Below are 144,179 nucleotides of genomic sequence, written 5' to 3'. Positions count from 1 at the left end.
AAAAAATAAATAAAGTGTTTGTTTGGCTGCATCAGGTCTTCATTTTGGTACTTGGGATCTTTGTTGCATCACGTGGGATCCTTTGTTGTGGCACACAGACTCTCTACTTGTGGCTCCAGAGCGCACAGGCTCAGTAGTTGTTTCAAGCAGGCTTTAATTGCCCCATGGCGTGTGGGATCGAACCTGCGTCCCTCGCATTGCAAGGCAGATTCTTAACCACTGGACCACCAGGGAAGTTTCTATAACATATCCTTAACAAATATTTGTTGGATCAATAATCAGCAATAGTACAAATGAGAGCTGATAAAGGACTTAAGTAGGACAGGGATGTGGGGAAGAAGAGGCAGGCTTTAGAGATACTGATGAAAGCTCTTTGTTAATCGAAAATGCTGGGCGAGAAAGATGGAATGATCTGGAATGAATGTGAGGCTTGGGTGGACAACTGGTACAGAGGATATGGGGGAGAGAGGAAGGTAATAATGAGCCCCATTCAGGACATATAGAGATGGAGTTGGCTGCAGAATACTGAAATGAAAACCCAGCAGGCAGTTAGAACTCAAGCAAAAAAAAAAAAAAAACTCAGAGAGATCAGAACGGAGATGTGGAATTTGGAGGTACTGGTATTTGCATATTGATTTGTAAATAAGCTAGTGATCCCCTGACTCACTTGTAGGACTAGGTATCAGTAGCCAGAAGACCTGTTCATTCTATGACACACACCAGAGGTGAGAGAGGGTCCGTGCACACTTCAGAACTCTTGCAAAGGAAATGGTTAAATTATTATTATGACTATGTCATTATTAGTATTTCAAATTTCCTTCTCCAAGGGCAGTTTTTCCTGTGAAGCATGATCTTTAATGTTCCAGGATAAAGCAAAGTTAAAGGTAAAAGAATTCTTGGGGCAATGATGTTGTTTAACTGAAAAGTACTGAACACACACACACAAAATAAACTTAATTGAATTGTTTATCTCAGATAATTATCTAAACATTGCTGCAGGGTATCATTTTTCCCTCTAGACAAAAAACTCAACTTTCCTCTGGGAATCTCATTTTTTTTTTTAACGCATTGTATTAAGGCCAAGTAATATTATCTCCATTTACAGAGAAGATCAGGTCACAAAAAGGTTAAGGTAATTCCCAAGGATTGCACAGAAAGTCAGAGGGCAACTCCTGGAACAAATCTTCAGAATCTCGGATCCCAGGCCAGAGCCCCCCAAATTGGGGTCATCTTTCTGGTCACAAAAGCTTAGGCAGATTGATGAGGTAACCAGCGGAAAAGTTACAGCAAGAATATTAGACTTCTTGGTTTGAACGCTAATACTCTACTCTTTTCTCTAGTATTTAAAGACTAGAAAATAGCATCTTTTATTTTTGCCTGTTTTTTAAAGCCTCTTTCTTCCATGTACATCTTCTAGTCCTGGGTCTTTCTGACCCACGAAGATTGGGGCAGGAAAGAGAGGGCTTCCCGCTCTCTCTGCAGTGGGAAAAGGCCCCTTGATTTTTTTTTTTTTAATTCCTAACAAAATGAAGCAGTAGGATCAGCATCCAGAAACCTGGAATTCTAGGCAAGGGTCTGGAACTAAGGTGCTGAATATTGGCCATGGAGACCCCATTTTCTCACACTGCAAAGCAAGGGAGCTGAACATCATCCTTGGAGGCTATTTCTTACTCCAAAAGTCTATAAGTCTCTGTTAAGTGAGAAAGTCTATATAAATGGTATGTAGAAATATAGCCAGTTCCATTCAAATCAACCAAAATGAGTAAGGATACTTATACATCTGTGCTATTTGATCCCCCAGAATGCTGATTTTACTGCGCAGCCTGACCACATGGCATTGCTCCCCACCTGAAGGAAGGGTGGGAGTTGAGGGCAGGTGTCAGCGGTTAAGGCAAGGTCAGCACAAGCTGGAGTTGGGGTTCATTGGGCAAACGGGCTTCAGGAAGTGCTGGCAGAGCAGGGAGACTGTGTGGTCCATGATGGGATTCTCAGCGACACTTCAACTCTTCAGTTTAAACCTCACAACACGAAGAGGGGGATTATAGTGCTCATGAGAAACAGAGAAAAGGATCTATGTTTAGTTTTACATCCAGATTTGATCCCAGGTGGCTCCAGGAAGAATCTGTGGGCCCAGAAATGGAAACAGAGGAAGGCAAAAGCAAGAGGTAGCAGCTGTGGGGAGGACCATGGACTCCTCCACCCAAGAACAAAAGTGAGAATCCAGCTAGGCCTAAATCCGCGAGCAACAAGGTGGTCCAGAGGGTGTGGAATGCTATCTGGGTTACATTAAGAAATATTTCAGGCCAAAAGTCAGAACTCTGTCCAAAATATTAATATAAATATTGCACCCAAGGCACCTGCAGTTCTAATTTCAGCCTAAAATAAGGGAAAAAATGAATATTAATGACGGCAACGTTGTTCACATCCCGTACTGAAACCATGACATGTACATAATATAAAACATCCCTAAAATCAAATCCATGAAGTCATTACAAATGTTTATGTGTGTCTCTATTTATTGACAGGGAAGAGCTATACTAGCTAGTGTTGAGAAACGAAAACCAAACCAAAACAAAACCCAGATGGCAGAGCAATTAGTGTGAATCTATTTTTAAAATACATGTGTGTATATATATTTGCTTGGGGAAAATATATATATAAAACATCCTTCTCAATATTTTCCCCAAGCAAATATAAACATGGAATCTATCTCTACATGATGGGATTGCAAATTTTATCTTTAAAATGTTTATCAATACATTCTAGCCTTTTTACTGTTTGTGTTTAGTTTCAAAAAGTTCGTTACAATCTGAAATCAGAGATGAGAAACGCAGCTGAAGGTGATTCCTCATCATTAGCTTCTTCTCAAGGAGGCATGAAAAATCTTGTCTTAAAAACAATTTGCCCCAGCACCACTGTCCTCATTAGAGCCCAGACTTGGTTCTTGAGGCCAAAAGAACCTGCAGGGCTGTCTCTGGCCTGGCTCCTCCTCCTGCTCTCTCCCCTAAGACTGCCATGTCCTCTGAGGACTCAGGAAAATCTGCTGCCCCTCAGAGTCTCCATTGAGCATCTTGGTTTAAGCACACTCCTACCTCAGACTCTGTTCTTCACAATGGAAGGAAAGGAAGCCAAGCAAAATGGGAAAACTGAAAGACAATTGTGGATAAAGGAAGGATGCATCTTTGGAGGTCTGTGGAAACATGAAAATTGGCATCAGGCTTAGAATCCCCTCACATTTAAATGAAGTGTTTAATGTGCAGTCCAGGAGCCAAGATTCGGGCTTCAAAGATATTGGAAGCCCACGGTTCATCAGAGGAAAAAAAAGAGCAACTGTGATTTAGGGTTGTTTCCGGGCTGACAGGAGGGCCAGTAGTCATCTTGGATGGAAGTTCCATATGGCTTTCACTTCAAGCAGAGTGATCCATTTGGAATAGTCAAGGGCGTTTATCGGCAATCAATCAGTGAGTATTTATTGAACATCTTGGACAGGAACCAGCTTTCTTGTTTGGAACAGTCACAAAACACTCCATAGCTTCATCAGAGAAGAATTCCAAAAGGAAATCTCCACATAAACAGAGGGAGACATACCCGACTCTCTCTTCCCCTCTGCCTACAGAAGCTAATTTTTTCCCTTAAAAATTTTAATTCCTCCTACTATCATAAAACCCAGCTCTTCTTCCATTAACCCTCCAGTTCAAACTTAAACAAAAATGCCTTTTCCTGGTTCTCTTCATAAAAGCCTAGACAGCCTGACGTTGGACAAGAACAGCTACCAAATATCAACACACAGCAAAAACAATATTTTATGGAAAGTGCACCAGAGAAAAAGTGATCATGACTCCAAAGTGGGTTAGTGAGGCCATGATAACTTCTCCAGCCACAGACCAGCTCTGGAGTCACCTTGCAAGAGCCTTCTCCCACCCCCTACACCCCCAGCCCCACCCTACCCCACCGCCGCTCCTGTTGGCAGCTTCCTGTTGCTAAAGTCCCCAGTTCTCTTAGTTTCTGAATTCTAGTCCCGGCGGAAGTACATGACAAGTGTCTAATAGTCTGAAGAGTATTAAAGAACATCCGTCTTGCCTCCTGGCCTTTCTCCTCACTTTTCATGTGTTATAAAAGCTGAAGATAGAGCCCAATTATCTGAAAGAGGTCAGTTGATACTTTTCAAAATCTCATTCCAGGCTAAATTATAGTAACCAATCCTAACCTCAAATAGTATGAGTACAGTTTTTAAATCACTGGAATTGAATTTAAGTTGACAAATACTTATTTAATAACTTTTTGGCACTAGTAAAGAATCCGCCTGCCAATGCAGAAGACATAGGAGACGTGGGTTCTATCCCTGGGTTGGGAAGACCCCCTGGAGGAGGAAATGGCAACCCAGTCCAGTATTCTTGCCTGGAGAATCCCATGGACAGAGGAGCCTGGCGGGCTTCAGTCCACGGGGTCACAAAGAGTCAGGCACGACTGTGTGAATAACATTAACACACTGGAGGAAGAGAAGGTACTTAACTGGAAATGGAGGGAGGACTTCTTAAGAGTTAGCTTTGGAATGGGCATTGAAAGATGAAGTAAACAGAATGAACGGTTCCCAAAAAGCGTGGGTGGGGGCGTAGGGGTGGGGATAGTATTAACTGAGGCCCAGAGTTCAACAAGCATGGCAGTTAGTCAGGCCATGGAACATGTATGGGAGATTAACCAAAGCAGAAGCTGAAAAGCAGATTCAGAGAAAAGTTTGTGCTTAATTCCATGAGTGACAGTAAACTGCTGAAGATTTTTGAGCATAAGGATGCAGTGATTTGAGCTGTACATTAGGTAAAATAATTGGACGTAAATATACAGGACAGATGAGATGAGCGAAGGGAAATCAACTAAGGTCGACTATACATTCTAGGAGAGAAGAAATAAAGGTCTAAACGAGGGAGGTGTAACTGGGCATGAAAGAGGATGCTGTGAGAACCCAGAAGTGGCAGCAGCATCGTATGTGGAAGGCAAGGAAGAGCGAGGAGCAAAATGACTCCCAGGCGACCAGTCCAGGAGGCTGGGAGGGTGGTGTAAACGTCACCCTTGGCTTTGGAGAATCAAAACTCTAAAACAGCAACCAAGTGAAGCAAGTTGAGGAAGACTTCATAAAAGGAACAGTGTTCTGAGACAGTTGACTGGTTGCTTTTCTCTTTTTCATTCTATTCAGTCTTCACACACCCCGAAAAGTCTCTTCTTTGTAGAGTGGGAAGCTGGAATGAGTACTTGCTTTGGTAGTTCCCAAGCATCGTTTCCATCTGTGAACCAGGTTTGAGGCTGTTGGGAGATATGATTCTCTCTGTTTGGCCCCAAGGATCCTCCAATTGATGGAAAAGGTGAAATGTGACCTAGAGATTAGATAAGTGAAGTACATTAAAGAAGTCATTGACTCAGAATCTCTTACAAAAACAAATCTTCTGGGCAGAAATCTAACTTTGCAAATAGAATCCTTAAAATAAGCGTCCCAGCAGAGAAGGGGCGGTACGCAGGATGCTTCAGATTATAGACAAGCTCTCTTCAAAATCTCTGATCTGGAAAACCAGCCCCAGTGCCAATATTACAGAGAAAAACTGTCCTCCCAACACTCATTCCTGCTTCCAATGACAAGCAGGATAGCAGATGGTCAGGCATTTGGGGGCCTCTTATTTTTGCAATTATAGCAGAGAAAATAGAAAATTGCACTGACTGGGCAGACCCAAGTCAGTGCAGGTTTAAGTCATGAAAATTTTCTGCTTCAGAATTGCCCTCTGATTACAACCCCTCTTCCTTGGACCTTGGGGATCTGGGAAGAGGCTAAAAGAAAAAGTAGTGATAATACTAAATGCTGGTGAGGATGAGAAGAAATTGGATTGCTCATATAATGTTAATGGGACTGTAAAATGGTGCACTTCGGAAATCAGTTTGGCTGTTTCCTTAAAAACTGAATATGCCACTTATTTAACCACCAATCACACCCTGGGCATTTATTCAGGAGACATGAATATGTATATCCACGTACATGTGTGTTGGTAGCAGCTTTATCTTCATGGCTAAAAGCTGGAAACAACCAAATGTCCTTTAAAAGGTTAAACTGTGGTACAACTATACTATGAAATATTACCAAGGATGAACTATTGATGCACGTTAACAACTCAAATGGATTTCAAGGACATTGTGCTGAGTAAAAAAAATATCCAGTTTCAAAAGGTCACATACTGTATGATTTGATTTATATAGCATTGTCAACATGAAAACTGTATGAAGATGGAGAACAAATTAGTGGTTGTCAGGTGTTAGGGATGGAGTGGGGGAGGCGAAGGATGTGCCCGAAGGGGATCTTTGTGGTGATGCAATAATTCTGTATCTTGATTGTCAAAATGATTATAGGAATGTACACTTGGGGTAAAAAGTGGTATAGAACTCATTCAGCACACTGTAGCAATGTCAGTTTCCTATTTTGTTATGACGCTGTGATAGAAACTTGTCGCAAAGTATCTCATTGAACCTTGACCACATCCCTTTGAAACTGGTTCTATGACCCCAGGACAGACTCAGACAGGTTACCTTGCCCAAGGCAGATGGGCTGTGATTCAAATCTAGGCAATCTGACCCTCAAACGTTTGTTTTTAATCTTTATGCTCAGCAACCCATGACCTGGCTTGGAAAGCAGATAGGCAGAAAAAAAAAAAAGTAAGCTTTTCATAGGATCACAATTACAGGGATGCAGGTAGAGGAACTGTCTAAAACTCACTACTTTAACCATTCAGCTCACAGCTACCATTTTGAGTGCTTACAGTCTAAGAATTTTCCTGAAATGCTTTATGTGTGTTTTTACTCCTAAAACTGGCTTTTCCTATTGTCTAGTCCTACCTTACTAACTCTGAAACATTGCCTCTGACCTTGGAGTGGGTGCTGGGTCCAGTGATGCCCAGTTACTTAGGATTTAGCACATTTACAAAGTTTGCCTGCTTGGATCACTCCTCATCGGTCCACTTCAGTTCAGTCGCTCAGTCGTGTCCAACTCTCTGCAACCCCATGGACCACAGCACGCCAGGCCTCCCTGTCCATCACCAACTCCTGGAGTCCACCCAAACCCATGTCCATTGAGTTGGAGATGTCATCCAACCATCTCATTCTCTGTCGTCCCCTTCTTCTCCTGCCTTCAATCTTTCCCAACATCAGGGTCTTTTCCAATGAGTCAGCTCTTCGCATCAGGTGGCCAAAGTATTGGAGTTTCAGCTTCAGTATCAGTCCTTCCAATGAATAGTCAGGACTGATTTCCTTTAGGATGGACTGGTTGGATCTCCCTGCCTTCCAAGAGACTCTCAAGAGTCTTCTCCAACACCACAGTTTAAAAGCATCAATTCTTCGGCGCTCAGCTTTCTTTATAGTCCAACTCTCACATCCATACATGACTACTGGAAAAACCATAGCCTTGACCCTTTGTTGGCAAAGTAATGCCTCTGCTTTCTAATATGCTGTCTGGGTTGGTCATAACTTTGCTTCCAAGGAGTAAGTGTCTTTTAATTTCATGGCTGCAGTCACCATCTGCAGTGATTTTGGAGCCCAGAAAAATAAACTCAGCCACTGTTTCCACTGTTTCCCCATCTATTTCCCATGAAATAATGGGACTGGATGCCATGATCTCAGTTTTCTGAATGTTGAGCTTCGAGCCAACTTTTTCACTCTCCTCTTTTACTTTCATTAAGAGGCTCTTAAGTTCTTTTTCACTTTCTGCCATGAGGGTGGTGTCATCTGCATATCTGAGGTTATTGATGTTTCTCCCGGCAATCTTGGATCACTCCTGGGTTTCTACACACACATTCCCTTCACTGAAGACAATCCACTCCAGTCTTTGGTCCCAGGAATTCTGACTACTTTACTGGTCAACCCTCATTGGTGGTGGGTGAGGAATATGATTAGACAGCCTGCACTGGCATATGCAGGAGTGCACAATACTGTATTTTTAACCCTGCATTAAGCATTCTGAACTATGTACGATGAATTTGTGCTTCCTCTCAAGTCACCTATAGAGTGAAATCCAGTGAAAACCTGCCCTAGGTCACTACCAGGTATGGCAGCAGCCAAACATCAAAGCCAGCCTGAGAACAGAAACACAAAAATGATATTGTGTGCCAGGGTCAGGACCACTAGTCAGGTGCCAAGTGGAATGGTAGCGCCTAAAGAGAGAACCAGAATTCGGGTCTTGAGTTCAAGCCATGGCAGATTAAATTTTATCTTGGCTGACAGTGTCATTATGTGAAAGCTCAGAGCCAGAAGTTTAGTGAAGTAGGAGTCCAGGGAACAGTTCTGACCAGGGAATATAATAACCTTAGGTTTTTTTTTTTTATTGAAGTATAGTTGACATGTAATATTATATTAGTTTCAGATATTGAACTATTGTGCAACATAGTAGTTCAATATTTTTAGATTATGCTCCATACAAAGTTGTTATAAAATATTGACTATATTCCTTGTGTTGTACATTACATCTTTGTAGCCTATTTATTTGATACCTACTAGTTTGTGCCTCTTAAAACCCTTCACTTATTTTCCCCTCCGCTACCCCTTTCCCCACAGTAACCATTGGTTTGCTCTATCTGTGAGTCTGTTTCTGTTTAATTAAAAGAAAGAACATGAAATCACTCTGTGCCCTTGAGATGGAAAACTCCTGGACTGGGAATTTAGCACCATTTTGTCCCTGATGTGAATGTTAGGATCATGCCACAATGTGTGATTATGGATTCTTGAAGGTCTCCAATAATGATCAGCAAACACTTCGTAAGCTAAAGCCATGGGTGGAATACTACCTCAGAAGCAGCCAGTATTACGATTTCTGCAGGGTATTTTGGGGTCCTTCAGGCTCTGGTCGGAGAAGGCAATGGCAGGCCACTCCAGTGCTCTTGCTTGGAGAATCCCATGGATGGGGGAGCCTGGTGGGCTGCAGTCCATGGGGTCGCTGGGGGTCGGACGCGACTGAGTGACTTCACTTTCCCTTTTCACTTTCACGCATTGGAGAAGGAAATGGCAACCCACTCCAGTGTTCTTGCTTGGAGAATCCCAGGGACGGGGGAGCCTGGTGGGCTGCCGTCTATGGGGTCACACAGAGTCGGACACGACTGAAGTGACTTAGCAGCAGCAGCAGCAGGCTCTGGTTCTTGAAACAGCATGCCTGAGTCTCATTTCCACAGGAAATTCTCTCCACACTCTTCATGCACTCCTTGGAAACTGAGAGCACAGAGACGGTGTGACAGGCCAGTCCAGTCACTTGGGCATCTTCAGATCCAGAGTTCATGGAAATGTCTGACTTCCTGGGGCTAGGAGGGGCCATGCAGGAACAGCAGATCTGCCCCAGTCCTCTGGACAGAATCCGGTTATTTCCCACAGCCTCCTGGCCCAGACACAAGGCCTTTAAAACAGAGCCAGGAATGTTTCCTGGAGTTGAATGCAGCCCGGAGGTCATGTGTGTGACCTTGCACAATGATTAATGACAGGGAATGCTTGGTCAGGATTATATTTAATTTATACTTAGGCGTTGGCAATTTCTTGTAGACAATCATTTCTCCAGGACATCTCGTTGGCCCTGAACCATGTGACTGTTACTGTTAGATGTGTCTTTGGGATTCCAGACCTTCATGAATACTTGATGGAAGGCACATAGCACTGCCTGTGTCCCCATCTGGCACCTGTCCCCTATTGTTCCCATGTTCATTTCTATTGCATTTCCTAAAACGGTGCCACTTTCCTCTATTTATAGAACAGTTCAGCTTATTGAATAGTGTCAAAAAAGAGAACAAGGCAGGAAATAAGTATTCTGTTCTGCCTTAATACCAAGTTCATGAATGAGATGTGTTCAGTGATTCTGTTACTTTATCTTTCATAGCCATATTGATTCTTATTCCTTGACAACTTTAGACTCAGCTCAGAATGTAGATAATAATGTCAATTCCTAAGGTTTAAAAATAAATTTTTATATGAAATCTGAATCTCTGGACTTGCTTTCTAGAAGGAATAAGGTTTCTAGTAATTTCCTAAGGAAACTGAAAATTTTCTAAAGTTATTTACTAAGGTTGATTTATTTACTTAAGTAAATAAGCAGCAAACAAACAAAAAATGATCATGGGGAGAAACCACTCTAACGTGATCATATTGCTTTCAAGGCAGAAATCCTGGGATCTCTATGAAAATATCTGGTTAATATGTGAAATTGTTTCATCAGCCTTCATCACCACAATGCTGTTATTCTCCTATGGGAAGTCAAGTTTAACACTTACTCACGTGCGTGGTCCTGGTTTATCGTGTTCCCAAGAGGATCAGACTCCTTTCTGTATCCGTGTGGGTTGATTAGATACGTGATCTAGTCCTTCCTCTCAACGCTGTGTCTGGACAATGTCCTCAAGAATATAGTCCCAATACATCCTCCCTTTTATCTACAAAGCTGATGCCATCACTTTATTCTCTTAACATAATGAGGATAATTTAGTGTTAAACTCTCATTGACTTAACTGTTTTCTTGTCAACTGAACTTTGAGTTGAGGGAAGAAATCAATCTCAAGAAATATAAGTTGATTGTAATTTCTCAAAAGTTAGGCTTTATCCAAAGCCCTCTGACATGTATACCATATCCTGCAGAAAGTAAGACCAACTGTGTAGAAATTAGTGTATACTTTGGCCACCTCATGCGACGAGTTGACTCACTGGAAAAGACTCTGATGCTGGGAAAGGTTGGGGGCGGGAGGAGAAGGGGACGACGGAGAATGAGATGGCTGGATGGCATCACCGACTCTGTGGACATGAGTTTGAGTGTACTCCGGGAGTTGGTGATGGACAGGGAGGCCTGGCGTGCTGTGATTCATGGGGTCGCGGAGAGTCGAACACGACTGAGCGACTGAACTGAACTGAAAATTAAGTACAGGATGGCATGTTACTTCTAAGCTTCTTTACAATTTTTATAATTTCTTTTCAAGTACCAATTTCTTTTATAACAATTCATGGATTATTAGTGTATCTGTGGTAATACAGAGTTGATTCTTTTGGAAATGCTTGATTGATTATACTTTGGGTCCATCTCTGCTCTTGTTCTAAGTTATCCATGGATGTCTCACATGGATGAGCCACATCAGTGCTTCTCTGAATCAAAGGAGTTATATTGGAGGAAACTTCTGGAATGAAGCCTGGCAATCCCTGGAATGGTCCTCAGTCAACTCAGGTGATGACCTGCTGTGACCCCGCTGTGTACTCATGCCAACATCTGCCAGGAAACAGCCCACACCTATTCATTTCTCTGGACTCTGCTTTTGCTCCCCCAATAATGCTCAAGAGAAGTGGGGATGATTTTCTATAAACAGCCGCATGAAAGGAAAGAACAAGATTCCTCTGACTTAAAATATTTACCATTCCCTTTTTTGGCATTAGGAATTTTTGGGTTTAGATGATGATAATAAGTATAAATAAGAAATGTGTTATCAATATAAAGTGTTGGTCACTCAGTCGTGTCCTACGCTTTGCGACCCCATGGATTGTAGCCTGCCAGGCTCCTCTGTCCCTGGAATTCTCCAGACAAGCATACTGAAGTGGGTAGTCATTCCCTTCTCCATGGAATCTTCCTGACCCATGGATCGAACCTGGGTCTCCTGTATTACAGGCAAATTCTTTAACTCTGAGCTACCAGGGAAATCCATTATCAATATAAACATATTAATAAATATTGGATACATAGATTCTGTAAAATATATCTCTATATATCTAACAATAGTAGACTTCTACTGCTAATATTATAGTAATCACATATATTTAATTTTGTAATACCACCATCAGCAGATTCTACACCAGAATCCAGATTGTACATTGACAAATGCCATGTTAAAATTATAGAATGTTGAACTGACTCCTGTTGATCTATATACATCTTCTATCATTTATCAATTAAGTGAGAGTCTGGCTTAGATTTTTATTAATTTGAATTCATTTAATTTTGAAAGTGAAAGAAGACTCAGAAAATTGCACATTTTATCCCTTTTCCATGTTAGCTGTTTCCTCTGGAGATGTAATTCACGAACACCTCCCATCACTTTTGGAATTCATGTCTATTTCCTATGTGTCTTCATTCTTCAGAAAAATGCGTTGCTTACAATGAGTCTACCCTATTTATTCTAAAATTGCCTAGTTCCAGTGTCAAGGGGTAGAGATTAGTTCTATAAACATATACAATGAACAGTTAGAAATAAGGTATGATAAGGGCAAGCACAACTGGATTGAACACCACCAGCAGCAAACCTGTTTACAACCCTCTTTCTAAAGAAAAGTAAGAAGGGAGGCAGGAAAAACATCATTCATGAAAGGAATCCTGGAGAAGGTTTTAGGAGAGTACTGGGAATCAAGAGTCATTGTGAAGATCTGCCAGCTAAACAAGACCCTCACATGGCCTTCCTTATGAAGCCAATAGGAGGTGTTTCCCCAGGCATCAATATCCTGTTCCACCCCATGGCTCTCTAGGTCAGGCTTCTCAGACTTTAAGGTGAGATGAATCACTTGGAGGATCTCGATAAAGTGCAGAATCTACTTCAGTAGGTCTGCGATGGGGTTGAGATTTTGCATTTCCAGCAGACTTCCAGGTGATGCAGCTGATCCAGACCAAACTCTATGCAGTAGGATCTAGATGACCAACGTGGGGCGGGTTGGTTCAGAGACTCCAACTGATTCTCATTTCATAGTTGCTTTCCTATAGTTAAGTCCGTGACAACTCTCACCCCTTTGTTTCTTCATTAGAAATTTTTCTGTGTTATCTCTCATATAGGAACTCTCTGTCTTGGCTCTACATTATAATTTCTTGGAAAGCTTTCAAAAATTTTGATTCCCACATTATATATGTCATTAAAACCAAATCAGAATCTCTGGGAGGTGTAATCAGAATGTTTAAAGATACCCAAGTGATTCAGATGCAGCTGAGAATCACTAAGAGGATGTGAAAGTCAGGAAGAACCTCATAAATTTGGTTCCAAGCTATGCTGCCAACATGTTTAAAAGTCTGGGCATTTTCTTTGCTATAAATATTAACCTGAAAGTTGGCTGGAAGTAAGTCTCTCAGAAGCCTGTTTGCAAATGGAAGCTATCTTCTTGGGAAACTGAGAGGTTGAACACCAGTGGAGGAAAAGCTGTAGGGGAGCTAGAGAGTTACATTTACCCCTTATTTCTCTGAGTTGGAATTATATCATAAATTCATTCAGGACTTTACCTTTCACTTCTGTATCTTACAGACCTATTCTTTGAGCCATTTTGGAAGAAATAAATAGGTTTTTTTCTTCAAGAAGATGCAAGCACCTTAAGAGAAAAATCCAACTAATTATCCAGGTAATTAAATAATCACAGCCCTCAACAGGTACCCAGGGAGTTGATAGCACTGCGAGACAGGGATTTCAAATAGAAGAACCATTAAAAAGAGAAAACCCTTTGTTCTCTGAGGTTTAAGCAGACTAAAACAACTGACACCATATAATTTTAAAACCAAAATTGAGATGAGAAAGAGTTTAAAGAAATATAAAACGTGATATTCATCACAGTTTTACAGTTTTCTATCTTTTCAAGTATCTAATGATTCCCCAATTATTATGACTGCTTGCAAGAAAAAAGTAAGAAGAAAGAAAACTCCTTTTCTACAAGTCAGTCCTTATGTAATACATGTTTTAAATGCCTTTAGTTTGTCTAAAACTTTTTATTCCTAGGATATCCCGATTTTTCCTTTCACAATGTCCTCCTGGTACAGGTGACTAGTACATCTGGAAGGAAACTTAACAGGAAGGAAAACAAGACATTGGTTGGGAAACAACCACACCCAGGCTGCTGAAAACAGCCTCATCTCTCAGGAAACTAGAGGAGAGTTCACAGTTCTGAGTCAATGTATTGTTCAGCCCATTGGGCATCTTAAGCAATGATATTCACTAGATACCTGAAAATCATGTTTTCAGAAATGCCCCGGAGCAAACTCATTCATTCATCCATCCATTCAGTAAGTAAGTATTTATTGAGGCCCCTTATGTTCTAGGCACTAGTCTTAGGTGCAAAATACAGAAGAAGTCATTACACTCAACCTCAGGAGTCTAGAAGCCCCTGGGGGAAGCCAACTTATGGGCAAAAAAGAGACATACAAAGATGACAAGGACATATAGAAATGAAGAACTTAGGCACAGAAGTCAGACAGGTGGATATTTGTGTGTGTGGGGTGGGGTGGGGGTGGGTTCCAGTTTTATTGAGAAATAATTGACATTCATCCCTGACATTCATACTTTTAAGGCATTCAGCATGATTTACACATATTGTGAAATGATGACCACAATGGTTCAACTAACATCCACCTTTTCAAGTATATACAATGAAAAGGAAAAAGAAAAAAAAGATGCAAACATTTCTCCTGATAAGAATTCTTTGGATTTACTCTCTTAACTTTCCTGTTTGTTCTTGTTCACTTGCTAAGTCCTGTCCAACTCTTTTGCGACCCCGTGGACTGTAGCCCGCCAGGCTCCTCTGTCCATGTGATTTCCCAGCAAGAATACTGGAGAGGGTTGCCATTTTCTTCACCAGGGGATCTTTCTGACCCAGAGATTGAATTCAAATCTCCTGCATTGCAGGTGAATTCTTTACCACTGAGCTGCCAGGGAAGCCCAAATTTCCTGTTTGAAATTGAAAGTGAAAGTCTCTCAGTCGTGTCCAACTCTTTGCTGTGACCCCATGGACTATACAGTCCATGGAATTCTCCAGGCCAGAATACTAGAGTGGGTAGCCTTTCCCTTCTCCAGGGGATCTTCCCAACCCAGGCATCAAACCCAGGTTTCCCGCATTGCAGGCGGATTCTTTACCAACTGATCCACAAGGGAAGTCCACTTTATTGTTTAGAGGTGGATATTTGAATTCCAGCCCATTATTTTCATCCTCAGTTTCCACATCTGTAAAATCTAGATGACAGTTGTATTTATGTTACAGAGTTATACAGTTACGGAAGTTATGAAATCTTCCATGTAAACCTTTTAGCCAGCCCACTCCATTGTTCTTGCCTGGAGAATCCCAGGGACGGGGGAGCCTGGTGGGCTGCCATCTATGGGGTCGCACAGAGTCAGACACAATTGAAGTGACTTAGCAGCAGCAGGCATATACTAAGCAAGTCAGCCTGTACACAGTTCAGCAGTAACACATAGAAAGGGCAGAGACTGATGTGACTGAGGGGACAGAGGTTTTTTCTTTAATGAATACAAATAAACTGGCTTGAAGCCAGCTAGCCAAGGACTAGGGGGATGTGGGGGTAGCAGTGGGGAGAATGTCTGGAGTATCTCTGCAGCCATAGAACATGCAACTTAGGAAAGACGGAGGTACCTAATTCACTGTGGGGCTAAAATCATCAGAGAAGATCTTGATTAGGCATAGGCTGTGCAAAAAGGTTGGGTTTTTCCTCTCTCCTTTTAAGTATTTAAATTCTGAGAGCACATACTTCTTACACATGCATATCCTGCTAGAAAATAGATATCACAATAAGGGTCTTATCACAGTGTTGTTACTGTTACGTAAGAGAATGTATGTGACATTCTAAACATACAGCTAAGATAGTGTCAGGACTGGAATTCAAAGCATTCCATGAAATAAATGATTGCATTAATTATGCAAGAGAAGAAGACACACTCTTTCCAAGAAATACACCAGGCAATCCCCATGATTTCCATGAGAACTTTTGCAGAGCCACCCAGCTGACCTCTGCTCTTCCCTGCCCCTAATTCCCCATCCCACCCCAATATGAGTTTAAAAAGTCAGTCTTCCCACCTTGGGAACCTGGGCAAGGCTGATAAGGGAAAGCCCTGAGAATAATAAGAAAGTTGAGTAAAAATGAATGAATCAAGAAAATTCCACAATGGTCAGAAGTTAGAAAGGGCTTATGATTCCAGAACCCATTCCCCTGGAGGGAAAGACAAAGCATGAAAAGAATGAGTGGCATCTCTACTTGCCCCAGGAGTCTTAAGTCAAAGATCAGAAGATTAAAAAAAAATACACTTGCCTGATGGGCAAACACTAGCCAGAACGACAATGAGGTAGGACGGAGGGGAACCCAAATCAAAGAGCATGCAACATTAAACACGAAGCTTCAAAGCTAGTGCTGTCCTGGGGCTTAAGCAGAGCTTGAAATCATAGCATTGACAGTTCACTACATGTGGGCACCGTCATTTCTGCCTGACTGCCAGAACATCTGTGGGGAATTTACCGATGAATGAGTCTTGGGAGGACCAGAGAGCCTAGGATACTTAGGTTGGAGCGAATAAAACAAAGCAACAGGAATTTGCTTCCTGCCCCAGCATTGGGGCATCCAGTGACCAGTGGCAATAATGACATATCTTAACCAGTCTATTTCTGTAGTTTGGCTTATGGCTACAGCTGTCCTCTTATCTGACCTGGGGATCTAACCTGCGCATAGACACATAGAGTCTGAGAGTTGCCTGCTTCCTTCTTACAAACTTTTTACCTCCCAACCCCCAGCTGTGTCTCTATGGGGCCTTTTCAGACTTGTGTTTCCTGACCATGTCCCTGCCTCAACCCCCACTCCCACCCCTTGGGCCATAAAGTTTTACTACTGTAGACAGTATTCACTATATCTGTTTAAATACAATGGCCCTTTGGAGAGCTGTAGACTATTGTATCTAAGTTCTTATTCGTTCTGCCCAAAACGATATTCACCTATTTTCCGGGTGAGATCACTCCCACATGTATGAATGCACATAATCAGTTCCCTCTTCTGCATCTGTGGGCCAGAGTTGGTTTCTCTGGTTTACAACCATGAACCTGGAGAAGTAAACCCATTCTGTGTCTTAGCCCATTAAGGCAGAGGAACGGGGAAGTTTTATAAAGGAAAAAAGGGACGGCATTTGGCGGCTGCTGACATGACGAAGCTATAAGGCAGACTGACTAGTAGGGCATCCAGGATGATTGACTAACCATGGATGTTTGGCTTTCTCTGGCTGGTCCCAGGTTAGAAGACAGATGGGGAAGCTGTCAGTTATCACTCAAGTTCTGGCCATTTGGGGTTGATTATTATGGAAGTTACTGTTTGGTTTCCTGATTGTTGCTAGGGATAGCAGTCTGACCTTCTGTGCCTCCCACTTCCTGGGCCCGTTGTGGCAGATAAGGAGGTGGTTTCCTGGGCAGTTGCTGCAGGTGATGGGTCAGAGCCTTGTTTAACACACACCCTAGTCATTTTCCCTTTGTTTAGCCTCTCAGTCTCAACCCAGTAGGTCACACAGGACCAGAAAAACCTCAGTGAACATGCGTTTGGATGAGAACCAATCTAGCCTTCCCACACCAGAGATCAGTGAGGGTGCAGTGGATCTGCATGGATCTGAGGACACACCTCCTCAGCCAATACGCTGACTGTACCTGGAAAGATGACCTTGCAGAAAGGGAAGAGCCAGAGGTTGGCAGAGTCATTACAAAGACGCTGCAGTCTTTCCTGGTCCTCCTTTTAGGCACCTGGAGTCTGCTGCTCGGTGGCCTCTTTAGCTCAAAGCAAAGACTCTGATGTTGCTCATTTGTACTTTATTTCAAATTGGGATGTGCCTTGTTCTCATTGATCTATATACTGTTTACTGTTTGTTATTTTATAATTATTAAGTTATTTACTCATGAAACAAGAAGTTTTATCTAATTTTAAGATTATAGGTTCTTTGTACAAATCTTGAAATAATAGCACACAAGCAGTCACCAGGCTTTTAACTGACTTGTTAGGCTGACACTTATGAAATTGTCAATATTCAGTAGTTTTTGCTCCACAAATTGGTGATTTCATAGAGTCCAACCAAAAATTTTATTCTAGGAACCAACTGGACAACCTAAAAATACGTGTAAAAAATTGTAAGACCAATTTTAAGTTCTTGCTTTTATTTAAGAATCCACCCCCCCAACAAACACACACACCCACACACACCCACACACACACACACATAACTAAACCCCGCTATTAATTTTTTTAGAGTATACTGGAAGAAATTTTAAAAGCATGTGCATGCCTGCTTAGTTGCTTCAGTCATGTCTGATTCTTTGTGACCCTTTGGACTATAGCCATTCAAGCTCCTCTGTCCATGGGATTCTCCAGGCAAGGATACTGGAGTGGGTTGCTGTGCCCTCATCTTTAAAAGCACATTCCTCTCTAATTAGCAGAGGGACTTAACTATAACTGGGGAGTAAATTTGTGAACCATATTTTACATCTTCTTTCATTTATCTACTCTTGAGTTGAGACTTTTTCTTAGACCTCAAAGTGATGTATTTTGAATTCCCCATCAAGATAGAGTGATAATTAAGAAAATTAAATTTAATCTCCTCTGCAGAGACTTGGCCTAGGAAAGGTAGAGGGAGTTGGAAACGATGTTGTTAGACTCTGTAAAGAGATATAGAAGCCAATATTAGGTAAACCACAAGTAGTTACACGTTTCTCCCTGGCTGTCAAATTTAGGGGCAGCCATCACAATTGCCTGTTGAAGAGTGTTTGCCATTGATTTTCTAATGTGCAAGTGGAAATCTTGTCAGCCACTGTCAATTTAAACCCCCCTGTAATTACACTTTTAACAAGAGAGATTCTAATCGTATTTTCTATGCCAAAGCCTTGTCCCCAAATACTGTTCCCTGGTAAATCAGAAGTGAGGCTGCAGCAATTGCTCTCACAAGGAGTATGTGAGGCTCCCTGAAGAATTCTCCTTTAATTAATGAATTAAATGCCACATCCCTCTGATGGAGGTCATCTCCATCACTTTCCTTTCCTACTGGAGTGAAAGCCTTTCAAGTGCAAGACAAGTTCAAGGTCTGAGAATGTTAACAGTGGAGTTAGTAAATTCCAAACTCTGTGCTGTCTACCATTTGACATCACGGTCTTGAGGTTATAGAGGTAAGGATACTCTACAGACATAAGCATGAAAGATTTTGGTGTTTGTCTTTTAATATTTACTTATTTGCTTGTCTGTGCTGGGCCTTAGTTGTGGCACATGGCATCTAGTTCCCCTACCAGGGATGGAACCCAGGCCCCCTGCACTGGGAGCCCAAAGCCTTAGCCCACTGGACCACCAAGGAAGTCCCATCCATGAAGTTCTGATTCCCCTTGATTCAGATTTTCTTAGACATCTCACTTAGCATCTATGACTACTTCTTCCACTCTCTTGGCGCTTAGTCAAAAGCAGCCTCGTGATACCTGTTATATCTGTTAATATTTCTTATTTCTTTCACATGGTTAATCCAGTGAGAGAAAAAACCATGTGTTCTATCCTAGAGGAGCTATTTCAGTGCTGGCTGTAAATACATGTCTGTTGGGTAGTAAATGAACCTTTATCTACACACCTAGGACTACATACTGTCACCTGGAAGAAAAAAAGAACAACCTAAAAGGTGAGAATTATGGGGTCCTTTGGAGGACAAAACTGAGGACTTAAGCCTGTGACACAGCATCTCAGATAGCTCTGAGGGACTGTTCTAAAGAGGTAGGGAGGAATCACGATATATAGTGGTTTTTGTGACAAAGCCCAGGTAGTTGGAACATCAAAAGATCACTATTCATTAAAGAAAACCAGACATCTCAAGTTAACAGAATTTAGCCAGTTTCTATGTGTGGGAAGATGCAAGAGTCTGGGCTCACTGAAATCATTCCTTTCATAGGCGCCTCCGCTCTCTGGGGCCAGTTTCCTGTGTTTTCTCATCCTGAGTCTCCTCAAGGTGTACCTTTGGGGGGTTGGTTGACGGCTTGATGCTGGGCATCCTGCTTCCATCCTGAGTTTCCTCGGGGCTCACCATCAGGGTGGTTGTATTGTGATGGCTGCAGCATCATGTGTTTACTGATATGGCAGGCAATATTTTTCATTCACAATATGACGCCAAGAACACAGCATTGGTCTCAAGTTGACATTATTGCTAAAAGGTATGGACTTGAATCCTGGATTCAAAATCCAGGTGTTAAGTTTGATATTTTTCTCACAACAATGAGGGATTTTTGAGAAGCAAGTGGCAAGAAAGCTGTTTTATGCACGAACATTTAGAAAAGCACATGGGCCCTTAACCAAGGGTAGATGATTGTCAGATGCAGGAGTGAAGGGAAAGCAGAGGGAGAACACAGGCGGTGTCCTGTGTCCTCCCTTGGAAGGAAGCCCTGGGGTCCTGGCTTTTGGCATCCCTCCTACTCACAATGCCTGCTGTGTGCCAGAAAGCAGATTTTGCTCTGGCCCCTTGGCACGATCTCTTCCTGTGAATTCTCTTATAATGTCTCTATAATGTTTCTGTACAACAAAGAAATATAAAACCCGAGATATCCTAGGACAAGTCAGAAAGAAACCTCACCCTCTGCTTCACCCCTGAGGGCCAAACATTCAATTTCAGAGTTTGGCACTGAAAAAAGGAAAAGGTCATGTAAAGAAAAACAAACCAAATAAACAGCCCACTGGTCCTTTGTCCCTTTTTGTTCCTTCTTTGTTCAAAATGAAAATTTCGCTTAGGAAATCAAAAACAAATAAAATCTCCAGAAAACACATAAACCCCTCCTCAGTTTGCTTCCAGCCCTGAGCCTCCCTCCGCTGCCCATTATAAGAGTAAAAACCTCCAAACTCTGACAAATAAATCATTCTGAAAGCTGGGGCTTCCCAAGGGTAACATCAGAGATTATCAGTCAGGCAGAAATGTTAACATCCATTTTCCCAACATTGTGAGGCCTTTTGTTAGTGCTTTTTTTCTTTCTTTCTTTGCAGAAAAGGCACAGTGCCCTGCATTATTGGGACATTTTATGCAAATAGCAGTTAACCGTGTGAAACTGCTCCATCAGTCTCTGCGACCCAGGCAAAGGCCCCTTGGAGGGATTTTCAGCCCACTGCTGAGCCAGAAGCATGGATGCACAATGTGTCCACTCCCAGGTGAAAATGGGCAGGCTTTGAACACGCTGAGCTCTCAGTGGTGGCCCAGGTAAGGGAAGACTCTACCAACAGCAACCTCCCTTCTCCATTCCTGAGGCTGAAAATCATGTCAGATCCCAGGTCAGTCTACCTCTGGGATCCTGGGATTTCAGAGCTCGAAGCACCTCTCCTTTTAGCTACTTATATCAGTAGGGAAACTGAAGCCTGGAAAGGGATGGGACTTGCCCAAAGTCAGAGGGTCCATTCATAGTGAATTAGGAACAGAATCTATGTTTGCTGGGCCATATATGGCCTATATTCATTCATTTCTTTAATAAGTAAACATATCAAGGTTGGAGCACTGTGTAGGGTTCTGGAGAAAGAACCATGAATGAGATGCAGTCTACACCCCTGAAAGGTGCTTGCAGTTCACAAGGGGAAGCCAGAGTAAAAAGTAGATGTAACGACAACACACAGAACCTCACTGCCTATCACTGGGGGCCTGGTTAAATAATTTGTGGTGCATCTAAATTGCAGAATAGCGAGCAGTGGTTCAAACATTCCTGGGCAGACCTATAGGATTGATGTGTAAAGATTTTCAAGCTATATCCAGGGGTTAAAAAAAGCAAAGTATTTCTCAAATGTAAAATAAGGGATTAAATGTGATCAGTGGCTTTCCAGCCTTTTAAACACAAAGTACTGTTGCTGTGGTTGTTCAGTCACTCAGCCGTGTCTGACTTTTTGTGACCACATCGACTGTAACCCACCAGGCCCCTCTGTCCATGGGATTTCCCAGCAAGAATGGGTTGCCATTTCCTTCTCCAGGGATCTTCCTGATCCAGGAATTGAACCTGATTCTCCTGCATCTCTTGCATAGGCAAGTGGATTCTTTACCACTGAGCAACCAGGCAAGTGTAAAACAAATTGCAATATAATATATATAACATAAAATTTACCATTTTAACCATTTCAAGTGTATAGCTCAATGGTACCAAGTATATTCACATTGTTGAGCAGCCATCACCACTATCTGTCTCCAGAACTTTTTCATCTCTCCAAACTGAAACTCTGTATCCATTAAACATTAACCTTCCATTCTTCCTCCACCCCTTGCAGCCCCTGGCAACCACCATTCTGCTTTCCATATCTATGAGTTCAACTACTCTAGGTACTTCATGTAAGTAGGATCATGCAGTATTTGTCCATTTGTGACTGGCTATTTCACTCAGCATAATGTCTTCAGGTTTATCCATGTAGCATTTGCAGAATTTCGTTCCTTTCTCAGGTTGCATAATATTCTCTTGCATAACTAGTCCATATTTTGTTTCTCTTAGTCATCTCTCAGGAGAAGAAAATGGCAACCCACTCCAGTGTTATTGCCTGGAGAATCCCAGGGACGGCAGAGCCTGGTGGGCTGCCGTCTGTGGGGTCACACAGAGGTGGACACAACTGAAGCGACTTAGCAGCAGTAGCAGCAGTCATCTCTCAAGAGATAATTTGGGTTGCTTCCAACTTTTGGGTGTTGTGAATGATGCTATTGTAAGCCTGGGTATGTAAATATTTCTTCTTCTTCCTTTCAATTGTTTTAGTTATATTCCAGAAGTGGAATTGCTGGATCATATAGTAATTCTATTTTTAACTTTTTGAGAATCCTCCATACTGTTTTTCATAGTGGCTATACCATTTTACATTCTCACCAACAATACACAAGTGTTCTAATTTCTACGTATCCTTGTCAATGCTTATTATTTTCTGCTTTTCTTTTTTAAACAGCCATCCTAATGACTGTGAAATGATATCTCATCGTGGTTTTGATCTGCATTTCCTTAATGATTAGTGATGTTGTACATATTTTCATGTGCATATTGGCCATTTGTATATCTTCTTTGGAGAAATGTCTACTCAAATTCTTTGCCCATATTTTAATTAGGTTATCAGGTTTTTTGTTGTTGAAAAAGGTTTGGAAACTGCTACCTTAAATGAAATTGTATGTCACAGCTCAATATACAAAATAAGAAGATTCATGTGGAGGGCCTAGGGCTCTGACCCAGACCCATTCAAGGGCTTCACAACTCTGTCCCCTCTGTTTGTCCTGTGCATCCCCCAATAGGAGGGCACCTATGCAACACCTCCATGAAAACCTCAGGGCCCACAGAACTAAGCAGGTTTGAAAACCATTAGACAAGGTAACCTCTAGACTACTTTCCTGGTAATACACTGTACTGATGTGAAAAACCACAGAAGTTTAATCTGCAAAAAGGAGAATCTACTTAGAGAAAAGGAACTTTCATCAATACTTATTTTCAAAAGACTCATTGTGATCTTCACTTCCTTCCAAAAAGACTCTTTGGTTTTACGTGTGAGTCAGATTCATGCAATATTCTGAAACACTGTGAAGATTTTGTCTTGACCATGTTACCAGATTCTTGTAGTTACCACATTCTTTCTTATCTCAGTATATTCTTTGACATAGGTGCTTGGTTAAGTCTGTTTGCAAAGTTTTTAAAAATAATAGTCTATGAGAAATATCCCTGAATACCTGTATTGCACACTTTTTCTTAATTCTCCTTCCTTCCATGTATCTGCCTCAGCTCCTTTGGTACTGTGACTTAGTGGCTTCTCCCATCAAGAAGTGGAGGCTCTTGTTCCATCCTTAAGTCTGGCCTTTGATCATTGGCTTTGATCAATAGGATAAGGTAAAGATGGTGTTGGGCCAGTTCTGAGTCTTATTTCTGCTCTCATTCTTGAAATCCTATCCAGCCACAGTGAAAACAAGCCTGACCTAGCTTGCTGATCATGGGAATCAAGTGGTTCCATCACCTTATTGCCCTGGCTCAAAGGCAACCAACAGCCAAATGGGTCACTGAAGCCATCCTAGCTCATCCAGCCCCTGCCTCCCTATCCACAGATTATGGAGGAGCCCAGTGAAGATCCACAGAACTGCCCAACTGGCCTATAAATTCAAGAGCAAGGATGAATACTTCTTGTCAATGAGATTTTGTGTGGTTTGTTCTAGTGATAAATAACTGGTGTCAGAAACCATGGAAGGGCTTAGAAAGGATGTCTCATTTAATAATACTCAGAAATGGATAGAAACAAGTATTGGGAGTCCACCATGGAAACATATCTTAGTGGAGTTTGGTCCCCTAATCCCATGTGCTTGCGTTTGATAACCCACATTTCTATATGGCATCTTCAAGTTTCACCAGCAATATTTCACATAAAATATCATCTGAAGTCATTTCAGAAAGCTTATGCCTTTTTTCTATTTGACTATAAATTGTAGTTAAAAACAAAAGCAAGCAGAAGCAACATTATATATGATGCCCTTTCCAAATCAGAGAGCAGAGGTCTATAGTTGATTAAGCTTTCAGCATCCCCAAATATGTGCTGTTCCTGCAAAGATATCAATATATGTTCTTTCTGTGGGACAAGCAAGGGTCTGGCCTTCTCAGCGTCAATAGTTCAGTTCATCCCCCCACCGCAGTCATTACCATGGTTAGTTATAGGCCAGCACTCCCCAGTGTCAGATGGTCACCGCGGTTCAACCTTCTGGCTCCCATCTTCCCAAAGGCTGGGAGGTCTTCCTTTAGAGAGAGTTAAGCAGGAAGAAGAAAAGTGAGACTAATTTATGCAAATGTGTGCGACATCACTCAGATGGTGTCTGCCAGATAGCACAAATAGCTGGGCTGATTTAGTGCTTTCCCACTCCTGAACGAGTAACAGACACCAGCTCTTTAGTTTGGTGGCCGTGTACCGGAGTCATCAAGTAGATTTCATCACAGTAATTTGTTTCTTCACCTTTAAAAATGAACATGCACGATTCACTCTAATAAATTGAATAAGTAAACCCACAATGGGAGCTTCAGTGCTTCGAATAAATTAACCAACCATGGAGAAAGTTAGAATCAGGAAAATTTTAACTTAGACAAAGCAGAATTAAAAAGAGTTTTATAATGAAAAAAGGAAAGTAAGAGCTCGGTTAACATTGATACATAGCACAGAAAGATGGGAGGATGGGGTGGGCGGGGTTTACTTGAAAGGAAGCAATCAATTTTTGTGAACTTTATAAGCTCAATGGCAGTAGAATAACGGTGATTGAAACCAAATAAGAGTGGCTTTAAGAAATGAACGGGAATTGATTAAAGACAGTAAGAATGTTTATAGGACACTTAGGTAGGAAAGATAAGAAATACAGATGTAGCTGAAAGGGCGTGACAGGTCAAGAAAAGGATTTTTTAGTTGTTGAGCAGAGTAAGGGATCACCGAAGCATGACTAACTCAGAGCAGTGTGTTGTGACTGAAGGTTTCAGAGAGAAAGGAAGCAAAGGATAGTTCGCAGGCAGGCAGTGGGGAAAGGGGATTCAGAGCATGTGTATGCAACAGGTTAAAGCTTATGCCCCAGGTGTTTAAATATGTAACTTTAACTCCTTTTCTGTAATAGAACCTAAATTAGCTCATAAGCCCCATTTCAACTCAGAACCTGTGTCACTTTGGGGTTAGAGTCAATTCAAGATTTAAACTCAGGCAGGTGAATATTAAAGACTGTCCTCTTCACTCTCCTCCCCTCTTCCCCTGGAGGGACCAGAGTTCCCCACAGGTCTGTCTGCTGTCCAGGCACCTTGTCTCCGCTGCCCCTGACCGGGGGCATCATCTTGCCACACCAGATGCTACTGACGTCTGTGGTCCCACCACAGTTTCTGCTCTCACGTTCCATCTGCTCTGACGTTCCATCTGCTCTGCATTCTCCCCAACCAGACCTTACTGCTCAAGCACATTCTGGAAATCAGAGGACCCTCACTTGCCCTACATCACACCCTCAGGCCTCTCTACTCACCAACACTGGCAATGCCTGCCCATTGGGCACAAATGCATGTGTAACTTCTCTATGAGGCTTCTAGAGGTGAAGTCGCTCAGTCGTGTCCGACTCTTTGCGACCCCACAGACTGTAGCCTACCAGGCTCTTCCATCCATGGGATTTTCCAGGCAAGAGTACTGGAGTGGGTTGCCATTTCCTTCTCCAGAGGATCTTCCCGACCCAGGGATCAAACCCTGGTCTCCCGCATTGTAGGCAGACACTTTACTGTCTGAGAGTCCCCAGCTAAATCCTGTAAACCAAGCAATAGTCCCTTTTGTCCTGAATCCCTTGAACTTTTCTGGGGGTTTAGAATGCTTCCCCATGAGCCAGCTGGGAGACCCTCCTCTCAGGGAGCTTCTAGCTATTAAACTCCAGCTGCTTGCCTCCATCCTCCCCACTGGACCAGCTGCAGGAATATCCATAGTCATTCCCAGTGAGTAGATGCTGCTCATTGCATTTGGAGGAAGAAGTACTCTAGTCTAAATTCTTTAATTATTCAAAAATTATTGAAAGTGGCTAAGTCTGAAATCCACTCAAGAATCTCAAATAGAACCATCTAAATAGGCTAAAAGTTGGAAATAGGCATAGGTTTTTTTTTTTTTTTTTTTTTTGGCAGTCAATATGATCACTACGATTCCCATGGACTTTCCTCAAATTCCATTCATTAGCCCTGGAGGGCCTCCTCCTTTCTCTAATAGAAAGCCATGCATGTCTCAGTTGGCATCCTACCCATGTCAACAAAACTGTGAAGAATCAAGAGAGGTCTGAGATTTCACTCTACCTGCAAACTAACAAGTTCACCTATGATCATGGTTGTTGACATAAGACACGAGACCCCTGGGCCAGAGACAAAGAACTTTATTACAGCAACAGCAGTAGCTAGAGCACTAGCATTGTCCTGAACTGATTCTCTAAGCCTCAGATCCCGCTGAGTGGCAAGAGGAGGGTCGGCTGTCTCCTTCAGATGCACTGGATTGGGTTACAGGACAGGAACAAGTGTTTATTACTATAGATGTAAGGAGGGGTTGAAAGAGGCTGCTCTTGAACAGAAATGTGGCGTGGATGAGTTTAAGTAAACTCCGGGAGTTGGTGATGGACAGGGAGGCCTGGTGTGCTGCAGTCCCTGGGGTCACAAGGAGTCAGACATGACTGAGCGACTGAACTGAGCTGTCTCAATCATGCTATGGCACTTAATGCATCAGATGTCCATATCTGACCAAAGTCCCATAGGAGGAAAAAAGTCTCCCTAAGGCAGTAGACAAAGCACTTGTTTCCAGAGACAGAGACCAGGGAAAGTTGAATCTCTGATCTGGCTAAACTAGTTCTTAGAAGCTTCACCGTCTATTTCTAAGATGGCAAATCTTGGTTTGATTTAAAGAGAAAAAGTGGTCCCTCTTTTCATCATCGTTTTAAATCGCTTTTAATGGTTTTTCCTCCAAAGTCCCTGGAATACTAGCTTCTGTACATTCCCACACCCAGCCCTCTTTGCTTTTCACTTTGTCTGATTTTAGTTGGCCTTATCTATTCCGAGGAAGTCAGTTACCTTGCATAGATTGCTACTATATCAATGCAGTTGCTCCCCATTTATTGACATAGGCAAGTCACAGTCACTTCTAGTTCAAGTTGGTTTTATGATTTGCTAAAGTCTGTGTCATATGACATATCCTGTCTAGATAAGGAGAATTAACCTTCCAGCTATGAACTTTGGCACATGATGAGCCCTTCATAAATATTTATTGAATGAATGAGTGAATAAGCTAGATAAGAAACTAAGGGACCTATGCTGATAGTGGTTAATGATAATATGTCTTTATTTGTAAATAGGGCTTCTATATACTAGCGTTTGAGGTGAACTGAACTATCCTTGATACCATAAATGTGCTAATACTCGACTGTCAGTGCTGTTTCCTCCCATGCTGGTGATGAATTTGTAGTGAGTGATCTACCATTACTCTTTTAGCTGGGCTTCCTTGTGAAATGAGTGGCACACGTTAGTGGGTAAACAGATGCTTCTGCCTCCAGGCTTCTTCCTTCCCAGGGTCTACCTACTCCCTCTCTCCTTAAACACCACACCTCAATCCAGTGGAATTCGGGGTAATCTGGTTATGAAACAGTATACAATTCAGTGTCATGGGGACTGAAATTATGACCTCATTTGCATAATACTTGTGACCAGTGAAGTGATGACAAATTTTTGCATTGACAGGAGTTGAAAAAACATTCAGCCTTTACATGAATGCCTCAGGAAAGTGCTTCAAGAGTAAAGTAAATACTCTTCCCTCTTACTCACAACTAAATTTCTGAGCTTTATACTCACTAGTAGTAAGGGAAATCTTGAAATATCATTGAAGTCACCTACATTTCCTACTTGTATGTATATCATACATCAGACGGAAAAGACAGGGTGGGAGAAAGAAAGGAAAGAAAGTATAACTGAATTGAAAATGCCTGCAATGTCTACATCTTCTGCCTCAAAAGTCTGTGTCTTTTTTGGCTAAAATTACTTTCAGAAAGTATTAGTTGCCTATACTAAAAGGCTTCTTGGAATGTCATGGCTAAAAATAAATCAAACTCCTGGCTAATATCCTTCAAGACAAGACAATACAAGATGATATTACACTGCTTGCTTAGGCCCAGAGCTTCCCCCATCTAAAAATGAAGAAGTATATTTAACATGAAAGAAATGCTAAGCCTTTAAAGAAATCTTGGTTTTACTTGTTACATGAAACTCTTGGGTGCATAGAGTCAGCTATATTTGTCCCAGATTTGTCATAGTTTTAGGCACGTGTAGACATACCAACGAGACATCTTGTTTAAATTACCAAGGCTCTGTGCTTTTCGGAGACACTGGACTAGGAACAAAGCGCCTCAACCCGGCACAACCTCCCGACAAGCTGGCAACTCCAAATGAATGTCAAGAATTTGCAAAGCAAGTTTGGTTGAATGCCATTGCCTCACTGTTTCATCACTTAAACTTCAAAATTGAGGTATACTTTTAAAACTATATTTTTATACTCTATGTGAAGAAAATGTGTTTTCTATGTTTTTATTTTTTCTATATTTCTATATATCAGTGGACTTCCATTCAGTTCATTTGTACATCATTTTGTAAAGCAAGTTGGTAAATGTATCAAAAGTCTCAAAGTGTTCATAGCTTTCCTCTGAGTAAATCCAGACCTTGGATTCTTTCCTAAACATCCAAAATGTTATTGCAGCATTATAATGCTAAAAAGACCTAAGTGTCTGACAAGAAGGTGTAGTTAAACACAGCATAATTGTATTTACAAAGGGTTTTTAGTAATATAGGCAAATGTTTGTTTTCTCTATTAACTTAAAAATTGGATGCAAAATTATTTATATAATCACAGTATACATAGTGTGAGCACAATTCTGGCAGATAGTAAGCGTTTTATAAATATTTGTTAAAAGAATCAAGGAATGAATTACAACGATGTTAAAAAGAAGACTCTTGCATAGAAAAAAGATGCTGAAGTTTCTTATATATGGATATGGTAGTCTCTGGATAATAAAACTAGGCATAACTTTTTTCTATATTTTATGAATTATAATTAACACCTAACATTTTCATAGCAAGAAAAATAAAATTTATTTTGTAAACGAATTTTTTTCAGGAGTGTATTCTAGAGATTAACATATAAGAGAAATTCAATTGAATATTTAAGCCTTCATTGTTTGATAACTTTTTAAAAATATGGCCTATAAGACTAAACTACATTTTTTGAGAAATGTCATGCATGGCAATAAAATATTATCATCATAATCACACCAACTCTTTATTGAGTAGCCAATTTATGTTGGGTTGCTGCTGCTGCTGAGTCGCTTCAGTCGTGTCTGACTCTGTGCGACCCCATAGACGGCAGCCCACCAGGCTCCCCGGTCCCTGGGATTCTCCAGGCAAGAACACTGGAGTGGGTTGCCATTTCCTTCTCCAATGCATGAAAGTGAAAAGTGAAAGTGAAGTTGTTCCGTTGTGTCCAACTCTTAGCAACCCCATGGACTGCAGCCCACCAGGCTCCCCCATCCATGGCGAGAGTATTGGAATTGGGTGCCATTGCCTTCTCCGTATGTTGGGTTACAAAATAACATCTTATTTCATTGCTGTGTGAATCTCAGCCTGTTAATAGTGGGGTTATTAGTTAGGAATCCCTAAGACACTTGCCTGAGACCTTACTTATGGTAGCCCCCACAGATGTTTCCCCAACCTGTACCAATGTTGTGGTTTTTATCTCGGTTTGTGGGTTTTATTGTGATTGCAGCACACATCTCAGCAACGTCTTCAGGGAACTTTGAAGAACAAGACTTATTACTCACAGGTCCTAGAGGGTACATGGCATGCCCAAGGGCCATGTCCCCATATGACAGTGAGGTCACAGTGGAAGGGAATGCAGACCAGGAGCTCTGTCTTTATTAGGGTCCAAAGGTTGGGTATCTAGCATTTTGAGAGTTCACTCTTTATTGGTGAATTTAAAGTTCAGAGCTGGAATGAAGGTGTGGGTAGGGAGAAGTGGAGTCACTCAAGTGATGCGTTTTCTAGGTTACTCAGGGCTTTCTGAAAGGAGACTTTCATGACCGGGGGCAGCCTAGTTTCTTATCTAGATGTTTCGATGGTATCTGTGTCATGCATCTGGCAATATGTTTATTCGAGATGAATGTCTTCAAAATGATTGCCTTGGCAACCAAAAGTGTAAGGTCAGGCACTTACACTACAGTCACTTCATTTAAATTTCATTTTATTCATTCATTTAATATACATTTTGAGCACTAAAAAAATGCAAGGCAATGTTTTAAACATAGAAGTATAAAGATAGATAACAGAGTCTTTACCATGAAGGAAATTGTAAGGAGATTGGACGTTGTAAAAATTAATCAACAGATATCTCAATTCAAATAGAATGAGGAAACCAGAAGGGGGAGTACTCCTGAGCTCACAAAGGGAAAAAGAAAGACTTCCTGGCAAGAGCTCAGCCACTGAGAGACTGCAGGTGTCAGCCAATGAGAAACCACTATACTTAGAACTTTGAATTCCTCCAGTGTTTACTGTAGCCCTCCCAACTTTCTTCCTGCACCCCCTCCCTTGTTTTTTGGATGTTCAGCTGCTAAGTCGTGTCCAACTCTTTTCCCCCCCATGGACTGCAGCACACCAGGCTTCCCTGTCCTTCACTATCTCCCAGAATTTGCTCAAACTCACATCCATTGAATCAGTGATGCTGTCCAACCATCTCATCCTCTGCTGTCCTCTTCTCCTCCTGACCTCAATCTTTCCCAGCATCAGGGTCTTTTCCAATGAGCCGACTTTTCACAACAGGTGGCCAAAGTATTGGAACAGGTGGCCAAAGTATTGGAGCTTCAGTTTCAGCATCAGTCCTTCCAATGAATATTCAGGATTGATTTCCTTTAGGATTGACTGGTTTGATTTCCTTGCTATCCAAGAGACTCTCAAGAGTCTTTTCCAGGTTCTTTCCTTATATGGGGTCTTGCAGATGGCTCACCATGGTTACAAACCCTGAATTGCATTTGTTTGTTGATACCAATTAAGCCCACTTTTGCTGGAGAAATAGCTGGCAGTCTATTTGTTTAGGTCAACAGCCTTAATTGGGCTTCCCTGATAGCTCAGCTGGTAAAGAATCCGCCTGCAATGAGGGAGACCTGGGTTCAATCCCTGGGTTGGGAAGATCCCCTGGAAAAGGGAATGGCTACTCACTCCAGTATTCTAGCCTGGAGAATTCCATGAATTTTATAGTCCATGGGGTTACAAAGAGTTGGACGTGACTGAGCGACTTTCACTTTCAGTAGTTTTATGGGTGTTGACAGACATTTGTGGGTGCATGAAAGAGGGATGAGAAATATGTAGTCACAGGAAAGGCTAAGGATTGAGCTAAAACTATAGAATTCAAGTCTCCTGTTGCCTGACCCCCTGGATTGGAGTGTGGGAGGGAAGGCCAGCTGGAGACCCAGGTCAAGGTTACAAGACAAATGGCCTGGCTCCTTCTTCAGAAACCTCAGGTCAGGAAATGGGCTTCCTCCAGCTTCCTGAGGCCTCCCAAGGCAGACATTTGAGACGTTTCTCATTTATATATACTTTTGTATATTCACATACCATTTTACCAACAGCATGCTTTTTTACAATCCTTTCTCTTCTATCAATCCTCTAAATTTCAATGCATGTTTTTAAATGCTTATAAAACACGTGGCTTTTTTGTTTGTTTAGGTTTGGTTTTTTTGTTTTGTTTGAGGAAAATGGCCAGAGAAACCTGTTCCCATAATGGTAGAAAACCTTGACTTTAGATCTTGCTGCCAGACTCCTGTCATATATTTAAACCAAATGGTTTCCTTAAATTAAGGGCTAAAAGAGAAAAAAATGGAAGGTATTATTTCTTCAGATTTAAGACATTAGAGAATAGTGGACAGTGGTAATTTTTTGAGATCTAAGTTCATATTGACTACTAAATATATCTAGACTAAACGTGGATTCAAAACAAAAGTGAAAGGGAATGTCGATCAGCTGTGTCCTACTGTTTGCAACCCCATGGACTGTAGTCTGCTGGGTTCCTCTGTCCATGGAATTGCAAAAATACTGGAGTGAGTTGCCATTCCCTTCTCCAGGGGATCTTCATGACCCAGGGATCAGACCCAGGTCTCCTGTATTGCAGACAGATTCTTTACCTTCTGAACCACCAGAGAAGCTCATTTATTGATGATGACAATAATGCTACCTACTATTTTTTTGAGAACCAGCTATACACAAGGCACTCTTGAAAATTCTTTACACAGATTTGCCTCCATTAACCATTATGCCAATGCTGTGAAGCAGAAAAATCTTCTAATCTTCATTTTACCAATGGCTAATTGTGAAAACTTCGTGTTAACTATTTTTGGAAGCCATTTGATATCTCCAGAAAACAAAATCAGACATACTCTTAAGGGTGAAGCAATTTCTAAAGAAGTTATCTAGTTGCAAGTTGGCCCAAATATTCTGTTTAAACATTATGGATTTTTCTCAAATTATCAGAATCCAGTAGCTTTTAGTTAAGCACTTATACACTGTGCCCTGGGCTAAGGGCAAATTAATTGTACCTTTATATATCTGTAAAACAATCTGCCCTCAAACGTGCTATAATAAAAATATCCTTGCAGCGATCCATCTTAAATGGACATGGCCCTAAGGAAGTGACTTGAATGTAGATAATTAAGTGAAGGAGGAGGGGTAAGCATTCCAGAGGCTTCCTCACCTCCTGTTTGCACGGATTTTACCAGGGGGCATCCACTTACTCACCCTGGGCTGTTTTCAGGAACTGCCAAGTACACTAAGTTCAGGGACCTCCTTCTTCCTATTAACTTTATTATAATGGTTTCCAGGGTTTAATAAACAAACATAGAGCTTAGCAAAGGAATCAGCTATCATATTATAATAGTCACAAATTTTACCATCTAAATTAATGGTATTCAAGTCAAATATTTCAATGAGATGGATTCTAATAGTCTTCGCAGAATTTAAAAAAAATAGAATCCTTTTGCCCAAATCCTGAATACCTCCTCCAGTTTTTTTCTGCTGGTAAATTAAAAAATAGTATAACTCTTTAGGGTGCTTAAGCCTCCTCCACTGAAGTGCAAGGTCTTCAATAGACAGTTGGGAAATTGAGGCCAGGAATTGTAGGGGTCAGGCTCCTATGGAATGGATAGCTGACCAGCTTTGCTTCCTCCTTGATTCTCTTCACAAAATGATAAAGGACAGAGGGAGAATTAGACTGTGTTCCTTCCACAGCAGTGTCCTTCTGTGATACAGCAGTAACTTGTGAGAGGCAGATGATGGATGGAGTGTGGAGGCTTCAGATGTGGGTGTGGGAAGAGCTTGGGCACAGTTATCCAAGATACGGTCTGGAATAGTGGCTCACGGGCTTAGTTGCTCTGCAGCATAAAGGATCTTCCTGGACCAGGTGTTGAACCTGTGTTTTCTGCATTGGCAGGTATATTCTTAGCTGCTGGACCACCAGGGAGGTCCCTAACTACTTATTTTAAATAATATTTAATAAAAGCACGTCCTAATATAATTAGAAAAGTCAAATACTCATATACTCCTTGGGGCTTCCGAGGTGACACTAGTGGTAAAGAACCCGCCTGCCAATGCAGGAGACTTAAGAGACACAGGTTCAATCCCTGGGTCAGGAAGATCCCCTGGAGGAGGGCATGGCAACCCACTCTAGTACTCTTGACTGGAGAATCCCATGGACAGAGAGGCCTGGTAGGAAACAGTCCACTGGCTTGCACAGAGCCAGACACAACTGAATTGACTTAGCACACACACACACACACACACATATATATATATACTCTTGGGACGTTCCTAATAATGGAATTTGAATTATGGTAACACTACTAATATTGATAATATGTTAAAGGACCAAGTGTGATTTACTTGCTCCCTGGACAAGCAAGGTAATCTGACAAAGTAAAACCCTTCAAACTACAAGTCAAGATGTTTGACAGGCTTTCCCTGGTTCCTCTAAAATGCAATTTTGGCAGCAAATTTTGACAGGACCTCATTTCAAATATGCAAATAGAAGGACATGGATTATCACAAAAAGGACAATGCTGAGCTCAAGTATTTCCTATGTATGTCTAAAATAACTTCTAAAAAGTTGTTGTTACTCTGAAAATGTGTGCACTTAGGCTGTTAATTTCTTTTTGGAGCTCCCTCCAAAAGATAACAAAAAGCAAGAGATCTAACCTAGAGCAGGAATTGGGAAACTTCTCCAGGAAGCAACATTCAAATTTCTCAACTTTAAGGATTAAAAGTGGGAGAGGAAGGAGGAGGGAGGAGTATTTCTAGAAGGAAGAACAGTGAACACAAAGGGTTGAGAGCAGAAAAATGTCTGTGAGGCTAGAAGTTTAGTGTAACTGGAGGTCAGTGCTTGAGAAAGAATTCAGAGGGTAGAATCAGAGACTGCTGTGGAAGAACTTATCCCTTGAGAGAGAGGAAGCTATTGAGAGATTTTAGAAAATGTTAAGCATATCTACTATTTTCCAGGTTTGGTTTAAGGATTTATGAAATGATGTTTATTAAGTACATTTGCAGCCTTTAAAAATGAGGATGAAGGAAATATGAAGGAGTTTCTATCTTTCCCCCTAGATGGCAAATGCAAAACATCATCCATAAAGTCTTCAGGAAAGGAACTCATGGATCTCCTTTTAATTGTGAAGAGATTCCCAGATGTTTCTTCATGGCTCACCTGTATAGTCCAAGTCACAGATCAAGAACCTACAGGATTTAAATGGCAAATGTCAGCATATTATAAACAGCTTTGGTAGAACCATGTTTTCAAACATACTTTTGCTCATAATTCTCTGTTAAGTGACAAGACCATCACCTCCCCTTAAATTAGTTCTTCCAGAACATCTCAGTTTAGCCAGGTACCAACCACTGAGTGTTCACAAACACCCTTGGTGGCTGACTTCTGAAGTATACACCAAACAGCGAAGAGCGTCCATGATCCATGGAGCCCCTGGAGCCAGGCAGATCTGCGGCAGCTACTAAGCACCCAAGAGAAACATGGGAAAATCCACCCCTGGGAAAGACAGAAGAAGAAAACCCAGTTCCAGGATTCGCTGGTTCACGCTGCGACACGCCGAGGTAATCACCAGTTCTCCAAAAAGTACAGACAATGGGCACAAGTGAATCCTCACCCCTCTTTATCCTTTTCTAGCCTGAGGACAATGGATGGTTATGACCACTTCTGTCTGGAACTTATAATCACTATGACTTTTCATCCATTCAACAAATTTTATTGAGCTTCTGCTCTGTTCTGGGTACTATATGGGGCACCAGAAAAGAGCATTTAAATAAGACCTAGACTTTGATTTTCTCACAGTGAGGTGAAAGAAGTAGGCAGGTTATATTTAAAGTCAGGGCTAACAGAGCACTGGGCCTTCTTTGAAACTATGGGATATATGTTGACCCCAGAACCAGGGTCAGAATGAAAAGTAAACAGGAATTCCCAGCTGCAAGTTCTTACCAAACAATCCCCTTTACTTAGGACAACAGTTAATCTTTAATAGGAAAAACAGGAAGCATCCTATTCAAATTCCTGGATGAAGGATGCAGGCTGAATATTCATTAGGGTGGAGGGGGAGGGGAGCCCAAGGGAGAAAATAGCAGGAAACCAGAAACACCCATGGCATGAGAATTTCTCCAGTGGTTGAGATGCGTTTCCTAGACAGCTTCCATGGAGGAGGGATGTCAGGGTTTTCCTATTGTGAGATAAATACGGCAGTAAAATATTCTTTAGTTCCTAATAATTGTCAGCTCACAGATTCTGTATACATTTTAACATTAGGCAAATTAAAGTAAAAGCATCATTTGCTTTAGGACTGTCACCTAAAGTCAGATTAAAGGAATATAGAGACAATACGAAATTATAATTATAATGTAGTGCCGCCATGGGAGCCAGCAAAAAAGAATACATTTTCTTCTTGCTCTTTTTGTGGCTGTTATTAAGCTGCTGCTTTCCCACTCCTGATAAATACCATCCTTGGGCTTGGCTGAGTGGTTGGTGGACAGGTAAGCCCAGAGGCAGACTGCCAGAGATGGGATCATATGTATACAGCAATTCTATAAACACAGCACAATAAAATAGCTCTATAGAATGAATGAATGCCTTTTTTCTCTCTACTCTTTGAAAAAAGAAGGAACAAGTGCATATTGGCCGCATAATTAACAGTCAGATGTCTGGCCTGATTGAGACATCATCATTGAATGCAGCTTCTCAAAGGGACAGCTAGGAAATTTTAAAGGTGACCTAAAAACGGAATTTGAATATAAGAGCAGAAACATTCTTGCTAGCAATATTTAAGTAGAAGTTAAATGTACTTGGCTGTGCTGCACAAAGGAAATCAATGTTCTGTATTAGCTAAATTTGAGGTCATTTGCGTTTGCTTTCCCAGCCCCTGAGAAACCACAATTCTTTTGGAGTGAGTCACAGCCCTCTCACCTTCCTTCCCTCCTCCTTCCCCTGCTCACTCCACCTCCAGCCTACATCCTCCTGACAAACGCCCAAAGCTTGGCAGGAGCCACTCTTTGTTCTCACATACCTTCCTGGGGGAACGGGACAGGGCAGTGGCAGCTACTCCTTCACAGCGCCCTCTGACACCACAGCCTCTTACGGGTATCACAGGACACCCAGCTCTAGTATAAGAGGAAGGGGACATAGACACAAATGGCACTCCATTAAACACCGGACACTATTGTCACCTCCCCTTCCTCCCCGAAAGACACAGGCTAAGCCTTGAGGGGTAAAAAAGAGTCGCAGAAACGTGGCCTGCTGGAGAGAAGGGTAAGTATGGGAGGGTGTCAGGTAAGGTGGAGAAGGCTAGGAGACGGGATTATTGATCGTTTGATTTGATGGATACAGGTCTCCAGACTTGTTTCTGTACTTATTTCAAGGTGCCCCAGCTCCTTTCCTCCCTACTGTTCTGTCTGAGTGCCCCATCCTACCTCGCACACCTTTTCCAAAGAAACCTTTGGGAGGAAAGATGAAGGTGGTCACATACTCTTATAACCATGAGTTCTCTCCCCCAAAAGTGAACATGCACACATTTGCAAAAAAATTCCGTTTTCAACTCCCCAAATCCTTTCCATAGTTCACTTCTCCAAGTCAGAGATCAGTGTGCACTCGGTGGTCAGTGCCAGGATACTCCCAGGTTAGTGCTGCCTTGGAATTCTGAACTGTCCTTCTTGCACACCTAAGACCCAACCGCTTGTGCTGCTTAGCAACTGTGCCCTTTATAAACCACGTCCACCTCCATCACTCCTTTCAGATCCTCTGGAACTTGGTGGTGTTGGTTGTCCTGTTTATAGATGAGACTCAGATTTGTTAAGGCATCACACCTAATGTCGGTCCTCTAGTGAGAACGGAGCTCAAACTCCAGCTGCATGCCTTGACCCCAGAGCCTCCTTGGCGATCCTTTCCTTGCAGCTTTCTTTTAGAATCTTTTATGTTTAATCCCTCATGACTGGGCACTTAAAACATAGTTCTGATTCAGATGCTTGCTGAAGAATTTGAGAACTTTGGAAGTTCCACCTTCAGGATGAAAAATACTTTAAAAAAAAATTCAAGGCATTCTTTGACATTTTATGGCATGAACATATATACTTCAGGTGTATACACCGTTCTGTATTGGCAGGTTTTAGTGACCCCAGTGGGTCCTTCTATGTTCTAGCAAGACTTGGCTAGGTGTTACTCTTCGACACCCCTGACCTGCTCCCCAAGGCCAGCCTTAAGGTGGGTCAGGAGCCTTGCATGTGAGGTAAGCAGCTGACAGACAATTAGCACGTTGGCAGAGTTAACTTTTCTTGGTTTTGTTCTTTTAAAGAATTGTAAAGAAAGCAATTTCAAATGAATCATTTCATCTCTCTGAGACACAGTCTCCCTGTCTCTACATCAGGCCTGACTCTGGTTGATCTTTCTGTATAAAGCAGAGCTGTGAAGAGGTTGGGAGTCCTTCCAAGGTTAGCAGGCTTCTGAGCTCCTGGGGGAAGGTGAGTGTGTTAGCGTCCTGTGTGCTTGCTAAGTCACTTCAGTTGTGTCTGCCTCTTTGAAACCCCATGGACTATAGCCCACCAGGTTCCTCTGTCCATGGAATTCTCTAGGCAAGAATACTGGAGTGGGTTGCCATGCCCTCCTCCAGGGGATCTTCCCAACCCAGGGATCGAACCTGTGTCTTTTGTGTTTCCTGCATTGGCAGGTGGGTTCTTTACCACTATCGCAGTCCTGGGGTTGCCCTAACAGAGGCTCACAGACAGAGTGACTTAAACAGCAGAAATGTATCCTCTCACAGTTCTAGAAGCTAGAAATCCAAGATCAGGGTGTCAGCAGGGCCTGCTTCCTCTCACGGTGCTAGGGAAAGGGCTGTGCCAGGCCCCTGCCCTGGCTTCTGGTAGTTTCTTGGCTTGTGGCAACACACCAGTTCATAGGGAGTTCTGTGTGTGTTTGTGTGTATGTATGTGTGTGTGTTAATCTCTTCACATGGTATTTGTAAAAACACAGTCATATTGAATTAGGAGTCCACCTGAAACAGCTCAGGTGCACCCTCTCCCCTCCTAGAACTCTCACACACGCATGTGTGCACTCATTAACATGTGCATGTGTGCATATACACATTCACACAGACACACACACACACACACATACACACTTGCACTCAAGTGAGCCAGAGAAGACCTCCGGTGTATGAGCTGCCATCTGTTGCAAATCTGAGATGCTGGAGCCCCCTATGTGTAATGGTGAGACTATTCTTCACAGAATTTCCGCAGCGAGGGAATTTAATTTTATGATTCTACTCTCATGAACACACTTCTAGAAAATAATTCTGTTTTATTCTATTTGTATATTCATGTATTCTGTAATATTCTACTATATGTGTGTGTGTTTACTGGAGCTTTTCTGTCATAACAGGAAAAATAAAAACCTAAGTGCTAACATTATGAAATGCTTTTTAAAAAAATTATATTTTATCCATATAAAGAATTATGAATCAACTAATTTAAAATCAATTTTTGGAGATTTTGCAATGTCTTTGGGAAATGCCCATAAAATGATTTAAAAGAAAACTGTAGGCCATTAAATATTTAATGATTATTAAAAGAGAAAAGTATACTAAAATGATAAAATTCTCCAAATGGTTAATGGTGTTTACCCTTGAGTTTTAGTATTGTGAATCTTTTAATTTCCCTTTTTAGACTCCTTTGTGTGTTTTCTAAGTTTTCTATACTGAATGTGTGTTATACATACAACCAGAAAAAACAGCAATAATGGAAGTGTAAAAAAGAATTCCTGTCTGTTCTTTACTGTAGACCTTCCCAGCCCTCCCCTTGTCCATCCCTGGGGAATTTCAGGCTTCTTTCTTCTGTGTTCATTTAAGAAGTAAACAACATGGGATCCCAGGTCAGACTTGCTTTGATACAATGAGAAGACCCTCTGGCTAAATTCCTCTTCTTTTTCCTCCCACCGCCCTTCACGCTCCTAACTGCAAAACAGGGCATCTTGACAAATGCTGCAAACAGCAACCTGCTCTTTGCACCGTGGCCCTCTAAGGTTCAGATTGCTTCAGTTCAGTTCAGTTCAGTTCAGTTCAGTTCAGTCGCTCAGTCGTGTCCGACTCTCCACAACCCCATGAATCACAGCACGCCAGGCATTGCTTAGCCACAGTTAAACCCCACCAGAGAGAAGGGTGGGGCAGAGGGGAGTGGAGGGGAGAGGAACAGGTGGATCTGAGATTGAGGCTGATTCAGGCTTCCTGGATGGAATCTGTCAGATTCTGGCAGAGATGAATGAGAGACTCAGGCCCCTTCCCACACGTTTGGAACCCTGGCCCTGGGCCCTGAGCTATACATTTTCTTCATCTTCTCTGTGGGCTGAAAAGATGATTGCTTTCGCTGAAAGAAGTGGCACGGATTTACTTATGTATTAGATTAACAGGATGCATCCATCAGACTGACCTCTGGACCACCCGACTCAGGAGACAAGTCCACCGTGGTGCTCACAGATAGTGCCAGGCACTCAGGTGTCCATGTGTCAGTCCGTCTGGCTGGTGGACTCCTGGGCTAGGGGCTGAGCCGGCTCCCCTTCCCGAGGGAGGTACAGTTGATTGTTCAATGATGTGCAGGAGATCACACAACTGGAGACAGGAAAGGCTGATTATTAGACTCAAATTTCCACCTCCCCACCGCTGTGAGACTGTGACGTGAGGCTCTGCCAAGAGCTTTAGCACCTTCACATCTCCAGCCAAGTGTACCGTGCAAGATTCACTCAAATAAACCTTTCTGATGGCGGTAGTTCATCTCTTTCCCTTACCCTCCTCCCCAACCCCGCCTCCCTCCCTTCCCTGCCTCCCACAGACCATCGACCACGGAACAGAAAACATGCTTTGTTTCATCTCTCACCTGTTCTAATATATCTTAGGCTGAAACGCCACGGGGCCCATCTCTGATGAGTATTAAGATTAAACTTCCCCCCTCCCAGCTTCAGTCTCTCCCCAGTGCTCAGGAGTCACCACCCCTCCCCCGCCACAAGGCTCTCCCCAGTTCCTCTTTCCCACACCCCCACAAAAGTTTCGTTCCTCTTTGGCCTACATCCTTTCCCAGACAGAGGCAATGTGTTAACGTGTCCCCACCTGAGACAGAGAAAGGGGCCTTTGTTATACCTGCAGGATCCTAAATATTATCATCATTTAATTACTGCCATTCTCCCAGGCTGACTTCTTGGCAGCAGGCTCTCCTTTAGTTAAATAGGCTTTTAAGTTTTCCCAGGGAGGCATCATCAGAGATACTTTGTGAATGGAGACTAATTTGGGGGTGTTGCTGCCGGTAAAAAGAGGTGACTCCAAGGTAATTGAGCCTTAAAAGACAAACTGGGAGAAAGGTTATGCATTTCCTCCAGGCACAGATCGTCTTTTGGAAATGACTGCAACTCTCAGATTCAGCATCTTGGGCAAAAACCAGTGGACTGCAGTATTAACTGGCCCAGATTCAATTCTTTTTTTCTTTTTCTTTTCCTCCAAGGAGAAAAGGAGAACTAGGTCACACTCGCTGTGCCTTGGTTGCCTGGAATTGCTCTCCTGGTTGTGCTCAGGGAAAAGGACAACTGGACTTCAGTCTGCTGGAATGCACATCAGCTGGGAGTGTCTGCTTGACTCTAAAAGGTTATGTCAGAAACTTTCAAGTTGTGGAATGTTGCTTGCTCTGTAGAAACACCAGAAGATCTCACACCTGAAAGGACAACATTCCAGACAAAATGTTCCGGATCCTGGCCTTTAGAAACGGGAACACTGATTTGCCGCATGTGTTAAGGTGACTGTAGGAACACAGATGGTTCTCTTGCTGCCGGACACTTTTAATTTTTTTGGTCAAAGTTATAACCTTTGTGTTTTCTTATGATATTCTCTTGGGAAAGCTCTGGTGTTGGGTTTCTTTAGTGCTCCAGCTGGAGTGATCCTTCAATTGCACTCATTTGTGGCCACCTAGACTGCAAAAAAAAAAAAAAAAGCAAAACTCAGATCTCATTGACTATTCCTATTATTGGAGAACTGGGGAGAGTTATAATCAGCATGCCCAGATTGTCTCAGTCTTCCCTGGTAGCTCAGATGGTAAAGAATCCACTTGCAACGCAAGAGACCTTGGTTTGATTCCTGGGTTGAGAAGATCCCTCGGAGAAAGGATAGGCTATCAACTCCAGTATTCTTGGGCTTCCCTGGTGGCTCACTGATCAAGAATCTGCCTGAAATGGGGGAGACCTGGATTTGATCCCTGGGTTGGGAAGATCCCCGGAGAAAGAAAAGGCTGCCCACTCCAGCATTCTGTCCTGGAGAATTCAGGTCTGAAGGACTGAATATAGGCCTGGAGGACTATACAACCCACGGGGTCACAAAGAGTTGCACACGACTGAGCAACTTTCACTTTCAGATTGTCTCTGACTATCCTTATCCTTTTTTCTTAGTGTTATTGCAGAGATATAATTGATATAACATTATGCAGCCATAAAGTGTACAACACGTGGACTTGATACATTTACAAATATTGTAGAGCGTTTACCACCACACTATTAGCTAAATCTCTGCCATGTCACATGATTAACATTATTTTTTTGTGGTGGGAACAATTAAGATCCAGTCTCTTAGCAACTTTGAAGGTTACAATACAGTACTGTCGATCAATCTTAATCTCTGTGCTGTGCGTTACATCTCGAACACTTATTTATTGACTGGCTGCAAGTTTGTTGCCTTAGATGACATCGCTCTAAATCACTTACCTCCCAGCACCTGGTAACCTCCACTCTATTCACTGTTTTTAAAAGTTCAGCTGTTTCTAGATGCCACTTATAAGTGATATCGTACAGTACTTGTCTGTCTCTCTGACTTCTCTCTTTCAGCATAATGCCCTCAAATTCCATCCATGTTGTCATAAATGACTAATATAGTGAGTGGATTTGGAGGAGCATCAAAAACATGATTTTCCTACATTTCCTCCCACAGTAATAGATTCCTAAGGAATCTAGAAAATAATTCAGCAAATGGTACCGTACCTTGAAAATATTTTAAAAACCCAGTATGTTAATCCATCCTACAAGCACAGGAAACAATTTATCAGGCCAATCTAGAAGAAAGGGTGAATAAGCACATAAATATTAACAAAAGTACATAGTGATAAATGTTGGCATAAGTATCACTTCTTCTTTGGGTCTTGGAGCCTTTTTTCAAAATCAAAATGCCGGATAGTTGAGTTCAAAAAATTATCAAACCAGAATTTTGGGTGAAAATCAAGCACTGAGCACACCTTCTTAGTTCCACCTCTTCCTAAAGCCCCACAAAGTACGAAGATTTTCAAAGACATAAATGCAAAGGATGATGAGAGAGGAGACAAGAACAAAACCTTTGGAAGCCAGAGAGCAAGTGAAAATTCACAGCCATGGAAATCCTTACTTTGTAGAACCCTCCCAAAACTCAGACGCTGGTAACACCAGACACTTCTGAAAGTAGAGGTGAAGACAGAGCTAAAGCAGAAAATCAGTTGTTAGTTTGGCCCCCGGGTGGACTCCTCAAATCCAAGCAGCAAGCAAAATCTCTTACCCTCACCAGGAGAACACTTAGGGTGTGTTCTCCAAACAGGGATAAACAGAAAAACAGTCTTGGATAGGAGAAGAGGGTGGGAGGGTGGGAGGCATACTGAAAATGGGGTCACACACCAATGAAGAGGTTCCCCCAACTTCTCCCTTGAGCTGGCTCTCAAAGTGCTGGGAGTCAGGATTAGATTTTGACTGAAAATGATGAGTAATAAAAAGGAACATGAGCAGCTCAAGAGAAGGAGAGAAAAACTAAAGGTACTACGTTAGGGATCTCCCCCAAGAAAATAGTGTAGCAATATCACCCTACAGTGAAGACCACCCATGGGCATAAATTCCTAAAGCCATCAGTCTTTTAGTATCTCATGCATAAATGAGCCAGATGCTAAGGATTATCAGACTATGTGAGGAAATCATATAAAATAAATACAAAGACTACATGGGGGTAAGAAAAATGTATTTCATTAACATTAATATGGAGATAAGGCAATATATTGCATCCATAAAGCAAAAATAGATGATATGCAAAATGAACACTTGGGATGCATAAGTGGTATTTTATTGGTACAGCAAAACTTCATACATTAGTGAGACTGAATAATTATTGCTGTGTATTGTGATGGATCTCACAAATATGATGTTGAAGAAAAGAAGCCAGATACAAAAAAACACAGATCCTGTGATTCTATCTAAAATATGTTCACACTAAAAGCTACTATGTTAGAACTCAGCCTGTTGGTTACTTTTTAAAGGGAAGGTGTGGAGAAAATCTTGCAAATTTCCAATATGAAAATAAAAATAAAATGGGTTTTACACAAAGGATCATGAATCAGAAAGGCATCAAATTTCTCGATAGCACCTGGAAACTACAAGATGATGAAGCAATGCCTTCAGATTTCTGAGGAAGAATGATTTGTATATCCAGCAAAATTATCAATTCATTATGAAGGTACACTCAAGGTATTTTCAGACATACAAGGCCTTTAGAGGTGTACTTTTCTACCTTTCCTCAGCAAGCTACTGGAAGCTGTAGGAAGCTAGATACACCAGAAATAGATACAGAAAAAGGAAACAAGAGATCCAGGGAACAGAGGAACCAGTAAGGAGAGAAGCAATAGCAAGTCCCAAGATGATGGCCAAGGGAAAGCCTAAGATGAATTCACAGAATATACTGATTAGAAAGGAAAGTCACACAATTAGGGAACGGTTAGGACTACATACATATGTTCTGTACTATATATATCCTATTACATGTGTATATATGTGTACTGTTATAATTAGTATATTATGCACATTATATAAAAAGTGACTCACTCAGTTGTGTCCAACTCTGTGACCCAATGGACTGTAGCCCACCAAACTCCACTGTTTATGGAATTCTCCAGACAAGAATACTAGAGTTGGTAGCGATTCCTTTCTCCAATGGATCTTCCAGACCCAGAGATCAAACCTGGGTCTCCTGCATTGCGGGGAGATTCTTTACCATCTGGAAAAAAATATAAATAACAGAAAGATGAAGTAATAATAAATATATATAAGAATTATATTGTCTTTTCCCTCATCCAGTGAATATCGGATGCACCTCCTGCTTGCACTCTGCGGGACACTTCTAATACAAGGGATAACTTCCTGGTGTTAGTTGATCCGATTAACCAGAGGAAATCATGCCTTAAGGAAACAGGCCAGAGAAAAGGTAAACGTCAACCCTGGAAGGGAAACGAACACTGGCTGAAGCCAGCCTCCTCTGTGATGGGTTTTGCAGGGGACCATGTGGTAGGTTCTAGGAACCCAGGCCAGCATCAGGTCCTAAGCCTTAGAAGGCTGAGCTTGGGGACCAGAGAGTCATAAACTCTCAGGAAAAGCAAGTGCCTTCAAGACCTTGTCAGTTACAGCTCTCATTTTACCAAGAAGAATAAGTTACACTTCAGAATCTTGCCTAAAGCTAGTTCTAAATCCACTGAACATATCTGCATTTTATGGTGTCCAAATAAGCGTATGAAAAGTAAATATAAAGAGATCTCATGTATGTTTGATTTCTTGCTCTAATTGTCTTCCACCAGCTACCTGTGCCACCAACTGTCCAGGATATAAGATTTCTCTCTCTCAAGGCCTCCACAGTTCCTTTACTGCTCTGAGCTGGAGCTGGGCATGTTTCTTCAGAAAACATTCTTTGAAATATTTTTGAAGAGCTTCACAGAGTCCTTGTTATCTAATAGATAGGCCAAAAATCTGACTCCAGGCATGTTTTCCTTTTCTGTTCTATCAAAGGAAAATAAAGATGAAAAGCCTTTTGGTATCTTATTAGGATATTTTTAAAGTAAATAATTTTAGTCAAAAATGTTAGAGGCAGTTTCCTAAAACAGAGGAGTATTTAAGTGGCTAGATTTAATAAATTCCAGCTCACAAACTGAGCTCATTGACCATAATTGCTTGCAACAGTAGGAACTAGACACAGAGATTAGCATAATTGTGATTTGACTCCTATTAGCATTTATAAATATAACGAGAGCCAAGTAGTGGGCTATATTAGAAAGATTTCACTAAAATTTCTCTTGTAAGGACAGAAGGTGACATCGTGATTAGGGCATGGACTGGCTCTGTGACCTTTAACCTCGACGTGTCTCACTTTCCTCATCAGTAAAACATTGTGTGATTACTCAGTGAAAGTGAAAGTCACTCAGTCGTGCCCGACTCTTTGCGACCACATGGACTATACAGTCCATGGAATTCTCTAGGCCAGAATACTGGAGTGGGTAGCCTTTCCTTTCTCCAGGGGATCTTCCCAACCCAGGGATCGAACCCAGGTCTTATTCATGTTAAAGAGGCACCGGTTGAGGGATTTTGCTTCTGCTTAAAGTGGAGAAAAGATGTCAGATTTGTCTACTGCCTGAAACACACACGCGAACAAAATCAGCAAAAAGTATGACACAACAGTTTTTGAGACACTGGTCATCAGACCATGGAAGACAGTGATCTCTGAAGAATAAGCACAGATTAGGTAAGCCATACTCTTGCTCCAGCTTGCTGCCTTGAAAGAGTTTCTGCTCTGTAGTATAGGAAGGGTTACCTGGTGGACTCTCCAGAGTAGGGAGATGGGGATGAGAGTCATCAATTACCACCGACAGGAAGATGGTGACAAGTTAGAGCTGTATACTATACACTGCACACAGTAGATGCTATGTGTTAGTCACCTCTGTTTTGGGAATAATTTGTTACATTGCAGAAAATCTAATATACTTAATCCTTCCTGGAGCAGTGTTGAAAGCAAAGTCTATGTCTGAGCAAATGAGATCTTCAAAGTGTTGATTTTTTTTCTCAGTATGTTTTCTAACAAAGCTTTGTTGGTTTTTTTCTTCTTTCGGCATCCCCAATACAGCATTAGAGAAATATCTCAAAGTTACCAATCTGCTTAACATCAACTCTCCAGCAGTGCTAAATGCATCTATGCAACTCTGTACAATTATAAGCTGCTTCATTATTTTTATTTCCCTTGCTCTCTTGGTCAATAAAGCTTACTGAGTTTTAGGGAAGAAAAGTTAATCTTATTGTATTACTGCTTTAATTATTGCTACATGAATCATTCAAGAGGGGAAAAAAAGCAAGCCTGGTATAATAAGAAACTACAAGAAGTGACCATGTGTATAGCCTTCCATCTGATAGCCAAGATAAAGTCACCATGAATTGACAGCTTGTTTTCCCCAAAATGTAACAGTTGTCTTAAAAAGTGTGATTTCAAGGTAAGCTATGTGTGGTGTCTTATCCATCTAATGCACATGGGGGAATGTAAGGAACATGGAAACAGGCAGCACATCTCTTGGGATATTCCTTGAGGAAAAAAAAATCATAATCAAACTGTTTGCAAAACACCAAGTACAAATGGGCCCCTTTTAGAGTTTTACCACCTTTAATGAAGACCCAGGTTTCCAAATATATAGAAATAATGACAGTTATCCTGACCTAGTGCAACATTTGTCAATATGAAGTCATCCTCTTTTTCCCTCAAATACCTATTTGGTTCTAGTTTGCCAAATATTAAGGTAAAAAAAGATGATCCAGGTTTGTGCGGTAAAGAAACCTATTTAATTAACTTGGTTTATCCCCGAATTTCCCGAATGTTTTTGATTTGTACTCTGTCCAAGTTTTATAGTTGAGGTCAGTGGGAGGTAAGTGGAGGTGTGTGTTTATTTCACATGGTCAGGGAAGTCATTTTTTGGCACACCTATTCATCCCTGGAAACGCAAATGTTTTTGCACGGAAAATATTTGAGGGAAATGTGGATCTGGAGATTAAACTCATCACATGTTTACTTACCCTGTCCCTTCTTTCTGATGCTATTCCATTCTAGGTCAGGGGTGGATAACATGTGAATTTGTGAGAAAAATTCCTAGCATAACTGCTCACAAATGGAAATCGCCCCCCCCCACCTCACCTCAAGGTGGCTAACGCAGTCCATAATCTCCTGTGATAAAATGAATCCTCTGTAACTCGAGAAGTTCAGGCATCACAGATCAGGCAGGGCTTATCACTCTAAAGCGTTCCACAGACATTTTCCAAGCATCTATCTTGTGTGAAGCTCAGTGCATTACTAGCCTGTCAGCAGCACACTGGTCTTTGAAGCTCAGAGAAGGTAGGGCCATGCCAAGAAGGTATCCAGGAGGGATGAAGACTCATGGACCCCCAGAGGCTTCCAAGGAAGAGAATGAGTGACCAGGCTGAAAGGTGACAGAGACCCTCAAACAAAGTCACGGGGTGGCACTGCCCTGACCACTTGTGTAGATTGGGTCTGGATGGGGTAGAGAACTCACCCCCCGAAAGCAAAACCAATTGACCACAGAGATTCTGTGAAATCAATCACTGATGGAAATGTCAAGCTAAGAGAAAAGAAGGAGTAGGAAAGAAAGAAACAAAAAGAATAGTTTCCATTTGGCACTGATTCTAAGATGCACATTTTTTTCACATTTTGACTTCTCTGAACTCTCTGAAATTGGCATATACCCTATATGATCTTATAATTGCTGGCCTGCAGGCATCGTGACCTAGTTGTCACTGCCTGCATGTGCAAACTTGTTCACAGCCATTGCAGTTGTCATCACTTCAGCGGGATTATGTGCGTTGTTGGTACTACATGTGCCAGGTTTAATTGCCGTGTAAAATGTCTTCAGAAAGATTATACCATGATTCAGTATTGAAAAGAAAACTTACAGTGTCTTCAGAAAGGCAGGCAGACAAAGCAGCAGGGCATAAATTTGATATTTGTGAACTGAATATTCATTAGAAGAGAAATGACTGTAATCCATTTTCTCTTGTGAAAAAAACAAAGCCCAAGTGGCTTACACCTGCTGCTCAAAGTGTGGTCCAAGGACCAACAGCATCACCTGGGAGATTGTTGGAAATGCATAATTTCTCAGGCTCTACCACAAACCCCCAAGTCAGGAAGAAGCAAGGAATGAATTCTCCCTGAATTTCCAAATGGAAAATATTTCAGACCTCCAGTTTCCAAACTGTGTAAGTAAATTTACTTGCTCATTTGTTACGGCAGCTACAAGAAACTATTAAACCCCTCCCTTTGACTCAGACTCCAACAGAACTGGATACCATCACAAGAACTCACTGGCCCCAGGCAGGATGCAAATTTGAATCAAGTTTCTCACCAAAAATGTTTTACTAATGCCCTGCTTCTACAGGGTGCCACGTGTATGTCGGTGTGTGTTAAGTGGCTTCAGTCGTGTCCAGTTTTTTATGACCCCATGGACTGTAGCCCACCAGGCTCTTCTGTCCATGGGATTTTCTAAACAAGAATACTGGAGTGGGTAGCCATTCCTTCCTCCAGGGTATCTTCCTGACCAAGGGATCAAACCTGCATCTCTTATGTCTCCTGCATTGGCAGGCAGGTTCTTTACCACTAGTGCCACCTGGGAAGCCTAGAGGGTACCATGCTGCTGCTAAGTCACTTCAGTCGTGTCTGACTCTGTGTGACCCCACAGACGGAAGCCCACCAGGCTCCCCGATCCCTGGGATTCTCCAGGCAAGAACACTGGAGTGGGTTGCCATTTCCTTCTCCAATGTGTGAAAGTGAAAAGTGAAAGTGAAGTCGCTCAGTCGTGTCCGACCCTTAGCTACCCCACGGACTGCAGCCTACCATAGTTAACTTTATTTGTGTGTTTGTTTTGGCTGCTCTGTGAGGCTTGTGAACTCTTAGTTTCCCAACCCAGGATTGAACCCAGGCCCCTGCAGTGGAAGCTCAGAGTCCTAACCACTGGACAGCCAGAGAATTCCCTACAGTTGACTTTTAAAAGAAGCTCACACACCCTGTGGTACTTCATCCTGAAAGGCAGGTTAAGGCTTTGTTCTCATTTTCACAGCTGAGTAAGCCGTGGCCTGGGAAGTGTACGCAACTTAAGAACTAAAAGTGACAGAACCCCCGAAAGACATACCTGGTATTTTGAACCCAAAGGGATTTCTGAAGAATGACACTCCGCCTGTTTCAAGGGTGCCTTAACAAACTCTGATATAGGCACTCTGATTTATAGTTTATAAATCACTATCTGTTGTCTTTATCCCTCTCCCCCATCCCCAGTTTAGTTACAAAAGGCCACATATGACAGTGCATTTTACTCCCTGAGATTTGCTGACACCTGCTGACAAGTGGAAGGATAACAGCAAATAAAGAAGTTTTGTAAAAACGGCCGTCGTGCTGCTGTGCGAAGTGAACCCAAAGTAAGCATCACGCAGGAGAAGACGATCATGGATGTAAGAGAGGCAACAGCCTCCAGGTCTCCGACCAGGTGGGTGGAGCCAGAGGACCCCCTAGTCATACCACATAAACACCTAATGACCCATCGGGTAGTCTGACAGGAGCCATTGCAAGTCCTGTGTTCTGGATGATGTGTAATAGGAAATAATTTCTAACAATGCAAGTAGTAAAACTCACTGGTGTAACCTGAGGAGATTATTGCAAGTCAATTCCTCACTTTCCTATACCACTCAGGTGGGACACATTCTAGAGTTAACCTAACTAAACTGTTATTAATACAGGTGTGTTCTTATTAATAACAAATATAAACACACGCAAAAACGCCACCCCTTTTACCAATAACTGCTACTGCTAAGTCACTCCAGTCGTGTCCGACTCTGTGCGACCCCACAGACAGAAGCCCATCAGGCTCCCCCGTCCCTGGGATTCTCCAGGCAAGAACACCGGAGTGGGTTGCCATTTCCTTCTCCAATGTGTGAAAGTGAAAAGTGAAAGTGAAGTCGCTCAGTCGTGTCCGACCCTTAGCGACCCCACGGACTGCAGCCTACCAGGCTCCTCCATCCATGGGATTTTCTAGGCAAGACTACTGGAGTGGCTTGCCATTGCCTTCTCCGTTACCAATAACAGTTGGATCTAAAGACAACAGTGATAGCTGAACTTTTAAGAGAGTGAAGTACCACTTTATTCCAGTAGGTGGAACCAGAGATCAGCTGATATATATTGCAGGTCTGTCATCCTGGGCCTTGACATGTGTTTTCCAGGGTTTTTTTCCCAGCTCTTGCCAAGCTTTACACTTACTGGGATCAGTGCACAAGGTAGTTGGGAACTCATATCTCTGCCTGAGAAGACCACCTGGGATGAAGCGGGCATATGGCAGCGGTCCTGACCTGCAGGGAGTCAGGTGGGTAGGGGTCAGAGGGGCCAAGCATGGAATGAGAATTGGCTGTGTCCAGTGGGGTTTTCAAGATCCCCACAGAAAGGCTCCTGGGGATAAGCAGCCAGTGTTTGGCCATCTGCCACACTTAAGGGGGCAGATTAGGACTGTCCGAGTCAGATCCAACATGTATGGCCCCTCAACTCTTCTCGTTCTTCCCTTGAATCCTGAATGAGCACGGTGAGTAGGGGGCACGGAACAGAGGGGCCGGGGAGGGAACAGAGCAGTGCTCACCCTCCTGGACACACTGCCGGCTACCCAGCCTGAGCCGGGACAGACCTGGGGAGGGGAAATGCTGTGAGTTAAGTGTGTGGCTAACGCTGTGACTCAGAAATCCACCCAGGGGCAGGAAGAACAGTGCTATAGAAAAGTGTCTCAACCCAGTGTTGAGAAAGAATGGAGCTGGCCTCTGCTCTTTCCGTGTAGAGTCCAGCTTGGATGTGGGGCTTGGGAGGTGGGGCTTGGGAGGTGGGCACAGTGCTATCACTAAAGGAATACTCTCTCCTAGAAAGTCTTAGTGGATTTTTTCCCTTGTGTAGCTTGGAGGTGGTTGATGGGTTATGGTGGCAGACTTGTTCTGCAGAGATAGTCTGGCTTTTGTTGTTCTCTAGCTTTGAAGCATCTGCCAAGCACATGGAGAACACAGGAAAAGTCACGTTTCACATCCTGTCACAAAAGGATAAAATGAGTTGATGTGAGCTAAGTGTTTTGCACCTTGCCTGGTACACTGTAGGCACCCAAGAAATGGCAGTCGCCATTGTCTCTTTATTGTTTGGTGGTGGTCGTCTGTCACCAAGTCCTGTCTGACTCTTTGTGACCCCATGGAGTGCAGCATGCCAAGCTCTTCTGTCCTCCACTGTCTCCCAGAGTTGGCTCAAATTCATGTCCATTGAGTCAATGATGCTACCTAATCATCTCATCCTCTGCTGCCCTCTTCTCCTTTTGCCTTCAATCTTTCCCATCATCAGGATCTTTTCCAATGATCTGGCTCTTCGCATTAGGTGGCCAAAGTATTGGAGCTTCAGCTTCAGCACCAGTCCTTCAAATGAAATTCAGGGTTGATTTCCTTTAGGACTGACTGGTTTGATCTTCTTGCAGTCCAAGGACTCTCAAGAGTCTTCTCCAGCACCACAATTCTTTATGGAAGATACCATAAAGATACATAATCTCAATTCTATAGTAGGCAGAACTGTTCTTAAAATTCACTAACATCTTTAACTTTACCTATGATTTGAAATTCCTCTCTCTGAATAATAACATTTTTTAGAAAGTGGTTTTTCACTATGGGAATAAAAGTGCCGAATAATTGCCTCTAAATCTAAAATGTGTCACCTGAAGCATTACAATAAATAGCCTCTTATCTCACCCCACTTCTCCCAGTTCTCTATTCTACTCCAGAGTGATGGCTCAAAAACAGACCAGAATATGACACAGCCTTGCTTTAAAAACCGCTGATACCTCTGCTTCCTGAAGAATGAAGATCGCACACCTCAGCAGGCGTGCGACCTCATTCAGAACTGCCCTAACAGTGCCATAGCGCTGGTGATGACGTGATCACAAACACACATGCTTACCCACGGAAATAATTACTCCTCTGTGCTTTTCCTCCTACGGCTTCCCTCGCCTGCATGCTTTATCTGCCTGAGAAAGTCTCATCTTTCAAGCACCAGCTCATCTGTATCCCTTCAGCTGCTTTCTGCAAGTCGTCCCCTGATCCCTGTGTTCCAGGAAGAGGGTTCGTCACCGTCACAACTACCCTGTGAAAGTTATATTTTCTTCTTCCTAAGAACCCAGCAAATACCTGACAGAATAACTGTGTGTGTCTAGAATGGCAGGCGCTGAGAGTGGATTGCACTCCTTAAGAAAATGTACAAAAAAATAAACAAGAGGACATATTTTTTTAAACGAAAAACATGAAATCAAACTAAATGAATTTTAAAAGTCGTTGAAATGAGAAGAATGAAGCATGTTTGACAGTGTGTACATATTTTAAACTCACAAAATAAGGAGACAAGATGATATGTCCTTCTTTATTGACAAGTTGGAGAAGACTCTTGAGAGTCCCTTATACTGCAAGGAGATCCAACCAGTCCATTCTAAAGGAGATCAATCCTGGATGTTCATTGGAAGGACTGATGCTAAAGCTGAAACTGCAATACTTTGGCCACCTCATGCGACGAGTTGACTCACTGGAAAAGACTCTGATGCTGGGAAAGGTTGGGGGCGGGAGGAGAAGGGGACGACGGAGAATGAGATGGCTGGATGGCATCACCGACTCTGTGGACATGAGTTTGAGTGAACTCCGGGAGTTGGTGATGGACAGGGAGGCCTGGCGTGCTGTGATTCATGGGGTCGCGGAGAGTCGGACACGACTGAGCGACTGAACTAACTAACTAACTAACTATTGACAAGTAGTTCGATGTGATATTCTATCCAATTTTACTTTAAGCACTGGAATAGTATGATCCAGCCTTAAAATAAGAGCTATTTATTTCCATATTCACCAGGAACAAGTAATTTGTCAAGTGTTTAGGAAAGTGATTTCCTTATTATTGTCAATAGCACAACCTCTGAATGAGGATGTGGGCTAGTGAAAATAAAAGCAATGCTTGATACATTTTTTTTCTATTTATCTACAGGGATAAAAAGATTAACTAGACTATAGACTGGAATTTTAAAACTCCCAGAAAACACATTTCCCTAGTTACAAAGAAGACAGTGTAGACAATGAGGAACACTGGGTCAAGTTACTGTAAATGGCATTCTGATTCACATCATGGAAGTTACAGGGCATGGTTTGATGACAAAAATCGGACATGGTGAAGCAGAGTAGTTGTGAATTAGTGGGGTTCTCCTCTTCCATCTTCTGCCCAGGAGGAAATAAATCTGTTCCTTTTACGAGTGCGGATTATCCTCAAAAGTCACACTGGGAATTATGTTCACCTATCTATTAGAATAAAATTAATCAGCAGTGAAACGTATGTCACATGAAAAGCTGAACAGCAGAGAGGAGGCAAAGTATAAATTCTGAACCCTCTAGCAAAATATTGTAAGACATGACCTTTTAAGTTTACAGACGCTTTTTAAAGTTTTACAGGAACTTTTTGCAAAAGGGTTGGTGAAGAGTCAGCTGCGATTAGGATTCTCTGGGGGAAGGCAATCACAAATGGATTGGAAGAACTAGGTCCACAATGGGCAAAGGGCAAACCAGATCAAGGCCTCCTGTAACTAGGCTGCAGAGTGCTCACGATTTCCCAGACCAGGCTTCACTTAGACGTTTCTTGGCTCTCAGTTCCTCTGTCTCTGCCTGGACTGTCCTTTCCCAACCCTCTCTGACTCACAACATCTTACTAATCCTTTACGACCCAGTGCGAACGCCACTTCTGTGACCTTCCCACCCTGACCCTGGGTTCCCCGGAAATAGCACTTCACACATTCCTTTCTTTCAGTATCTGTCTCTGAATCGTGACTGTTCATTTATAATTCTGTCGTGCCCTCTAAACAGATCCGGTTTGATCTTTCTGTTACTAGCACCAGGCTCAGTATGAGCACTCAATGAATGCCTGGTGAGAAAATGGATAAATTAATACACTGATGGAAACCAGATTTCTGGACCAAGCCTGCCAATGTCATTCCTTGTTGAAACTCTCTAATCCTAGTTTCCAGTATCCTTTTGTTATAAGGAAATGCAATTCAATGGTTTCTAAAATAATTACAACTGTAGGATACAAAGGCAGTGTTCTTTATCAGTTAAATATTCTGCCTAACAAACTACTGTAAGACTCGATGGTTCATTATTTATTATTTCTCTAGAGTTTGGTGAGTGTCTTTTCCTCTGGTCTTATCTGGGCTCACTCCTCCAACTGCATTCAGCTAGCTGAGAAGAAAGGTCCGAGATGAACTCACTTGTCAGGGGGCCTCGGTTCTAGCTGCGCACTGGATACCTTGGTTTGCCTCCAAGCTTCCTCCATCCACCCGCCCGACTAGCTTACTTACTTGGACAACTTCCATTACATAAGCCTCTGTTTACTTATGCATGGTGGTCTCATTGACCATGGCAAGCCCAGCCAATGTGGGAGGGAAATTACTTAGACTTTACCTATTCATGGACAAAGTGGCAAAGAATTTGCAGTCATTTTTAATCCTCCACATCATAGAAATCCTACTAAATTAATTGTGTTGTTGCTGTTACGAATGAACCTTTCCACCTCCCCCCCACCCCATTTTGCTTCTTCCTTCCAATGTTTCTACTCTTCAGCTTAGGTTCTTATCCAGTTTCATTGGTTAGCCTTCCAGGTTATTGTTGTAAACTAGTTCTGAACTTACCAGGAACGTGCCTGCCATTTCACCACTTACAATGTCGGCCAGTGATTTAGGTATTCTTTACCACTGAAAGAATTCTCTCTCTCTTATTTCTCTAGGGTTCTTGTTGTTGTTGATGTTGATTTAATCAGTAATTCGTATTGAGTTTTATCAAAAAGAATCTTTTAGTGTGGTTATTTGTTTTCTTCTAAGTTATTAACATGATGGATTACATTATGGGCTTTCATTCTTACACAGAGCCTTGCTCCCCCACCTCCCACCCGTCACCTCCAGGTTGTGAGCATGGCTGGGAGGGAGACGATTGCCCTGCATACAGACAGCCCATCAGTCCCCGTCTTACAATCCCCCTTCTCCCGCTTCCCGCTTCATCTGTCAACATCTCCATCTGTGCTCAGCAGTGCAACAGTAACCAGCCACAGGAAGCCGTGAAGCACTTGGTATGGATATATTTATATATATGTGCTTAGTCACTCAGTCGTGTCTGACTCTTGGCAACCCCAGCGACTATTGCCCGCCAGGCTCCTCTGTCCATGGAGTGTCTCCAAGCAAGAATACTGGCGTGGGTTGTCATCCCCTCCTCCAGGGGATCTTCCCAACCCAGGGATCAAACCCAGGTCTCCCTCATTGCAGATGGATTCTTTACTGTCTGAGCCACCAAGGAAGCCCAAGAACACTGGAATGGGTAGCCTATCCCTTCTCCAGCAGATCTTCCAGACCCAGGAATCGAACTGGGGTCTCCTGCATTGCAGGTGGATTCTTTACCAACTGAGCTATCAGGGAAGCCCCATTTATATAAATACCTAATGGCATGTATCTGTTTCAGACAGCACTGATCTAGCTGAATTCTACTCTCTGGTTGTCAACATTTCCTATTCAGAGATGGTTGAACATACCTGTGGTAGATGGTGGCATTAATGGCCTGGATTTGCTCTCATCACTTTTTATGCAGACCCCGGAAGACCCCTTCCCTACTTACTCTGAGCTCGTTCATGTGACTTAGCAAATGTGAGCAGAGGTGTGCCGAGGGCCTGTGAGTTAGGCTTGCCCTCTGTTGCTGCTAGAACCCTGAAGTCACACGTGAAACAGCCCCAGGCAGTCTTCTGGAGGATGACTCTGAGAACAGAGAAAGTGCTGTACAAGGGGACCTAGCTGTTCCAGCAGATCCCAGGCCCCAGCCATGTGACTAAGCCCAGACAAGACCTACAGAAGCATCTCCCAGCCAAGCCATAGAATCAAAAGAAATAATGAAAAAGCATTGTTTCAAACCATGAAATTTTGATATCATTTTTAATGCAACGAAAGCCAACTGATTCAGTACCCTCAGTCTTTGAGAGATCATGCTGTGTAGTGAGGATTGGTCATAATTCACTTTAATCAAAATAATCTCATCTCTTGCAAATAGATTTTAAACTAGCTAAACCTGTCACCAGTATGTCATTTCTTACCAATGCCCTCTCTCTTCATTTGCTGTATCATGCAGTTCAAAATAGTATCTACCTTATAGGTTTCTCTCGAGAAACTTCCTCTTTGCCCAGCCTTTTATGGACAAGCACTCTCGCCTCTAAGAGTTAGGTTTTATTGCCCTTACAATAAGTAACTTTTCACAAGTGATGTGACTAACAATTCAGCGCTTCTGAATTAGGTTATTACTTCTCCTGGGAGTCTTCCGGCTGACTAATCCTCCAAAGCCAGCCTCCTCCCCATGGGACCAGCAGGTGTCCCCCAGGCAAAAGATGGAAGCGTGCATCTTTCAATTAATTGAATCTGTTATTTAGAGGTGAGCAACCAAATAACTTGGCTAGCAGCCCAGTAACATCATGACCAGAACTGTTCATGAACTGTACTCTAATGAAATCAATTATCCACGAAATTTAAAACATATTCAAAGCAAAACCGTAAGTACCATGTGGCTGGGATCTGATAATAGAAGAGAGTATCTATTGACTGACCATCGTTCTACATTTCTTAGAGAGTCCAACTCCAGTGTGTTCACTTTCTTTCAATTCTGTCATCTTCATTATACTGGTTGTTTTTTGTATCCCCTTAACAAAGTATTATTCCAATCTGGAATTTATATTTGAATTGTGTTGTTCCAATTTGGAATTTTGCATTCACGTTGTCCAATTATATATGAACATTCTACTTTCAGAAATGCCCCATTACATTTTCAATGACTGAAAAAAATAGTTTCAATTAGCTTTAGACTTTTGTAATGGCCAGAACTGGAAATTTCTTGGCCATCCAACAGCTAGGACTTGGTCCTTTCACTGTGGTGTCCCAGGGTTCAATCTGGTTGGGGAACTAAGATCCCACAAGCCACATGGGAGAGTCAAAAAGAAATTGGCCAGAATCAACTTCTAAGATTTTCGTAAAACTCCTTTTGCAAACCAACTCAATTTTAAAAGTGTATAGGTTTTCAGCACTTGAATTTGACTTACAGAATGAATTGTTGTTGTTTAGTCGCTAAATAGTGTCCAGCTTTTTTCGACTCCAAGGACTGTAGCCCACCAGGCTCCTCTGTCCATGGGATTCTCCAGGCAAGAATACTGGAGTGTGTTGCCATTTCCTTCTTCAGGGGATCTTCCCTACCCAGGGACTGAACTCAAGTCTCCTGCATTGGCAGGCAGATTGTTCACCGCTGAGCCACCAGAGAAGACCTACAGAATGAATACCTTGGTCTAAAGGCAAAAGGAATACTAACTTAGGGTTCAGGTTACTGTAAATGGTCCACGCTCTTACTGGTTTGCAGCCTGGATACACTTGTTCTAACGCCACCACCTCAAAGGTTGCCTCTTTATCTTATATCCTATAGCCACAGAAAACTAAATGGACCAAAATATTGCCTTTTATTTCAAGTCACTACCACATCACCCATATGAATACACTACTCTCCACTATGCTCTTGAGACGTCTAGATTCCCATTTTTGTTATAAATTTTAGAAATACTAGGTAAAGAGTATAATGAGGTTTAAGCTGATATCATTCAAATACATATTAATTGTGTTGTCAATGGTAATAAAAATGCCATTTTAAGTGCCTGTTTTAAAAAGATTATTTCATTCATCCTTATACAAATCCTGTTGAGTAGAAACTAACTGCTCCATTTTGACCTGAAGAGAAAAGGTCAGCTTCTGAGAGCTCAACTTGGCCCAGCAGTAAGCAACACATGGCAGAACCAGTTGACACGGAAGGGCTGCTCTGTCAAACCTTGTGCCAGTGGCCTTCACTCCATCATTCTGAAGTCACCTCTCCTCTCTGCACCTCTGAATTCACATCAGGGAAATAAGGGGTTTAAAGTCTATGGTCTCTCCTTCCAGCCCCAAGGTTAGCTGATTTGCACATACCATAATGGGTTTGCCCATTTCTCCATTGCTAGGCTTTGTCCAGGTCTTTCTTACCCATAACTGGATCAGGAAATGAAGTATGCCTGTCTGGTTGTAAACATTATGGTTGTTGTTGATTCAGGTGAACTGAAAAACTGATAAAATGCCTGACTGATGGCATCAAGCTTCACACTGACAAGTTTTGCAAGTTTAACAGGTTCTGTTCTGAAGTGCTTCTACAAGATTGAGGTGGAAAGGAATGCTGAACCAAGAAGAAAATGGTCCTTCTCAAAAGCTTATGCTTAGAAAGGTCTCTATTTTTTAACTTTTGCTTTCTAGCTACTAAACAAATCTCATGCCAACCGTAAAGTGAGTTAAATACACTTCTGCATGTTGCAATAGTCATCTAGATGTTAGAGATGGATATTACTCCTTTATCTCCCATATTTTAGTTATTTCAGTGAAATTCACCCCATTTCTGTCTGCTGATGTGAAACATAGCTGTGCACAGCAACGAAACAGGACAAAGAATTCTCCAGCGCAATTCTACTGTTTTCTACCTGTCAGAGAACAAATATGTTCTGCTAATGTCCAGGCAAAGGGGTTATTTGGTCCTCCAATCAGGAGGGAGACAGCTTTTATGCCCATTTTTTCATTTCCAAGTCTGGAAGACCTTTCAGTCAAAACAACTGCTGCTAAATTTATTCACTTTTACTTCATCCAAATATAATTAGATCTTATGGGGTGTAGCAAAAGTTCCCCATACAGCCGCTATAATTCTATCTGGTATCTTTAAGCTAAAATTTCCCCTTTAATCTAAACTTTCTAACTTAAGTTTATGGGCTAGCAGTGTATGGTCTTTGCCTGTGCTATTAGATTCAATGCATTCCTTGCATGTGTTTAGAATTCACATAGCATGATAAACATAACATTGGGTAATTCATAGGGTTGTCCTATCTGCTTAGCAACCAAAGGAAACTCTATTCAGAGTTCCAGGAAGAAAAAGGGAAAATACGTTTCTTACTACTTTTAAATATACTGTTGCTGCTGCTGCTGCTGCTAAGTCACTTCAGTCGTGTCCGACTCTGTGTGACCCCATAGACGGAAGCCCACCAGGCTCCCCCATCCCTGGGATTCTCCAGGCAAGAACACTGGAGTGGGTTGCCATTTCCTTCTCCAATGTGTGAAAGTGAAAGTGAAGTCGCTCAGTCGTATACTGTACTTACCGTTATTATGAATGACATTAATAAAAATGACCTTCCAAAGAAAGAAATAATGCAAAAATGAGAAAATTGGATGTATGGCTTCTCTGCTTTCCAGTCCACAACATATTTCCCAAATATTGATGTAATCTTGAAGTTCAGAGTCAATGCCAAATGTGAATTGTGAGGCTCATGACTGATTTATATGCTGAATTTTGCCCTTGCTGTTTGGTGCTGGATAAAGAGTATTTCTGGACTTCCCTGGTGGCTCAGACAGTAAAGAATCCACCCACAATGCAGGAGACCTGGTTTAGATCCCTGGGTTGGGAAGATCCTCTGGAGGAGGAAATGGCTACCCACTCCAGTATTTTTGTCTGGAGAATTCCATGGACAGAGGGGCCTGGAAAGCCTACAGTCCATGGGGCCACAGTCAGACACAACTGAGCGACTTTCACTTCAGAGGGTTTCTATATCATGTGTAAATATGAAAAATACTTGGAAAAATACCACCCAATTTTCTTTCTGGTGTATGTTCATATTGTTCATTGTGTGTACATTTCTGTGGATGACGATGTGACAGAACTCTGTTCTCTCCTATTTTTCACATATGGCCTAATTATAGCCATAAAAGACTGTGCCCTCACAATTATGGAAGAAAAATTTGTGTCATAATATGGGACTGGACTTCAAAGTTAGAGAAATTGTGAAACTTAGTTGGCCATGAATTTTTAAAAGTCATCTTTTTCAAATTTAAAAAGCCTAGTGGTAGGAGGGTTTCGGAGAAGGCAATGGCAAGCCACTCCAGTACTCTTGCCTAGAAAATACCATGGATGGAGGAGCCTGGTAGGCTGCAGTCCATGGGGTCGCTAGGGGTCGGACACGACTGAGCGACTTCACTTTCACTTTTCACTTTCACGCATTGGAGAAGGAAATGGCAGCCCACTCCAGTGTTCTTGCCTGGAGAATCCCAGGGACGGGGGAGCCTGGTGGGCTTCCGTCTGGGGGGTCTCACAGAGTCGGACACAACTGAAGTGACTCAGCAGCAGCAGCAGGAGGGTTTAGGATGGAGGGAAAACATGTATACCCATGGCTGACTGATACAGATGTGTCACAAAAACCATCACAATATTATAAAGTAATTATCTTCCAATTAAAATAAATAAATGCTTTTAAAAACCTAGAATAAGAAAAATTTGAAATGTATAAAAGTTCAAAGAAAATGAAGATTGGTTGTGAAATCTATCACTCCAAATACAGCTAACATTTTGGTATATCTTCTTCTAGTATTTTTCTATGCACAAACTTTCTTTTTAACCTAATTGGCTTCATGCTACAGTACTATTTTGTAATCTGCTTATTATAAAGGGCACTACAGTGACTATCTTATAGCTAAACATTTCCACATACTGTTTATTTCCTTGGAGAAAAATACCTGAAAGGCTAATTGAAAAATCAAAGAGAAGGCACATAATTAAGGCTTTCAAAACAAACTGCAGTGTTATTTGTGAAATATAATACCCTATTTCCTCTAGTGACTTTTCCAAATCTAACCAAAACTGATAGCATCTTTTTCCCTTAATTTGTCAAATTTGTTTATTTATTTAATGTTTTTATTTGGCTGCTTGGGGTCTTAGTTGCGGTCCTTTTTTTTTTTTTTAAAAGTTTCAGTATGTGGGATCTTTCTACCTGTGGCATGTGGGACTGTGTCAAATTTAAAAGGAGAAAAAATAGTTCATGCACATTTTATTTTGCATTTATGTGAATAAAAGGGTCATTTAGTTGATCACTTTGAATGTGCTTATTAGATATTTATTCTCTTCTGTGATTGTGCATTTTCTTTGCCCATTTTTCATTGTAATATTGTGTTCTTATTGATTTGCCAGAGAGATATGAAATATTAACCTCTTTTCTGCCACAAAAACAGAAAGAATTGTCCTAATGAAATAGAGCAGGCCCCTATGATCCTTTGCCTCATGTCTTCAACCTACCTTTTGCCTGTAGAAAACTTTAGCCAAATAATAAATTTAATCAGAGAAATGAGAAAATGCAGAAATAGAGGAAAACAAATGAGACCAAATAATAATAGTTTAATCGTTAAGTAAATTCAAGAACCTTTAGTTCCTCTCCAAGGGCTATAGATCATATCCTAAGCTATGTCTTTTGAGCTGTTTTGTAGATATTGAAACCCCTACCAGGCTGAAGAAGTTAACCTCATGATAACCAGACTGCAGCCATGTCATAAGCTGCCGTAATTCAGAAAAATGGGAATGGCCTCAGAGAAATGGGAATAAACCAACCCTGAAACTAAAGATTGCTGCTAAGTCACTTCAGTCGTGTCCGACTCTGTGCAACCCCATAGACGGAAGCCCACCAGGCTTCCCCCGTCCCTGGGATTCTCCAGGCAAGAACACTGGAGTGGGTTGCCATTTCCTTCTCCAATGTGTGAAAGTGAAAAGTGAAAGTGAAGTCGCTCAGTCGTGTCCGACCCTTAGCGACCCCACGGACTGCAGCCCACCAGGCTCCTCCATCCATGGGATTCTCTAGGCAAGAGTACTGGAGTGGCTTGCCATTGCCTTCTCCAGAAACTAAAGATTAGCTGTACTTAAAACAATCAAAATGAAACTGCTCAGATGACCACATAGCCAATTTCAAGATGACTGTGCTGTTTCTGCATGTAGCCTCTCTCCTCTGTCTATAAATCTCTTCTTGACTGACTGTGGGTGGCAGGGTGAGGTAAGGGAAGTCCACTTTTGGACAGGAGTTTGCCCCTCCAACCAGGTTGCTGGCCTGCAAAATAAAGCAAACTTTCCTTTCCATCAATCTTGGCTCTTTATTGGCTTTTAAGTGGAGAGCAGCAGGACCCACTTTCGCTAATAGACTTTGGCGCTCAATGTGAGGCTGTGCTCTCATGATATTGGGCTCCCAGCATTTTCCCCTATCAGAACAGGGCCATGATGGCCAGGATGGCTGCAAGGAACTCACTGCTCAAGGCCCACTGGCCCTGACAGCGGGCTTTGGGGGATACCATAGGATTCAGAGCAGTCTCCTCTGCTTGGCACCGGCTGCAAACATACACATTTCCTTGGTGGAATGGAAACATGCACCTGGACGAAGTGACAAGCTCCACACCCAAGTAAGTCCATCTGTATGCACTTGGGCAAACTTCTCTTTTGAGCATAAGGTGCTTTTTGAGCATTTTACAGTTGGTTCTGATGGGTGTCTACCATTGAGAACTGTTTGTGAGCACTGAATGTCATTTGAGCATTTTGCCAGTTGGTTCTGATGGGTGTCTATTGTTGATGATTGTTTGTGAGCACAAAGTGTTATTATTGGTCATTTTGGCCAGTTGGTTCTGGTGTATGTCTGATGTGGATGGCCATTTTTGTGGAGGAGGTGTCTGTTTGGGACTCAAAATTGGTTATTCACTTGGCAGATTTGTGATGGTTCTATCTTCTGGTGTGTGAACATGTATTCCATTTGTGTGATCAGTATCTTTGTTGTCTTTTGTAAAATGGGAAGTTCAGGTTCAATTTATTAGAAAAGCTTTAGCTATGAAATTACAATTAAAGAAATAGAAAGATTTTGTAAACAATGTATGATAACAGTATTCTTGAAACTCCAGAGAAGAAATTGTTTAAGATGAAACTCTTTTGAAATTCCAACACTGGTTCTTTTTGTATATGCAGTTAGAGAAAGCTAGCTTGATAAAATACTGTTTTCAGGATTCTGACCCTAAGAGAGCAAAAATAAGCCTAGGAGAAAGCTTGACGTTAACTCTTATCATGTCCTTGAAATACAGATAATCCCACTTTGCCTGGGACTTTAGGTTTGAGTTAAATAGTAGAATTTCAAAAGATGTTTGAGATTATTAAACACACATCTTGTTTCACATTAAAGAGAAATTACGCTATGAGAAAAAAATGCAAGTTTTTAGAGGTTATGGAATATGTTCTAAGTTTGCCAGTCAGTAAATGCTGGTATAACAGTTTAATTACTTGTTTCTTGGTTTTGTTAAGGCTTTTAAATGTTAAAAATTGTCATATGTAATTAAAGCTACTAAAAATGACAAGGAAAGCATTTCAGTCTGTAAAGCAAGTAGGATATCTGTTGTTGGTGAGAGAAGATACAAAGAATGGAGATATTTTTGTGAGGAAAAATGATGATAATTTTGTCCTAGAGCTGCTTGTTTCTGGATGGGGAATACTTAGCTGCTTTTGTAAGATTGTAAGTTTCTTTCTCTGAGTATTCCAAAGGGCCCCTGCTGCTGCTGCTGCTGCTACGTCACTTCAGTCGTGTCCGACTCTGAGCGACCCCAGAGACGGCAGCCCACCAGGCTTCCCCGTCCCTGCAATTCTCCAGGCAAGAACTCTGGAGTGGGTTGCCACCTCCTTCTACAAGGCATGAAAGTGAAAAGTGAAAGTGAAGTCGCTCAGTCGTGTCCGACTCTTCGCGACCCCATGGACTGCAGCCCTAGGCATCTCAAAAGAACCATTAAGATAACTAGGATTATTTGATATGATAAATTATATGGAAAGCATAAAAGAATTCTAATGGATAAGAAATTTAAAGAATTCTAGTGGAAAGTGATTGTTTTGCTTCAAACCATATTTTTGATCCCAACGTTTAGGATGGAAAACATTGTCTAGGGGAGTTGTCACAGGGTATAACTACTCATGATGTGTGTTACTGCTGGCTTTAAGTTTACTGTTAAACCATATGTACCATTCTTATGTGACAATTGAGTATAAGTGATCAAAAGTATAAGCTATAAAATTTTTTCATCAGAATACCTCTGTACTTGTTTGTCATGTCTGATTAGTTTTCCCCCAATGTGGATAACTAGGCCAGGGTATAAATAAAAAATAGGCCTAGCACCAAGGGACATGAATGGACCCCGAGCAGGCAACTGAGTCACTCTGGCAATGCTAGAAAAATGTACTGATTATCAATGCTTTCTATGGAGAGATTTGCAGTTTAGACGGGAAAGTGGTGGAAGAAATTTTCACATGTTGAGGTATGGGGAAGTCATTCTGGTTTATACATGATTTAATTTGAACTTCAGCATAACCAAAACAACCTGTTTGTGGTCTATTAAGCATACATTGTACATCTGCTTTAACCATTAAGGGGAAAAAACATTCTGAGAATAATGTAAAGATGAATTTTGATTATCGTCTTTATTGTAATATGTCTAAAATTTTCAAATGTTTGTCTGTGTACTATGACAAAGTAATCAGATTTTCATAATATGAAATATTGAGCTCGTGAACCTAGTCCATGGTGTGGTAAATCTTTTTGCCCTACAGTAGATAGAAATGGACAGAGTTGAAGGGAAGCAGGCTATGTAGGCACAGCTGTTGATTCCTGGGACCAGCCCTAACCCCACCACACATCCACAACTTTGTAAAGGAGGCAGCCTTCATGCTAGACCAAAAAGGATTAGAAGCCTCTAGAAGATAAAACTTAAGCAGACTTTTTTTTTCCTTTTTAAGTGTTATAATATCCTGTGATACCTTCTTATATGTAAAAGAGGAATGGCAAGTAGATGCTTACTTTAGATGATCAATGACCACACAGAAATGATATAGAATAAATTTAAATTTATTTACTGGGGATTTCCCTGGCAGTTCAGTGGTTCTGAATCACTTTATTGTACACCTGAAATGAACACGCATTATAAATCAACTATACTTCAGTCTTTAAAATAAGGTTAACCATCAATTATACTTCATGTCACTGGTGGAAATTTTGCAACAATTTGTTGGTTTAGTTGATGTAATGAAAACATTTTAGGGACTTCCCTGGTGCTGCAGCGGTTAAGACGCCATTCTTCCACTGCAGAAAGATGATACCATATGCTGAATAAAATAAATAATAAATACATTGATTTACTATCAGCATCATTATTCACAATAGACAAAAGGTGGAAACAGCCCATGTCCATTGATTAATAAGTGAATAAGCAAAATTTGGTCTATACATACAGTAGAATATTACTAAACCTTAAAAAGGAAGAAAATTCTGATATATGCTACAGTATGAATGAAACTTAAGGACATTGTGCTAAAAGAAATGTTGGTTACTAAAGGATAAATATTGTGTAATTCCACTTCTATAACTTGGATACAGTACTCAGAGTCAGAGACACAAAGTAGAATGATGGTTGTCAGGGGCTGGGAGGACTGGAGAGTTGTTTGATAGGTAGAGAATTTCAGTCTTGCACGATGAAAAGTTTTCTGAAGATTCAGCAATGTGAATGCCCTTAACATTACTGAACTGTACACTTAAGTAAGATGATACATTTCATGTTCTGTGTATTTTGCTATGATTTTTAAAAATGATATGTGCTGTATCTTCCTTTTACTGGGTAGGATTTTACAAAATTTATTTCACTTATTTAACTAAGAATATTTATTGAGTACCTCCTATGAGCTAGGTACCATTCCAGGTGCTGAGATATAGCTAGCAGGGTACCAAGCACTTATTTGTAACTTAACAATGCAATGGTAGAAAAAGAATATAAATAAATCAATACGCAATTGATAAGGAAATATTTGGTAGTGATAAGTTCTATATAGAAAATAAACTAGGGTGATATGATACTGGGCTAACTGGGGGGCTACTTTAAATTGGATGTCCAAGGTTATCTATTCTCTACTATATTTTGCACACAAAGCTTGAAACCGGTTGTCAGGCTAGAGGTCGTCAAGGAAAACTAATGCCACATGAGTGGTCTTCGTTCACTTCAGGCGCTATTTAAAACTAGAGAATGATCAGAGTGTAATTTTTTTTTCATAGTTTAATTTTTATTCTGTGACCTACTGAACTGGATTTGCCATTGGAAGACTAACATATTAACAGGGTCTTAATATGTGGACACAGTGAAATATAAAGACCTGATAAAGGAACTCTGAGGATACCTCATAATGGCATACTGATCTTTGCTCCCCAAATTTGCAACGAGACCCAGCCTGTGTAGGCTAACCGGGGACGAACATTGGTCCTTTTAGAATCAGTCTCTGGGAGCCCCCTATTTATCTGGGAATCTTTGTTGTTGCTATTTAGTTGCTAATTGTGTCTGACTCTTTTTTGACCCCATGGACTGTAGCCCACCAGGCTACTCTGTCCACAGGGCACTGTAAACAGATTCCTGTCTTACCATAGGCCTCTTTGCAGAAAAGAAAGCTATTCTAGGGCCTGAGTATCATCTTACACAGCAGGTACTAATCTCAGAAATAATTCATCCTTGCCGCACAGTGATTCATGCTTTGTTTTTCACTCAGCCTTGCGATGAACTCAGAGGCACTGGGAACAAAGAGCCCAGGTCTAGAATCAGATGCTGCGCTTAATGCAATCATCTTTTATTACTATAGAAAGTCACCCACACAGGGCTACACTCTATTTTTGGCATAAATATTGGAGTTACCCTAAATCTCATTGTTTTCTATGCTGGAAAAAAAAATTAAAATAATAAACAACTTTACTAACATGCATGAACAGTTTGTTTAGACCAGGCAGCCGTCTGTAAGAGAATTGTGTGGATACTATGTGAAAGGACTCAGCGGGGAAAGAGGGAAAGTGGGTTTGTTGAGTGACTGCTTCGAGCCAGGCCATCAAGACAGATTTTATGGTGGAACCAGACAACAATACCCCTGCCCTCAAAGAATTAATCCTTGCCCAGGACAACTAGATGATTCAAGTAATAAAGAATTGTGACAAATGTTACAATAGAAGAGGGTGTGTTTGGAAGTCCAATAGGAAGAATTAATCCGCGGAACAGAGAAGCTCTCCCAGAGAAAACGGCATTTAAGCAAAGATCTGAGAGAGGCACTGGATTTGGGAAGTGACAGGCAGGACTCTAGGAAAAGAAAAGCACATATACCCAGGTCTAGAGGCAAAAGGGAGCTCAACACGCCAGAAAAAAAAAAAAAATGAGAAATCCAGTCTTCCTGAGTTGGGCTGTGAGGAGGTGGGGGGGTAGTTGGAGAAATTGTAACCCTTGTGTACAGTTGGTGGGAATGTAAAATGATGCAGCTACTATGGAAAACAGTGAAGTATTTCTTCAAAAGAATTGAAAATAGAGTTACCATATGATCCAGCAATTCCACTTCTGGAGAACTGAAAGCAGGGATTCTAAGAGATATTACTATATCCTATTCATAACAGGATCGTTTGCAGGAGCCAAACAGTGGAAGCAACCAAAGTGTGTATCACTGGCTGAATGGTTGAACAAAATGTGGTCCATACCTGCAGTGGACTATTATTCAGCCTTAAAAAGGAAAGGAATTCTGACGCATGCTTACGAACATGAGTGAACCATGAAACCATTATGCTAAGAGAAATAAGCCAGTCATAAATACTGCATGATCCCACTTGCATGAAATATCTAGAGGATTCAAACTCATCAAGACAGAAAGTAAAATGGCAGTTGCCCCAGGCTAGGGGTAGGAGGGTTGGTTGTTGGTAATTTATTGGTTGGATTGGGGAGTTAATGACATATGAATAGTTTCAGTTTGGAGAAATGAAAAAATTCAGGAGATGGCTGATGGGAATGGTAGAATAATATAAGTATACTTGATTCCAATGAATTGTACGCTTAAAATGGTTAAGATGGTAAATCCATGTTTATGTGTATCTTACCACAATTTTTTGAATTTAAAAATTTTCAAAAAAACAAAGGACCCATCCTTGGTATTGTCCATTCCTAGAATGTTCAAAGTTACTTCAAACCAGTGCTTAATTTTGCTTTTTTAGAAATAATTTTAGTCAGTTGTAAATGTTAACACACTTTTATTGTAAGAAATACAGAAAATGAGGAAAACATTGTTAAAGGGTAATTTTTAGGAAAATGTAAAATCATGATTCTCACACAAATATAAAATGAATGTCAAAGATTTTATTTAACTTATTAAGGAAACCAGTATGATGTTACAACCGATTGGAAGGCCAGTGCAAGGAGCACACATATATATAGGCAAGCTGGCCTGCTAGAGTGAATTTACAAATCAATGCCAAACAGGTCTACATCCAGTGGGTAATAATCATTAACATTCTACTGACAAACTAATTTGCACTACTATGGACAAAAATCACCTGCGACACTACAGGTTTTCTGCAATTTACAGAGTTGTAAACAGCTCAAACGGAGAAGGCAATGGCAAGCCACTCCAGTACTCTTGCCTAGAAAATCCCATGGATGGAGGAGCCTGATAGGCTGCAGTCCGTGGGGTCGCTATGGGTCAGACACGACTGAGCGACTTCACTTTCACTTTTCACTTTCACACACTGGAGAAGGAAATGGCAACCCACTCCAGTGTTCTTGCCTGGAGAATCCCAGGGACGGGGGAGCCTGGTGGGCTTCCGTCTATGGGGTTGCACAGAGTCGGACACGACTGAAGTGACTTAGCAGCAGCAGCAGCAAACAGCTCAAAGGCAGTTAAAGTCTCAGGACCCTATAGAGTTAAGTGAAAGTGAAGTCGGTCAGTCGTGTCCAATTCTTTGCAACCCCATGGACTATAGCTTACCAGGCTTCTCCATCCATGGGATTTTTCAGGCAAGAGTAGTGGAGTGGGTTGTCATTTCCTTCTCCATGGAATCTTTCTGACCCAGGGATCGAACCCATGACTCCCACATTGTAGGCAGACGCTTTACCCTCTGAACCACCAGGGAAGCCTCTTTGTCTATAGAATAAGACAAACCAAAAAACCTGTGCTAGGCAGGACACACACACCTGTCTCTCTCTCTCTTTTTTTTTTTGGTCAATTTCAAAATCTTTCAAGAGACTAAAAAAAGAAAGTAAAATCTTCATCAACTCTTCATCCCAGAAACACTCGCTTGGATTCTTTTCCATCAAGGTTAATCCGGAGTATATGTTTTTTAAGCAAATGAAACAAAATACACAAGTGCAACACTCTGGGACACACTGCTCGACCGAGTGGGCCCTCGATGCACACCTGCCCCGCGCACCCCGGGAGGTTCCATCCATTTGGCCACGAGTGGCTGCAAGCTAACAGCGCAAAACTTCGGGGGATCTCTCTTGCGGGGAGTGGAGGGAAGACAGGCTACAGGTGCACGGTCGACCGTCAGGGACCGGAGAAAAGCTTTAGCCGCCGAGAAGCAGGAACCTGCTCAGCGCCGGGCCGGGTGAGCCCGGCTGTCCGCGTGGCGCCGCCCCTTTCCTTCCCCGCCCGCGGCCGCCGGCCCGGCGCAGGGGCAGGGGCGGGGCGACCTTTGCTCGGTTCGGCCCAGAGGCGCCCCAGCCGTTTCCTGCTCGCCACTCCCGGCCCTCGCGCCCCTCCCACCCGCACGGGTTGGGCCGCGGCTGCTGCGGCGTCCACACCTCCGGCTGCGGTTTCGATCAGACTCGCCCTCGAAGTGGTTTCGATCAGACGGCCGGGCGGGCGGCAGGGCGGAGCGGCTGGGACGCTCGGAGCAAACTACGGACGCGGGGCCGAGAGCGGACAGTCCTGCGCTGGAGACAAAGAGCGGCCGGAGGAGAACCGAGTGCGGGCGGCGGCGGCGAGCGTGCGGACTTCAGGGAGCCGGAGCCCGGAGCGCTCTCTGGGGGCGCGAGGGCTGGAGATCGCCGGCCTGCGGCAGGTGCGCCGCCCAGGATGCGGACGCCGGTGGTGATGACGCTGGGCATGGTGTTCGCGCCCTGTGGGCTGCTACTCACGCTGACCAGCACGCTGACGCCCGGCTGGAGGCTGCTGAAGGGCTTCCTCGACCAGCCGCTGGACCTGGTGCTGTACCAGGGGCTGTGGGACATGTGCCGCGAGCAGAGCAGTCGCGAGCGCCAGTGCGGCCAGCGGGACGACCTCGGCTACTTCGCCGCCGAGCCGGTGCGCGTGGCGCGGGGACTGACGGTCACGTCGCTGGCCGTCACGGGCCTGGGGCTGCTGCTGGCGACGCTCGGCGTGCGCTGCTGGAGGGACGAGCCCCACTTCGCGCTGGCCGGCCTCTCCGGCGTCGTGCTCTTCTCCGCGGGCCTCTTGAGCCTCATCCCAGTCTCCTGGTACAACCACTTCTTGGCGGATCGCACCGTCCTGCCGGCCCAGCCCAGCCCGGTCACAGTGCAGGTCGGCTACAGCCTGGTGCTGGGCTACCTGGGCAGCTGCCTGCTGCTGCTGGGCGGCTTCTCGCTGGCGCTCAGCTTCGCGCCCTGGTGCGCTGAGCGCTGTGACAGCTGCCTCAAGGCGCCCCCCAGCAGCGCGCGCCGCAGCAGCATCAGCACCGTGTACATCGACGGGCCGGAGCCCGCACTCACGCCGGCCATCAAGTACTACAGTGATGGCCAGCACCGGCCGCAGCCTGATCAGCTCGGCGCCGCCAGCCAGCGCAAGGCCGGCTTCCCGATGCCCCGGCCCCCACCCAAGGCCTACAGCAATCCGGTGGACGTGCTCGACGGGGAGAAGGCTCCAAACTCCGAACCCGGCGGGTCTTCTCGCAGCACTCGGCCCTGCGGCAGCGCGCTGCCCTGCGACTCGGACGTGTAGGCTGCACCCCGAGCCTGCTCTGGCCCAGCCCTGTCTCACCAGGATCCAGCCTTCCTTTTCCGCTGAAAACACCTGGCTCGGAGTCGGACCCTGGGACACATTCCTGTAACTGGTTTGGAGGGCCATCTTCCTTTCCTGTGGCCAAACTGCATTCCTTGGACTCTTGGTTCAGGGTGGGTTTGATTTTCTTTTTAAAGAGTTTAGTGTTCCTCCCCAGAGGAATCAAGGCCCTCTTCTGGAGCAACAGGCATTTCATACTTTTAGCTGAAGTAGAAGAAAGAATGACTTTGCATCCTGTTGATAGTAATGTCAAAATAAGCAAATGGAGGCTCAGAACCGATTTAACACCTTGAAACAACAATATTCTGAAATGCCTATGAACCTTGGATCAGTATAATTATTAATTTTTCCCCACTGTATAATTCATTTTCATGCAAACTCTCAAGAGACTAGTATGTTTCTGGTTATATTTGAAGGAGGCTCTTAACAATAAACGTAGAGCCATGCAAATACCAGCAGCTTTAGTGACTCTTATGGAACGAAGTAACCCGATTAACTCATATTTACATCTCTTCAGGTATAAAGAGGATTTATCCTTTTATCACTCACTCCAGAGTTTCTCTTCTAGACATCAGAAGGAGAATGAAGGGACTAATGCTGTATTGTTCTATTTCTTGGCTACCTCACACTGGCCATAAAGAGCTATATATTAAATATTTGGAACAAAATAGAACCTGTTAATCACATTAGGCTAATGTACGTGTGTATATATCTCTTATTTATAAATAAAAGTTGAGCGCAAGAGTTTCACTATACTCACAGAAGCATTTCTGTCTCCAGCACAACCTTTGGAAGGTTAAGCTTTCATTACTAACAATTTCCTGGCTGCCTACACAGTGCTAGATTTCTGAAATCTAGCACTCAGATCTTTGCACCTCTTAGCGTAAGATTACTAAAAGTAGCCAATGGGCTCCTTCAGTCTTTGATTGCTTTATTTTCAGGTTCATGCTGTTTTCTGTGCAAAGTCAAGTCTATTGTTGAAAAAACTAGAAGCACCAGTTTCCATGTGAGGTGAGACCAGAAATTTTTTCTCCTGTAACAGTGCTGCAGCTATGTGTATGACGAGCGGGACTAAATCTCCAGTAGGGCCGGCTCCAATTCCAAGGGGTTGATTGAAGGGCTGTCTTGAACTGAACTGAATGGTAGCCAATTCAGAGGTAGGAGCATTCAGCTCAGTAAACACTGACAACACAGCTCTAATAGAACTAACTCAGCAGCACATGCAGAGTGTCAGCAGGGGAAGGGATAACGCAGATTCATTTTCTTTGCCATGTTGTACTGGAGTCACCTGTTTCTTTTTGCAACCAGGCTTGAGTGTGCGGGTATATCACGGGGATCTTTTTCAAATGCAAATTCTGATTCAGTGGGTCTGCAGTGAGGCCTGAAACTGATTTCCTAACTAGCTCCCAGGAGATACCAATGCTGCTGTTTCACAGGCCCCCCTTGGGGCTGCATGGCTTTCCTTGGGACTGTACCTCACTCAAATTTCAATCCCAGCTGGTGGCATGTAATCAGATCTTTGAGAGCTATTGCCTAGATGAGTCTGGGGACTTGATTTAGGGAATCAAGTCAGACTAGAGAAATGGCAACCCTACTTTTCTCAGCTGACAGCTCAAAAGTTAGTAACTGGGCATCTGAGAAGTCATGACCAGGCAGACAACATAAAGATATTGAGTTTCTGGCAAGTACCGAGTCTGACTCTTGCCTGCATCATAATTCCAGTGTTTCTAGAGAAGCCTTGGTAAAAACAATCAATACTAGTACTTAGTATGATTTTACTTTTCCCTGCCTGGTCACTCTCCTCTGGCTTATATCCAAAACACTTCTTTGTGATTAAGATTTGCTGCTGAGTTAGAACTCCACTTTTGCTTCATCCACAGGAATAAAACGAAAACTGTCTTTAAGAAAACCAAACTTCTTTTTACTATTAAAAAAATATATATTCAAGACAGCATGGAAAGAGCCTCCCTGCATCGGGGCAGGATTTGGGTTTGACCTGAGAGTTATGCTGGGTTAGAGCAGTAAAAAAATGACAATAGACTTGAGACTCAAGATGCTGGAGGAGGCTGGAGCCACAGGGCTTGCCATCGTGGACAAGTCCTTTCCCTAAACCTAATATCCACCAAACCAAGGAGCTCCACCACAGTGAGACTCTAACGTGAAATAGTACTGCCTCCTGGCCTCAAGCCCTTCACACCTCTGACACACCGTCACGACTCACTTTTTTCTTAATTAGACTCTTTTTTAAAAATTGAAGTATAGTTGCTTTACATTGCTGTGTTGTTGTTCAGTCGCTTAGTCCTATCCAACTCTTTGAGACCCCATGGACTGCAGCCTGCCAGGCTTCCCCGTCCTTCACTGTCTCCCGGAGTTTGCTCAAACCCACGTCCATTGAGTCGGTGATGCCATCCAACCAACTCATCCTCTGTCGTCCCCTTCTCCTCTTACCCTCAGTCTTTCCTAGCATCAGGGTCTTTTCCAATGAGCTGGCTCTTCACATCAGGTGGCCAAAGTATCGGAACTTCAGTTTCAGCATCAGTCCTTCCAGTGAATGTCCAGGGTTGAATTCCTTTAGGATGGACTGGTTTGATGTCCTTGCAGTCCAAGGGACTCTCAAGAGTCTTCTCCAGCACCCCTGTTCAAAAGCATCAATCTTTGGTGCTCAGACTTCTTTATGGTCCAATTTTCACATCCGTATATCACCACTGGAAAAACCATAGCTTTGACTATGTGGACTTTGTTGTGAGGATTCGCTTTTAATAACCCTAATGAGTATGTGTCCCCATTTAATGGGTGAAGTCTTTCCAAGATTACTCAAGCTCTGCCTGGAGGAGGGAGGAATCTGTGAAAGTAGAGCACACCCTGTGTTAGCACAACTCCTGCCCTGCCCCTTTGCCAGTCAGGCTCTGATCCAGACACCCACCCTCACTAAGAAGAGGTGGGGTTTGGGACACACAGGCTGTTGATCCCTGCTGAGGCTCTGAGGGGTGCGTCAATGATGCTTCAGCAACCACCCTCATTTTCATGGTCTAGATCATTTGTAAGTTTGGGGGCACCTGTCATCCTGTCAGCACATCTTTGATTGCCTTGGAAAGCAAATTTATTCCAGGCCTGGCCTTTGTAGAAATTTCATACTCTAGCATTAGAAAGATGTGCAAGGAAAATGAAGAATAACAAACCAGGGTCAAAGCCTGGAGAAAACAGACAATATCTTAAGAAAGGTGATTGGGAAGAAGGGGGGCTTGAGCAGAGAACTGAGAGAAAAGATCGGGCATCAGAGAGACAGTTTTTCCAGTGGTCATATACGATGTGAAAATTGGACCATAAAGAAGTCTGAGCACCAAAGATTGATGCTTTTGAACTGGGGTGCTGGAGAAGACTCTTAAGAGTCCCTTGGAGTGATCAGAGCAAACTCTGAGTTCCCAGTAAAGTAATGTTAGTGAAAACAGGTTGGCATAGTGATCACAATACCACGCTTTACTTTTCCTTCACCCTAGATGGGGGTGGTAAGGACAGGACGAAATTGGGGGGACCAACTGAGAGAACCCAAGGACCTCTTCTGGTCTAGTAGCTTATTTAAGGAGGGAACACAGTCTGGATTCAGTCTGTAGCATAGAACGTTTTCAGAGTCAAATATAAACTTTGATATATGAATAGCAGGTGAAGAACATTCTGTTCTGCCCATGTGGAGACAAGCCCACAGCGCAACAGGCAGAGAAAGGTCTTTTAGCCCAGAGCCTCATCACATCCCTGAAGTGACAGGAACGGTTAATAACCAGGCTCTCCCTCCCAACACTCATCTCACCGCCTCTCACGTCTTCACTCCGGCCTTCCTAAAATGAAGCCCCATAATTCACCTTTAAGAGTCTCAGCATGCTCCTTACCTCTGCTTCGCTCTTAAATTCCATTCACGACTTGGCGAAGGCTTAGGCTCTCACCCTCGTCACTGTCTCCCACACACACTCTAACCTACTTTTCCCCATCAGCTTAAAGGTGTCATCTTTGAACATACCGTTTAAATGTTCAGATGTGTGTTTTTCTTGGTGTACTTTCTCAGCTCATCTCTAAATTGAAGGTGGGGCCTGGACGGCTTCTATTTATATTTGTAATCGTAGAGTGGGTACTAACAGTTCTTCAGAGCCTGTTAGCAAATAATTATAAATTAATTTAAAAGTCACCTCTAAAAGCCCTTTCTGTACCCAAGTGCTTTCCTCAAGTTGTCATACACAGCTTATCATGTATGTGGAAAGTAATTAGTGGCCCAAGGCCACTGGCCCAAAACCCAAGGGAGGGGCCATGAGAGCAGCCTTGTGAATCTTTATCTTTATGATTGGCTTACAAAGATCAGCGCAGCACAACCCATGCCTCCTCTACTCCCAAGACACTACAAATGAGATCTTTCTCCCTTTGGGAATGGAGGAGCATAAGGAACTCAATCAATAGTTCTTCCTTTTAAGTTTGGCCGCACCATGCCTTACCTTAGTTCCCAGGGATTGAACCTGGGCCCTCAGCAATGAGAGTGCAGAGTCCTAACCACTGAACAACCAGGAACTCCTTCAATCAATATTTTAAGTAAAAACTTAAGTAGAATTCCTACCCCATCTTCCCCCCAAATTCTGCCCACATTCTCCTCCTTTTTTCACTGAAGACAATAAAATGACCTCCTCCAGCAAGTCTTTATGAAGTAGAACTGAGCACAGAAAAACAAGGTTTTAATTTGTACAAATAAAGGATAATGTAGACAAGGCTGGGCGGGGGTTTGGGGGTGGGGGGAGGGGAGACAGTGCTGACCAGAGGGCTTGAGTCACCAGGGGAGACAGTTAAAGGCAACTCTACCGCATTCTCGTCCAGTGTGCCACACTCCCTGGCCATCCATGGGACAAATGGCCCTTGCACTCCTCCCCCACCACCATGGCTGCCTCCCCAATCGCTGCCACTCACCACTCAGCTGAGGAAACTGAACAAGTCACTGCCCTTTTTCTAGAATGTGGGTAATAATATGTTCCCTAATAATAGCCTCCGTCTTGCCCTTGCTGGATTTCAGTTTCTTCAGCTGCATCACTGGGAACACTGGATTAGATGTGATCTGAAGGTCTTCCCAAATCTAAATATTCTGAGAGTGAAGGTTACAAACTAGGGGAGGCTGGAAGCAAAGATGTGAAATTTGAACAGTGAAACTTGGGGAAGCTGACTGACACAGAAAATTAGTAACTGGCCTGAAAGCAACAAACTCCATATTCTGGTTCTCAGTTTCTCTGATTTTCCAAAGCCTGTCAACAATTAAAATGGTAGGAACTTAGAACAGCACACTCATCATTGTTCATGATGGTGATAGTTTAGTCACTAAGTCGTGTCTGACTCTTGCACCCATGGACTGTAGACTGCCAGGCTCCTCTGTCCATGGGATTCCCCAGGCCAGAATACCAGAGTGGGTTGCCATTTCCTTCTCCAGGGGATCTTCCCAACCCAGGGATCGAACCCAGGTCTCCTGCACTGCAGGCAGACTCTTTACCAACGGAGCTTTGAGGGAAGCCCATTGTCCACTAATTTGTTTCCTAAAGAGAATAAGCACTGTCTACTTTCTGTATCTGTAGGTTTTCCATCCATGGATTCAGTCAAATACAAATGGAATAGTTTCAATGCAGAACCTGTGGATACAGAGGGCTGCCTCTATCGGCCTTGAGCATCCGTGGATTTTGGCATCCATGAGGATCCTGGAACCAATTTTTCATGGATACCAAGGAACAACAGTATAAATTCTTAATTTAATTCTTTAATAGCTAGCAGTAGACACAAGAGGTCAAGTTTTGTGTAGGGCCCTTGGAGCCTAAAGCCTAAAACCATGAACTTTTCCAAAGCTCTTTTTTTTCTTCCAGAAGAAAACTCAAACCTATTTACCAGGTTATAGAAGTAGAGTTTCTATAATGAAATGAAGAATTTCCTTCTACAGGTTTACTGCTCCATTTGTCAGCTGTAGAGGAACTGAGAAATTAATGTGGAGATGATCACACTAGAAGTCTTTTATGCTTCATAACATGCCCATTGCTGCAAATAGATAAGGTTGTGTAATGGACATATTACAATCAATTTATGGGATGGGATGTTTAGAAATTAAGTGTAAAGTTTTAAATTTTGGTCATAAAATTAAGCCTTTCTGGTGAAAAGGACAGTCAGATATTTTGTGAATTCTTGAATAGAGAATGCTCAGTAGGATGTGTTAAAGTACATTCAGATGGGATAATAGGCACACATTCATAAAGGACCAAAGACAGGAAAGATATAAATAAGAGTGGTCAGGGTGGAAAGAGTGCATATGTGACAGTTCAGCTGCAGCCAGCTGCCTTTTTCCCAGGAAGAGCAAACAGGGGGTGTTCCTGGGGCCCAAACACGAAACAGGTCTGCAGAGCAGGAGGGAGGCTGAGAGTACCATTCCAACAGAGCCTGTGAAGCAGACTGAGCCAGCCAGGACACAGCCCTGCGAGTCTGCTGGAGGCCTAAGGTCTAAGGAGCCAAGACAGCGGCCTCAGCACGTTCAGAAAGGGATAATTCCGCTGTACCTTGTCTCTGCAGGCTTTCAATCTGGATGCTTTTGAGTCACTTTGGCACAGGTAGAGGCAGAGCCTTGCCAAGGGCAGACTTAGCAGTGAGGATGGCTCTTGGGCAAGGTGGCAAGAGAGTGTGAGACTGACCCTGTGGATAAGAGGGGCCTAGGGTACTGTGGGGCAAAGACAGGTTCTCTCAAGTACAGCTGAGCCCCAGAGGCAATCTGATGATACGCCATGTGTCTCCTAGCCTTGAGGAAGGTGAGCCCCCAGTGAGTGTTCTTCAGGTCAGATTCATCTGTACTTGGGAATGTTTACACTTGACTGCAAAGCACAGTTTGTTTTCTGCACTACACCCCCAGTAATAAGCCTACGACTTCTCTTTGTGCTCAGTGTCCTATACAAATTCATGCTGCAAGAAACTAAGTATAAATAGTGTGGAAAAGATACAAGCAAGAAATCTTCCAAGTCAAGTTGTGTTTATTATGATTTAGGCTCATGTTATCAGTCTCAGGTACTAGGGTAAGCATTTTTGTGTTTTAATTCAGTATCCAAATGGCCTCATATAGGTTCTGTTAATCCTATTTTTTTATCACTGGGGTAACAGTTTTATGATAAAGTGATTTGCCCAAGGTTGCTGCTGTTGAACTTTAGACCATATTCCTGCTTTGTTACCTGTGTCTCATCACAGATTTAATTCCTTTGATTCCTTATGTGGGTATGAATTAAGCAGTGATCCAGGAAGACACGCGAGGTATTGCCACAAAGGAGTGTTGGGATCTAAGTGGCGTTTGCATGTTTCCCTAGCAGATGTGAGCTAGTTGAGATGACTTCTGGTCCAAAGACCCTTTGTGTCAATACCTCCGCATGTCTAGTTTTAGAATCCAACATGGGTAACTGGGCCAATAAATAAACAAAATGTAGGCCTAGCACCAAGGAACATGAATGGACCCAGAGCAGCAACTAAGGCATTCTGGCAATGCTGGAAAAACTTATTATCAGTGCTTTCTATGGAAATATTTTCAATTAAAAGGGGGAAATGATGGAAGAAATTTTCATATATTGAGGTATAGGGAAGTCATTCTGGCTCATATATGATTTAATCTGAACTTTAGGTTAACTGAAACAGCCTGCTTGTAGTCTACTAAACATACATTGTATATTTGCTTTAACCGCAAAAGTTTGTCTAGTCAAAGCTATGGTTTTTCCAATAGTCATGTATGCATGTGAGAGTTGTACCATGAAGAAAGCTGAGCACCAAAGAATTGATGTTTTTGAACTGTGGTGTTGGAGAAGACTCTTGAGAGTCCCTTGGACTGCAAGGAGATCCAACCAGTCCATCCTAAAGGAAATCAACCCTGAATATTCATTGAAAGGACTGATGCTGAAGCTGAAACTCCAATGTTTTGGCTACCTGATATGAAGAACTGACTCATTTAAAAAGACCCTGATGCTAGGAAAGATTGAAGGTGGGAGAAGGAGATGACAGAGGATGAGATGGCTGGATGGCATCACTGACTCGACGGACATGAGTTTGAGTGAACTCCGGGAGTCAGTGATGGACATCACTCCCGGCATTATGCAGTCCATGGAGTCGCAAAGAGTCAGATACAACTGAGCAACTGAACTGAACTGATTAAGGAAAAATGTTTTAGTATTTAATATTATAGACACTAAAACCCCCACCAGGTGGGAGAAGTTAAGTACATGATTATCAGACTGTAAGCCATGACATAAGCTACCACAGTTTCAAGAGCTGGCCTCAAAAAAAATGGGAACAAAATGACTCTGGAACTGAAGGTTAATTGTACCTAAACAAAATCAAGATGGTGCTGGTCAGACCACAGCATAACCAATTTCAAAAGGACTGTCACAGCTGACGGTGCTGTTTTGCATGTAGCCCTCTCCTTTCACCAATAAAAGCTCTTGTCCACTGATTGCCAATGGGGGGTAGTTGGCCTTTGGCAACTGACTCCAATCTTAGTTGCCAGCCTCAGAAATAAAGCATACTTTTTCATTTCCATCAACCTTGCCTTTTTATTGACTTATGGGCAGCTAACAGCTGGACCCTACTTTTGGTAACAATCTCACTTCTGGGCATATATCCAGACAAAACTGGAATTCAAGAAGATAAATGCACCCCTATGCTTGGAAGGAAAGTTGTGACCAACCTAGATAGCATATTAAAAAGCAGAGACATTACTTTGCCAACCAAGGTCTGTCTAGTTAAGGCTATGGTTTTTCCAGTGGTCATGTATGGATATGAGAATTGGACTGTGAAGACAGCTGATCGCCGAAGAATTGATGCTTTTGAACTATGGTGTTGGAGGAGACTCTCGAGAGTCCCTTGGACTGCAAGGAGATCCAACCAGTCCATTCTAAAGGAGATCAGTCCTGGGTGTTCATTGGAAGGACTCATGCTAAAGCTGAAATTCCAATACTTTGGCCACCTCATGCGAAGAGTTGACTCATTAGAAAAGACTCTGATGCTGGGAGGGATTGGGGGCAGGAGGAGAAGGGGACGACAGAGAATGAGATGGCTGGATGGCATCACCGACTCGATGGACATGAGTTTGAGTGAACTCCGGGAGTTGTTGATGGACAGGGAGGCCTGGCCTGCTGTGATTCATGGGGTCGCAAAGAGTCGGACACGACTGAGCGACTGAACTGAACTGAACTGAAGCTTATACCAGCAGTATTCACAATAGCCAAGACATGGAAACAATCTAAATGTCCTTCAGCAGATGAATGGATAAAGATGTGGTACATATAAACAATGGATTATTACTTAGCCATAAGAAATAAATGAAATAAGGCCATTTTCAGCAACATGGATGGACCTAGAGATTATCTGATACTAACTGAAGTAAGTCAGAAAGACACATACCATATATTATTTACGTGTGGAATCTAAAATATGACACAAATGAACTTATCTACAAAACATAAACAGACTCACAGACATAGAGAACAGACTTGCAGTTGCCAAGGTGGGGGTGGGTGGGTAGGGAGAGGGATGGTTTGGGAGTTTGGGGTTGGGAGATGCAAAGTATTATAGAGAGAATGGACAGATAAGGTCCTACTGTATAGCACAGGGAACTCTATTCAATACCCAGTGATAAAATATAATGGAAAAGAATATGAAAAAGAATGTATATAAATGTATAACTTAAACATTTTGCTTCATAGCCAAAAATTAACACAATACTGTAAATCAACTATACGTCAATAAAATAAAATAAATAAAAAGCAGTTATTTTAATATGAAGTTACCATTTACCACAAATTGTTACAGAAGTTAAAACAGTACACATTGAAATATATAAACAGTTTTTATTGAGATGTTTCAGCTTCTTTTTTGTCAAGTTAGTCAGTTTGTAAAGACGTTAACAATTCCTGTAGGAAAAGAGACTTGAAATTAGAGAATATGAGTTACATTAAAACAAAGCAAAAACAGAGAGATGGTTGAGCCACACAGAAGTGAGCAGAGATCACAGGATGGGGTGGGGGACATAAATTTTAGGGGTAATGTTAACTAACCCTAATTACACCTCACTTCACCCCAAGTAGTATTGAGCCCCTTTTGGAAGTCCACCAAAAGCTGAATTTCTTGATTAAATGCATGTTTCACTTTGGTGTGAACAACTTAAGACTGAACAGAATCAGCAATCCAAAAAGTTACTGAGCGTTCATTTGGTCTACATAATAACTCATTTGCCAATAACTAAAAGCTCTTTAAGTTAACACGGCCTACTTTCACTCTGCTAGGATTTTTTGGTAAGGGCATTCTGTGACTGATCTCACCTCCTGTTTTCCTCAAAGACACTTCCCAGACATACCTGTTCATCATAAGCTTCATTGACAAAAGTCTCACTATTCATTAGATTCTCCTCTTCTTGGTCATTTTCTTGGCAGGTCAAATTTCTTGATGATGCCATACTGTTTCTAGAAATCAGAGAAAGTCAATAGAGTTGTTCCTTAAAGTAGAAGCTGGGAATGGGGCATGGTTCAAAGATGTTAACTCGTCCCCTATGAAAAGTTATTGTTATGGGAATGATGTTGTGCTTTTATTGTCTCTATAACAAACAACTGACCCAGAATGGCCAACACTTGAATCAGTTATGATTTGTTACTGGGCATTCACTGAACTTCCAAAATGTATCTTCTCAGTAGAGAGTACTGTCCTCACCTTATCCCTGAGACTGGCCCCTGACTGCTTTTACATTATTGTAAAAGCACTGCCCCTGACTTCCCCTTACATTACGGTTTGCTACAGGTCTCACACAAGGATGGTCCAAATTATGATTTTTCCAGGTCATCTAACAGATAAGGCGGCTTCATTGCTCAAATCTTTCCTTAGAGAACAAATTTCTACAGTGGATTCATACCTCCGATCTCATTAATCTTGTTTTAGTTTTATTTAATAAGCCGCCTTTAGAATAAAATTCTCCCATGAGGACAAAAGTGGCTGCTCACCGCTTTAATCTGTGTTCTCTTCTGAAGTATACAAATGCTCCCAGAAAGACCAGAACAACCAGTAGCGCTATGGTTAGGCTGAGGGCGATGTGGCCGGGGGCAGGCCCATGGGCTGCTGCTTCACAGAAGTCTCCGCTGTAGCCCATCAGACAGTTGCATTTTCTCAGCTCTCCTTGCATCGTACAGATTCCCCTCCCATTGCAGAAATCGCTGCTACAGAGCAGAAGTTTTTCCCTGTGTGAATCCTTGGGCTGACCTCCTTCCTTGGTTTCTGGAGTCTCGCTCTCTAGACCAGGAATCAGAGGTGTTAGCATTTTTCTGACAGGGTAATTCATTCCTTCTGGACCTGGAGATCTAGTCTTGGCGGACTTCGTACTCTGGAGAGGTTGGACAGCTTTTGGTGTCAGTCTCTTTCCAGACGCTGATGTTTTAGGTGTTGGTGTTGAATGGGTTGTATCTGGATAGGTACCTGCAAAAACAGTAGGTGTGAGTACGAGTGTATACACAGGTTTGTTATTGTCAATTAATAACTATTTCAGAAGAACAAGAATTCCAGTGAACTTAACTGGATAAGTTTGAATTTTTGAAATCACAATCACTACCATTACTTTGGGCTTCCCTGGTGGCTCAGATGATAAAGAATCCACCTGCAATGCAGGAGACCTGGGTTCAATCTCTGGGTTGGGAAGATCCCCTGGAGGAGGGCATGACAACCCACTCCAGTATTCTTACCTGGAGAATCCCCATGGACAGAGGAGCCTGAGAGGCTACAGTCCATGTGATTGCAAAGAGTCAGATACGATTGCAAAGAGTCTAAGCACAGCACAGCACCATACTTTTGACAAAACGAAAAACTATCAAAAGCTGATTTAAAAATGACATATCTAAAGGCACTTAAAACATTTGGTTTCAGGACCAGTGTAGTCTATCATACCAATCCATTTTCAAATGATGATATGCAGAATTTTAGCCAAGGTAGATGCCACCAGTTCCAAAAGTGTTTTCTCTATATGGATGAATGTAGTAGATCAAAGTAGTCTATATCTAGACTATAAGGATTAAGTTTATCTGTAAATATTTCACATTTTTTGAGTCCAAGTAAACTGTAGGTTTAGCAAGACGTACAAGTTGCAAATATTGAACCAAATTTGGTGGTAGTGTGGGAGGGACACTCATAAAGCAGGGAGCAGACAATAGGGTTCTATCCAAAGAGCAATCCAAGAGTTAAGTCTGTGCTTAAGGCATTTCACCATGTTCTCCATCACTGTTGACACAAGTGTTACTCCTCACATAGAAGACCAAAGTACTGGGAGTGAAAAGAACAGAATTAGCAATAAAAATGCTTCATGCTTCTGTCCTAAGCTGGCCTCACAGGAGCATTTCCAATCCTGGGCATTTAAGGTCCCTGATGGTAGGTTACATCCAATGGAATTCAGTTTAATTTTATGTACCCAGTACCATTTCCCTCAAAAAAGCTTTATATGTGGTCAGGGTGAAATCATTAAGAAGCAAAGTCAGTTCTTGGGCCCAGTACATCAGGAATGGGAGGGCAAAAATAGGTTAGGTTAGGTTTTAAACCAGAAACCTAACCTAACCTCAAGGTGGTAAAGGTGATAAATTTCTCACTCATTTATCCCCATCCTTGAGTCATTGCCAACACAGGACTAGCAACAAAAGCACCCTTATTTGCTGAAAAATATAATCAACTTTAGGACTCAAAATCCCTTATCTTTCCCATTTAAGATGAAGTGTTCAGAGGTAATAAGTAGTCTTCCAGCCCATCAGGTTTTAGGGAAATAAGAATTTACATTGAGAAATCCATGAGAACTCTTCACTGTAAGGCTCCTTTTCAGATCTCTTCCTTTGCTGGTTATGACTAAGCCCACTGTCTCTTTGATTCTACCGTGAAGGGGACTTAGATACCAACGGAGCTATAGCTGATGATTCCAGCAGAATTAGGTATTATGATTACTCAGCTGTCTGGCCACGACAACACCTTCCCATGAAGGCATGATTTGGAAGAATGTTTCTATAACAACCACCTACAGCTAGCATCTAAGGATTAACTTGACAGTGTTATAATAATATGACAGCTTTCTACACATCCTCTTTAATTCCTTAATAACTCTGAGCTAGAATATGCTCTTCCCACATTCAAAAGGGGGAACCAGGACAAGTCAACTAGTTTGCCAACCTCTTACATTCCAGGTGATGCTATTGTGATCAGTTTCCATGGGCTGAATCGGATCTGGGTTAGATGAGTGCTCTTTCAGGCAACATACACTGTCGAGCCCTGTGGAGTGAACTATCATATGGCCTACTTTAAAATCGAATCAAGGGGATATCAGCGTTTTACAAAGAGTCCCTATAATCTATATACAATTGCCCATAGTTAGAAGTTTCATATTGTTCAGTTTAAAGAGAACACAGTGAGAAGGAAGAAACAGTTTAAAGGATAAAATCTTGGGGAACACTGTGGAATTAAATATTATTAAAGGTAAATCACCAAGGTGACCAATGGTGGGTCTTGGGTAGGAGTTACTCACAGTCCATTTCATCAGATCCATCCAGACAGTCAGCATGACCATCACAAACCTGTGTGGCGGAAATGCATTTCTGACCATCCTTACAGGACTGTGATGGTGCAGAGCATCGGACAGCTTCAAGACACTTCTTTATGTCATCCAAGTAGTACCCACTGGGACATTTACAAGTCTGTCCTTCCGGCTTTGGTAAACAGATATGGCTACATCCTCCGTTGTCTTTTGAGCAATGGTTACTGCCTGTGGATCCCCACCCCCCAAAAAATAATATTGATTTAGACTATTTCAGAAGGCTCTTCTGTAAACTTTCTGCAAATAGACCATCAGAGTTAGAGGACCCAGATTTTTTTCCCCACAATAGATGGCTTTTCAGTTTAATTCCTTTTAGACAACTAAGAACCAAGTGATTGGTGATTCTTCTTCATGGATAAGGATGGCTTTAGACTATCAGGAGTTCACATCTGTAACTGTAATTAAGCTAAACATGAATTTATATTGATGTCTCCAACTCTAACCTGTTACCATATGGATCATTCTAGCTTCCATCGCTTGCTTATCTGTAAATTCTCAATAGTAAGAAAACTGTCTCCTATCACCTGCCATCTATTTACTTCACTGCTCAATTCAAGTAAACATATATAGTGGTATCAGAATTGTTAGTCTGTACCCCAGTGGGAAACAAATTTATCAACGAGAGTACAGGGCTTATGTACAGTTTCTTCTGCTTCGGTGTTAGAGACTCCACTCATTTCCAGAGTTACTTTGCTCAGCACCCTTTCTACCTTTACAGTAACATTGTTTCATACATTTGTAGAACAATTAGATTGTTTTGTCACAGTTTGTGTTCCATCCTAGAATCCCCTGACCTTCTAAATGATTTTTTTTTAATTTGCACGTCTTAAGGTTTACTCTTTGTGCTATGAAGTCCCATGGGTTTTGACAAATGCATAATTCAATGTATCCATGATTACATAATCATACAGAAGGCAAGCCTTAAAAATATCCCCTGTGCTTCACCTATTCAACTTCCCTCTTCCCCCTCCTTCCTGGAAAACACTGATCTTTTTTTACAGGGTCTACAGTTACACTTTTCCAGAATGTCACATAATTATATAGCCTTTTCAGACTGGCTTCTTTCATTTTGTATTATGCACTTAAAATTAATCCCTGTTGTTTCCTGGTTTGAGAGCTTGTTTCTTTTTTGTGGCTGGCTAATATTCCATTTGTACCACAGCTTGTCTATCCATTCATACCACAGCTTGTTTATCCATTCACTTAATTAGGAACATCCTGGTTGTTTTCAGTTTTTTGTGATTGTGAATAAATTTGCAATAAACATGCACGTGCACAAAACAAAACAAGCCAGTAGTTCATATAAAGGACCAGTTTAAGAAAAATTGAGGTAAACTTGGCTCATCCAAGATCCCCTGTAAGTTCTCCTTTCCCTTCACATCGTGTAGCCAAGATCTTAACTAGAAGGGCCTTAGCAATAAAGCTCTCTTTAGATGAGAACTCGGAGGCTGTGGTCCCTCTCATCCCTCTAAGAGTCACAGATACAGAGAACAGATTGGTGGGCTCAAGGGGGGGGTTGGATGGTGGGGGACAAGAGTCTGATTAAGTCAGCCATGTATATCTTCCCATAGTTCTCCAAGCCTTCTAGCTCAAGCTTTGACTTCTGGTGAAGCTTTATCTCTTGACATATTCCAGGAATTCTGGAATAGATTATGGATATAATGAAGATAAAATGTACTTCAGAAATGACAGGGACCCTCAATTAGGCATTTGTGTCTATAAGAAAGGTGGAGAAACACGTTCAAGCACCCTCAAGTTGATATTTGAAAGATAAGTTAACATCAAAAGTAGATATAAGTGACACTGAGTAGAATGAAGACCAGTTTCACTCTAGACCTAAAAGGGGACTCCGCTTATATCACAGCTGTAATTCAGTCTTCAATAGGAGAACTTAAAATAGGACCCAAGCATACCAAACCCAAGCCCAATATCCTTACCACCATTGTGTCTCCTAGCTACACAACAGGACTAGCTATTAACAGAAGCAGACCACACATAACTGCATGAAGAGAAGAGTTATATAGATCTACAGGAATGTGTCAGAGAAATATTTTACTGGGAAACACAAAGATATTCCAAGGAGATACTATAGGATGGAACAACTCCTTCATAGGGAAATTCAGTAGACTTCAGTGTTGTTATAATCAGTGCTTACCCTGTTGGCTAAGTTTACTATAAACTTTTAAATCCACAATCTTCTGGTCCACTTGGAACCACCGGTTTTCTGAAAGTTCTGCTTTGCTATACCAAACTTTACTGATCTGGGCTAAAACAAAAGGCAGTGAACAATCATTAACAAAAGTGAAATTTATCTTAAACAATTTCCTGGGCAAAGAACACTGCTCAGTATGAAAACTGTCACTCATCTGCAGAAACTCCAGTTAAATAACAGGAGTTTTACAGAAGAGACATGCATTTTTCTAAACCTAGTTCCTGGGAAGAAACTTAAAGATCAGTAAAAGCAGTTTTATGCTTTTGCCGAAAATAAAGTCCAGTGAACTTATGTCCAGCACATTCATATATATCTGCATACACAGAGAGAAAAGTAGGATATGATACATGAAAATTCAGCTCAAGCAATTGATGGGTAATGATTTTAGGCATTCTCCCAGAACAGCATTTCTAAAAATGGCTTATTTGTAACAAGAGTCACCAAAGGATCTTAAATGGCAAAGGTCTCACCACATACCTAACAGTTTAGCATCTTTGCGGTAGGATCTGATAACTTATTTTTGCAGTTCTCATGAGACCAGCCCAACTGGTCAAGGGACCAGCACTGGGAAATATAAAGAGAAAGATTTACTTGAAACAGCCTTTTCCAGTTTGACCAGACATAGACTCTAGTCAGCAATAACATACTAGATAGAGTACTGTGGTTTAGACAGTCTCTGTGAATACCAGAAATACCCAGCAAGTATAGAATGCTCTAGAATTCACCTAATACTTTCACATGTACCTAGTCAGTCCAGACAGGTACACGTCCCTCATGTTACAGGTAAGGTGTTACAGCTACTAATTGACAAGGCCACCTGGTCCCAATTCCTGGCCCAGTTCTCTCTGTCCCACGCCCTGGTGTCCTCCAAAGCCAAGAGCCTCCTACAAAGCCAGAAATCCCAGGCAGAATGAGAGAAAGCACATTCACATGTAAAGAATAACCAAATAAGTAGAAGCTCCCCCAAATCACACAGTCACTCTTGACATTTATGCATCTTAAATTAGGGAAGCTGCTTAGCTATCCCTCCGCAAGAAACACACTGCCAAAGATCAGTGCTAAGCAGTAGCAGATTCGCTTTAGATATCCAGGCGTAAATTCAGCTCACAAAGACAATCGGATGTAGAATTAAGACCTACCATCATCCACAGTGGTCCAGAACATCATGCCTTGGCCATATGTAAACAGGTTAAGGCCCTGAATTCCTCTGCGGTCTACTCTGTATCTAGAGCCGTCTTGTTGAATACTTTCTATGAGTCCTCTCCCTAGAAGGAGAGGGTCAGTTAACTTCCGTGTGGAGCTCAAACAGCTGTACTCCATCCTGTGGCTCTCTATGTCTTGTCCTGCCTCCCCTCCAGAAGTATACATGCATTTCCTGAAAACTAGTTCTTATTCATTCTAAAAGTACTATACAAAGATTTGCTCATGCATATTTGTTAGGTTCTTGATTTCACCCCTTCACCAAGAGGCAACTGCATGACTCTCTGGGCTAATATATGCTGCTCAGGATGGGGACTGATTGTATTTGTTTAGAAAGTGGTGCAGAAAATGTAAACTCAGACCCAAAAGCCATTTGAAGTTACAGCTGAAGACCAGAAAGCATCACTATTTCTCTGGCCAAGGTCTCTCACCCTTACACTTAGGGTGGAGAAGGTAACTGCTCACCAGGATCAGCCCAGTACAGACGAGTCCCTGCATCTGAAAAGCTCAGGCCCACAGGGACCTGGGGTTTCTGCCAGAGCACCTTCCTCCTGCTGCCGTCCATGGAGGCGCATTCGATGCTGGAGCCATGCCGACCATCATCCTGGGGGCCCAGGTCCACAAAGCACATGGCTGCAGTTGGCGGGTGGAGCACGATGGATGTCGGGCGGTAGAGACTTCCACTGAGCAAGACGGTGGAGTACTGGCCTCTGGGGGAAGCTATGTTGATGTGAGCATTCTCACTGCCAATCCAGTATACATTTCCACTCAACCAGTCCACAGCAAGGTCAGTCACTGTGCCCTCCACAGATATGATTTTCCTCCAAGAGAGCTTTCCGGAGTCCTTGAGCCTCAGTAGCCAGATATCACCCGTATTCCACTCTGTCAGGTAGAGCACCTTCTCCTGGATGACATAGTCCATTGATGCAAGCTGGTTGACATTGGTAAAGGGAAGAATCCTATGTCCTGGTAAAGTTGCTTGTCCTCGTGAAGCGTCTAGATTTTTCAGATAGATCTGTGGGGAAAAATCACTTGGATGGCACCAGTTGAGACTAGTCAAATTCTTCATCTTGATTTTGAATTCATGTTCAGATACTTGCATTCAGATTTTCACACAGTCTATTGCCTAAAAGCAAATTGCATTTCTCTCCCTTCCTGGAGTTTCAGGCCCTTAAAATTCCTTGAATTTATAAGCTTGAAATGTTTACTCCTCTGTGAAAGACCTCCCCCCTTAACTTTTTAAATTTATTTTTATTTTTTTACTGAGATAAAACTGACATACAATACTATGTAAGTTTAAGTTGTATAATGTGTGGATTTGATACACTTAAATACATGAAAGGCCCTCCTCTTTAAATGAGACTTCAGTCTGAAGATCTTACTGAAACTGAAGTTGGTCTTTCAACCCCAAAGTTTGCTTTGTCATTTTAAAATGCCAAAGTCGTCAAGTCCTCTGGATATGAGAAGTTAGGGGTGACTTGCTTGTTAGTACCTTTTCTCCTCCTATGACTTAAGAAGTGTCCTCACAAAATGTACTTACCTCTCAAGCTAGAATCCAGCCAAGTTGCTTGTATTACTCTGCATCATCAGCTAGGTTCTTGGACAATTCAACTGAGTTAAACACTATGTCAGATCCCTAGCCTCACTGTGTTCTGAGGTGCTAAGTGTTTCTTAAGGAATCTGAGTAGGAGTGGTCTTCATTTCATAGTTATTATTTTTTTTGTCATCATAGCTCCCAATACACAGTGAATATTCAACTTTAAATTGTATTTGAAGAATATCCCAAAGGGAAAAAATTCAAGGAATTCAAATTACCCAAAGTCTGAAGTAGACTGTGGCCCAGGAATGTGACAGAACAGGATAGTACCTGCATGATAACTGTGGGCAACCCAAGGAACAGAAACGCAGATTCCTTGAGGGGAACACAGTTGACACCATCATCTGCAAGCAGGAGTCCAGCTGGACAACGACAGCTTCCCTTGGATTGTGGGCTCAGAAGGCACAAGTGAGAACATCCAGTGTCCAGACAAGGATTTGAAGACCTGGGCTGTAGCACTTCGTGCATTACCTGGAAGAAAGCACCTAGATGTCACTACATGTTGCTGAATCCTTAAAAACAGCAGGTAACTCAACCCTGCCTTTCAATCATTATAGATATAAGTTCCTGCAATTTGTCCTTGGGCAGCTTATACACGTAGCCTTCCCAGGGAGGATCGGAGGATATTTGGAAGCATCAGCTACAGACCTTTAGTCCGTAAGGCTGTTCCAAACGCTTGATGAGGACAGCCCGGTTCTTGCCAGTCATCTTTTCCATGCGTTGCACTGTTCTCGTCTTCATTTCAGACCAGAAGACTTCATCCTCAAACACAGCCACTGAGAAGGGGCTCTTGATTTGTGTTAGCTGCAACATCTAAAATGGTGATGGTGAGGTTCCTGGGATGAGTTTTACACAAGGCACACGATATTTCACACAAACCTATTACCAAAAGAACACTTACACTAATACCAGTACCATCTAGGTTGGCAGAGCCAATGCAGTGAAATTTGTCATCAGACCAGAATATCTTCCAACTCAACTGGTCGAGAACTATGCTAGTTGGCCAGCCAAGACCTTCACTGAGGAGTATTTTTCTGCTGCTCCCATCCATTCCAGCTTGTTCTATTTGAGGCTCTCCTCCAATTTCAGACCAGTACATTAGCCTATGTGGATAAAAGTCAGCTTTAAGACAAGGTATTACCTCACAGAAAATAACACCAGTTCATTCCTCAAAACTCTGATTTACAGTCCAATTATTTCTTTCCCTCAAACTTAAACTTGGTCTATGCCTTAAACATAATTTGTGAAGTAGTAAAAGAAGGTTTTCTTTGAAGTTTTATGATGATTGTTCATTATTTAGGGATATAATATCTATTATGACAGCTGTATAGGAAGTCTAAAAAATACATTAGACCCTAGCCTGGAAAACATCCAGGGAACCTTTCAGCCTTTTCTGGGCTAGAAAGTCCACTAGTTCTATGAGCAATGGGTGCTTCAGATCACATTCTTGGTCATAAGCCATTAGATGCGTCAGGAAACTCCTGCCAGTCTCCTGAGGACCGTGTTACCAGATTCCTGGTTGGAGGTATTGAAAAGGTGAGAAAAAAAGAGGGAAAGTGTCTGACCTAGGTCACCTCTGGATCCCGAGTGTTGCTCTATCTTGTCCTTACGTTTGATACACACATGGCCATCCCAATTAGGGCTTTGCTCGGACAAGTAGGAAATGCTGTCTCTAAGCTCCTGGCCCTTTGCAGAGAGAAAGGGCTCTAGACAGAAGAGCTCGGCCTCCACACCCAACTCCTCTGAGCCCATCCCCACCCCCAATCACATTACTATAAATTAAACACCAGCCCTAGTTCCATTCTCCCTCCTCCTGCCATTTTAAAGCCATACAGATTCTCCACTCAGAGGTACTCCTGTTTGTTTCAGCCAAAGAAAGTATAGGTAGGTCACCAAGTGAGCACGCCTACATCTCACTTTTCTGAAATAAAGGTCTTTTTGCAGGAGCTTTCACAACTACTATGTGTATGGTTGACTCACATCATCAGATCCAAAGTCAAGTCATATAAGATTCCTATTCACTCATTTGTGTTGAGGGAACACAGCCGAACTGGAACTAAAGAGGAACAGACCTGACAGATTTGACCAGGCATTGTGACACCCAGACTCACCCATTTAGGGGATCTAAAGCCAAAGACCGTGGTTGGTTCAAGTCATTGTCCAGGACAACCGTGTACTCAGATTTTCCTCTCCAAATTGCAGTCAACCGAATCGCCAAAATCTGACCAGCTGTCCCATCTGTCCAATAGAGATTCCTCCCAATCCAGTCAACTGCTATGCAGTCTGCCTTTATCCCTGAGGACAGGAAACTATTCATCATGTGTACTTAAATTACAGCTTTTCAGAAGGTTGAAGCTCACAGACCTCAGACTTGCATGCCATGTTAATTCATTTTCCAACTGATATATGCAACTCCATCAGAGCAGTCTTTTAAATGCTCCAAAATACGACCGTTACAAGTAATGGTCACTGGCTGATGGTTTGACTGACTCTGTATTAACAGAGATGGCAGGTTCTCCTTTCTAGCTAACTATCAAGAATAGCAAGATTTGACCACTTGTAGTTAAGGAGATATAAAGCAATGTTTAGAAAGTTCATGGCCACTCATCCTATCTCTCATGCTATGTGTAATTAGTAAGGGCAAGATGAGAGCCTCTTATAAGGGGACAAACCTTTCACCATAGTCCCTTTCTTCTTCATGTCCATGCTTATCCACTGAATACTTTGGGCCCCGAGATCAGTCCAGAAGACTTTCTGATCCACTAAGTCATAGTCGATAGAGAAAATAATCAGGTTCTTATCTGTAGTTGCCAGAATATCTTCTTTCAAGCTCCGCATCCCATAGAGGAGTAGCTTAAACTGGATTGCCACAAGCAGAACTGGTTCAGTACCTGTCAAAAAAGAACTGCTTTCAACATGGCCTTAAGGAGTTTGAACGGTGAGCCCAGCACTGGCTAAGCAATCAGAGGACAAAGTAGTTTTTGCTTTCTTATTGACAGGGCTGTGGTACCAGCTCACTGGCATCTAAGTTCTTCCCTTGATGTAATGGTTAAGCTAAAACGTGGTTTAAAGATACTTAGCATAAAGGCATAATTAGCCTAAATTGAAAACCACATTTATAACTAAATATTTGGTGTTAGGTGGACAGGAAAGAAGGGCTTGTCTGGTCTTTAGATATTTATTCTAACTTCAGGTAAGGCTGACCCATGGTTACAGACGTTTAACTTATGGGTTTGTTATAATAATGCCTTATTTGTAGATACTTTCAGATTCAAATTCAAGGTATAAAATACAAAGTATAAAAAGAAGGCTTTGGAACTGTGCCTGTCTTGTTCTGAAGACAAATAAAGCAGGCCGGAACACTTAAGACCTGAGAAAGAGATTTGCATTGGTATTCCTGGATGTCATAGGACCTCAAGCTCTCAACCTACAGTTGAGGAGATATTCCTAGCTCCATTTACCTGTTGCTTTACAGGTATGGCCATCAGGCTCCAGTGAGTAGCCAGGATGACAGGCGCAGGTGTAGGAGCCCTTCGTGTTGACACAGGTCTGACTGCAAGGGTGACCACCCAGCCTCTGGCATTCATCCACATCCTCGCAGACCTGGCCGCTGCTTTTCAGCTCAAAGCCTCGCTCACAAGCACATACCTGACAGAGGTTGGAAAACATGAAGACTTTCTAAAGGCAAGGTACACAGTTGATTAAAAAAAAAGACCTCAGCCTTGATATAAAAAGCACATGGCGATACGCTCCATGTCAGCAACTCAAACTGTTCTTTGAACCAACTCCATTCTGAATGCAGTCACTCTGTCCATCTCCTGCCGCTCGCCCCACACCCTTGCCACCCCCAGGGGTCCCAAGTTAACAAAGGTGTCCAGTTCAGCCCAGGCCACCTAGGACTCCATCAAAATCTGTAAGTAAAGAGAGTCCTAGACTTCACTGAACTGGTTGTCTGCCAACAGGACCAGACAACAGCATGGTTTTCTTCCACTTCCACAAGTTCACCATGTTCAGCCAACCAATAATGCCAGACCAGAACACGGACATTCTTGACTGAAGGGCAAGTCATTCTAAATACTCACACAGAAAGGACTTCCTCACAGGCAGGTACTGAGTTTCCTGAGCTGCAGCATGGCGGGGAGTTACCTGACTGTTGGGACAAATCTCCCCAAACTTACTGCCTCACCGTGACTGTCGCAGTAGGGGAGTTTCTGGAGCTGGGTGGCAGGGTTCCAGAAGCCCGGAGAGGGGAAAGGAGCTAGACAGGACTCGGCAGAAAGCCTCAAGCATGGGGACGAGGGAGGAGGGCTCAGGGCAGCTCCCGTGGAAGACTCGGCGTAGGGAGCAGACGGCCCGGCTGAGGATGCCCGCCTCTCCCCACTCCGAGCCTCCAGCCGCCAGAGCACGGAAACAGAAAGCACTCACAGGCCCGTGTGGGGACGGGTAGCAGCTGTGGAAACACTGTCCCTGGCTGCAGGCGGCCGACGAGCACTGCCCGCCCTCGTCGGAGCCGTCGGCGCAGTCCCGCTTCCCGTCACACAGCAGGCGGAGGTCCAGGCAGGCGGCGGGCTGGCACTGGAACTCGGCGCTCCCGCACTGCGCCGGGGGGCCTGCAGAGCGCCTCTGCCTTCAGAGGCGCGCCCTCGCCACACGCCCTCCCGCAGCCAGGCTCCCGCGTACCATCGAGGCCCCTCCAGCCCCGCAGAGGGGTGCATTCCGGCCGCAGCATTTGCGCGCTGAGCCGGCCGCGCCCTCGGGGCCCGCGCCTCCCCGCCCGGAGCTTACATCCCGACTCGTCGCTGCCGTCCCCACAGTCGCTCTGCCCGTCGCAGCGCCAGGGCTCGGGCACGCACTGCTCCCCGCTGGCGCAGGGCCACTGCCTGGAGCCGCAGCGAAGCTCCTTGGGGTCACAGTCCTGAGGAGACAGCGAGCGGCCCCGTCAGCAGCACCCAGCTTCAGAGCCCAGCAAGGGGCCTGGGTAATGAGAGAACCCGCCAGTCCCCTCTGCAGTGAGGCCAGGGATGCGGTGATAAGCAGCGCCTTGCTCAGCTGGAGCTCAGACGAGGAACTGTGGGTGATACCAACGTGGATGGGAAAGTGGGAAGGAGATGCCTTATTCTGGAAGCTGACCAGCCAGGAAGCCTTAATTCATTTAAGAACCTACCGCTTGTTTAAAAACACCTAGACGATATGACGATCATTTACCTAGTGTGTTTCACTTTTTCTATTTCATATTCAATGGTCCCATTTCATTTAGTTTGTTTTTCAATTTCTCCATCTTTTCTCTTTTTTTAAACATTCTTTCTCAAGACTTTATCAAGCATAGTAGAAAAGCTTTTGTATACATATATACATCTATATATATATATAGTATGTATAAAAGTGAAAGTGCCAGTCACTCAGTTGTGTCCGATTCTTTGTGACTCCATGGACTGTAGCCCTCCAGGTTCCTCTGTCCGTGGAAATTTCCAGGCAAGAATACTGGAGTGGGTTGCCATTTCCTTCTCCAGGGGATCTTCCTGACCCAGGGATCAAATCTGAGTCTCCTGCTCTGCAGGCAGATTCTTTACTTTCTGAGCCATTATATATATATTAGAAAACTTATGAATTTTTGCCTAACTAAAAAATTCACGACATTTTGATTCCACATGTTTGACTTAATATGAATAGAATGCTGTATTTCTAGTGAAAAAAACAGATATGCAACAAGCAACAAAGATTTACTATATAGCACAGGGAACTGTAGTCAATATCTTGTAATAACCTATAATGGAAAATAATCTCAAAAATAATATACGGGTATATGTATAACTGAATCACCTGGGTATGCATCTGAAACATTGTAAGTCAACTATACTTCAATAAAATATATATGTTAAGAAAAACTATATAAAAAAAGAACCTATGACTGATTCACATTGATATATGGCAGAAACCAGCACAATATTGTAAAGCAATCAGCCTCCAATTAAAAATAAAAAATTTTTTAAAAAGCATAAGCAAAAGAATCTGCTTTAGAAACTCTTCTTAATTCCCACCATTTCTAAAGCACACTCAAGCAGTTGTACCTAATCTGACTGGGATTCTCAGAATTGGTGCAGGGAGAAGGATATTTCAGATCTACACACCTATGAAACAGCAGCACCTTGAGATACAGTTTCAGCCCAGCAAACACTACCCATTCTGTTGATGAGAAAATAGAACATCACCGCAGAGCTGCTTTCTTAAGGTCAAATGTGAGCTGCTGCTGCTGCTGCTGCTAAGTCACTTCAGTCGTGTCTGACTCTGTGTGACCCCATAGATGGTAGCCCACCAGGCTCCACCATCTCTGGGATTAGGTTCAAAATTGGGCTGCATCTCACACAATGCAGAAGCAACTGTGTATGTTATGGGAACTGGTTAGGCAGAGCTTCAAAGCATCTCTCTAAACAAGACATTCAAGCTATGACCATCAAGACCTAACATTTGCAAAGCTCCTCCAATAAAGATCTTACAAGTTTGACTTTCAACCAGAGGATCTTAACACTTCAGAAACTTTGATGCAGTTACAAGTGGCTTTCTGGGCAGAGATTGTGGGAGACCTCTGTTCGTACATTTTCCCAAGTTTTCTAGTGAGGAAGCACATATTACTGTTGTGATTAGAAGTCTACTGTGTTTTTTTTTAAGGAAGAGTAGGCTACCTTCTCGTCAGTTCCATCTTTGCAGTCTAAGTCGTGGTCACATATCCACTCTGCCAACACACACTCCCCGCTCCTCGGGCACTTCACCTCCCCTGATGGGCATGGCAGGGGCCAGGCAGGACAGCCCTCTTCATCTGAGTGGTCCAGACAATCCCGGTTCCCATCGCAACGCAGGGAAGAAGATACACATTGGCCATTCTCACATTTAAATTCAGATGGGCTGCATTTTTCATGAACTGAAAAACAAAGCTTTAGGTAACAACTCAGCCATATGGAGAAGAAGCAATCTGATGGCAAATAAAATGGTTTGAAGACTCCCAGTCTTCTCCTGTCACCTTAGGAATTAAGCCCCAGCGGGGGTTAGGGCAGGAAGGTGGTTCAAGCAGAGTGTTAGGGCAGAAAGGACCTATAAGCTAGCTCAGAAAATCCTCCTGTCTTGGAGGACGAGGGCTGGGGGACAGGGATGGGAAGACATGTAGAAGGATGCTGGGACAGGCAGGGGAGAGAGACTCTTGCCTGGGACCCTAATGTGAGTTGCCCCAACACACTTTTCCAATTGAGGCTGAAGAGGCACCATTTTGACCTCAAGCTTCCATTCTCAAACTAAAAGAAGTATCCTTTTTATAATCCTTTTTGTTGTTTAGTCCACCAAGTCATGTCTGACTCTTTGTGACCCCCATGGATTGTCACCCACCAGGTTCCTCTGTCCATGGAATTTTCCAGGCAACAATACTAGAGTGGGTTGCTCTTTCCTCCTCTAGGGGATCTCCCCAACCCAGGGATCAAACCTGCATCTCCTGCATTGGCAGGTGGATTCTTTACCACTAAGCCATCAGGGATGTCTTGCAATTATTTAGGACCATGTTTTTCATGTTTTTTTTTTTTTTTTTTTTACTTTCTAGTGATTTTTCTATCTAAAATGACCCCAAATGTAGTACTGAAGTGCTGTTTGGTGCTCCTAAGGGTAAGGAGTCAAGGTGTATCTTATGGGAAAATAGACATGCATTCAATAAGCTCTGTTCAGCATGAGTTTCAGTGCCGCTGGGTATTACTGAGTCAACAGTACATAAGTCATCTTTAAACAGAAACACACCTTTAAAAAAGGTTCTATATTGATCAGTTGACAAAAATGTGACCAGAGACTCTGAGAAACCTCACCCTGTATATTTCTCAGGAGCAATGATCCAATAGCCTCTAATTCAGTGTTCATGGCAGCTTTAGAGAACATAACTCCCACAAATAAGGAGAACTGACTACAGTGTAGTTGGAGATACCCCAAGTAACTTCCAGGGAACTTACTACATCCTTGTTCGTCTTTTCCATCAGAACAGTCGGGGTGGCCATCACACAGCCAGCTCTTGGGGATACAGCGGGTCTTGTTGTCGCAGCGCAGAGAGCAGTCGTCAATGGGCTTCCAGCAGCCCAGCTCGTCGGAGCCATCCAAGCACTGCTGGGCTCCATCACACTGATATTTCTCCTCAATGCACTTGTTTCCATCCAGACACTGGAAGACCCCTTCCATGGAACAAGTCAAAAGCAAGGACCATATATGTTCATCAGACTGAAGTTTTGTTACTAGATTAACTCATCCTCATTCTGGAGCTCGAGGCGTAGGTAGACTAATCTTGAGTTGTGCGTGCATGCCAAGTTGCTTCAGTCGTATCTGACTCTTTGTGACCCTGTGGACTGTCGTCCTCCAGTCTCCTCTACCCATGAGATTCTCCAGGCAAGGATACTGGAGTGAGTTGCCACACACTCCTCCAAGGGATCTTCTCAACCCAGCAATTGACTGAACCCACATCTCTTATGTCTCCTGCATTAGCAGGGGGATTCCTTACACCAGTGCCACCTGGAAAGCCCATTTGAGTTCTATACATAGATATTTTTAATTTATTTGACTGTGCTGAGTCTTAGTTGCAGCACATTGGATCTTTGATCTTTGTTGAGGCGTGCGGAATCTTTAACTGCAGCATGCTCTTCGTTATGGCATGTGGGATCTAGTTCCCTGACCAGAGATCGAACCCGGATCCTCTGCATTGGAAGGTGGAGGCTTAACCACTGGACCACCAGAGAAGTCCCCTGAGTTCTATATCTTAATTGATCCATAAGTGAGCTTTAATAAAGTGCTAAGGTTAATTAAGCTGAACTAGGTCCTTGAAATACTAAGGCTTCATATTGGTTTGGTTACTTGAACAACTTGTTAAAATATGACCAAGTCAGTTATAAGCGGTCCATTTAGGTCACTCTATGCCAATCGCACCCCACTCCAGTACTCTTGCCTGGAAAATCCCATGGACAGAGGAGCGTGGTAGGCTGCAGTCCATGGGGTCGCAAAGAGTCAGACATGACTGAGCGCCTTCACTTTCACTTTTCACTTTCATGCATTGGAGAAGGAAATGGCAACCCATTCCAGTGTTCTTGCCTGGAGAATCCCAGAGACGGAGGAGCCTGGTGGGCTTCCATCTAAGGGGTTGCACAGAGTCGGACACGACTGAAGCGACTTAGCAGCAGCAGCATGCCAATATAAAGGCAGCTATTGGAATACTTAGGCAAATTTGAGGAAACAAGGAAACAATAGTCAAATTATACCTGGTAAAACACTGCGGACTTAAATGTGATAAAATGGGCAATCAGACAGTCTGTGTTAGGACAGGCTATGTAATCTATGAAAACGTACAGGGAAAGCAAGTGTAATTACAATGAACACTCCGGCAATTCATAGCATGCACCTGAGGCAGATCAGCACACCTGGGACAAGAGACCAGGAGGTGGTGACACACCTGGTCTGTTGCAGAAGCGGGAGCAGTTCTCTTCATCCGAGCCGTCCCCACAGTCTTGCTTGCCATCACAGAGGTAGCCCCGGGAGATGCACTCCAACCCATCCCGACAGGGCACCGAAGATCGGGTGCAGAGGACAGGGGGTGGCGGGGGTGGGGGAGGAGGGCTGGGGGCTGCTGCTCCTTCAACCTCAGGATCTAGAACCAGCAGTGTGTCAGCAGGTCAGTCCATCAGGTGTCAGCAGTGGAGACAGGCTTCTACCGACCTGCTCCCCAAAAACCCACGTCATGGCCAGGTAGCTCTGTTTGTCTACCTTGCAGAAAGAAAGAGTAAAGACCCTATATCTTTAGACCATGGGTGTGCTGTGTTGGCCCATTATCTCATGGTTTTGAAATGGGGGAAATTGTTTTTTCCTTTCAGGCCTATAAATTTAATTTTTTCCACTACCCAATGCTATATTCTAGGCATGCAGAATAAAGTAAGTTTCTGCAGACGGGACTTCAGTCTTACGGTGAGATGTCTGAGTTAGGCACTTCCAGAAGTTACCAGTTAGTATTCTTCAGCACCTGTCACAGAAACCTAACGGATATGCTAGTAGAATAATCAAAATTGGATTTTTTTTTAACCAAGGGTTAACTTCTTGTAAACATATTTTACCACCTAGGAAACATATCCCTATGCCTAATGCTTCTTAACCTTGAAAATCAGGTCAAACCAGTGAATCAGGAAACAATAGTTTAGACTGCAGGGGGAGACAAAAAACCTCTGGGGGCAGGTACGTAGGAGGAGGAACAGGTCTGTGCATCTCTGTTTCTACTCTTCCTCGGGGTTTCCAGCTGCTTCTGCCAAGAAAGTCCACTGAATCCTGAGATAAGACTTTTTCTTCTGCCTCAAGATCTGAAATCATATTTTTTGGCACCGTGCCAAAGGTTTATATGAAAATAGGTAAACCAGCTTTAAGCAGATTAATCTGAATGATCAAGGCACAGCTTTAACAGAAAAGCTGCTTCCCCTGGTAACCAGAACCAGAGCAGCTTCACAGAGGATCCCCTGCAAGACGTCACTGCTGTGAGAAAGGGGGTTCCTCGGTTTAAAACAAGAAAGCCAGCTTGGGAAACTGGTTTGCATGCATCGGTGCTCTGTTGCGTCCCATTCTTTGCAACCAATCTCCACTGTTCATGGAATTTTCCAGGCCACAATAAAAGTGGATTGTCATTTCTTTCTCCAAGGGATCTTCCCAACCGAGGAATTAAACCTGGGTCTCATGAATTGGCAGGCAGATTCTTTATTGCTGTGCCACCTGGGAAGCCCGGGAAACCTGTTTAGAGCAAGTTAGATGGATCTCTTTACTGCCAAACTAAGAGCTTCAACATGCTAATGTGAAAGATGATTCCCAAAAGGGGCTCGGGTGTGCACCCTCCTTGGGGTATTACTCAGGAACTGGTGTCATTTAGCAACTTTGAGAAATGTGTTAGATTATTACTTTAACAAGTTTCGGTACAAGGAGAAGTTAGGCAGAAGGCCTCCCGAATGGTGGGTTGGGACCACTGCTGATACAGATTGGAAGTTACCCAGGAATTTCTCATAGAAAACACACCGAGGAGAGCAGGGTAACATGGATCTCCAAGAAAACCCCCCAGGGGAAGACTTGCCTGGAACCTCCAGGTTCTCGGCCAAGATGATCATCTTCTGGACGTAGGCCTCTTTTGACAGTGAGAAGGGCTCTGGCTTCCTCCTGTTCCATAGCACGAGAGCGGTTCTGTTCAGAGTCAGTAGGTAGGGCTCATGGGCCGCAATCATGCCATCACTCCAAGTCTCATTCAAAGTGTAGGTTCTATTTTTTAGGAGACTCAGACTTTGCAACCCTAAGGAAGAGTCAAGCCCTTATAAACTGATACAGAACAAGTAGCCTGTGACAGCAAGGAGGCAAGGGCACCATTGGATTGAAAGTTTCAATGACCTCACACTAAAAATATGCACAGATTTGTCTATGAAGTTTTGTAAGTTTTAGTTCTATAGTTAAAGATAATCTAAGGAAGTGTTTAAAGCTGCAGAAAAGTGAGGGATGCTGCATGGAAACATCAGTTGTGACTTGACCACCACAGTCCTACAACCCCAGTCATCAGCACAGTGCCATCAGGTCATCCCTGAGACTTCTGGGTGAGTAGATTATCATATTCAGCTACAAAGGTGTAATATGTACCTGCTGTCAAGTTATAACCAAAGTATCTGTACTTTGTTTATAATGAAGTTTCATTCCATGACTTCTACTTACAAAATTAGAAACAAATAGCTTTTTGCTATTTGTGTTAAAAATTAAGTACGCTATTTCTGAAGTTTTCTATCTCTTCAAGCATAAATTTAGACTCATAGATGAGAATAGAGTTTGAGGTCAGTGACTTGTGCCCAAGCTTTAACTATGAAAATCAGAGTTTGAGGCTATATCTAACTAGTTCTGAAAATGATACCATTACAATTAAAAAGAAGACTCTCATTCAGCCCCTCAAGCCTCTTCCAACCTCACTGGTTATGCAGCACTTACCTAACCCTTTGGTGGTCCAGAGGATGCTGGAAGAGCCGAGATCTAAGGTTACGTGACTATCTGCCATCCAGGTGCCTCTCCAGACTGTCTGTATGCTTTTGCCATCAAGGGTCATACTTTGCAAGGGTTCCCCACTTTCCACCCAGTAGAGCAGCCTCCTTGGCCAGTCGAGAAGGAGATGCAGTATAACGCTGCCCGTTTTGTACAGGGTATGGGTGTCTGGGCCAGCAAGTCTCGTTTTCTGAATAGCACTTCTGTCGCAGGGCAGCCAGTACAAGTTCCCAGTTGGAATGTCCACATTCGCTGAGCAAACTATAAGGAGGACAAGTCGCTCCCATTAGGAAGGACATTCAAATGTGTTCTCATTCTGTCTTAAACTCTGGGCCAGGGATGAAGGCAGACATTTGCAGGATGCAAAGATCATTCCCTAGAAACCTATACACCTTGTTTGCACGAGGATGCCATCATGCCTACTCTGGTTTCTTGTCTGTCAGTATGAGCTCCCCTGATCCTTGACAACCCCTCGGCAAGGTAGACAGGCACTGCATTTTGTAAGTTGGATATCTAGGTGGAAGACTGGTAACTTCCTAAGAACACACTGGCCCCATGGGGTTCTGTTTCTCTTGACGTCACTGGGCTCTGCCCTCTGCAGAAAATACGTGCTTTCCTCTGCAGTCAGATGTAACCACAAAAATCCCACATGCCAGCATCATAGAATGCCCTCAGAGTGATTCTACACCAGTTCTTATAAACGTGCACTCTTTCCTAAAGTGGAATTTTGAAGCCCTCCCATTTTTGATTCAGAACTTCATCTGTTTTTTATCCTCAAGTTTCAGTCTGAGGACAAGATTAACACACCCAAGAGAAAACAACACAGATGTCAGTACTGCTGCTGCTGTGCTAAGTCACTTCAGTCGTGTCCGACTCTGTGTGACCCCATAGACAGCAGCCTACCAGGCTCTGCCGTCCCTGGGATTCTCCAGGCAAGAACACTGGAGTGGGTTGCCATTTCCTTCTTAAGTGCATGAAAGTGAAAAGTGAAAGTGAAGTTGCTCAGTCACATCTGACTCAGCGACCCCTCGGACTGCAGCCTACCAGGCTCCTCCATCCATGGGATTTTCCAGGCAAGAGTACTGGAGTGGGGTGCCATTGCCTTCTCCTAGATGTCAGTACAGTTCAGTTCAATTCAGTCGCTCGTACATATCCAACTATTTGCAACCCCATGACCTGCAGTATGCTGGGCATCCCTGTCCATCGCCAACTCCCAGAGTTTACTCAAACTCATGTCCATTGAGTTGGAATCCATGTTCCCGAGACACCCTTCATATCAGTGGCTGATGTCTTGATCCTTGTAGAACTGTAATTACGTCAGGCAATATTTATTTTTGTTTTCTTTGTTTGGGACACCCAGTTTGAGTTACAGAATTGCTTGGTGTGGGGAGGAAAAACACATACTGGTGTCACAAGTACTGAGGTATAGTAAAGGGCTTCCCAGGTGGCACAGTGGTAAAGAATCCACCTGCCAATGCAGGAGATGTAAGAGATGTGCACACGCTGATGTGAAATAAGGTGAAAGCTGCAGACCCAGGAGATGTAAGGAGGCCCTGAGATCCTGCAAACTGGCCTTGAGAGTAGAGGTCAAGCTGATTGCCACCCAGAAAGGCCTGCCTGGCTTTGTCAAGCTTTCCAGTGAACTTACAGGAAAAACACTTCCGTGTGTCTCCTTTGTGTGTGTGTGCTCACTCAGTCGTGTCTGACTCTTTGTGACCCCACAGACTGTAGCCTGCCAGGCTCCTCTGTCCATGGGATTTCCAAGCCAAGAATATGGGAGTGGGTTGCCAACCATGGGATCTTCCCAGGGGATCTTCACAACCCAGGGATCGCACTCACGTCTCTTGTGTCTCCTGCATTGGTAGGTGGATTTTTTACCACTGAGCCACCTGGGAAGCCCTTTCAGTTCAGTTCAGTCGCTCAGTCATGTCCAACTCTCCATGACCCTATGAATCACAGCATGCCAGGCCTCCCTGTCCATCACCAGCTCCCGGAGTTCACTCAAACTCATGTCCACAGAGTCAGTGATGCCATCCAGCCATCTCATTCTCTGTCGTGCCCTTCTCCTCCCGCCCCCAATCCCTCCCAGCATCGGACTCTTTTCTAGTGAGTCAACTCGTTGCATGAGGTGGCCAAAGTATTGGAGTTTCAGCTTTAGCATCAGTCCTTCCAATGAACACCCAGGATTGATCTCCTTTAGAATGGACTGGTTGGATCTCCTTGCAGTCCAAGGGAAGTCCTTTACTATACCTCAATACTTGTGACACAGACATGTGCTTCTTACCCCCCACACCAAGCAATTCTGCGACACAAACTGTGTCCTAAACAAAGGAAAAAAAAAGTCGGATGTCATTCCAGTTCCATAAGGATTAAGACATCAACCACTGATCTGAAGGGTGTCTCGGGAACATGGATTCCAATACAGCACTTCATATAGTAAAGCAGTTCCTTGGCACTTAGAATACCCACAGCACAGGCATTCAGAAATCAGATTACTCACCCTGGAACTCACCTCTCAGTTTTCTTTTATAAAGCAGATATTTTCATTTAGGCTGAGTACAGGGAGCTAAGGGTGGGGTATACCATGTAGGAGTGTGGGAGGGGAGAGAAAGTATATATTATCAAATTAAGAAAATATCTTGCTAGTTCTCTCTGAAATCTGCATTGCAAATTGCTTCTAAATTGGTGTAAGAAAAATCTGCAATGCAAAGTTGAAGTATTTAAGGTCTGTTTCCATCATATCCAGATGTAAGGCCAGAAAAGTAGAATTTTAAAACCCTTATCACTGACCTCCATATTTCCCAAATCATGGTAGCCTTTTAAGAGTCTGCACACTCTTCATAAGAACAAGAGTAAATCACAGACACTTAATATTTAAATTAGTTAAGAACCACTCTTTTGTATTAAGCTTGGTTCAGATCAGAGACAGATAGGGTTTTGGAGATGTTTGGGAGCCTACTTATATCTAGAGCCAGAAAATAAAGGAAAAAATTCAAAATAACCAACCCAAGCTACCTGTACGTTCTGTCCAAATCTCTTGCTTGTCCCCCAGGTAGCCAGTTGAGCGAAACAGATGTCCCTGGGTATCTGTCCAGTAGATGAGGTTTCTTTTCCAGTCAATATCCAGCAAGTAGATGTTCCTTGGATGCTCTTGAACTAGGCTTCTCTCTATAGCAGTTCCCATAAAACCAACTTTCAACAAGTAGAGACGTTTGCCAGAGGAAAACACTAGTTTTAACTCTACCAACGAAAAAGATGTACTGTTTGAGCATTTGTTAGAAAAGCCCCACGCTCCCCTCTGAAACAACACTGCTCTCTCAAGGTGAGGCTTCCCTAGAATTCTAGGATCTTATAAAGTTTGCTTCTGAAGCACGTACACACAACATGAATGCCTTGGCTTCCTTAGAGAAGGAAGTCATTTGGGCAAATGAAAGCACTGTTCAGTTTCCCCAAGGCACCAAGGCCTTGAAATTTCTACGAAAAGATTAACATCGAATCCTGAGGATTAGGGCCTCAGCCTTACTGTTTGATTCAGTAAGGGCAACAAATCCTTGCCTGTAGCACACACATTTCAACACAAAGAATTTTAAGCTCTGCTGCCTATCTAAAGAAAAGTTACCTGGGTGCTTAACTGTAAGGTTCAGAAACATTTTAAGCTAAGACTTGTGTTTGGAGCAACGGCTTATTACACCATAATCACACTCCATGGCTACCCATTGTGAATTGCCTTCTACAAGGGCAGTTAGAGCATCAACATATTTATATCATTTATTCTTAAAACCTCGCTGTTCTATAGGAAAAATTCAAGGAACTGGGCAGTGATGTTCATCCGATTATGTAGCCTTTACAGTTTCAAAGATGGAACAGTGACATAAAGAATTATGTTAACAATGTTAATGCAGACACTCTGCTTACAAATGAGTCAGAAAATACTATAGTCATAAGATTGCAGAGTGTTTCTTTCTTATAACAACTTAGTCGTTAGTCTTTCGTGTAAAACTGTGTCGTATAAGCTGTCTTTTCTCGTTTTAAAAATTACTGAAAACAAATATCCATTGATAGACGAATGGATAAACAAAATGTAGTATCTACATACAATGGAATATCATTCCACCTTAAAAAGGAAATTCTGGCACATGTTATAACATGGATGAACTTTGAAGACATAATGTTATGTCAAAAAAGCCAGCCACAAAACGACAAATACTGTACCATTTTACTTAGATTGTGGTACCTGTAGTAGTCAGATTCAGAGATGGAAGTAGAATCAGTGACTGCCAGGGGTTGGGGGGAGAGGGGAACGAGGATTTATCGTTTAACTGGAATAGAATTTCAGTTTGGGGAGATGAAAAAGTTCTGGAGACCAAGGTGGGAGGTGATGGTTGCACAAAAATATGAATATACTTAATGCCACTGAATACTACACTTAAAAATAAAGTGGTACCTTTTGTTATGTATATTTTTAACACAATAAAAAACCTAATCAAGGTCTCTTGATAACAAAACTCTTGTGCTTTCAGGACAAAAGTGATTAATTCAAAAACAGAAGTGGCACTATTTCCAGACCTACCACAGAATGTGGCTTCTTGAGCCAAACCCCAGCATCCTTACCACTACACGTGCCGGAAGGTAAAAGAAACATCCCCTCTGGACAAACACACTTATAGCCCTTGGGATGGATGGGGGACAGGAGACACAAGTGGCTGCACGAACCTGGAATGTACGCTGGGGATTTACCTGTTTTAAAGTAAAAACAGGTTGGACACAATTTCAGATGGATTTATCCAAACCAGTTCAAAACTCAAAGGAATTAAGGCATTTTTGCTTTAAAAGGAATCCCAATATATCTGTCACCCTCTAAGTTAGGCATGCTGACCTTACATTCCTGGGGTCCCCTGTCTTTCAGATGGTGACAATGACCTCTCCACAGTAAGCTCAGGCTAAGAAAGCTTCAACCAACAGTATCTTTTCCTCCGAGTTAAGGCAAAATAACTGTCTAGCTTGCTGATAGGAAGTAAATAGTGGTTCCCAGTTCTCCACTTTGATTAGTTTCTTGGACCATGATGAAGTATAATCTGAGTTGAAGCTGACAATTTCAGATTAACAAGCTTTTAACTCCTAGTCAACAAACATGTGACTTCCTCCTATAAGCAGGATGCCAAGCTTAGTTCCATTTTCTGTTATCAATTTACATGTCAGTGAGAAAGCTACTCTAGCCCTTTTGTGAACAGTGCATCCCCCGTTTTGTGTATTAAAACTCAGATGTTTTGTGTATTAAAACTCTGGTTGCTATGTTAGATAAAAGCCAGGTATGTGCCTGGAACAAGTTTTCCAGCTGATATTTTCGTTCTGTTCATCTTACTCAAAAGTCCTGGGTACGTCTGGAACGATACCCAGAACATTTCCCCAGCCCCAAAATAGCAAGTTTCAACAACAGATGGAGGTAGTAATTTAGGGGGGGGTTTCCATTTAGTGTGAGTTCTGATTCATAAGTGTTTTGAAAGCAAGTGATGAGACTTACTTTTAGGCTGTTGGGATTGGTGGAGTACCAAGAAGGCAGATACGGAAGCGTTTAGCAGCACCACTCTCTCCTTTGTGGTGTGGGGTGAAGTACGAAACAGCTGTAGTTTATTTGCCCAGAAGAAAGAGTTCTCAAATACTGCCAGTCCCACTGGATCATCATCTTCCAGGAAGACCTTGGGAAAGGTGTGCCTCCCAGAACCATCCACGTTCACTGTCTCTATGGACTGAAGGGTGACAGGGTCTCTTGAGAGTGTGGCAGCAAGAGGGGTGACCACCTTAGCACACCTCAGTTTCTTGGACACCAATTAAACATGCTTTGATATCAATTTGATAGAAATGAAGTTATCTTCGGATCTGCAGAGGCTAATGTCAAAGGCAGAGAATTGGGCTGCTTCTTATATCAATTAAGGTCATAAATCTTGTACAAGTAGCTACTATAACACAATGTCTGCATCAGACATTGTACCAAATCCTTCTACTACATTCCCCCACCACCTCCTGAGGCAGGTGTTCTCTCTCTTTCCAGAGAGGGCAAGAAGAGCTCAAAGAGGTACCCTAAGTAACCAGAAATCACAGCTGGAAGGAATAGGCTTAAAAATATGACTCCCAAGCCTATGCTTTCAGCTCCCATGTCCAACTGGTCTTTTAGTTTGATGCTTTCAAAAATAAGATAACATGACCTGTAATATGAAAACCTAGAAATGTGGGCAGAAGTCACTGAGATACTTAAGTAACTGCATGTTTGTTTGTTTGTTTGCTTGGTTTTTGCCATCTTAAAGCGTTTTACATCCCAGGTACTGCACAGAATATGACCTAGAAAACCAGAAAATTCCAGTGCTGAGTGTGACTGTAGAGCATTTAAGAAAGTCACACAGCCTGTGCTGATACAGTCCAGTTCCATCTGAAGACGCTGTGCTTTTCTCGGCTTTCCTGGCCAGAAGGTACTTCACCAAGTTGATGCAACACATAAGAGAACTCTGTACTCAAAAGAGCCCTTTACCCCAACTAAACAGGTTTACCTTTTCCTCCTGACCCATCCATGGTACCTCTTTATATTCACTGATCCAGTAGAGCCTGCTAGCCACAGGGTCCAGCGTCAGCCCTGTGGGTTCCTCCATGTTGACCACCGCCAGCACCTTCCTATCAGAGCCATCCATCCCTGCCGTTTCGATAGTCCCCAGGCCTTTTCCACCTCGATTTACCCAATACAAGTACCTGAGAACAGCAAAGACACAGGGTTAGAGAATCCACTCCAGGGCATGTATACGATTCTGACCAGCCAGGCTGCCCCGGTCGCTCGCACAGACCTCTTATCATTCTACTGGTCAGAATGCTGGAGATTTCTGCTCTCAGATTCAGTAGACTTTGAAAAGTTTGGCTCTATGGTATTCAATTTAGACTTCAAAATTAAGAATTTTTTGAAGCAAATGAGACCTAGGGCGAAAAGGTTGACCTGCTCTCTTATCAACTTAAACACCTAAGACAACCAATGATTTGGAATATATTCTGAAGAAAGTACGACTTACTTCTTTTCAGGAAACACTATGAGTTGCTCTGGCACAAGATCCTTTTCCAAGATTCTGACGTAGCCTCTGCCATCACTTAAACCAGCACAGATGACCCTGGCAAAGCTGCTAGCCCAATACAACTGCCCCGTGAACCAGTCCAAAGAGATACTGTTGATGGTTTTAAGTTCTGGGGATCACAAGAGACAGTGTTATGTTTCCGTGTTCTCCTATACCCGTCTCACCTTGAAAAAAAGGAGTCAGACAAAATTTTTCTACACCTTCTGATCTCAAGGCATATAATGAGGCCAACAGGACATAGGGAATGAATGAGAGCTACTCTGTGTGAGGTATTCCCAGCATACAGTGGGCAGCAAGGAAAGACAAAGGCCTTAGGAGTATAACCAAGACATCCAGGAGAATGCGACCTCAGTTTGGGACAATATTCATTATGAAAGTTTTTGATATATTTTCTGGGAAGGCTGTGATGAATGCTACCTCTTAACTGCCAGCAGAGGATTTCTGTGCATCCAGGAGTATGCTAAGCTCTTCTTCCCCTTAATCCCCACACTTACCCAATGAGACAAGTGCTGTTATCTTCATCTTTTACATGGTGGTTCAAAGGAATTAACAACTCGCTCAGGGTCATATACCAAGTGATGGGGCTGAGACTAACCTTAGCCTGAGCCCGCATCTCTACTTTCCATACAGCCTAACAATCTCATCTCAGACTATGCTCTACAAAGCTCCGACAGAACCAAGCTGTTGCTGCTGCTGCTGCTAAGTTGCTTCAGTCATGTCCAACTCTGTGCGACCCCATGGACTGCAGCCTACCAGGTTCCTCCGCCCATGGGATTTTCCAGGCAACAGTACTGGAGTGGGGTGCCATTGCCTTCTCCGATAGAACCAAGTTACATAAACTGAAATCAAGATTTTATGGACTCTCATGATTCATGACAAGTGAATCAGAGAAGATGTCCAGATGAACGTATATTTCTCACACCATGTTTAAGTAGCTTAAAGAAGCTAGGGCTCTTAATAGCAAGAAATATACCTGGGTAGAGAGGAACAGGGTTTGGCTTCCCAAGAACAAACACATTTAGGACTTCATCCACCCAGAAGTACACGCTTCTCTCTAGATCACATGCAACAGAAGTAGGCCTCGATTTTACAGCTACCAGTATCTCATAGAGGCCTGTTTCTCGATCCAGGATACCAAGTTCTCTGTCTGCTGCAATAAGAATTTTAACAGCATCATCTGCAACAGAAGTAGAAGGTGACTTATGACTATGAAACTTTCTTTCACACCATTCTCCTTAACTAAAGACGTTGGCTAGTGGCCCATGCCAAAACCTACTTATCTCCAAAGTCTGGACTAAGGTGATCTAGAGGAGACCTGGTTGACCACCTGAAGCCTCAATTCCTCCTCTGAACTCTAGCACACTGAAATGAATCTTTGGAACTTTTCTGTCTGATTTCAGATTCAGCCCCTCACCCCTAGACAGAGGTCCTCTCCAGGCTTTATAGACAACAGCCAAATATAATTAAGTGTCGCATCGTGGAAGCAGCACAGGGCAAACTAAGGTCATCAGTTGGTCTCTGGAGCACCTAGCTGGAGATCCTACAGAAAAACTAAATCATTTTAAAGACAAGCACGTGTGCTAAGTCACTTCAGTCATGTCTGATTCTCTGCGACCCAGGGGAATGTAGCCTACTAGGCTCCTCTGCCCATGGGATTCTCCAGGCAAGAATACTGGAGTGGGTTGCCATGCCCTCCTCAGGGGGGGTTTTCCAACCCAGGGATGGAACCCATGTCCCGTCTCCTGTGTTTCCTTCTCTTTACCACTAGTGCCACCTGGAAAGCCCAATCATTTTAAAGACACATAAGAGCAACTGATACTCAAAAACTGATCAACTGACATTATAATAGCAGTTTCTTTATGGAAAGAGAGGAGTCGTCTCCAATACCAGACCCTGAGTCGTCTATATCACTCTTACCTAAGCGCTGCTAAGGATAGAGCAGGGCCTCCACTCTGTTTCCGGTACTGAAACTCACCTGCAACTCGACAGTCGGTGCCATTGTGGAGCTGGTAACCTCGAATACACCCACAGGAGTAAGAGCCGCGTGTGTTATGACATAGCTGGCCACAGGGGCTGTATGCCATCGAGCACTCATCCACATCTGATGACAGAGAGGTGGAAATTAGCGAAGACTGAGGAACAATCCCAAGTATTTTTGCTCTTTGGGGCCACTTTTCAGATGCTCATGGGGCAAGCATGAAGTGGAGATGACTGTGTGGGTCCTAGGATAGAAAATCCCCATGTCCATAGGATTCCCATGTATGTGAGTGCATTGCAGCAGAATCATCAATACACGGACCCTAGATGTGCATCCCTGTTACTCTAGCAGCATTCCTGGGGACGTGACCCATCTCAAGCCAGCCAGAGCCCAATTTAGAGTGAGCTGCAAGGCTGAGCAGAAATCAGAACACATGTGCATTGCTAGTGGGAATGTCAAATGGTACAGCCTCTATGGAAAAGTTTGCTGGTTTCTCAAAAAGTTAAACATAGAATTTACCATGTGACATAGCAGTTCCCCTAGTGTTATATGCCCAGAGTATTGAAAGCAGGGACTCAACGAATGCTTGCACACCAGTGCTTACAGCAGCATTGTCTGCAATAGCCAAAGGGTGGAAATGACGCAAGGGTACATCAACATATGCATGGATAAACAAAATGTGATACACGGTCATCTCTTGGTATCCACACGGGATTGGTTCCAGGACCCCCAGAGAATACCAAAATTCATGGATGCTTATGTCTCTTATGTAAAATAGTTTGGTATTGGCATATGCACATGCTCTCATATACTTTAAGGCATCTCTCAGTTCAGTTCAGTTCAGTCGCTCAGTCGTGTAGTACTCATAATCCCTAATACAATGTAAATAGTTGCTGCTGCTGCTGCTGCTGCTGCTAAGTCACTTCAGTCGTGTCCAACTCTGTGTGACCCCATAGACGGAAGCCCACCAGGCTCCCCCGTCCCTGGGATTCTCCAGGCAAGAACACTGGAGTGGGTTGCCATTTCCTTCTCCAATGTGTGACTAGCAAATTCAAGTTTTGCTTTTTGGAACTTTCTAGAATCCCACACCCCACCCCCACCCCAGTATCTTCAACCCGCAGTTGGTTGAATCTGCAGATGTGGAGCCTGCATATACAAAGAACAAACTGTATGCACAATGGAATATTATTTGGCCTTAAAAGAGGAGGGAAATTCTGATAACTCTTCAACATGAATGCACCTTAAAGACAAGCTAAGTGAAGTTAGCCAGAAACAAAATGACACACACTGTATGATTCCACTTATCCATAGTACTGAAAGAAAGTGAAAGTGAAATTGCTCAGTTGTATCCGATTCTTTGTAACCCCATGGACTGTAGCATACCAGGCTCCTCTGTCCATGGGATTTTCTAGGCAAGGTCTACTCCAAGTACTGGAGTAGGTTGCCATTTCCTTCTCCAGGGGATCTTCCAAACCCAGAGATTGAACCCAGGTCTCCCACATTGCAGGCAGACGCTTTACCGTCTGAGCCATCAGGGAAGCCCAATGCATAGTACTAGAACAGATAAATTCATAGGTAGAAAATCAATAAAGTTTACTAGGGAAGGGGGACAGAGTTACTGCTTAATGAGTACAGGGTTTCTGTCTGGGATGATGAAAAAGTTCTGGAAATAATGTGATGGTTGCACAACACTGTGAATGTACATCAAAATGCACATTGAAAATGATGAAAATGGTAAATGTTAAGTTAGTCCAATAAGAACTTGTAAAGATGAGCCAAACGAATTCTGACCTCCGCAGCTCTGACCATCGGGCTGTAACTGCCATCCAGCTGCACACGAACACCGGACACCCCAGGGTGTGTCCCTGCACTGCCCCTCACAGCCCCCGTTGGCCAGAGAGCAGTTTTTCCCTGGTAGAGACAGACAGGACAGTGGTCAGTACAGATAACATGGTCAAGATCACATGCTTTATAAACCGTGCTGTGTCACAACCTTCCATACTTGTGCAAGGAGTAGATGACTGGCTAAAGATAACCTTTGACCCCGCCCTCGTCCCTAGGAAAGTGGAGGCTTTGTGGGGAGACCAGAGAAGAGGGAAAGTTAGGGATCACAGAGCTGGGGAAAGGTAGACCATCTGGACTAATAGAAGTGTTGGTGTACGGTTCACCCGTGGAGGGACCAGCAGTCTCTCTTCTATTTTCTCTAGAATCTACAGACAGCTGGGACCATTAGTTCAGGAAGTGATATAATAATTTATTAATCCCAATGGATTATCTGTACAGGAACAAAAGCCTGTATTTTGGGTCCTACTGTTTATGCTTCTAGTATCTCTTAAGTGCAAAGCCTCTTTCACGGCCTTAAACAGTACTAAAAGAGCGTTCACCGTAATGTCTAAGATCGATCTGGGGGGAAATGACAGACAGATGACAAAATGACTGGGGACAGATGCCTCTCTTCCTCTGACCCAACTGGAACCAACAGTGATTTTTATCATGAGAACCACCAGGATTTAAAAGTCAGAGCTGTGAGCTGCCTGTTCAGAAGGTTCCTCCTCATCAAGAAAGTCTTTCTCAGTTCTATTTTTTTTAATTAAATTATTTTTAATTGAAGGATGATTGCTTTACAGGATTGTGTTGACTTCTGCCAACCAACATGAATCAGCCATAGGTATACGTATGTCCCTTCCCTCTTGAACCTCCCTCCCACCTCCCCCCCCGCAATCCCACCCCTCCAGGTTGATAGAGCCCAATTTGAGTTTCCTGAGTCATACAGCAAATTCCCACTGGCTATCTGTTTTACATATGGGAATGTTACTCTCCATACATCCCATGTTACTCTCTCCATGCATCCCACCCTCTCCTCCCCTCCACCCCCAACTGTGTCCAGAAGTCTGTTCTCTACTGTTTGTGTCTCCACTGATGCCCTGCAAATAGGTTCATCATTCCTCAGTTCTTTGGCTAAATCTTTAGAGAATTTGCCCTTTTGTCTTGAACAAATGATTTGCTCCTTTGTGGCAAAGTTTATGTTCCTTATTCCAGAATTTTAGGAGCCCTGTAGTTTGGGGGCTATTTAGCTAATCTAGTTTCATTAAGCTACAACACAGAATGGCCCTCAGTTTCTACAGTTCAGGTAACATTTCCTCGAATTCAGGAGACAAAAGCCAAGGGCTGGAACTGCTTCTAAAGGAGTTTGAGCCCCGGAGTTGTCTCAGAGAGTAGACCCCCATGATAACTAAGGTTCTGGCTTGTTTCATCTTACCATCTCCTCTCCCATGTTAAGCAGAGCAGTTGATTTCTTACCACATGTGATGGGTTCATCAGCACCATCTGTGCAGTCCAGTTCCCCATCACACATCAGGGATTCTAGAATGCATCTCCCCTCATCACATCCAACCATGCCTTCTGGACAGGAAGCTGTGCAGGAAGTTAAGCATTCTTTTCATTAATATTTGGAGTGGTAGTAAAAATAGACAAGTCTTACAGCCAGGAAGGGAGGAGGCACTATTTCTATAACCCAAGGCAAATCTAGGCTGGAAAGGAAGTTATCTTTTTAGCAGAGTTTTCAGGAACTGGGACTTAAGATTTGATAGTAACAATGTTAAGACATCAGGGCACTGGATTGAAATTGTATCAAAATTGACCTGAGCTGGGGTCGGACACAACTGAGAGACTTGACTTTCACTTTTCACTTTCATGCATTGGAGAAGGAAATGGCAACCCACTCCAGTGTTCTTGCCTGGAGAATCCCAGGGACAGGGGAGCCTGGTGGGCTTCCATCTATGGGGTCACACAGAGTTGGACACGACTGAAGTGACTTAGCAGCAGCAGCAGCATTAAATAGTTCTAACTGAAGTCATATTAAAGTCAGATAACATTAGCCCTAAAAAAATACTCTCTTAAGAAACCAGGTTATAAATTACTATAAAAATGTTAGAATCTGAACACATTTACTATTACAGATTTAACTCTATGGAAGAATAGTGAACGGTACTGAAGTTCATTTTAAAAAATTGGAGTTTCTGCTACACTGTGTATTGAGGGTTAAAAAAAAAAAAGGAATGTAGCAGTCACCGTGTTTTGGGGAGGCTGTCTATTTTTTAGAGCCGAATGTTCCCGTTCCATATTCACCACACAAGGATGTAGACATCTGTTAGGAGACTGCCTCCGGATGCTGGCGCTCAGGTGTTCTGCAAGTTGGCCAGACTTGAACAGCAGAAACAGTCTAGGCTGTGCTGCGAGTGTCCACTGCAGTTGCTATTTAAGCACTGTTTTATGTTTCCATGGATAAGGAAATCTTGGTTATTGCTAGGAAACACTCCATGTTTAGATATAGGATGGGAGTCTCAGTCATAGGGATTAAAGCACCGCTTGCAGAAAGGAACCCACATGGTCCAACCTTTCCTTTAACGAAAGGTGGGGCGGGCCGAGACTCACCACAGCCCTGCTCGTCTGAGGAGTCCCCGCAGTGGTCCACGCCATCACACCGCCAGCCGTCCGGGATACACAGCCCGTTCTTGCACTGCCACTGCCCACTCAGACAGTGGTGGGGGGGGCAGAGTGCATCCCCGAACTGCCCTCCACAGTCCTCACTGACATTGCAGGGGTCCCAGGCATCTCGGCACCGCGGATCTCCTGGACACTGGGTTTTCGGATGTGGACACGCTGTCCTTCTCTCTAAAAGGCAGGAGTTAGCTGGGTGAGGTAGAACACCCCCATCATGGCCTTATTATTTAGGGATTTACGATTTGCTCATGAATTTAATCTGTAGAAAACCGAGAATGGGAGGGGATGGGAGCTGTCAGAGATGTGGCCATAATTTTGTGATCTGACGTTTCACCCCAAAATAGGTTTTAAGTCAATAAAGTCATCTTTTTTTTTTTAAGACTTTTTTTTGGGGGGTGGCTGTGATACATTTTTAAAGTCTTTATTGAATTTGTTACAATATTGTTTCTATTTTATGTTTTGGTTTTTTGGCTGCAAGGCATGTGGGATCTTAGCTTTCCAACCGGGATCGAACCTACACCCCTGCATTGGAACGTGAAATCTGAACCACTGGACCGCCAGGAAGTCCCAAGCTAGTAATCTTCATTTTAGGTAGTTTTGAAAAATGGAGAAGTGAGTGAAAACAGTCATCTGCAATAAGGGAGACAATGTAAAGTCTGGATTTAGCATATAGGCAGAAGACTACTTTGTGACGGGCTTCCCTTAAGACAGTTGATGCTAATCAATGCAGCTAATAAACAGAATGTGGCTGAAGATAGAAAGATAAGCTGTACACACCGCAGTTAACCTCATCAGAGCCATCTAAGCAGTCGCCAACACCATCACAAAGCCAGTGGGAGGAAATGCATCTTCCGTCATCACACTGCCAGGCCTGCGGGTGTCCACGACACACCTCCTCTGTTGGGTCAGCAGCAGTTCCAAGGAGAGGAACAAAGGAAGAGGTGCTTGTCAGGGCGCTATCAGCTTTTAAATTTGGATTTCCTATCAGGTATTTTCATTAGCAAAGGAATAATTCATTCCTGATTTGTCCCTGGAGTGAACCCTAAACCGGCCCATCCTTTTCATGTTACTTTTGACGACATCACTCAGTAGCCCTACCTTGCAGGCCATCAGTCAGCAGATCAGTAGATATCACCTCATATATCTAGATATAGATATACATATATGGTTGAGTCCCTTTGCTGTTCACCTGAAGCCATCACAACACTGTGAATCGTCTATACACCAGTACAAAATAAAAAGTTTAAAAAATAAAAAATCTAACATCTCTTTTCCATTATTCTTCTTGAACACCATTGTCCACTTCTGTGACAATGGAAGCATTTTACATCTCTGCTGTCCCAAATGGCAGTCACCAGTCACACGCGGCCATTGAGCTCTTGAAATCTGGCCAGTGCGATCCAGAAATTGAACTTTATTTGTATTCATTTAAATAAATTTAAATCCTGACATGTGGCTGCTGCTGCTGCTGCTGCTGCTAAGTCATTTCAGTCATGTCCGACTCTGTGTGACCCCATAGACGGCAGCCCACCAGGCTCCCCCGTCCCTGGGATTTTCCAGGCAAGAACACTGGAGTGGGTTGCCATGTCCTTCTCCAATGTGTGAAAGTGAAAAGTGAAAGTGAAGTCGCTCAGTCGTGTCCGACCCTTAGCGACCCCATGGACTGCAGCCTACCAGGCTCCTCCATCCATGGGATTTTCTAGGCAAGAGTACTGGAGTGGCTTGCCATTGCCTTCTCCGGACATGTGGCTGCTGCTAGTCACTTCAGTCGTGTCCGACTCTGTGTGATCCCATAGACGGAAGCCCACCAGGCTCTCCCATCCCTGGGATTCGCCAGGCAAGAACACTGGAGTGGGTTGCCATTTCCTTCTCCAATGTGTGAAAGTGAAAGTGAAGTCGCTCAGTCGTGTTCGACCCTTAGCGACCCCATGGACTGCAGCCTACCAGGCTCCTCCATCCATGGGATTTTCTAGGCAAGAGTACTGGAGTGGCTTGCCATTGCCTTCTCCGGACATGTGGCTAGTGGCCCCTAAATTAATTCAGTTTTATAGGTTTACTATCCTTTTGACATTTGAGACTCTATTAAGACCTCAGGCAACCTGGGAACTCGGGGGCTTAATTAGACCTTCAAGTATTTCCACCAAAGTCTGACTACAGGCCGAACCTAGTCAACTTGAGGAGCTGGGCTGAGATGTCTGGGGGCTCGAGCCCAAGGCATTTCTGCAAGTCTGAAATTTTACCCTAACCTGTAATAGTACACATTTTGATATCCAAGGTTTCATGTTAAATTACAGTAAGTGACCACCCCAGGGATGTGCATGAGGAGGACACTCACCCAGTGCTGTGGGGGTTTTCCTCTTTTAATGAGGAACGTCTGCCTCCAAATTCACTGCACCCCCAGGTGCCAGGCACCAAGTGAGAGGCTTTCCTCACCAAGTCCTCCAGCCTCCCTTCTGGGGTTTTAAGTTCTCTCAGCAGAGACGGACTCGAAATTTATTTCAGGAAGACGTTTACCAAACAGCTAACTGACTTCTATTGATTTTATAGTTTTTATCCCCAACTTGAAAGCTGTTTTTCAGTCACATAAAAGCTCTAAGCATATAAAAGTTGAAGTAGTTTATTGTCTACAAAAGTAATTGTGTACACAATTGTGTACACACAATTTTATATACAATAAACACTTTTTATATACAATAAACACACTTTTATATACAATGAACTACTTCAACTTTTATACACAACACACAATTGTGTACACAATGCAGGGGTTTTCTATCATGGAATCCCGGTAGTATTCCAGTTTGAGTAACGCTGTCTCAGATGTTTAGGTCTGAATTTAAGATGAGGAGCCAGACTCTTGCTGGATTTTTCCATCCCAAGTCTCCCTCCACATGTTTTGCACAGCAGGGTTGCCAATACTTTAAGACACATCACTGGCCTTCCCCACCAAAAGCCTGCAACAACCCAGAGCTCCCAATGTTTTAGAACACTTCCTAAGAGGGTGAAAACTGTCAGCGAGGCCTGTAGACCGTGGACCAGGTGTGGGTGAGTGCATGATACATAACGCAGCACAGCTGGGAGACCGCTTACCGCACTGCTCGTCCGCCCCATCCGGGCACTCCTGCTCTCCGCTGCAGAGCCAGGCCACAGGAATGCACCTCCCACCACATGCAGCTTGCCTCGTCATGTGACACCGTATTTCATCTGCATTGGATGACCAAGAAGCAAAGCCATCAGAGTTCCTGGCTTCCTTGGGTCCAGGAGACCTTTTCCTGATAAGCTGAAGTCAGTGTTCTCCTTGGAAGACCTTCCTGACTACTACTGAGGAGGATGCTAGCCAGTTCAGTACCCTAAAAACACTTGTGATTTCACCGGTGATGATCCTTGGGGACTATTCTTTCTGATGCTGTGGAGTCGCTATGGGGGGCTGTCATTCACCTCCTCGTTGTCCTGTTAGAATGGCTCAGACTTGCACTTGTGCTTTGATAAAATATGACTACTTCCTCCAAGTCCAATTTGGTCTTAAAAACTCAAGAGTATGAAGAGTTGCAAATTTAGAGGTTTGGGCTCAAAGCACTTGACCATACTTTACTTTTAGACATGTGTAGATATAACTTCAAGTGAAGTTAGGGTTTGGGGTCCTACATGGCATCTTTATAAGCTTCTAGCAGCCTGGTTACATACACTTAAGTTTTTGGTTATTTGTAGGACATTGATTTATATTATCGGTTTTATTCACATCATAAACTTGAGTTTATCAACTCTGAATGATTAATGGTCACATATAAGTCTGTTATGGATTTGGTACTCAGAGGAAAACACTGGAAAGGCCTGACTGTATTTAGTTTACTTCTTTGTCCTAACTTTCAAAGAGAAAAAGTCAATCCTTGGTTCCAAGAAAATATAAATTACATGGCCCATTCAGTAGAATTTTCTGCAAGACACAGTGAAGACCCAGCCGTCCTACCTCAGGGACAATGTGTGCATGTGGATGGAAAGTTGTGTGCAAAGCCATGTCTTGGGGGTTGACAATGGAAGCCCACTGCCTAGACTTCACCTTCTTTGGTAAGGACCAGACTTTAGCCTTACTTATATCCATCTAAGATAGTGCTTTTAGCATAGTTACTCAATGTTTGATTTTAAAATGCTGGCTTATAAATTGCATTATAACTGAAAGACTCAGAAGGTACAGGTTATTACTGAATAGCTCACAACTTTGCCAGCTACTCACATACTATCCAGGTGATGCCATTTAACTGGACCAAAACCATCCATCTGAGAGCAGGTAAGGTCAGCAACCCCTAAGATGTATCCCAGGCTCAGTTTTCAGGCTACTCAGTTGGAGTTTTGGTTAGAATACTCACTAACAACATCATCCTGGGAGACTTACTGCCTTGTCTATAAAGTCAGGATAGTGAATAAGTAGTTCCAAAAGGAAAATTCAAGGATTAAATGAGCACAAAATCACTTGGCATAAACCCAGCAAATAAATGCTCCTGGGCTCTTTTGCCACCTCTTCTAGCAGATCCTTCCAGAAGGATCCCAGTTAGGGTTGCAGTCAACCCTCAGAGACTTGCACTGCTAGGCGAGTCTCACCTAAATCACTATTCTGTCCTGGGGATTCTCAGTCTGGAGACCCAGTGTGCCCATGGATTCTACACACCATCTGTAGATGAGTCTCAAACATGACTTTTCAAATTTAGGTACATGCTTGCTGTGAATAAATTTAAACTTTACTAATCTAGCTACATATTAAATTTACAGTAGCTTTCTCATAGTCTGTCAATATACAAAGCATATTGTGTACAATATACAAAGCAGATCACACACTGTTTGTTCTACAATAGACGTCATAAAGATGTCTTCACACCAGAAGGCTTCAGGAAACACTGCTTAGTGAAAAAGGCAAGTAACTTTAAATCCCAGTTCAGGAGTGGGGCAGACAGACCACACAGAGGGAAGGGCTTCCCGCCACAACAGAGACCCTCCACCAAGTTAGGGGGAAACCCTGAGTGTTAGAATTGCTCCTGGAAGACAGACAACTCAGAGATAAAGGGCCATCTCCTGCAAACCAGTTCACAGTACCTTGACCAAGAAAGTGCCTGCATACTTGAACAAATGATTTTAAGCCTGCCTCCATCCTTGAGGGCTAATCAGGAGTACCAATCAGGAGAGATGCAGTCCCGCAGGCCAGGTGGTCTGACAAACGCTGGGCAGCTCCTGCACCGGCTAAGTCACCAGCCACCGACCCTAGACGAGCTGAGGACGTCTCAGTCACCCTGGGACCCAACTCAGCTCTCCTCTGCCTTGCGGTCCGCCTGCACCTAAGTGGTATTAACAAGTGCCCCTCCAAGTTGCTTGCTAACCGCACCTCAGGACCAGGATCCGTCGCCCCCGCGACTGTTGGTAGAGAGAAGCGTCTCCTCCCAAGGTCTCGGGCCTCCAAGAGGCTAAATTTGCTGCCTGGTTAAACCTTGGCGGCGGGCGCATCAGAGACCCGGGCTAGAAAGCCAATCCCAGTCCCCAGGGACGCTCGGGGAAGAAAGAACCTAGGAGGGAGGGTGTGCCAAGCCCTCAGGTGCGGAGAGAGCTCCCTAACCCTGCGGCTCGAGGGCCAGAGAGGACAAGACAGCCAGTCGGTCCGCCGAGCCAACCCACCCAGCGGGCTTGTTAAAAGCTAAGGGCTGAGAAACAGGGGCCCCTCCAGATGGTCCAGCCTCGCCCTCCCGGATAAAAGGTCACCGCAGGACGGGGAGACGGGCGCACCCCTAGCGAGGGCGCCCCAAGCTCCCCTCTGCCCCCGCCCCGCAGCGTCCCTCCCCGGGGGCCCCACTCACCGGTCGTGGAGCCCCCGAGGCCGCCCAGTGCGGCCAGCACGGGAAGCAAAAGCAGAAGGAGCGCCTGGCGTCCCATGGCCGCGAGGGGACAGCGCGGGGACCCGGGCGCGCTGCGCGTGGATGCCGCGGGCGGGCGGAGCGCCCCGGGCGCCCAGGAGGCTTTAACTCGCGCTCCCGCCCCGCGAGGGGAGCGCCGGCGGCTGTGGGCGGGGTGTGCGGGGAGTTGGCGCCTCCAGATCCCCGAGAAGAGCAGCGGGGACGCAGTGGGGCTGCAGATTGAGCCGGGGCGCCTCGCACGCGTCTCCCCCGGAGGTGCTCGGTGACCGTGAGTGCCTGGCACCCTCGCGCCCCTCCTGCAGCAGGACAGCAGACGCTCAGATGATTCAAGGTCCTTGTCGCACTTAATTAAGGTAGGGATGGTCGGCCTTACTTAAGGCTTTTCAAACTTTGTTTTTTAAAAATTAAGTATCATTGATTTACAATATTGTGTTGATTTCTGCGGTACAGAAAAGTGGTTCAGTTATATATACGTTTTTATATTCTTTTCCATTACGGTTTATCAGAGGATATTGAATACAGTTCTCTGCGCTACACAGTAGGACCTTGTTGTTTGTGCATTTTATATATAATAGTTTGCATCTGCTAACTCCAAACTCCCACTCCATCGTGCCCCCATCCCTCTCCCCCTTAGCAACCATAAGTCTGTTCTCCACGTGAGCCTGTTTGTTTCCCAGATATCATTTGTGTGATATTTTAGATTCCACATGTAAGTGATATCATATGGTATTTGCCTTTTTCTTTCTTATTTCATTTAGTGTGATAATCCTAGTTCCATCCACGTTGCTGCAAATTTTACTGAACCAAACTCGGGTCTGCTTGCCCCAGGGCAGTGAGGTCAGTCTACTAATTTCAAACAGCTGGTTGTGGGAAAGGACCTTAGAGCCTTTATTACAGGGCCAAACTAGTCATAGAGGGCAGCTAGTGCTTAAAAGACCCAAACTCCCAAAGGCTTTCAGGGAAAGGGTTTTAAAGACAGAGTGAGGGAGTAGGGTTGTGGGGTGTGATATCAGCTCCTGGACATTCTTCTGATTGGCTGATGGTAAGGTAATCAGGGGTCTTCCCTTGTGGCTCAATTGGTAAAGAATCTGCCTGCAATGCAGGAGACCTGGGTTCAATCCCTGGGTTGGGAAGATCCCCTGGAGAAGGGAAAGGCTACCCACTCCAGTACTCTGGCCTGGAGAATTCCATGGACTATACAGTCCATGGGGTTGCAAAGAGTTGGACTCACTGAGCAGCTGTCACTTTCACAAGGTAATCAGGAGTCCACATCACTAACCTGGGTGCAACCGATCTGGTGTCTACTTGATTATGGGAAACATATGAATAGTTAACTTTTCTCACCTGGTGGCCCTTTTAGTATCTGCAAAACAACTCATAGGACATGGCTCAGAATAGTCTCTATAGCCCTTAAGAAACTAAAGGTCCTTGATTTTGTTTAATGGTTAAACTATTATTATTTTGTCTTGCTTCACTGTTTTCTTTTCTTTCTGAATTTTTTCCACTTTTAATTAAATGTATTCTTTGACTAAAGTTTTTTTGCAGACAGAAAGCAGGCTGAGGACACAGAGTGGGGGTAGTTGATCTGGGAAGGCCCCATAGGGTCCTGCTGAATTGTGCAAATGTCGTTATTGTTTTTTATGGCTGAATCATATTCCATCATATATATGTACCTCATTTTCTTTATCCATTCATCTGTTGAACATTTAGGTTGTTTCCATGTCTTGGCTATTGTGAATAGTGCTACTATGAACATAGGAGTGCATGTATCTTTTTGAATTGTAGTCGTATCTGGATATATGCCCAGGAGTAGGATTGTTGAATCATATGACAACTCTAGTTTTTTGAGGAACCTCCATACTGTTTGCCATAAATGGCTGCATCAACTTACATTCCCACCAACAGTGTAGGAGGGTAACCTTTTCTCTACACCCTCTCCAGCACTTGTTATTTGTGGACTTTTTTTTTTTTAAGATGTATTTTTTTAATTTTTGATGGTGCTGGGTCTTCATAGCTGCTCGCAGGCTTTCTCTATTTGTGGAGATCGGGGGCCGCTCTCCATTTGTGGTGTGCGGGCTTCTCACAGCAGTGACTTTTCTTGCTGCAAGGCTCTTCTCTTGTTGTTAGGGCTCTAGGGCGCACGGGCTCAGTAGTTGCGGCTCCCGGGCTCTAGGGCACAGGCGCAGTAGTTGCGGCTCGTGGTCACATAGTTTCTCCACAGCATGTGGGATCTTCCCAGAACAGGGATCAAACCCATGCCCCTTGCATTGGCTGGCAGATTCTCAACCACTGGACCACCAGGGAAGCCCTATTTGTGGACTTTTTAATGATGGCCATCCTGACTGGTGTGAGGTGGTACCTTTTCGTAGTTCCTTTTTTTGAATTTCAAACTATCTTTTTTAACACTTTAAAAATATATTTCAAATTTATTACTCATGCTGCATGAATGATTTTGGAATTATATTTCTTGCCAAGGTATATGTTGTGTATAGCCAAATGGAAAATATATGTGAGAAGGGGGAAAGGGGGAGCTTTCACACAAACTGACTGTCCAAGTGATTGCTGAAATAAACTTGAGGACTCAAATGAGTAATAAAAAACATAGTGTGTTCATTGTGTTAAAAAAAAACACTGTAACAATAAGACAGATAACAAAAAGCCTATAGTATCTGTGTATCAAACAAGATGGCATTGGGGCTGTGGGGCTCCCATACAGGGCTGGGAAGGTGGCCCCCTCTTCTTGGGAAACAGGCCTGGATTTCTTGGAGCCGATCCTGGACCCTGGGTGACATGTCAGCCTCCAGGACTTAGAAGGCTCTGAGCTAAAGCATCTAGGCCTGGTTGGGCCATTGTCAGGCCTCATAAGGCCCCAGTAAGGGCAAGAGGCTAAGAAGGATGGGCTTGTATATGTCAGAGGAGCGGGATGACTCAAGCAGGCTCTGTATTCTTCATCCAGTTACTGCCCCTGCACTCTTAGGGTGTCAAGCTGATCTGGCCTCTGGCTCTATTCAAGCAGCCACTTTGCCTCTCAGAATAATCAATAAAGAAAATGCTTGCCACCATGCTGGTGGGAGTAGGAACAAGAGGGTCTTAACAGATACACACTGATAGATGAGCAAGACTGTGAACAAGTTCCTGGGGGTTTTCAGGGTCAGGAGCACCTCCTTGGGAGCCCAGTCAAGAGAGACAAGTTTATCACAGGGTGTCGTCATTGTAGTTTTGCTTTGCATTTCGTTAATAATTAGCAGTGTTGAGCATCTTTTCATGTGCCTGTTGGCCATCTGTATGTCTTCTTTGGAGGAATGTCTATTTAGTTCTGCCCATTTTCAATCAAGCTATTTGGTTTTTGTTGTTGTTGAGTTGTATGAGCCATTTGTATGTTTTGGAAATTAAGCCCTTGTCGGTCTGTTGTTTGCAAATATTTATTCCAAGTCCTGTAGGTTGTCTTTTCATTTTGTTTATGGTTTCCTTTGCTATGCAAAAGCTTGTAAGTTTGATTAGATTCCATTTATTTTAGCTTTTATTTCTATTGCCTTGAAAGACTGACCTAAGAAATCATTGGTATAATTTATGTCAGAGAATTTTTTACCTTTGTTCTCTGCTAAGAGTTTTATAATGTCATGTCTTATGTTTAAATCTTTAAGGCATTTTGAGTTTATTTTTGTGTATGTGTATTCTCACTTCATTGATTTCCATTGACTGTCCAACTTTCCCAGCACCCTTTGCTAAAAAGACTTTTTCCCATTGTGTATTCTTGCCGCCTTTGTTGAAGATTAATTGACCATAGGTATGTGGGTTTATTTCTGGCCTCTCTGTTCCATTCATTCATGTGTCTATTTTTGTGCCAGTATCACACCGTTTTGATTACTGTAGCTTTTTACTATTGTCTGAAGTCTGGGAGGATTATGCCTGCTGCATTATTCTTTCCCCTCAGGATTGCTTTGGCCATTCTGGGTCTTTTATGGTTCCATATAAATTTTAGGATTATTTGTTCTAGTTCTGTGAAAATGTCATGGGTAATTTGATAGGGATCACATTAGGTCTGTAGATTGCTTTGGGTAGTATGACGATTTTAACAAGAGTCTTCCAAATCCAAGAGCATGAGATATCTTTCCATTTCTTTGAATCATCTTTGTGTTTTATAGTTCTCAACATAATAGAACTTTCACCTCCTAAGTATTTTTTTGGGGGGGAGGGGGAATGGGTTGGTATTATTTTTATGTGTCCACAAAACACCTGGAAACCTCCTAAATAAGCAGACTCTGCTCCTGCAGGTCCAGGGAGGAGCCTGAGTATCTAACAGACTCTTAAGGTGAAGGTGAAGTCACTCAGTCGTGTCCGACTCTTTGCGACCCCACGGACTATAGCCTACCAGGCTTTCCCATCCATGGGATTTTCCAGGCAAGAGTACTGGAGTGGCTTGCCATTTCTTTATCCAGAGGATCTTCGCGACCCAGGGATCAAACCCAGGTCTCCTGCATTGTAGGCAGACCCTTTACCATCTGAGTCACCAGGGAAGTCCTAGGTGATAAGTTTGTCCATTGCCCTCAGACCTCACTTTGAAAAAGCAAGGGTTTGAGGGCCACAAACCGAGGCCATCACTGTGACTGCAAACCTGCATGGGCCCCTTGCTGCCTCCTGTCTTCCCACTTGGGCAGTGAGGCCTTCTTGACCCGTGTCTGTAATGACAGCTGAGACAGCCGTCCTCTTTAGCTGGTGATCAGCACGCTGTTAATACTGATTAACAGCACAAAAGTCCTGAAAAACACTCTTCCCCTTTTAGCCTCTGTCACAGCCAGGAGGAAAATGCTTTAGTAAACAGTTGGGGGACTTCCCTGGTGGTCCAGTGATTAAGACTTCGCCTTTCAAGGCAGAGGGTGCGGATTCAATCCTCCACAGGAACCTAAGATCCCACATGCCTCAGGGCCAAAAAAATCAAAAGATAAAACAGAAGCAATATTGTAAAAGATTCAACAAAGACTTTAAAAATGGTCCACATCCAAAAAAGTTGGATATAGATGTGTATCAAATTTAAAGGCTCTGAATCAGAGTCACACATAATCCCTGTAGGATGGTAGACTTGAAGAATTCAGAGGTCATTTTACCCAAATGCTGCCATTTAGGAATGAGATGGTGGATAAAAATGAGACTGTGTGACACATGCCAGGGAGGCTCAGACCACCCTCCCACCCCCTTCCTCAGCTCAGCTGTGACATTCCTTCTTTCCAGTCCACCAGGAGAAGTAAGTGTCAGATTCTTGGAGAGAACACGATGGGGTTTGAATTTAGATGGAAACTGGCAGGGAACATTTATAGTGTCTGGGAATGAAAGGCAGCAGTAAAACACATAGAAAATCGAATTGCAAAGTGCCTTCTTAGGTTTTATTTGCAACACAGTCCTCCAACAGCTTTCTTTTAAATCATACCTCCTCTTCATTTTCACTGCTGGTCCCATCAAACCACACTTTGAAGATATCAGAATGCCATATGCTATGGAACTTTAAAGTCATTGTAGGCTCTGATTACATAAACCAATTAAAAGGACCCTTCTGCTTTTAACAAAAATCTAAGATGCATCGATTTCTGCTGAAATGTTGCTGCTTTGGAACCAGATTATTTGAGATGCTTAATGATGTTCGGTGACACAGAGGTATAAGAATATAGACCAGTTTTCCTCACTGGTCCTCAAAGAGGCATTGAAGCTAGTGGTAAGGTGCTTGGGATGGGGGTATGAAAGACCTGGGTTCTAGTCTCAGCTAAACAAGACCATATGCACACAGAAATAGCAGCTTTATTGATGGTATGGGTTAAGAGCTGATGCTCAGATACAGCCAACATCAGCTCTTAACCCATACCATCTGAGGACGCCACAGACACAGATGATAGAAATAAGTGATTTAAATAAGGTTCCTCTTTATCTTTGGGCTTCTTTGGTGGCTCAACTGTAAAGAATCCCCCTGCCAATGCAGATAATGATGCAGAGATCAATCCCTAGGTCGGGAAGATCCCCTGGAGAAGAAAATGGCAACCCACCCCAGTGTTCTTGCCTGGGAAATCCCATGAACAGAGAAGCCTGGTGGGCTACAGTCCACAGGGGTCATGAAAGAGTCAGACACTACTTAGCCACTAAGCAGGTTATCTTTAAATCATTATATTCTCTCTATTGAACGTTTTCATGCAAGTCCTATATGACAAGCATGAAAATTCACACCTTCATTGAATTCATTTAACAAATTCTCAAACACCTCCCCTGTTCCAAGCACTATTCAAGAGCAGAGGATACATCAGAGAACAAAAGCAATAAGGTTTACATTCCAGAAATGATTCAGAGGGGCAGTGGTATGTGTAGTTTGACCCAAAAGCAGAACAACAGGCCTAATGATGAAAGCAATCTATCTTGTGCTCTGTCTTCTAAACTCATCACATAGGTTGAGAAAAGCATTCTCCCTGGAGGCATTTGCCAAACCTGCAAAGGGAGGGGGAACAGGTGGTCTCGGGGACAAAGGGAGAGATCAGAGTCCAGGGAGCCTGACGCAGCTGAATTGTGGGGAGCTGAGTGCTGGAGAGGAGGGCGCCACACAGAAAAATTTCTGCACAGGGGTTCATTGGCTGAATTCTAAGCTGTCCACATACCCAGTGAGATTCTGTGGGTCCAGATGAAAAATGACCACTTAAGAGCTAGTTATAACCTGAACAACAACTGACCTTGAAAGGGTTCAAGACATTAGAGCAGTTGTTGAACACCTGAAACATTCTGTAGATGCCTACAAGGCCACTAGCCCTTAAGTAAAGACTACTCATAAAATTATTAAGGACCACCCCCCAACCAAAGAGGTTTCTAGGTGACAATCAGAGAGGTACAGTATTTCCCTGTACCTATCAATATTTTCTATATCATATATTAAAACAGAATTTTAAACATGATTAATTCAAACAGAATAATAAATTGATTACATGTTAACAGAAATGACATATTTTTATGAAAAATAATCACACTTTCCAAACTACAAAAAAAATTAGAGCGGTGGCAGGATTTTACATTTTTGAAAATCTTTTTAATGAGACTGATAGAAGACAGCTGTATTTTCATATGTGGTTTTGCATTCAATCTGTTATGATATGTTGTTTTGGTTGCCGTATAAGAGGAAAATCTGGCCTCACACTGATATGTGTTGGCCACAGAAATATTTCACAAGCCTTTTCAGATCATTGTAAATATTCTTCTTTGTTACTGTTATGGGTTCAATAGTGTTTCCCCCCAGAAAGGAAGTCCTAACTCCTAGGACTTCAGTATGTTGACCGTACTTGGAACTAGGTTCTCTACAGATTTCATCAAGTTCAGACGAGGGCATTAGCGTGGTTCCTAATACATTTTGACTGGTGGGTTGATAAGAGGAAATTTCAGACACAGACATGCAGAGAAGGAAAACACTGGGAAGAGAAAAAGACACAAGGAGATGGTTATGAGAAGGTGGAGACAGAGTTGGAAATTAGGCTGCCACAAGCCGAGAACCATCTGGGGCCACCAGAGGCTAGGAGAGGCAGGGAAGAATTCTTCCTCTCGAGCAGCGGTCCCCAGCCTTTTTGGCACCAGGGACCGGTTTCGCGGAAGGCAATTTTTCCACTTACTAGGATTGCAGGGAATGGTTTCGAGACGATTCAAGCACACTGCATTTATTGTGTACTTTAGTTCTGTTGTTATTACATCAGCTCCACCTCAGATCATCAGGCACGAGATCCTGAAGGTTGAAGACCACTGATGGAGCCTTCAGAGAGCTCGTGCCTGCTTAACTTCAGACTTCTGGCTTCCACAATGTGACATTAATACGTTTATGTTCTTCTAAGCCAACTAGTTTGTGGGTTATGTCAGCTCTATGAAAGTAATGTAGATACCAAGACTTAAGAAATTTCTCAAAGGTTAGCTGTCGTGTGAAATCTGAAACCGTATCAACAAGCATTTCGTACTGTCTTTATTAAAATCTATTGGCCTGTTTTATACTGTGGGTGGATCTTCTAACCATGCAAAACTGTAACTTCATATTTTGCTCATTTGAAAAATATTGGTTCATTAAGTTACGTTGATATTCCAAATGTTGACACCTTCCACTGTACAATATTTTGAAAATTGAACTTGTTAAAACAATTTCTGATGACATTTGTAGCGATGTTAACTATTGGGAAGCTATCAAGCTCATGATGATGGATTCGAAAATTCTAATTTTCCCTTGAAAGCTCAAATTCTATCATTGGGAAAAAAAATGTCATTTTCCTTAAAGTGACACATACTCACTCTTTGTTTTTTGAGAAACATGTGTGCCAAGCACACAAATCTTAATAACCAGATGTCTATCAGTCATTCTTTCCAGTAAAAATGATATTCTGTGAAAAGAGTGGCTAGGTATGCTTGTAACTGCAGAAGTTTTTTTCCTCCTCAAATCTTGACATTCAGCAGAAGGGCTTATACAAACTTCCCATGTAGTATTGTGTGCTGTGTTATGCTGATGTAATAGCAGTGTTAAAAAGCCTATGCCCTTCAGGGTTAAAATTTAATAAAGTTAATAATTTTTACTACATCATTAAATATATTCTTAAGTGAGACAGGTATATTTTACACATTATTAACTGGGGATTATCTGTAGAAACTAAGGCCTTTGCTATGTAAAGTAAATATTGAACTGTCTCCAATTAATTAATGTTCAGGTAACAAAAGACGTATTAATATGTCTCTGATCAATCAGTTGTTAAAACTCAAAGCGTGTAGTGGTGAAAGGTAAAATGACCACTAGTACGGGTTGGTGCTACCACCTTGATGCATACTAAGGAGTCAGTAGTTTTATCCACCACTGGTTTTTTGCTTTTTTTTTTACCATCAGTGTAAATATCAGCACACCAAAAAGGTGCATCGTACTTTGGTTTTATTTTGGAAACAGTTTTGACCTTGGAGGCCTACAAACTATACTTTTAGATTACAGAGATTTTTGCTTTGTTTTTCGTTTTTTGACCTCAGACTTGCACCAAGTGTTAAGCAGGATGTGAAGCATCTGGAACTCTCATCTTTTGCTGGTGAGGATGTAAAATAGAACAACCAGTTTAGGAAAACAGACTGCTTCCTGTGAAATTAAACATCGACTCTATATGTGACTCAGCAATCCCTCTTCCAGATATTAAACCAAGAAAAAGGATGTGTCCATAAAAAGACTTTCGCATTAATACACATTAATTTTGTAGCTACTTTATTCACTCTGGCCCTCAACTGTAATCACACAGATGTTCATCAAAACGTGAATAGTTCAGCAACGTGTGTGGTGTAGCCAAACAACAGAATACTATTCAATGTTTTAAAAAAAGGACAACTATTGATATGTCCGATAACATGGATGAATCTCAGAAACATTGTGTTAAGCAAAGTAGACAAACCCAAAAGAATACACATTGTATGATTCCATTTATATGATGGTCTAGAACAGAAAAACTAAACTATGGTTTTAGAATTCAGACTACTGGTTGCCTGAGACTGGTGACATTAACTGGAAAAATATACAAGGAAACTTTTGGAGTTGATGGAAATACTTTATATCTTGCATGAGATAGTGGTTGCACAGCTATATTGATTTGTTGAAACTCATTTAACTGTCTGCTTAAAACAAAGGCATTTTATTGTAAACTATACTTGAAGAGATTTTTTTGATTGTTTTTTAAATGATTAGGCTCAGTTGACTTCTTTTTTTAACTTGAATCCTAGCTCACCTTTAAAGGATAAATAATTTGAAAACTATTAAGACAATCTGTTAAAAAATTACACATCAGAGAAAAATATGGAAATAGTGCCAATTTGTCTTATGAGATTAGCGTAATTTTAATTCTTCATAATAGACAAGCTTTACACATGAAAATGGAGGTAAAAGTCTGCAAAAATTAAGTAGTAATATAACTAAATGAAATTATGTCAAGTAGTTTAAAAGAACATAATACTAAATAGCTAGTAGGGTTTATTCTGGTCATGCAAATTTGATTCACCATTAAGAAGGTTATTAATTACTGTAAATATTAAAGGATTAATACTATATTATCCATATAATTAGTAAATATAAATATATGCTCAAAATCTCAATGAAATTCAGCAGCCATTCATAAATTTTTACAAGAAATAAAATAGGAATAGAGAAAGGAGTATAAGACTAAATGAAAACAACAGCCAGCATCATAATAAACAATGAAATGCTAACGCACTACTTCCATGATTATTCTGCCTTGTCTTAGAAACTCTAGCTAATGCAGGAAGATAAAATAAGTATAATAAAATGTATTAGAAAATAAAGAAAATATTTGCTACATAAATAAAACTTAATAAACATTAAGTTATGCTGAAACTAATGAGAGACCTTCCTAGTGGTCCAGGGGTTAAGATTCTACACTTCCAGTGCAGGAGGTACAGGTTCCGTCTCTGGTCAGGGAACCAAAACCCCACGTGAGCTTCCCCCCACAAAAAACAATAAGAGAATATGATAATATGCCTGCAAGCAATGTAACAGTTGGTATCTTCTCTCTATGCTATCAAATAAAGCAGTCAAAGTGGAAAAGCAAAAAAAATAAAGGATATATACTAAAAGTACAGGATATATACTAAAGCTATAAAAGCGTATTGACTTTTATTAAGTATATATTAGATATAGTATATTTCTATTAATGAAGTGTATATATATATATGTATACATATTTTGAGATATGAAGACCTTAATCGCATAAACATTTTGATTACATGGTAAACAATATACTCAAAATATTGAAAGACTTTCTTATTACGGGGTCATGCTACTGTTCCTTCTGATGTTATTGCAGTCTTTTTATACTTCTGTTCCCTAATACCCTTGAGGTTCAAGGCAAGAACCTTGCCTTAATAATCTTTGTGCTCCAGCATCTAACACATCTTTGATATATGATAAACAAAGAATCAACAATTGTTTGTGAGTGAGTGAGTGAGTGTGTGAGTGAGTGACTTCTAAACAGAGGAGCCAGCTGTTCTGTTCCCGTTGAGGGCACTTGTACTGGCCCAGGAGCTCCAGAAGCTGGTGTGCAAAGGGGTAACTGACCTTTGGTGTGGCCCAACAAGGCACATCTTCCAGTCTCCTAGGGGGGCTTCCTGATCCAAATGTGATGGTTAATTTTGTGTGTCCACTTGACTGCCTCAGAGATGCCCTGATAGCTGAGAAACCATTATTTTCGGGTGTGTCCAAGAGTGTTTCCAGAAGCGAAGAGATTAGCATTTGAATGAGTATACTGAGTAAAGAACACCCACCATCTCCCATGTGGGTGCGCATCCACAGTCCACTGAGGGACCCCATAGAACAAAAAAGCAGAGGAAAGGCGCACAAGCATGCTGTCCTTGAGCAGGAATGTCCATCTTCTCCTGCCCTCCAGCAGCAGAAGCCTTGGACTTGGACAGTTTCACCAGCAGGCCTCCAGTTCTCAGGCCTTCTTATTTGGACTGAATTGTAGCACTGACTTTCCTGGTTCTCCATCTTGTGAATGGCATCTCATACCATATCTGAACCCCTATAAGAATGTGAGCCAATTCCCATAACAAACTTTCTCTTACAGGTCTAAATCCCTGGAGGAGGGTATGGCAACTTACCCCAGTATTCTTGCCTGAGAATCCCCATGCAAAGACCTGACGGGCTATAGTCCATAGGGTCACAAAGTCAGACATGACTGAAGTGACTTAGCACGCACGCACATAGATCTAAATGCATCCTATTGGCTGTTTCTCTAGTGGTTAGCAGTTCCGTTCCGTCGCTCAGTCGTGTCTGACTCTATGCGATCCTGTGGACTGTAGCCTACCAGGCTTCTCCGTCCATGGGATTCTCCAGGCAAGAATACTGGAGTGGGTTACCGTTTCCTTCTCCAGGGGATCTTCCCGACCCAGGGATCGAACCCGGGTCTCCCGCATTGGAGGCAGACGCTTTAACCTCTGAGCCACCAGGTACTTTAGTCATTAAGTCATGTCCAACTCTTGCGATCCCACAGGCTGTAGCCTGCCAGCCTCCTCTGTCCATGGGGTTCTCCAGGTAAGAATACCGAAGTGGGTTGCCATTTCCTTTTCCAGGAGATCTTCCTAACTCAGGAATCGAACCCAGGTCTCTTGCATTGCAGGCAGATTCTTTACCAACTGAGCTATGAAAGAAGGTGCCTGTTTCTCTGCAGAACCCTCATACAGCTGTGTCAGGAAACGAACGCCATTCTGAATTGGAACTCCGTGTAAAACCAAAATCTAGACTTTAGCCCCTGGGCCTCTAGAGTAGATAATTTTTTTTGCATGTTCAGGACTCTGCCTAGAAAAATTTTGTATTTGTTCTCCTATATATATATGTATGCTAACAAGATATTTGCATTTCTGGTCATATCCCAAAATTTCAACTTGTATAAACAAAATAAGAGAGAAGAATCATGTAACATAATTTGCAATGCTGGACACTTAGAGTTGGAATCTATTTATACAGAAAAACTTAAAAGTATTTTCATTCTGAAAGTTTATATTTTCACTGATTTTCTGAAACTCAGTGTCTAGTGAAACTGAACCAATATTTTAGTAACCAGTGTCTTCCTTATAAGGATATGTGCTAAGCTGCTTCAGTCATGTCCAACTCTTTGCCACCCTGTGGACTGTAGCCTCTCAGGCTCCTCTGTCCATGGGCTTTTTCAGGAGAGAATACTGGAGGGGGTTGCCATTTGTGCACACAGGATATACACAACAAATGTTAAATTGGGTTGAACTTCTGTTGATCTGCTATTGAGGTATTTTTTCCCCCTTAATCCTGTTTTTAATTAATGCCTAAACTTTCTAATCAGATGTGGAAAATAAGTGTTGTCATGAAAACTAAAAGATACTTTATGACTTCAGTTGATTTGAAACTAATCTTTAAACGTCTCATGACTATCATCAGTAATAATAAATTTGCACGCACTCTCAGCTCTTTCTGATTTAAAGGGAAAATAATGTTAAGGTGCACCACCCTTCTTCCCATTCAGTAGACACTTCCATAATTTTAAGGAGCACCCAGCACTGGAGATTAGATATAATTTAAGATACATGTCCTACAGTTTCCCATCCCTGTGACTGCAGTGCGATGTGATCCGTGTGACGGGGGACACCTGGATGTTCTGTAAAAAGAGGAGGAGACAGAGACGGGTCTGGGAGAGGCATGATCTGGCAGGCTTCACAGAGAGTGTGACACGGAGCAAATTTCTGAAATATATTATGCAAATTAAGAACCTTCCAGGCAGACAACAGAAAAACACAAAGGCCTGGAAGCATGTTCTGAGAAACTGCTGCCTCTGCAGAATGGCTGGAGTGAGGGTTCTCACCAGGTGATGGACAGCCATGAAGCTAGGCAAATGGGCAGGTCCCAGGGTAGGAAGTGCCATGGACTACAGCAAGGAAAGTTCTGGGGGACCTTTGGGACAGTTTATAGTAGTTGTTCATCTGCTAAGTCATGTTCTATTCTTTGTCCTCCCGTGGACCTCAGGCTTCCCTGCCCGTCACGATCTCCCTGAGTTTGCTCAAACTCACATTCATTGAGTCAGTGATGCCATCCACCACCTCATCCTCTGTTGTCCCTTCTCCTCCTGCCCTCAATCTTGCGCAGTATCAGGGTCTTTTCCAGTGAGTCAGCTCTTCGCATTAGGTGGCCAAAGTATTGGAACTTCAGCATCAGTCCTTCCAATGAATATTCAGGGTTGATTTCCTCGCAGTCCAACGGACTCTCAAGAGTCTTCTCCAACACCACAGTTCAAAAGCATCAATTCTTCGGCGATCAGTCTTCTTTATGGTCCAACTCTCACACCTGCCCTTGCCTGCTGGAAAAACCATAGCTTTGACTGTATAGATCTTTGTCAGCAAAGTACTGTCTCTGATTTTTAATATGCTGTCTAGGTTTGTCACAAATTTTCTTTTGTAGTAGGGGAGGGGCCTAAACTGTTCAAAAGAACAGTTTAATCATAATCAACGTATAGTTATAGTGGAATTTCTTTCTGTATGTGACTAGTAAAGTGGTCCTGCAGAAAATTTTCAGAGTTCCAAAAACAAAAAGTAAACATGTTATGGAAATGTCATAGTAAATTCGTAGCCTTCTGGGAGGACTGCTCTGAACCTCCTCAAGACTTCCCAGGAGCAGTGATTTAGAGAGAACACCTTGGCCATCTTTTCCATAGCATCTTGGGAAGGAGAAGGCAAGGGAGCTGAGGGTAGGAAGAAGGAAGGAGAGAATTAGGGCTGCAGCTTGGTTGAGACTGGGTCATTCGAGGTGATAAGCTGGCATTCTAAAGCCAGTTCTAAGTAGGAGTACATGGATTTCCCTGGTAGCTCAGTTGGTAAAGAATCTGCCTGTAATGCAGGAGGCCCCTGGTTCAATTCCTGGGTTGGGAAGATCCACTGGAGAAGGGATAGGCTACCCATCCCAGTGTTCTTGGGCTTCCCTTGTGGCTCAGCTGATAAGGAATCCACCCGCAATGCGGGAGACCTGTGTTCGATCCCTGGGTTGGGAAGATCCCCTGGAGAAGGGAAAGGCCACCCACTCCAGTATTCTGGCCTGGAGAATTCCATGGACTGTATAGTCCATGGGGTCGCAAAGAGTCGGACACGACTGAGCGACTTTCACTTTCACTTCAAGTCAGAGTACAAAGATTCCAACTAATGCCAGGCTGAGAGCATCAAGAGGGGACCCAGCTGGAGTTACCCTAGGAGTTCTGATTAGATGGGGGCAGTGATCCAGCAACTGAAGACAAAAGAACCCGCACATGCTGCAGGCTTCCCTTCACTGGCCCCAGGAGAAGCATGGAGCCACCATAAACAGAATCGGCCAGGAAAGAAATGGTCTGGAGACCAGAATCGGCAACCACATTTATTTCAAAACCCACTGGCCAGAGATTTTTTAATGTTTTTTTCGTTGTGGTGAAAGTCACATGATACAAAGCATACTATTTTAACTATATTCTACAATACAGTTTAGTGGGGCCATAGACTGCTTAATAACATCAATGTTCATAATTAGGACCTCAATATATTTTGAGTTATGAAAGATATTTTGAAATATTGTGAAATGGTATAGAACAGGACTGTTACTATAAAGCAGTACTGTGTTGATTTTTTGCCACTTGGTGTCTGGGCCCCTTCCCAGGAGCACCTGGATTTCCTTGTGGAGAATTACCTCCTCCCTGCTGTGGTCTTGGTGGGAGCCCAGTCCCCACCTCTTACCAGTGACCAAAGACAGATTGTTTTTCTGTCCTCCCCAGCCTGGCAGGAAGTAGGCACCTAGCTTGGTTGATCCATCTCCCCTGGGACTTGAAATTTGGAGCCAGAAATATTCTTGACCTTGAGGGAAGGCGTTCAGTCTTTGTCCATTACATGAAACAATGTTTTTTTTTTAATAGATGCACCTGCATGAGTTCCTTCTATCCTTAGTTTGTTTGGTAATTTTATTGTGAAAAGGAGTTAGATCCTGTTAAGTGCCTCTTCTGCACCTATCAAGATGATCGTGTGATTCTGATCCTTTATTCCGTTCACATTGCAGAAAGAAATTGTGACCCACTCCAGTATTCTTCCCTGGGAAATCCCATGGACAGAGGAGCCTGGCAGTCTACCGTCCATGGAGTTGCAAGAGTCGGACACAACTTAGCAACTAAACCAACACCACCACCATTCTATTAATATGGTGCATTATGCTGATCTACTTTTCAGATGTTAAACCCATTTTGGGGTCAGTCTCAGCCTATTAATAGTGATGCCTGGGGCACTCACCTGGGCTGTGTGACTGGCAGCCCCCATGGAGAGTTTCCAGAGCACAGCCAATGTGTTGCTGGACCAGCCCTTGTGGATTTTATTATGATTGCAGGAAGCACCTCAAAACAACCACCAGAGAGAGACCTTTGAAAAAACAAGGCTTATTTCTCACAGGTCCCAGAGGCACTGTGAAGTCTCGATAGAGCAAGTGTGGACCTGGGGTTCTGCCTTTATTGAGGTTGGCAGTGGGGGACCTCATGTTTTGAGGCTTCATTCTTTATTGGTGAATTTTAAATGTATGAAGAGGAATTAAAGTGCAGGAATGGAAAAGTAGACTAGTGGTCAGTTATTTAAGTCCCTGAGTGCTTTCTAAAAAGGGGAGCCGCATGGGTGGGGTGGCCTGGTTTTTGTGTGGTTATATATTTGGCAATGTGTTTTGTCGAGATACCGTCCTTCCAAGTGGATGCCTGACAATCAAAAACCTTAATGTCAGGCTTTCAGAGTATCACAAAATAAATAATAATAAGAGTTTCCAGTACAGCCAACCTTGCATTCCTGGAATAAATTCATCCCACTTGGTCATAAATATACATTTGTATTAAAGAAATATAGTGTGGTTAATGGACTGTACCCCCTCCATTGACTAATGAGAACATGAGTGTGTAGTCAGCATAGTATATATATATATGATAATCTAATAAACACTGTGACTTCTGAATGCTGGGTGCTGACAAAAGTTTGAAAATGTGCAATTAATAATAAATAATAATTAATAAATGATATGGTAAATTGTGATGAAGCATAATACTTTAAAAATTGATACTAAAATGATTTATTTGGTGTTGTGTGTGTGCATGCTCAGTCATGTCTAACTCTGCGAGCCCATGGTCTATAGCCTACCAGGCTCCTCTGTCCATGGGATTTCCCAGGCAAGGATACTGAAGTGGGTTGTCATTTCCTTCTCCAGGGGATCTTCTGGACCCAGGGATTGAACCCGAGGTCTCTTGAATTTCCTGCATTGGCAAGTGGGTTTATTTATCAGCTGATTTGGTGTTAGGTGCATTTTATTTTCTAACTTTGGCATTTGCTAATTTATGTATGTTTAAGCATGACTGAAGCGACTCAGCAGCAGCAAGCACAGTGAATCTCCATCAGCGAGTTGATTCACCACCTTACCCTCTGGCAGGCTGGGTAGCAGAGAACTGTGTGGGTATCCATGTATGTATTAACAGCTAAAAGGAAGAAATATTGAATGATGACATGCCAGGCAATATCATCCTGAAAAGATTTTAGGAAAGAGGTGAAATTTAAGCAGCGATTTGAAAAGGGAAGGAAGCTTGCTACAGAGGACCATTTATGCAGCAATCCCAGTCCGTGTTAATTTTCATCACTGTTGATTTGGCAAATGTGGCAAACTAAATTACTTTGGAAGAACCCATCTGTTTGAGTATAAATACCAGAGAATCACCTTTTCCGCGCCTCCCTTGCTGGTGTCCATCTGGGCCATCTGATTAACAGATTGCTAATGTACTCTGGTGTGACATGAGGCGTTTTAGAAGCTGCTATCCTTGTCCCATTCTAAGTGACAACCCACTTCTACACCAGTGATTGGAACCATGTTTCTAGGGGAGTCTTCCATTCCGTGGAGCCATTTGATTGCACTTCTTGCCCAAATTTGTGTCACTTAACGCTTTCCCTTTAACACATACTCTCCATTTCTAACGAGCCTCTAAAATGTCGTTGTCACTGGTCAAAAGGAGTCATCCTGACTGCTTTTGCTGTTTCTCCAAAGAGTGTACCCCAGGGACTCAGGGTAGAAGACCTTAAAGGGAAAGAGAAAGAAAAAATAGCACAGCCATTATTGGTGTGTCACTTACCGATATTATTCTTCATCTTCAAAAGTGTAGTGGCAAAGGTCAGCGTAGAATCATCACCAACAGGGACCACCAGTGGTACAGATAGAGACTGCAGAGCTGCAGCCTCCGGTTTGGGGTCAGTCTGTTCACACATTAAGTTTCTAACAAGAAAGACAGCAGTTAGTCTTCTGTACCTTTGCCCAGCTTGTTCAACCAGGTGCTCGCCAGGCTGTTATCCCACCTCTGGCACCTGCTTTCTCTGGCATCTCTGTGCTGCCTCCTTACGCACACCGGCCCCTCCCCATCCCTCCTGCACACCCTTCTCAGCGGGCTTGCACTGTGATCAAAGTGTTGGGCAGCTGTTCATTTTTCTGCAGCAGGTTACTCTCTGGTAAGCTTGCAAGTACTCTTAATTCCTTTACTCCTAATGAAAGCTAGATCTTGAATTACTCAGCAGTTTTCTTTCTCTGCTGCTTTTCACCCAGTCCTTCAGGATCGTGGCTCAGGGAGAGATACAGTTATCAGACTTTGTTAGTTTTATTAGCTGTCCGATTTTGAAAGTGTGACTTCATACTTCATTTACCAAATGTTTTTTCTTCCTCCCGTCCCGTCCTTTCTTTTCTTTTTTCCTTTCTTTCTTTTTGTTGTTGGGGGAGTAGAATGAAGATTCTCATTCCCTACCTCAGATCTACTGGAAAGAAATGTACATAATAAGAAGGTCCCAGATAATATGTCTATTTCGGTCCCCAACCTTTCTGGCACCAGAGACAGGTTTCATGGAGGACAATTTTTCCACAGACCAGAGCGGGGTGGGTGGGGGGCATTGTCTCGGGATGATTCAAGTGTATTACATTTATTGAGCACTTTATTTCTATTATTATGACATCAGCTCACCTCAGATCATCAGGCATTAGATCCCGGAGGTTGGAGACCCCTGCCTTAAAGCATGCCCTGGGCCACTGCCCCCAGCCATGGATACCTGCTGGCATATTATACTTACCATGTCTGTTGAGTTTCTCTAGCAAGAAGGTGGGGTGGGGGATGCAGGGTCCAGAAATGCAGGCTTAACCTGACATCTTCTCAGATCCGTTTGTTGTCAGTTTTCAAGAGTGTCTTTAGATGTTTGTAATAGTATGGTTTTCGATTTATAGAATGCCAAAGTTTAAAAAGATCTGTAAGAGGTCCAATTTACACTGATTGTATAAATGAACACATAAGCTAAGAAGCTTAATAAATTTCATAGAACAAATTTCTTGCAGATTTCTTTGATGCAGATTTCTTGCATCAGGGCAAGTAAAGAACGTCTAGATTATTGTTCTCTGTCTTCATTTTCACTGTATCCATCTCTGAGCAGTAATTTTTGTAGTTGTTCTGTAAACAAATACTAATCTTCAGATATAACCAGGGCAAACCTAAACCAGAAGCAAATCAAAACAACAAAAACTCGCCGTGGTTTTCAATAACCTGACTTATGGGGGGGCTGCGGGAACCCACCCCATAAAGAGGCAGCCAGGGAGGAAGGGTGAGCAGGCTGGCTAAAAAGAACAGGTTTGTTTCTGTTGGGGGTTCTGTTAGCAGACAAAACAGGAAAGAACTTTACTAAGAAACGTAGGGGCTTCCCTGGCAGTCTAGTGGTTAGGATTCGGCGCTTTCACTGCCAGTGGCCTGGATTCAGTCGCTGGTTGGAGAAGTAAAATCCTGCAAACCCCGAGTCATGGCAAAAAACAAAACAATAAAACAATGAGAAAACCCCTTTAGCCATTTTCACCAAGAATAAGAGAGAGGACACAAATTATCAACGTGGAGAGGGAAGGGAGGAGGGGGTCACTGTAGACTAACCCTTTCCCAGGTGGGAAAAAGATGTCTCAGGTGAAATCGACAAATTCCTTCAAAGACACAAAGTGTAAGATGCAACAGAAGTTTTAAAAACTAAGGGATGACCAAAAATAAATCAGACATGTGCACACTGAATAATATCAGATGAAACGAGGTGCAGAAGCAGTAACTCTGATAACAGTTGTGGGAGAGCCATATGGCTTTGCAAGTGATGAGGAATCATCCGATGCCTCCTTGTCTCCTGTCTACCCCGGGAGGGTCTGCATGGTTTCCTTAGCAACCCAGTCAAACGGGGAGAGCTTGTTCCAGCATAAGTACTGTGAACAACGGCTGTCACAGGCCATCATTTGGAAGCTGTCACTCATTAAGTGTCAAACTTAGCCAAGATAACTCCTTGTGGCTGAGAAGGACAGTCTGACTTTTTTTTTTTAACTTAAACATGAGTGCATCATTCTCTGGAGTTTGTATTCGTGATCTCAGATCTCTTCATGAATACTGAAGAACAGATTGTTGTTTAGTCGCCAAATCGTGTCCTACTCTGCAACCCCATGGACTGCAGCACAGCAGGCTTCCCTGTCTTTCAACATCTCCTGGAGCTTGCTCAAACTCATATCCATTGAATCAGTGATGACATCCAACCGTCTCATCCTCTGTTGCCCTCTTCTCCTTCTACCTTCAATCTTTCCCAGCATCAGGGTCTTTTCCAAGGAGTGAGCTCTTTGCATCAGGTGGCCAAAGTATTGGAGCTTCAGCTTCATTATTAGTCCTTCCAATGAGTATTCAGGGTTGGATAACTTCAAATGATGTGTTAAATCCACAAAAATTATGGCTGTGAAAGTCTTCCAGGTCTGTTTTGCCAGTCACAGTAAGTGAATAGACGGTCCACTGTGATACAGGGCTGGCTTTTTTCCACGTCTGAGTTTCTGCTGCCACCTGCAGTTTCCATCTGGACACAGCCTAGAAAAATGCTACTTCTCACACTTGCCAAAACGTCCCTTAAGTACTGTATATGTTGCAAATTGCACAGTGGATTTACCAATATGAAGGCTCTATGAATACAGTGAGTGCCCCGTGTAGGAATTTCAGGCAGACATGTACATGTTAGGCAAAGCAGTGGGATAATGAACCCATAGGAGGAGCATCTTCCTTTGCCAGGCTCTGAGATGACCTCGGAGTGAGGAATCCAGGGTTCACACCATCTCCCCAGCCTGGAAATTCAACTTTGGCAGCCCGTCTTCAAAACACAAAAGATCTGATATAATTGCTGCGTGCGTGCTAAGTCACTTCAGTTGTGTCTGACTCCTTGCGACCCCATGGACTATAGCCCGCCACATTCCTCTGTCCATGGACTTCTCCAGGCAAGAATACTGGAGTGTGTTTCCATGCCCTCCTCCAGGGTATCTTCCCGACCCAGGGATCAAATCCATGTCTCTTTTGTCTCCCGCATTGGCAGGTGAGTTCTTTACCACTAGTGCCACCTGGGAAGCCCCAATTGCTGCAGAGTAGAGATGCCCAACTTAAAAAAATAATCTCTATTGTCAAAAGTACATAAGGTTTAATTGAGGAGAATGATCAAATTATTTCACCACTGGAATCCTCAGCTTCAGAGAACTAAATGAAATAAACCCCTGTAGATGATAATCATTTCAAGCTTTCCATTTCAGTGGCCAAGAGATGATAGGCTAATTGTATTTGCCAGTATTTGACACTGTGAAACTGAAAAGAATTTCTCCACAAATGTGCCTTTCTAGTGACATGAGACTTTCGATTTTACTGGTTATAAATAATTGCTGTTGACAGTTTATACTGACAAGTGTTTGAGCTGTTGTCAGTAAGATGTTCATTTTACTGACTTTTTTTTTTCCTTAGGTGTATATCGTGACTGAAATGTAAGTAGTTCAGAGTGTAAATATTATTGGGTTGGCAGAAAAGTTTGTTCTGGTTTCTCTGTAACATCATACATAAAAAAGCCACAGGAATTTTTTGGCCAACCCGATAATTGAGCGGTAACTCTTAGCTTCCTGCTGAGTGGCCACAGAGCAAGCAGCTTTCTGTCTGAGTCACAGGATTATGAGAGAATTAAGGAACATGCTACAGACAGCTTCGGTTGGTATTTTAGTAAGTTATTAAGAAAGCCTAAGAACAGCTGCAAGTTTCTTTAGAGATGGTTGTCTAAATCTCTCCAATGGGTGCCCATTGTAAGTGGGTAAGTGAAAGGTCTGTATATGCAACCAGGGAAACGCTCTCCACGCAGCCCCTTCCTCAATCCAGCTCCATACATCTGCAGCCAGACTTATACCCTTATGGCAAGAAAGGGGGACACTGACTCCTCTAGGGAACTCTGACATTGAGATGCTCCCCAGTGAAGTGGTGAGGTCCCTTCCCAGTCATGCTCCAGTAAAGCCCACCAGACACTCGCCTCATAAAACACACAAGTTACAATCAGCTCAGAAATCTACCTCACTCATAAATGATCTGGAGAAGGCAATGGCAGCCCACTCCAGTACTCTTGCCTGGATAATCTCATGGATGGAGGAGCCTGGTAGGCTGCAGTCCATGGGGCTGTGAAGAGTTGGACAAGACTGAATGACTTCACTTTTGCTTTTTCACTTTCATGCACTAGAGAAGGACATGGCAACCCATTCCAGTGTTCTTGCCTTGAGAATCCCAGGGACAGGGGAGCCTGGTGGACTGCCATCTATGGGGTCACACAGGGTCGGACACGACTGAAGCGACTTAGCAGCAGCAGCAGCATAAATGGTCAGGCATAGCTTGCTGGATATTTCAGGAGCTGGTCTAAAAAGTAAAATAGAAGAGACCAAAATGGACAAAAGGCAACCAGAAATTTAGAAGAATCAGAGACAATGCAGGAAGCAGGTTTTTTTTTTTTTAAAGCCCATAAAACGATGAATGTGCTCAGAGAAACAAGCAGATGTATATATGTGAAACAAGAACAGTATGTCTTTTAAAGGAACAGAGAACATGAAAAGCTTTGGAAGTTAAAAATCTGATAACCAATCTAAGTCAGGGAAAGTGTTGAAAGTAAAGTTGAAAAAAGTCTCCCAG

The 144,179-nt window shown here is 43.0% G+C and overlaps 2 protein-coding genes, 1 long non-coding RNA gene and 1 other non-coding gene across 8 annotated transcripts; 2 read left to right on the top strand and 2 right to left on the bottom strand.

Moving 5' to 3' along the window:
- Positions 1 to 34,897: 34,897 nt before the first annotated feature.
- LOC148773756 (uncharacterized) lies at positions 34,898 to 40,779 on the bottom strand. Of its 2 annotated transcripts, none has more exons than XR_016036504.1 (3): positions 40,705 to 40,779; positions 40,261 to 40,439; positions 34,898 to 35,025 (listed from the first exon to the last, which is right to left on the bottom strand). It is a non-coding gene; the product is annotated as an uncharacterized LOC148773756 (long non-coding RNA). The 2 variants fall into 2 exon arrangements; XR_016036505.1 differs by lacking the exon at positions 34,898 to 35,025 and adding an exon at positions 36,882 to 36,948.
- Positions 40,780 to 70,397: 29,618 nt separating this feature from the next.
- Positions 70,398 to 78,591, top strand: CLDN23 (claudin 23). Of its 2 annotated transcripts, XR_016036476.1 has the most exons (3): positions 70,398 to 71,583; positions 72,412 to 72,481; positions 77,065 to 78,591. XR_016036476.1 is itself a non-coding variant. In XM_088832627.1 (1 exon), exon 1 carries the CDS (start codon positions 70,529 to 70,531, stop codon positions 71,408 to 71,410), a length of 882 nt encoding a protein of 293 aa, XP_088688753.1. In that variant the 5' UTR covers positions 70,398 to 70,528; the 3' UTR covers positions 71,411 to 72,225. The 2 variants fall into 2 exon arrangements, 1 of the variants encoding a protein (XP_088688753.1); XM_088832627.1 differs by lacking the exons at positions 72,412 to 72,481; positions 77,065 to 78,591 and having other exon boundaries at positions 70,398 to 72,225.
- Positions 78,592 to 81,378: 2,787 nt separating this feature from the next.
- Positions 81,379 to 121,666, bottom strand: LOC148773755 (low-density lipoprotein receptor-related protein 2-like). 3 transcript variants are annotated; one of them, XM_088832657.1, is made up of 33 exons: positions 121,591 to 121,666; positions 118,844 to 118,957; positions 116,531 to 116,650; positions 115,685 to 115,924; positions 114,551 to 114,664; positions 113,042 to 113,161; positions 111,248 to 111,373; positions 110,246 to 110,449; positions 109,213 to 109,381; positions 108,706 to 108,901; positions 107,685 to 107,910; positions 106,775 to 106,900; positions 105,179 to 105,403; positions 102,113 to 102,424; positions 101,223 to 101,435; positions 99,573 to 99,767; positions 98,092 to 98,307; positions 96,793 to 97,028; positions 94,898 to 95,027; positions 94,538 to 94,722; positions 93,574 to 93,760; positions 92,785 to 93,003; positions 92,224 to 92,407; positions 91,014 to 91,215; positions 90,761 to 90,925; positions 90,383 to 90,583; positions 88,981 to 89,530; positions 88,455 to 88,580; positions 87,259 to 87,369; positions 85,035 to 85,271; positions 82,489 to 82,957; positions 81,852 to 81,957; positions 81,379 to 81,408 (listed from the first exon to the last, which is right to left on the bottom strand). In XM_088832657.1, the coding sequence occupies exons 1-33, from the start codon at positions 121,664 to 121,666 to the stop codon at positions 81,379 to 81,381; spliced, it is 6,330 nt and encodes a 2,109-aa protein (XP_088688783.1). The 3 variants fall into 3 exon arrangements, with proteins under 3 accessions (XP_088688783.1, XP_088688784.1, XP_088688785.1); XM_088832658.1 differs by having other exon boundaries at positions 108,733 to 108,901; XM_088832659.1 differs by lacking the exons at positions 85,035 to 85,271; positions 90,761 to 90,925 and having other exon boundaries at positions 108,733 to 108,901.
- A 14,329-nt stretch (positions 121,667 to 135,995) lies between these two features.
- Positions 135,996 to 136,068, top strand: TRNAY-GUA (transfer RNA tyrosine (anticodon GUA)). The gene has a single exon. It is a non-coding gene; the product is annotated as a tRNA-Tyr (tRNA).
- The last annotated feature ends 8,111 nt before the right edge of the window (positions 136,069 to 144,179 follow it).

The sequence above is a fragment of the Moschus berezovskii genome, chromosome 26, assembly GCF_049115385.1.
Source record: "Moschus berezovskii isolate FMDL1 chromosome 26, NW_MosBer_1.0, whole genome shotgun sequence".
In the NCBI taxonomy this organism is placed as follows: Eukaryota; Metazoa; Chordata; class Mammalia; order Artiodactyla; family Moschidae; genus Moschus; species Moschus berezovskii.
The sequence above is the reverse complement of the archived record's forward strand: the minus strand, read 5'-3'. Positions and strand labels throughout refer to the sequence as shown.

Bases quoted from the DNA above. Each gene is read 5' to 3' on its own strand.
- CLDN23 (XM_088832627.1), top strand. From the start codon at position 70,529: ATGCGGACGCCGGTGGTGATGACGCTGGGCATGGTGTTCGCGCCCTGT.
- LOC148773755 (XM_088832657.1), bottom strand. From the start codon at position 121,666: ATGGGACGCCAGGCGCTCCTTCTGCTTTTGCTTCCCGTGCTGGCCGCA. The intron at 108,902-109,212 runs GTAAGTCGTACT...TGCTGTTCTCAG, and splicing joins ATAGTGTTTCCTGAAAAGAA to GTACTTGTATTGGGTAAATC. The intron at 101,436-102,112 runs GTAAGTGCTGCA...ACTCTTCCTTAG, and splicing joins CTGGACCACCAAAGGGTTAG to GGTTGCAAAGTCTGAGTCTC.